Source organism: Dreissena polymorpha, chromosome 6 (assembly GCF_020536995.1).
Source record: "Dreissena polymorpha isolate Duluth1 chromosome 6, UMN_Dpol_1.0, whole genome shotgun sequence".
Classification (NCBI taxonomy): Eukaryota; Metazoa; Mollusca; class Bivalvia; order Myida; family Dreissenidae; genus Dreissena; species Dreissena polymorpha.
This window is the reverse complement of record NC_068360.1, coordinates 78,451,548-78,595,726: the sequence shown is the minus strand read 5'-3', so window position 1 is coordinate 78,595,726 and position 144,179 is coordinate 78,451,548. Positions and strand designations below refer to the sequence as shown.

The 144,179-nt window shown below is 35.7% G+C and overlaps 5 protein-coding genes across 7 annotated transcripts; 3 read left to right on the top strand and 2 right to left on the bottom strand.

The window, feature by feature from the left end:
- Positions 1 to 16,390: 16,390 nt before the first annotated feature.
- On the bottom strand, positions 16,391 to 22,071 carry LOC127835263 (cAMP-regulated D2 protein-like). The gene is made up of 5 exons (XM_052361600.1): positions 21,817 to 22,071; positions 20,625 to 20,748; positions 19,496 to 19,685; positions 18,829 to 18,959; positions 16,391 to 17,842 (listed from the first exon to the last, which is right to left on the bottom strand). Exons 1-5 carry the CDS (start codon positions 21,999 to 22,001, stop codon positions 16,856 to 16,858), a joined length of 1,617 nt encoding a protein of 538 aa, XP_052217560.1. The 5' UTR covers positions 22,002 to 22,071; the 3' UTR covers positions 16,391 to 16,855.
- A 22,209-nt stretch (positions 22,072 to 44,280) lies between these two features.
- LOC127833928 (heat shock factor-binding protein 1-like) lies at positions 44,281 to 54,387 on the top strand. Its single transcript, XM_052359444.1, has 3 exons — positions 44,281 to 44,448; positions 51,319 to 51,385; positions 52,630 to 54,387. Exons 1-3 carry the CDS (start codon positions 44,377 to 44,379, stop codon positions 52,713 to 52,715), a joined length of 225 nt encoding a protein of 74 aa, XP_052215404.1. The 5' UTR covers positions 44,281 to 44,376; the 3' UTR covers positions 52,716 to 54,387.
- Positions 54,388 to 55,248: 861 nt separating this feature from the next.
- LOC127833927 (G patch domain-containing protein 1-like) lies at positions 55,249 to 92,659 on the bottom strand. 3 transcript variants are annotated; one of them, XM_052359441.1, is made up of 21 exons: positions 92,546 to 92,659; positions 88,739 to 88,870; positions 86,492 to 86,583; positions 85,017 to 85,186; positions 82,521 to 82,615; positions 81,810 to 81,926; positions 81,029 to 81,165; positions 78,606 to 78,735; positions 76,522 to 76,642; positions 72,981 to 73,237; positions 69,497 to 69,711; positions 67,934 to 68,102; positions 66,764 to 66,945; positions 61,108 to 61,235; positions 60,226 to 60,706; positions 59,470 to 59,641; positions 57,930 to 58,070; positions 57,258 to 57,374; positions 56,585 to 56,718; positions 55,808 to 55,950; positions 55,249 to 55,349 (listed from the first exon to the last, which is right to left on the bottom strand). In XM_052359441.1, exons 1-21 carry the CDS (start codon positions 92,622 to 92,624, stop codon positions 55,298 to 55,300), a joined length of 3,264 nt encoding a protein of 1,087 aa, XP_052215401.1. In that variant the 5' UTR covers positions 92,625 to 92,659; the 3' UTR covers positions 55,249 to 55,297. The 3 variants fall into 3 exon arrangements, with proteins under 3 accessions (XP_052215401.1, XP_052215402.1, XP_052215403.1); XM_052359442.1 differs by having other exon boundaries at positions 85,026 to 85,186; XM_052359443.1 differs by lacking the exons at positions 86,492 to 86,583; positions 88,739 to 88,870; positions 92,546 to 92,659 and having other exon boundaries at positions 85,063 to 85,157.
- Positions 92,660 to 94,901: 2,242 nt separating this feature from the next.
- On the top strand, positions 94,902 to 97,873 carry LOC127835840 (uncharacterized). The gene is made up of 3 exons (XM_052362268.1): positions 94,902 to 95,176; positions 95,772 to 97,003; positions 97,341 to 97,873. Exons 1-3 carry the CDS (start codon positions 94,902 to 94,904, stop codon positions 97,565 to 97,567), a joined length of 1,734 nt encoding a protein of 577 aa, XP_052218228.1. The 3' UTR covers positions 97,568 to 97,873.
- Positions 97,874 to 109,416: 11,543 nt separating this feature from the next.
- LOC127835839 (acetylcholine receptor subunit beta-type unc-29-like) lies at positions 109,417 to 124,084 on the top strand. The gene is made up of 3 exons (XM_052362267.1): positions 109,417 to 110,164; positions 120,332 to 120,450; positions 123,162 to 124,084. The coding sequence occupies exons 1-3, from the start codon at positions 109,454 to 109,456 to the stop codon at positions 123,961 to 123,963; spliced, it is 1,632 nt and encodes a 543-aa protein (XP_052218227.1). The 5' UTR covers positions 109,417 to 109,453; the 3' UTR covers positions 123,964 to 124,084.
- The last annotated feature ends 20,095 nt before the right edge of the window (positions 124,085 to 144,179 follow it).

Here is a 144,179-nt window from a genome sequence, read left to right as displayed (position 1 = left end):
ACGCCCAATGATTATTTTTGCCATTTTCACTTTTACCTCGAAACATATTTCCTCTTTCATATTATGTTCGTCCACGTATTATCAGTACTTAATCTCCACAAGTTCGCGATTCCGTTAATTTTATACCACTGCTCGTAATTTAGAGTAATATAATAACTTTATTAACGTTTTCTTGACTCATGCGCCCTCATATCACCTTTGAATCCTCACGCCGTCACGTGACTTTTACATGATAATTGTGGACTGCTTTTAACCGAACTAAAACACATCGACAATCGAATCATCAAATCGATACAAAACCTATCATCTTACGGTCGACAATTATATTTTATGATTTTCCCCTGTTATCTGTCACTTTCATCTATTTTTCTTAATTTACAAAGTCAATACGTGTCATAATTATACAAACGGCACCGGAAACGGGCATGTCATTTTAGAGTAGCGGCAACAATTTCGTAGTCACTGCCACTTGATATGTGTTCATGACGGCTAGAAGTTAGAGGAAAATCTCGTTTTCACAAATCACAATCAATGTATAGATATAATTATAAGGTAATATAATGTCTGATAGAATTGAGGATCTAATTTTTATGATAGAGCGATCAAAGAAGGGCGTCAGAAATGATCGAACATTGCAAGGACTAATATCTGTTCAGCACGAACACTTCTTACGTCGCGGACTAATCTATGTTTGCCATATTCCTTTATAGTCAGTACTCCAATGTTATTCATAAATTGAGCGCCATTAAACTATGTCCTGGATTGATAGATACGGTATGTTTTTTTAGTCTATTTCATTTACCAATTTATGCATAGTGGACTCTCCCATCCTTCTAAATTGGATCAATGTATTTTCAAAATTAGGGATGTCTAGTATATTTATTTCTACATTTAGAATATTTTTACAGAAATTTCTTTAAGTAAACAGCGCAGGTCTTTTTCTTGACGCTAGGCATACATGGGTTAATATCCATGAACCAGTCTCTAGGTTGCTCACACTATATCAATCCACGTGATTATATTACACAGTCTTGAAATTCTATGAATTAGAGATATATTTCTGGTACATACGTTACAATGAATGCTATGATTTGATTGATGAAGTTTTTTCTAAAAATGTTTACTATGCCGCACAAGACAATATGAAGGTCCATGTAAACAAACATTTACTATTATTTATGACTAAACGTAAAAAAGTGAAATTATAAAAAATAAAGTAATGTAATGTACCAGTCGTGATATATCAATATATATATATATATATATATATATATATATATATATATATATATATATATATATATATATAAACTAATAATTGTAACGGTATTTTAGAACTTTTTTTATGTCAATCGCGGTTGACGGTCCCTTTAATGACTAACTTCAATACATGCCAAATCTTTTAAAAGGTCCTTTAAAACGGGGATGGTCCTGAACACGGTTAACAACATATGTAAGTCTTCGTTTACCTTTTCGATAAATTAGTTCATTTGTAACTAAAATGATAAATTGACATACGAACAACAGACACTGTTCATTATGGCTGTTTTAAATGTGCTCACATTTTTCCTTATTCCCTTTGGTGCATTGATCTCGTGGCCTACACGAAAGCCCCCTTTTTATTGGGCATGTTTATTCGCCATAATGACGTGATAAGTGATCATATCATCTGCTAATAAGGACGCAGTCCGCTAGATGAAAGTTGAATCCAATAATTTAGTATATGAGAATTATCATTTTACGATGAACCCCAAGATCATATCTGCAGACAATACCTTGAATTATTTATTTTAGTTCTAGATCGGCGATATTTTATTATTAGTTCTTCTGACGATCATGCAATCGTGTGGACGTGTTTCGCTATCGCCGTCCATCTGACAGAGTATAATTCTTTTTGATGCATAGCAGAGTATATAACGACGATACATTCCATTTGATATCTGAAATTAAGGCTTAATTAAATTTACTTTTTTCATCTATTCATGTCATTAGATCCAAGCTCATCGAGAGGAATAATGAAAAACTCTTAATGAAATTATTGCAAAAATGGTTCAAACGGCCAGAAGTAGTGCTAAGTAAACATGGCTTCTCTTTATTTTAATTGTGATCGCCAGATACGAGTTAATTGCTACAATTCTGAAGATTATCTTTTTGCTGAAATGAAAGCACCATCTTTTTATCGTACTGACATTGGGTCCTTTTTCTTGAAAATTAGTATGCTTTGTCTGACTCGGAATAATATGATTGAAGCCCACGTATGTTTTGATGTTTACTGTTTCAATGTATAAACATGCATGAATAATGACATTATATTTCTGAGACGCCCTTCTCTAGGTTCATGGTATTATAAAGTTTGTGTGTGAATAGTTGAAATAATGAGTCGCGTTCTGAGAAAACTGGGCATAATGCATGTGCGTAAAGTGTCGTCCCATATTAGCCTGTGCAGTCCGCACATGCTAATCTGGGACGACACTTTCCGCTTTAATGGTATTTTTCGTTTAAAGGAAGTCTCTTCTACACAAAAATCCAGTTAAGGCGGAAAGTGTCGTCCCTTATTAGCCTGTGCGGATTGCACAGGCTAATCTGGGACGACACTTTACGCACATGCATTATGCCCAGTTTTCTCAGAACGCGACTCTAATAATGATTGATTATGGGGATATGTAAGCTTATATGACACCCACCTAGGAACTGTTGCAATGGTTTTGCCACAATTAGATTCTGTAATATATCATATATCGCCATCGGAAAACATACGTGCCACATGCGACTGGTTTGAACACATGGAATATCACAATTGCCATAAATCATTCCACATGGAAAATGTACGCTAATGTAATAACGATTCACAATCAATTTTCCATCCAGCGCCTTTACAACATCGATGGCTAATTTCATTTTGATTATATGCTATTTATGGCTTTTTCAGGAATTATGACTCCGTCTTATATTCAACAGGCAGTCTAGCGGACAATATTCCTCCGCGATTCCGCCGTATTATTACTTGTTTATTGCAATAAAACGTCCATGAAATATCTGGCAGTCACTCTGTAACATCTATATGCCGCTCTGGAAACGAAGGGGGCAATATGGATATCACTAACGCTGATTAATAACTCTATCCCATGATTTAATCCTTTCTCTGATTCATCTCAAAATCACGTTTTATGGCGACGGGGAAAGGAATAAAAGTACTCCGCGCGCCCAATAATATGCGATTTATGGATGTGATTTTCTTAGCGTATATTATTCAAAGCTATAGGAATCAATGTGGCACGTTTACTTTCAGTGAGAATAAAATATTGAAACGCCATCTTAACCCACTTATGCCTAGTAGACTCTCCAATCCTTTTAAATTGGATCAATTTATTTCCAAAATTAGGGATGCCTAGTATATGTATTTCTATATTAAGAATATTTTTTTACAGAAATTCCTTTAAGCAAACAGCGCAGACCCAGATGAGACGCCACAGCATGCGGCGTCTCATCTGGGTCTGCGCTGTTTGCAAAGGAATTGTTTCAGACGCTAGGCATAAATGGGCTTAAATGAACCATGCACTTACACGTATATTTTACCCCTGTATATACGCACATGTAATGTAAATAACATATGAGCCGTACTCTGTGAAAAGGGGGTTTAATGCATGTGCTTAAAGTGTAGTCCCAGGTTAGACTGTGCAGTCCGCACAAGCTAATCTGGGTCGACACTTTACGCTTGTATGGTACTTTTCGTTGACAGAAAGTCTCTTCTAAGCAAAAATCCAAAAGCTTAAACTGGATTTTTGCTAAGAAGAGACTTTCTGTAAACGAAAAATACCATAAAAGCGGAAAGTGTCGTCCCTGATTAACCTGTGCGGACTGCACAGGCTAATCAGGGACGACACTGTTCGCACATGCATTAAACCGCTTTTTCACCGAGCAGGGCTCATATGATTTCAGAAGAAGGATAATCCTATTGAAAATTATTTCAGATGCAAAATTAAAAACGGAGTTTTAAGACATGAAATAATATAATTAAATACAGAATTGTGCCTTAAGTAGGCAAAATAATCACTTAAACGCCATCTTCATTTTCAGAATATTTTCGTATTCGACTATTGCCTACACAAACTATAGACTAAAATTCCTACAAAAAATAAGTTGGTATCAAAACAAATTCATTTACAATTATTCTAGGAATACAAAAAGGCTTACACAAATTCGATGCACGAAGTAAATGCGTTATGGGCATGATATGATGCCATACATAGGTGTAATAAAGGAGTTTATACATACACAAGAGGGCCATGCTCACCATAAGCGCCCACCTGAGTGTTAGGTACCCCAGTTGGCAAAGACTTGGCATGGTGAACAAGTGTTTGACTCAATTTACCGCAAATTCCGATATAGACTTGATAATGTATATTTAAACTTCAGTCCGTGATCTAGACCGAGTCATACATGTGGACTCTGAAGTGGTGAAATGAATTTTCTAAGATTTGACCCTGATACGTAGTGATTGACTCCAGAAGACGTAGATTCAAATTGGCTTCGATTTTGTCAGAATAAACATTTTGAAAAACGTTACATAAAGTGTGAGACATACATGTCGGTTGAGGGTGGTTACCAAGTATTTGTAAGTTAAACCGGGTGACCCGAATTCAATTTGGCCTAGATGCTGTCGAGATTAACATTTTGAGTTTATTCAATATTGTGTCGCTTTCAAGATGTTGTTTTCCTAGTTTTTCTTATATATACCTCGTTACCTCGTTTTAAGCCCTGCTGGATCCGACTTTGAATGTGGACTAGATATTGTGATGGTTAACAGCCTGACCAGGTTTTATCAATATTGAGGTACATCGAGGTACAGTTTTTATCGACCTTGAGTGTTAAGCAATCAGAAGACGGCTTACATCTGTTGCTTTGATCCGCATGTTAAACATTCACTGCGTGTGATTGCCTTTTTTTCAAAAATATTTATAAAAACTTAAAATGTATACGTTTCTCTATTGACTGGTAGCATTTTTTAAAGTAAATTTGACGAAAGAAATAATTATGTTTTAAATTTACATTTTGCCGATCGAAAAATTCAGACGCGGCGACGAGTACACATATTGTTGAATCCGTATTTTTGTTTCTATTAGGAACGGTATTTACGCCTCTTCATTCGCAAAAACTATCTAGAATATTTATATATTCGTAAGGTAAGATTTCCAGCTTTCAAATGATACTAGATTGGTAGAAATCGGTCGAAAAATAAAAATACAGCAATGCACAACAAACCAGGTAGCAAAAGAACCGGCGAATAAATCTAAAGGTAAAGCGGCTCAAGAGACGAGTGTTTTGATTGGATGTTCAGAAAATGTGTACGTCGAAGTACAAACATGTACGTCGAAGTACAAATTGCACTTCGGGGTACAAATATATACTTCGAAGTGTACTTCATATTTGTACTTCGAAGTACAATGCTTGTACTTCGAGGTACTTCGAAGTACAAATTTATGTTTACCTAGAAGGCTACATAGACTTTCGACCAAATTGGTACGCCATAGGACGCCGCACACCGCAAGACACACGAGGACAGACGCCGAACGAAGACTGATCATAATACATCACCTTGAGCCCATAGTGGTATACTTCATCCATATTAAACACCAACCGAATCGGGAACCAACTTTCGCATGGCTACATACACAGTTGCGCAAAACGCATAATTATAAACACGCGTACACAACGCGCATAATTATAATTATACGTCACTGTTTAGAACCTTGCAGAAGTTCACTTATTTTTTCTCGGCTTAAACAGTTTCATGGCTGTCAGAGTTTCGAATACAATGAAAAACATGGTTGATATCTATTGATATTGTGCCAATAATGTTTTAGATGATTATTTTTGTCTTTGTGAGTATTCATCATTTCTTACTACTTCCATTTCCACCACTACCACTTCTTCGACCATTGCAATTTTCTGTTTCTGATCTCATCTCATGTCTAAAATGACCAATTCTTTGAATGATATATATACGATTTAAGCGAATATTAGAACTAAATAACTTTACACCACACATCTCTGGAAGATATAGGGGCGAGAATATAGACGTAGGCTCGTATCGTTTATTCCATTTGACACTGTGCTCTCATAATTTGCCTCACTAATGGGGGACCAAGCTAGCTTTAGCCCCTGAATATTCCTTCCTTGTCACGTCTTGCGAAGAAGTCATTATTTTGCGAGTCAATATCTCGGAAAATTCGCATATGGAAATGTCAAATATTGTCTGAAATAATGACAAATGGAGGATAGACGAACAATTCGCTGTCTAAATCTCGCTCCTGACGTTTTCCGGATGAAACTAAACAGTTACATGTATGTGTGTTTTAGAAAAGTATCCGATTGTATGCGCATAGTTTTTAGTCATTAACTTGTCAACATTCAATAACTGATTTCTTATTAATCATATAGGCTTGATTGCATCAGAGAGTTTCCTGTATACAAATTGGTTTGTTAAACTACAATTTCACCATTACCCAACGATGTCATGTCATAGAAAAACGTGTCACTTTATTGCAATAATTGTATATTGTCTTTGCATGGGTAAACATTGATGGCATTTTTAAACAAATCATGTAACGTTATTTTCAAATAATTGCCAAACGCCATGTTGCTGAGTTATAAAATTTGATATTATTTCCATCTATCAATTTTTATCCAAATATCTTTGATTATTTTACCATTAAATTGCATCAACATGTCGTTTTCCTCTCGGGTAAATTGAAGTCACCATTAGTTGACATGAAAACCATCTTGTACACGTGGCGTTATTATTCTTATCTCGATATCTGAAACCGTAAACTGTTTATGTTCTTTGTCTGTCATTTCACAAAACAATCTGAAAACAAGTGTTCTAAATCTGATCCAGGTTCGATTATAATTAGTATACAAGTTGGTTGCACAAGAAAATATTATTCTTATTCATATTTTCTTAATAGCTGTAGCAGGATGATGAGCATGTTACCTTTGCCATTTTAATCCCTTATTGGTGTCTTTATATGTCGGTATATTCAGTTATACATAAAATATATTTCATAAATCCAAAATAGATTCTTGTATATACCATCACAAAGCAATGTGCTACAAATGTACCTTAAATTTAAACTTAGGAAAATGAATTTCACATCGCTTGCTTTTTCTGAAAGTTTAGCGATGCCAATATAAAAATTACGCATTCCCATCAGATTTAGTTGCAGAAGCACACCTCGTCACATTTCGTAATTTTAAATATAAACAATTGCAACTGAGACTATGTGTTAAATTGTTTGCAATTTCTTATGTTAATTAATTGTATTTTAATTTTTTTAATGGGCCGTGCTCTGTGAATAGGGGGGTTTAATGTATGTGCGTAAAGAGTCGTCCCAGATGAGCATGTGCTAAGAAGAGACTGTCTATTAACCGAAACATATCATAAAAGCGGAAATTGTCGTCCCTGATTGGCCTCTGCGGACTGCACAAGCTACTCTGGGACGACACTTTACGCACATGTATTAAACTATTAACAGAGCATTACTCAAATGGATTATTCGTATTATTTGGAACAACATGGCAGCCCATGACCGTACATGGAAGGCGTGTTTTAAAAACAGAATGTTGAAACTTCTTGTAGAATCTACTTACTTTTTTCCTCAGTCAAGATGTATAATAAACAAACGCTGTATCATTTGAGTAGTTGCAAATTGAATGATGAATATACATAATGATTGTACTTTGTTAAATATTCGCAAAACAAATAAAATAAACCGACACACACGTGTTTGATAATCATTTAATCGGCTGGCATGATGAGACAAATTATTTAACAACATGACAATGCTTTTCAATAAATTGCTACCAGGACTGCATTCAAAGAATCGGAGGAACATTAAATTCCTTAGATCGATAGAAATCGCATGTAAAATTCAAATATAGCAATGTCCACAGTCATAAATAATAAATATGAAATTGGGTACACTCACATTAAACTGTTTGATAATCGGTAGAAGAAACAAATACACGATTGCAATAAAAGCACCTCCAATAACTCTAAAAGGATCTGAAACAATTTTATATTTTCAGCATATGTTTGATGTCGAAAATACAAATTTACTTTGAACTTCTTTTCACAACAACTACGGGGGCAAATCGTGTATTGCATTTGAAAAACAGGTTAGTTAACAACAATTGTTTGTTATAATACAACTGACGTCCGTCGACCCATTAAGGATATAACAGTGTACGTTGATGGCCCTTGATCTATTGTTCTTTTACAGGCATTTATAAATACAACATACATACTTTTTATAACATGATCAAAGCATTAACATTCTTTATAAATATGTATAAACGCAAATAAGAACGCAAAATAATCAACAATTTGGAAGCTGTACACAACACATTTGCCAACATTATTTCCCCAAAACATATTTTCATGGAATATTCTCTCCTCTTCCATTGGTTTGCTGGAAATATTAGCCTATGAATTATTATAAGAACCATGGCTGTCCAATTATGACTGGTTCCAATAATTCCATATTTCCATATTTTGTCTAAGGACAAGACATATTATCTCAGAGAAGCGTGTTTTGCTCATTGGTCTTATTTCCTATTGGACGAGAATGTGCGTGATAATATGAGCCTTGTTCTGAGAAAATTGGGCTTACTGCATGTGCGTAAAGTGTCGTCCCAGATTAGCCTGTGCAGTCCGCACAGGCTAATCAGGGACGACACTTTCCGCCTAGACTTGATTTTCGGTAAGAATGGACTTCCTTGAAACTAAAAAAAAACATAAACGCGGAATGTGTCGTTCTTGATTAGCCTGTGCGGACTGCATTGGCTAATCTGGAACGACACTTTACTCACATGCATTACGCCCAGTTTTCTCAGAATGCGGCTCATATAATGACAGATGAACCATGTTTACATGCGCGGATATTTAAACTGTTACTGTTTTGGTTTCATGTATGTGACGTGTATTATACTTAAGAATAAACAGCTAAGTACTCGGACTTTTTTTTAAATATAATATACCAATTAATCGATACGCTACTTTGCTTGTATTTATTTCACTAAGCACTAATTTGTTTTTTTTCAGGGTTGGCTTGTTCGTTCTGGATTGCTAAATACGGCCAAAAAACTTGCTTGTTTCTACTATTCCAGACGACCCTGTATTTTGGTGCCGATCCTTAACTTCATTTTGGATATCCAGGTTGACTTTTCTTCTAATTCTCACATATAATCATATTCGCAAATTAAGAATATTAAGGAAGATATATGAGTCGCGTTCTGAGAAAACTGGGCATAATGCATGTGCACATGCTAATCTGGGACGACACTTTTCGCACATGCATTATGCCCAGTTTTCTCATAACACGACTCATATTGAAACGAGTTTTGAAAAATTCTATCATTGAAAACTCGTTCTAAAATGTGAAATACCTGTTGTATAATCGAAAAGTTTAACGAAAAATGTGAGGACGACCTAACCTCCCTATTTTTGAGATTTTGTGGAAACAACCTTATTGCATAGTACAAAAAGACGAAGCAATTTGAGTTTGTATACATGAATGCATATTATGAACTACATTTTAAGTTTCAGTTATCTACTATGTTCTTGATATGTTTGAAAAAAAGTGTTTACATTCGTACACGTACATTGTATACACTGAACAATATATTTATAAGCATACGCTACAAAAAAGTGTGTTAATTATTTGCTCATATGTTGTAGCTGTTTGTTCAATCCGAAAATTGACAAAACCAAATGATGAAATCAAAGCGCTGTAGTCACTGAAGGCCTGGAGCTAGATTTAGTGTGACGTAAAATACATTTAGGATGTATTGTCCGAATTTCTCCCTTTGTCCGAATTTACACGGATTTACCCTAGCGGTTGAGTGCAGAAGCTCACAGACTGTAAGAAAAGACAATATTTGTGTATATACTACCGTGTACATAGACGGTGGAGGACTACACGATACTGGTGGTGGGAACGATAACCTTTTGTGCAACTCTACATATCTGGTATAGGTTCGTCTACATGGGCGGTGAAGCTATACAACAACAACAACAACAACATGGCCGCACAAAAACCTGTAATTGTTGGCGTCAAATAAATCACTTCCAATAGCCTAAAATCACTTTCTTTACATCATTACCAGATCAGAATAACACTCATACTTCTTTTGTAATGGGTTCGTCTACATAGACGGTGAAGATATACAACAACAACAACAACATGGCCGCCAAAAACTGTTATTGTTGGCGTCAAATAAATCACTTTCAATAGTCTAAAATAGCCTTCTATTACATAATTAACAGATCAGGAAAACACGCATACTTCCTTTATAATGTGTATACAAAAGAAAATCCATTTACCCTGATAAAGAACGGTGTACAGATTGTGTACTTTGTCTCACGTAGAACTTTTCGCGCTCGATTTGTGCTCTCGATCTGCGCAGTGAAATACCATATCCGGTTGCTTTGTTTATTTCCGAGAATGATCTTGAATATTTGTTGTTATTTTTCTGGAATGTCTTGTTAACGTAAAAATAAAATAACAATATTTAAAAATATGTTTATAAATACCAAATATAATGTCTTCAAAAATTACTCAGAATTTTTTTTATTATACTGTCTCCGTAAACACTCGTATCTTTTCGGCCTAGACCGTCAAGTAAGGAGCTCATTCTCGCATGAATATGTAAACATTAAAAAAACTCGTAGCCAATACTTAGCAATTTTGCTTCAATAATATATTTTTTACACTTTTTATGACACTGTCGTGTTATATAGTGGTGTTCTGTATTTTACAAAGCGTGTTATTGAGATCTGCGTAGAACTTCTTGTATTGCGCATGAATTAAGTGGTAAATAGGAATTTTGGGAATTAGGTTTTTGGAATGCCAGCCAATCGGATAGGCTCAGATATTGGTATCATTACTATGGCCTTGGGGCTACGCCCAAGCCCAAAAATACAACACAATAAACGGAAGCAATATTAGTGTCGATAGGAAACCTACACATATCGATGATGATTAATTTCAAATGGAAACGAGCCGTACTCTGTGAAAAAGGGGTTTAATGCACATGCGTAAATTGTCGTCACAGATTAGCCTGCGCAGTCCGCACATGCTAATCAGGGACGACACTTTCCGCATAAACTGCATTTTTGCTAAGAATAGACTTTCTTTAAACGAAAAGAAACATAAAAGTGGAAAGTGTCGTCCTTGATTAGCCTGTGCGAACTGCACAGGCTAATCTGGGAAGAAACTTTACGAACGTGCATTAAAATCCCTTTTCACAGAGCACGGCCCAAATATATGTGCATGCATGAAACGGCGTTGGCGTTTTGGAAAAGTTTATTTACCACGACAAACGTTGGTATTAACGAGTACATATTCATGCGAACTTCCGGGTGAATTTGAAATTGTATTTACATCTAAACAAAATGATCAAAGAAGTCGGCGGAAGAACTTTCACACCTTCAATATTTAGAGAGCGACTACTCACGAATGGTTCTTAAAATTGTTATTAGACCAAATACAAACAGTTCTTTATCATTCATTAGCAGATCACAAATTAAATACTTTTCTTCCTTAAAACATTATTGACAGATATAAAACATGTAATACATTAAATGTATCACTGTTCATTTCCGCTTTTAATTGCCTCGGTGTTGTCGTTATAGCATCTTATAATGAAATGAGCTTTTAAATGAATATACTTAACAATATCCAACAATATCGATTGAATATCAAATGCGCGAATAGTTTCGTTCGTTCTTCATAATGCATTTTTTTTCCTGCAAATGTTTTGTCTTAAGAATTACTGCATACAAACAAGGTCATATTATTAACTATTATTTAACCCCGACCGCATCAAAGTGGTAAGAGGGTTATAGGAATGCCCTTTGGCTGTCCGTGAGTCCGTACGTCCGTGAGTCCGTTGTTCCGTCACACAGTCAGTCACTATGTCATTAACGATTTCGTCACTGTCACTGCTCCATATTTCCTACTCCCTTTAACGAATTTTCATGAAACATTTCAAGATCGTAGGTTAGAGACTTCATTTACGCGGCCGCTCCACAACTCCTATACGCCCTAAAGGATGTTTACGAACTGTGGCTTAAATGTTAAGAACACTATAACACTATGCAATAGGCATGACTAGGTCAAGTAGTCTAAAGGTCAAGATCATTTTAAGGACAAATGTTTGAGCTTTCGTGTCCGCTCTCCAATACCTTTCGAAAGATTTTCATGAAACAGGCGTCAACTGTTTAACCCTTTACCACTTAAATACGTATTTTTACGCATTTGAAGTCCCTCAGAAAATTAAATTTAATTAAAAACATTTTCTACTATATTAAAGTTTTAAAGGCTTCATTTCCAGCCCTTAGATACTGATGAGCAGCAGACAGCATACAACCTGTTCTGGTTTTGTGCTGTTTGCACATAGCCATTTTTTCTTTGCTTCTGAGTGGGAAATGGTTAACCCATTTATGCCTAGCGTATAGAAAAAAATGCATTGGCAAACAACGTAGACCCAAATGAGACGCCGAATGATGCGGCGTCTCATCAGGGTCTACGCTGTTTGCTTAAAGAGATTTCTGTAAGAAATAGTATAAATTTAGAAATAAATATACTAGGCATCCCTCATTTTGGAAATAAATTGATCCAATTTAGAAGGATTGGAGAGTCCACTAGGCATAAATGGGTTAAGACATTAAGTCAATGCGCAGGCGGCATGAGTCAGTAGTGCCCGGCTCAACGTCAAGTCGGTAATGCAGGATCAAATGTGTCGATTTTCGTGACGAATCCATATCTAGTATTACATTTGTATGATTTCCATCAAAGTATGCTTTTATGTTTAGGTCATTCAAATGATGCGCAGGAGGCCACGCTGATTGAAGGTGAAGGTTATACTTTGACATTAAAAACGTGTAGCCTCTAGTTTTGTTTCCGGTCAAAATTTCATTTAAGCACTGACTTATTTGTATTTAACGTTGCTATAATATTTAAATTTCATTGTTACAATAGGCAGCAATTTTCCGTCAGTCATGCCGGGTCAAGGTTAAAGTTCTATTTCAAGTTAAAACGTCTGCCCCATATCTCATCCATTGAAGGATTTTCAATAAATTTGGCTTCAATTTTAAGTTGATTGAGACAGTTCAGAAGGAATGAGTCAGTCACGCCTGCTCAAAATCAATATCACCAAAACAACGTCAACACACATCTCGGCGGGACATACAAAATTTCTAAGACTTTCTTGTTATATTTAATTGCATTTGAATATGTTTTATAACATCCTGTAAATATTAGCGATTACTGTTACTTTTCCGCGTATGCATTCTTCAGGAAAAACAAGTCAATATCTGCACATACTAAATTGGCTGAAAAAGAATTGTAATTCTGTTTTATGTACTAGACATTGTCGCTGAAATAGTATTTAATATTCCCGATGTATATTCTATGCTAACATGGTTATTAGTCTCTTGCATTTTACAGAAATTATATACTTTAGGTGCTACCGTTTTTAGCACTTAATTTATGTTGTTTGTTATTCATTTATCCGTACCAAACGTATATTTCAGTCGAAATATTTATATTATGCAAATTGCATTAATATTGCTGGACAAACCACATATTTGTCTATAAGTGTCTCAGAGAGTCGTGTATTTAAATAAAAAACAAATATGCAGGACCCGAATTTTGGATACCCATCTGTATTTTATTCGAGGAAGTCTAATTGCATATTATTATATTATGAATTGACTTGCAAAATGTAATTTAGAGCACTGCTATCAAAGCGTTTAAAGTGGCCTTTTCACGTTTTGGTAAATTGACAAAATAAAAAAAAAACGTTTCAGATTCGCAAATTTTCGTTGTAGTTATGATATTTGTGAGGAAACAGTAATACTGGACATTAACCATGCTCTAAAATAACCATAATATGCATATTTTGACGATTTAAAAACCTGAGAATTATAAAGCGTTTCAATGCGAAACGATTGAATAATTTGGAGAATTCTGCTGTTGTCGTTATATTTTGTGATACTACGAGGATTGCTTATAAAGTATAAAATTCATCACTAATTGAATGAGCACAGATGGCTGGGTGGTCTAAGCGATAGACTTTTACCCCATGGGTCAGTGGTTCGAGCCCAGTTAAGGGTTACTTTTTTCTTCCTTTAATTTTATTCTTGTTTTTTTTTTACTGGAGCTTTATAGATTTAATGTTAACTTTTTTCAATATAATTCATTTAATGACAGACTTCAATACATGCCAAAATCTGTGAAGAAATGGTTGAAATAAGGCTAATAAGGTATTGGTAAATCATGAAAATGTTGATGCACGATATTCCAGTCCCTACAAAATTACTTATTATGTGTTCATATAGACTGTTTACAGATGTATGTATATTTGAGTTCTACATTTTGTGATAAAATTAACCGCTCGTGTGTACCCACGCATTGTTTCGCAAATGTTATGAAACCCAGATATTGTTATTTGCGCGCGCATGCGTCGTGCTCTCATCTTATGTTCCTGTCTTAGTGTTCATCTTTACACGAACTTGCGTGAAATGTTCACTTAAAACAACAGCAGATTTATTGCTTTTTGAGGCATATGATATCTGTTTTTATTTGATGTGTATAATATAGAAGGGCGATCAAAGTGACTAATAAAGAATTAAAGCTTTCTGAAAGATTAACATATGATTGGCACGAAGTGATCTTAAGAGTTGATGACAGATCACATGTGGCGTTAATTAACGGTCCAACCAACGTTTTTATGGCTATTGTTTGTTTTCTTTATATTCAAACTACGTATGATAAATTACGTGACAGTTAAATACAGTTTTAACAACGTAATTTAATATGCAATTTTCCTTTAAATGAACAAGTATGTACCCTTTAATCTCTCTATAAAAATAATGGTGTTATTGATTTTTTTCAATGTGATTATTATATAAATGTGCGAAATACATACATTTATATAAGCATACACTAGAAACATCATAAACTGATTTTTACAATCAAATGTATACAACAAAATGTAACAAAAGCATTTGTCTATATATTTTAACAGAGTAGTAATGTTATACATATAATGTTACCGGTATGTCATGAACACAACACGTAGATTGTTTCATACGACATGACTCAATATCAATAAATTTACAACTTAAGTATTACTTTAAAGAGAAAAAAAGTAATTTATTTTGGATATATATATATATATATATATATATATATATATATATATATATATATATATATATATATATATATTATATATATATATATTGGCTATTGTTGACATCAAACTTTGAATAAAAACAAAATTATTCGTGACCAAAAGTGCTTGATTACAATTTCAAATAATGAAATATACAGATAATAAAATAATTAATCTCATTAAAATAACGAAATATTTTAAAACGTCTTCCGATAACAAGACGATTAATTTAAAAGTATAAATTTCTACTGTAATTCTTTTCCAATAAAAATAAATAGTTCTTAATGTTACTTACATATTATGAAATGACTGTTATAGAAACGGATGATAGTCAAATAGCTTTATCAGAGACGTGCTCATCAGTTTAACCCGATTAAATGCTTAATATTTTATATATTTTAAAGAATCGATTAATGTAACCGTTGACTGACTGATTTCGTCGTTCCACGTAAATTAATGATTATCATCAGATTTAAGGAAATAATGTGATAACGTCATTTCGAAAAGTGACAAAAATCACGGTCCGTTGTTAGGGACATAATAACGTCTTTTCTAAAAAGTAGTTTAGAATGATACTTTTTTACCACCCCCTACACTTTATACTATACAAATCTATGATTGCAATTTAAAAATATATATTTATATACTTATTTCATCATCACTCAAATATTTCATATAGTGGATGAAAACATAATTTATTGTACGCCTCCACTGATTTTTCAGGCAAGGTATTGATATCCCAATAACGTAAAAAAGCGGAAGGCAAGACGGGCCTTCCTTTCTTGGAGATGTTGTCATTTGAGATATTAATAGAAGATATTATGTCCAAGAAAGCACTGTTGTTGTATGCGCATTATTCATTACGTCTGGGCTCGCTAAGGGAACGTATATCGTGTTCTGGATAATAGAATTTAGTCATCACTCATCCGTCCGGCTATCAGAATGGTATAAAAAGGCGTATATCAATAATCTGATATTTTATTATGGTTTTGACATTTCCTTAATATTTAGTATTATTTATAAAAAAGTAAGAAATACTTCATAATGATTGCTTACTAAGTATTCCGTTGCTAAATATGCTGTTATTAGTAAACAGATCATGTTGATGTTTACCATTTTGATCTAGCTGATAATTTAATAACATAAGTCGAATACTATTCTTTTTAATAAGAATGAAAATGCGTTACAAAAATATTAACTTAAAATGAATTAAAATCGATCTTTTCTTATAAAACTAAATAATTTCCCTGGCACCATGGGCACTTCAATCAACGAAAACATAGAAATACTTTTTAGTTCAAAGGACACAACTCTTCAAGAATTTGTTTAAAAAAACTGCCTAAGTTGCGCCCCTTGATGTCTCGTTGATTTACATCTCGAATAACGTGAAGTTCAAATCCGGGTTGATATTTGTTATTAAAACAACACTGTTACAAACACAGAAAGATATGCAAAATACATAAGACGAATTCTTTTTTTTTTTGGACAAATATGTTTGTTACACGTACCTAATTCTAAATATGAAACTTGGATTATTGTTATAATTAAGCATGAACTAATTTCAAATTACCGATATTTTAAATGTAAGTCTGATAAAAAAAATACACACAATTCACTCGTCATACTGAATTTCGTCCCAGAATTTACACACATCGCTTTTATAATTTCTCAGCAGCTTATTTTCTGGCGTCTTAAAATACAGTAAAGTGTCAACTTTGGTGTCATAGGAGGGCCAACTAAGATTACTTGTTCTAGGTCCAACATTCGGATTCATAGTATAGGCAAAATTGCTCCAGTATGTAACCATCGAACCCGAAAGATTCAGTTCATCTTCTGTAAAATTTCCTGAAGAAAGTTTATTGCCAAAAATGTATTCGATTTCCTCCGCATGGCAAACATGTCCCTCGCAGAATGTATCTATTCCCCATACGTCACGCGCACTCGTTGCATGATCAAACACATACAAAAACACATTTGTGTTGCCCTTGTTCAAAATATTACGCGTAACATTTCTGGTTGCGCACGCGAAAAGGTAGTCCGTGACAACCAGACTGAGCTCATCCCGAAGATCTGGCTTATCATCCGCAGGATATTCTTTCTCGACCTCCTCAAAATGAGTAGGATGTAAAAGCGCCAATACGGCCTCGTATTCAGCTTTGGTCAGGTTATGTCTCCAGGCCCCATATACAAAGAGGCGACCTTCCTCCGTCGTGGTACCTACCATTATTGGAATGTTTCTTATTATCCCCATCCTTGCAGCATCCATGGGCTGTGCATGAAGCTCGTTGCCATTAAGAACCGGACCGACGGGTTCGAAATATTCATCTAGCTTTCTTCCAGTGATCTTAAACGTCACGGCCTGTAAGGCATCGTTTATTTCGTCTGAGGTCTTACTTCTAAGGCATGTCAAGTCATCTTCCCTGCAGTTAAGATATTCGCATACCTTCTTGGACAGCAAAAGGGCTTCGCCTTTGGTCCTGTATGGAACTGCGAACGGCGAACTTTCTATAATGGCCGCTCGGAAAAGTCCAGTTGTTTCTGATGTCATAAGATGTATATACACAGACTGAGCACCGGCGCTTTGACCAAACAATGTGACCTGGAATGAAAAACACCCATGCAAGCTGTTTAAAAACGTATCGATATGAGCTGTGCTCTGTGAAAAGGGGTTTAATGCATGTGCGTAAAGTGTCGTCCCAGATAACACTTTCTTGAAACGAAACATATTATAAAAGTATAGACTTTCTTGAAACGAAACATTTTAAAGCGGAAAGTGTCGTCCCTGATTAGCATGTGCGGACTGCACAGGCTAATCTGGGAGGACACATTATGCAAATGCATTAAACCCCCTTTTTACATAGCACAGTCCATATGTATCAACCCATTTATGCCTAGCGTCAAGAAAAAAGGTCTTGGCAAACAGCGTAGACCCAGATGAGACGCCGCATTATGCGGCGTCTCATCAGGGTCTGCGCTGTTTGCTTAAAGGAACTTCCGTTAGAAATATTTTAAAGATAGAAATAAATATACTAGACATCCCTAATTTGGAAATAAATTGATCCAATTTAGAAGAATGGGAGAGTCCACTAGGCATAAATGGGTTAATTTATTCATTCTGTTTAATATTCCTTGGTTGTCAGCAGGAAATAATTGGCGTGCTACAGACAACATCTACTGGTGACCATGACAACAACATCTATTGGTGACCATGACAACAACATCTACTGGTGACCAGTACAAAACACTATTAATTATATAAAGTAACAAAACAGTCCATTGATTATGTGAAGATAATGTTAATATCGCAGGAACCTCAAAATGGTTAAACACAAACGCAATTTTAGCTATTTTTATTTATAGACCTATAAATCTATCCACACTATATTGTTTCGTTGTCTGTTTAAGTTATGCATATTCGGTTACAGGTATATATATATTCTAGTTCCCCACAAAGACAAATTATATTGATCCTCATGTTCATATTTTAGAAATCAAATATTATTTAAATAAGTTTTTTTTTAAGTCTGAGTCTATGAATATCCGTTTGTCAAATCGCGTTACATTGGTCCACGAAATATTTGCTACCTTGTGTATATCACCTCCAAAGTTGGCGATGTTTTGCTGTATCCACTGCATTGCCAGTCTCTGATCATTTATTCCGAAGTTACCATTGGCATCGTCCTTTCCATCACCGGTGTATAGGAAACCCAACAAACCTGGTTCGCAAAGGAGATATGTGTCGTGTACTGAGAAAACTGGGCTCAATGCATGTGCGTAAAGTGTCATCCCAGATTAGCCTGTGCAGTCCGCTCAGGCTAATCAGGGACGACACTTTCCGCTTAAACTAGATTTTTTAACGAAAAATACCAGTAAAGCGGAAAGTTTCGTTCCTGATTAGCCTGTGCGGACTGCACAGGCTAATCTGGGACGAAACTTTACGCACATGCATTTTGCCCAATTTTCACAGAACAAGACACATATATACGTTGTCAAAACATTATATGGTCATCATCTGAATAAAAAATGACTAATAGTTTACTTCGAATAACGTAAATTGTTTTCCAGTAATACATTTCATTTTGGTATTGAGATTGTACACGACTTGAAACTAATTAATTATTTAAATGTGTGGATTAAATATTTGATAATGACTGCATACAGAATAGAAAATAACTGAATTTGAACTTTTAAGTGATAATACTTTTTGTTCGTCGCAACAATGATTCACAGCTAAATAAAACGCTGTTCATACCTATGCGGTATGCAATAGTGACCACTACAACCCGACCGTCCCTGGCCAGATAACTTCCGTCATAGACAACGTTGGACGCAGAGCCCCACTTAAAGGCACCACCGTGGATAAAGACCATCACGGGGTAACCGGAAGTAGCGTTGGCGTCTAGCGGCGTCCATATATTGAGGAAGAGACAATCTTCCGATGTCTGCAAGACGCGATTATGCACATTTCATTCTTAGAGTTCAGTGTCCATTTACTTATTGCACTTTGTTCATGATGTTTCCGCGTTTTACTTGAGTGTAAAATTGTTTGTATATGGGCCGTGCTCTGTGAAAAGGGTGTTTAAAGCATGTGCGTAAAGTGCCGTCCCAGATTAGCCTGTGAAGTCCGCAAAGGCTAATCAGGGACGACACTTTCCGCCTTAACTTGATTTTTGCTTAGAAGAGACTTTCTTTAAACGAATATATCATAAAAGCGGAAAGTGTTGTCACTGGTTGGCATATGCGGACTACACAGGCTAATCTGGGACGACACTTTACGCACATGCATTAAACCGCTGTTTCACAGAGCGCCCATATATGCAGGAATTTAATGTCTTATGCGTGATATGACAAGCCTGTCGTAGGACGTGTGTTGCAGATTTATATAGGTAAAGTACAGAAATCCCTTTTGCGAAAAAAAGATAAACATTTGTAGAGAAAAATAAGGATCTGGTCTTAAACATGAAGTACATGCTCACGTCATAAATACTGTTATTATCATTGCATATAAAACATCAGTGATGGTTGTGTTTGATAACATGGAAAATATCATGGCCACGATGATTTTGATGTTTGAAATATGAGTTAAACCTCAAAATGGTTACCATGAATACACAAACTTGCCAACGCGTTCAATATCTGTACATGGTTTATTTCGCTAAATATAAGTTCATTTTCATATTCGCCAAGTACATATTGTGTTTTTAAGATTGTTATATGAATATTACAAATAGTTATTCTGGCCTAAAACCTTTGACCAGATGCCAACTTCGAGGAACTATTACGTTTGAGTGTATTTTTTAATTGTCATTAAATTTTATAAAGCATTGAATCGACAGATCGTTGCGTCATAGATTAACCATACTGTTATTATCAAGACTTACAACTGTAGGACAACTTGTATTAGGTAGGAACGAGGTGCAGAATTTCTGCGGACAGCCAGGGCGTTTCTCCGTGGCGTTCAGGATATTCGGCTCCCAAGAAAGGGCTGGGGTGGGGTCCGCCCATCTGCAACATCCGGTGCTTCATTATCTGCACCATTGAACAATTTGGACAGACATAATTGAGCCTCGGTCTGGGAAAGCTGGGTTTAATGCATGTGCGTAAAGTGTCGTCCCAGATTAGCCTGTGCAGTCCGCACAGGCTTATCAGAGACGACACTTTCCGCCTAAATAATAAATTTTTGCTAAGAAGAGACTTTCTCTAAACGAAAAATATCATAAAAACGGAAAGTGTCGTCCCTGATTAGCCTGTGCGGACTGCACATGTTAATCTGGGACGACACTTTACGCACATGCATTAAACCCCCTTCTCACAGAGCCTCGGTCAGGGAAAGCTGGGTGTCATGCATATGAGAAAAGTGCCATCCAAGATTCGTTGTGCATTCCGCACATGCTAATTAGGGACGGTACTACCAGCTTAAATTGATTTTTCATTTATATAAACCCAAATCCATCTTGGGTGGACAGTGTCGCTCGATTTATCATTGTCGGCTCGGTTACTGCTTAAATGTACCCTAGGTACTCAAAAGTATACCTTAATGTACATCGGGTACGGAAAAAATACTAAAACGTTACCGAGAATTCTCACGCTGAATCGGTCATTGTTTGATTACCAAAAAATATCAATTACATTATGTTCATATGTATGTCAATATTTTGCAAAATGGCATCTCTATTATCGAAACTCATACTAAAAAAGAATGGTGAGGTAGGTTTTGTTAAAAAAATACTTTGTTTTGTATTCCTTAGCGCGTTTTACGACATCGGATTATGGGCGGGAATAAAACTTGGCTACAGTATAAATTTGCCGGGTACGTTTTAGTATATTTTCCGTACCCGGGGTACATTTAAGTATACTTAAGAGTACCAGGGGTACATGTAAGAAGTAACAGAGCCGGCATTGACCAATCGAGCGACAGTGTCGTTCGTGCTAAGCCTGTGTGGACTGCAGAGGCTTATCTGGGACGGCATTTTACACATATTGATTAAGCCCAGTTTTCTCAGAAAAAGGCTGCATCATTGTCTTACAATTGGGACAAATATAATAATAGCCACAACTCATACAAATAATTACCTTCTTTCGCCGATGGGCGGCTGAGCAAAGGGTATTCCCAGGAACTCTTGCGCGCTTTCCGATGTCGCACCTTGCACCAAACCTGTGGTTGTCTTCACGATAGGGGATGCAATTGTCCAGCTTTCTCCATAATTTGCAATTAGTGTGACAGAAATAACAAACACAACTTTATGCAAAGTAGTCATTATTTTAATTAATCTTAATAAAAGTAAACACGAGTGATAAACACGACTTTAAATGACTGTGAGCTACATGTATTTGTTATCAAACAAGTGTTGGAGTATCTTTAGTCTGATAACAATCGCAGGGTGTAGGATAAAATGACTCTGTGGCGTTCACATTTGAATGTTAATGGATGTAAATACACCAGTAGGTGGTGCTTTTCTTCAAAAAACTTTTTTGATCGTTTTGCGTTAGAATTTCAACTAGTGCATCAAGACAGTTTTTTATGCTGCTTATGGCAATGTGAAATACATCAGCATTTCTTTCTTAAATAAGCCTGTGTTATTGGCCGACAATTCGATGTGTAACACATTCATGTACACGTTTATGCTGCACGCAACTCAAAATTTTGGCACCGAATTCAAACGTATTCAATGAGTTATTCTTTAATCTTCAGATATTGACACAAACTTCAAGAACAACTGTCTTTAATGCAATTCAGATTTTTAGTAAAGTATTTCAATAGCTTGAGATATTTACAAAAATAAAGTTCTTTACGGTGTGTTCACATTCTGTCCAGCCCGTGTGTAAACCCCTGTGACCCCGTTGATCTTGCACCCTGATCAAGTAAGGTTATCGTACAATTGTGTAAGCATTTATATAATCAAATACCTTGCGTAATGTCAATATTGATTTAACGCTTGCTTGGTTGTCTACTCTAGTTAATAATAAATTAGGTGAACATTATCTTCTTGGAGAAATATGAAATGAAACATACATTAAATGCGATTTTAATGATCAGCAATACAGTATTTCATACTATTGTACACTTTTGCTATGGCTTTTGTGTTCTGGTAAACTTAGAAATCAAGACCAATTCATTAGATGCTTTTTTTAAACAACATTTTAAACGACATTTACCAACTATTTCCTGTTTGACGTCTTAAACCGGTATATTATATTACATGTACATTATGCTTCATTGTGAATTGCATCCCAGAAATGGCAAGTAGCGTTTTCAGGGTGCAGGATCACGTGACTTTCTGGGGTTCACATTTAAACGTTACGGATGTAAACCAATGTCCGCCTTGGAGTTATATATAGACCAAGGTAGATATATCGTCCAAGGTCAAATATTCGGATTCATAGAGAAGGCAAAATAGAGTCCATATTTTTTTTAACAGTTTTTTTACGAATTTATACATAACTATTGTTTTCTTTTAAAACAATATTGATTTGCTTTACGATTCTATATAGGAACGAAGTGTTTATTTGAAACGACAACAAATTGTCGAACCCCACTATGTATACCATCCTTATCATAAAAGTAATAAAAAATAATAATACCGGTATCATTGATAAAACGAATAATAAGAAGAAGAAGAAGAAAAAGAAGAAGAATTATTTTATCGATCATGAAGCATAGCGTATTTAAGTGAACGTGGTTCCGACTATGGAGATAACAAAGGTATTTAAAGTAAGATAAACGATATGTTTATAATATAAGTATAACATTCGTCGCAATTTACACAAATCCTATAATCTGGCGGTTTCGAAGCATAACATAAGGACTCCTTTTGAAATTTATTCCAGTCCTGATTATATCTGTCCACTCTATAGAAATAAAATTATAATGACATGCTTCACAAATTGTTTGGCTATTTTGGAAATTGTTTTAGCGAAATCTATGTGTAGCTCGTACTGATGAGTTAGAGTCTCTGATAACTAGACAAGTTATAAAGCACTTCGAGTGTCCATCTCATGTAAAGCAAACGAGAACAAGTAGAGACATTTCAAAAATGACTACAAGCACAAATTATAGCTTATGTATAAAATTATTCCAACTTTTTGTATTGACAAGAACAAACATTTTAGATTGATATAAGTCATTAACGAATTCATAGTTTCATCGAATTTTGTATAACGAAAAAGTTAATATATTTATCACTTATGACATACTATATGGAAAGAAACCTAGAAATAATCCAAATGAGTCGTTCGTATAGAAGCATTTGGTCCATAACACACTGTTATCAAGTAAGTATTTATTGAGTCTATCAACATAAGAATTGCCAATTATAAGGTATTGGTGTATAAATAATTTACATGCATCACATAGTAATATGAAAGCATTTCATTACAGAATTATGCATGCTTAGTTTCTCGCCTTTTGACACTGTATGAGCGTAATGTACAATTGTAAATTATAATTTCGACTTGGAAAAATCGGGCTTTAAGAATGTGCGTTAAGTATCGTCCCAGATTAAAATGATCAGTCCGCCTGGTCTAATCAGGGATGATTTTCGTTTAAAGGAGACCTTATCTAAATGAAAATCAATTCTAGGCGGAAAGTGTCGTTTTTTTTGCAGACTGTACATGCATATCTGGGACGGTACTCTACACGATAGCATTCAGTCTAGTCTTCCCAAAGCGAGGTTCATATCAGTTGGAACTTAAAGAGGCACAATGAAATATATTGAGCAGCATGCACACTAATGAGCGGAACTTTTAATTGGCAGCAACACCACTGTGAATGATTCAGAGGTACATAACAAATATAAGTCCTTGTGCTGGAGGTAGCAAATGCACGATGGGCCGCCTTCAAGTTCCATCTCGTTCAACGACACCACGTACTCAAGGCTACATGCCTTGGACACGACGTGTATGTTGTTGCTCTCATTTCCAAGGATGATGATGTTCCCGTTAATGTCCTCTGACAGTTCAACTGGGCAGAGCATGTCTCTAGACTGATAATGAAACGTGATGATCTTCTGGACCATGTTGATACCGAATACACCATTGTCCGGATCGTTGATATAGAGAAGTTTATGATTCTTAGAATAGAACATAAAATTTGGTCGACTGAACTTTCCTTCTATTTCTGAACCGAAGGTTTCACATGCATTATCACCTTTAAGATCGGTTGTCACAAAGTGTACGTTTACGGTATCCACAAATATAATGGTTTCGTCGACTATTGCACATGCAGGGCTAGGAATGCCAAGGTTTACTCGTCTTCCGAAGTTCATGGTGGTCCCAATAATGTGAACTTCACGATACGCCATCTCTTGCGGCAGAGAAATTATGTACACATAATCCCGTAGTTTGGTAATGCCCCATGGCTGCGTCTCGAATGTTAAAAGACCAACCAATATAAATTCTTTACCATAAAATGCAAATCGTTTGAGCTTCTTATTGACAATGTCACTTAGAAGCACAGTTTCGTCTTCAACGACTTTCATACTACCAATGTCTGTTTTGTCTTTGTCACCCATGATTTGCGTAGAGAATTGTGTTGGTGTCAATACTTCATCCTCGTCTCGATCATCGGTGGAACCATGTTCTACCTCCCTTCTTGACGATGATAACACAAATCTGTTCTTTTTATTTACTCTGGTGTGTCTTTCGTCGTCTGTATCATTTAACGGGTTTAAACGTGTCAAAGTATCTTTTACTTTACATGCATCACTTTTACCTAAGTTTGCAATGTTTCGCTCACTCGGGAGCGTTGACCGGCCTATCACGTGTTTATGCTTCTTGTCTGCGATGTGAGATCTCTTGCACTGTTCACAGTAGTAACGTTCACACTCCACACAGAAATACGTGGAGATGGATCCCCGACACGCTCCACACCTCAGATCCATCAACTTTGTCAACCCAGGACAAGGTCCGAAGTCTATCCCTTCATTGGCTTCCATACGTTTGATTTTCATTTTTACGAAAGATCAAATCCATCAGCATGTGTGTGATTTAATTCCTTTAAAGTATGTTTTATAAAAAAGAAAAATCCCCTTTGTTGTTAAAGTTCCCGCGTTCAGTAATGCGATAACACTTTTACAACAAAAATTATTGGTTGAGTCATAAATCTATTGTTCTCATAACAAACCAGTCTGTGTTCGTTCAGCAAGCCGATACGAATTCGTGTACAGATATTCGAAATATTTATGCGTCCTAATTTAAACTTCATGTTCGGTTGTAAACTTACCTTTTAAATCGATACAGCGACGTTATTTTAGGGAACATTATACATACACCATTTTACTGAAGAGTTAAAGAATGTTTGATGATATTTATATTGGCATTCGTTCACCATGTTTGCAAACAAAGATAACGTTAGTATTGAAGGTTAACCACGTTAGTCTATAGCACAGAATATAAATATCGTACGGTACTACCGGGTATATAATATTAAGTAAAACAAAGAGATCTTGTTATAAGGTGTCGCAACTCTGGTAATATTAAGTAAAACAAAGAGATCTTGTTAAAATATGGAATGAGTGATGTATTGGACGTCATCATTGATGACGTTCATTCGAACGAATGATAAAGGGGGCTAAGTTTCGTTAAGTTGGTGCATATAGCCGCGATTTGAGTTTCTTGTAAACTGGCCCAGCACGTTTGCTGAAATTTGACATGTATATGGACAAGAATGCGATCTACCTGTTGACGTAGGCGTTATACCTGGCAAAAATCAAGTTTTCGAGTATTTTGTGTATAAATACTTTTATGGGAAAGGGCACGCGCACAGATAAACATTGTGACGTCACTTCACAAACAGCGTTAGACATCCGCCATCTTGTAACGCGACAAAGAAACTCAGTGTTATTAATTCAATAAACACAGAAAATATGATTGTGTTTAATTATCATTAATACAAATGTCTATATTTTGTGCAGCGGATGTTTATTCAGACGGATACGACAGAATTATGTAAGTATCATTGTTTACTTTACAGTAGATTTTACTACGCAAGAAATTTATTATATCTCACTGACAAAATGAGCTTGACACATAAACAAAGATATATTAATAGATCTTTGACATAAACAACAACCGGATCGGATTTACATCCACATAATATTGTGCGAATCGTGCGAATCCGATGCAATTCAAATTACTAATGTTTGATAACGTTTGATGAATTCGTAATATCAATATGCATTAACTTTCAAGGGGAATAATTATAATTGAAATGTGCGATTCAATGAAAGTGTTATATTGGGATAATTAGTCGTTTAGCCGTAACAGATAAGTATTTAGTTTGTTGTGTTTCATTTTCAACATAATTTTACCGCTTTTTCCTTAAAGTAAAACAGTTCAGTCGTCATTATATCTTGAATTTTAAATATTGAAATACATGTCGGATATTTCATATTTTCGGACGTTGCTGCGTAAGCTAGTTGTCAACATAATTATTAAGATACATATTTACCTTTTACCATACAATTGTGCAGCTGTTGTCTACTTAATGACGCGCTGTTTAATGTCTATAATGTTTTTCTGCCCGTGATGATAAGTCTTTAAATCAACAAACCTCAGCAATGTCAATGGTCTGTCAACATTAGAAAATTATTAGCTAAAGAAACTTCAGCGTACAATTTATAAGGTATTGACATACCTGTACTCTGAAGCCAACTCTGTATCGAAAGTCAACCAGAGTCGTAACATATTTTTGTCACGCAATAAATCAAAGAATACTCATTTTCTTGGATACATTACTACATATATTGGTGAATGAATATAAATTACTGCATCGAGGAATATTTTAAGGTTTAACTGTTTCAAATGCATCTAACAATAGATGAAAATAACTCTCATCAGTCTGAAATTCACAATTTTGAAGCCATTGTCGCTTTGTCCAAGACTAGTTTTCATTTGGATACTGTCGGATCATCCTTGACATCTTTTGCTGATATTGTAAACATTACCTTTGTTTTCTGAAATCTATTATTTGTGATTAACAACATACGTCTGGTGGATTATAAAACTGATTTCAGTGTGAATCGGGTAGTTTTAAATATTTACTTTGAGTTTGTATTTACACTACAATTTGTTAACAAAACAAGCCAGAATATTCTAAAATACCGGGAAATGTCATTCTGAATTTGAAAACACTTGAGCACATGGTATACAAATATACAAATACAAATTTTATTTTAAGTCAGTTTGTACATAACAAGTATAACATTAGCGATATATCGCTATTGACCGACATATGGTATGTTACTAAAAGTAGAAATACCGTGAAATCTCGGGAGATTCGCATTTCAAGAAAGTCTGACACATCGCTGTTTTTCTCGATATGAAAGAGCAGAATAGATAAATTTTAAATGTTTAAGATAGTATTTTGTGAAAGAATGTATCGGTTAAATGTGAAAAATGTCAATCTTTCCAATCAAGACGTGATTGATTTGGGCCAATAACTGCATTTAAAACCTGTTTTGGACCGGTCTTTGTTAACTGTCAACTTTTCGGGATTTTCTGGTTGACTTTCCTAATGGGGTTGGTCCATAACTATTAAGTCGCGCCAGTCAAAAATCATAAAAAGCGACATTTAAAGTTATGGTAGCCAGAATTAGAAAAATATGTATAACTGATCAATATCAATCATGACAGACTGATGTCTCAGGTTAGTGCAGTGATTTTTCCACCAGATTCTCACAAAGGTGATCCTGGTTGATTTCTCCACAATTGAATATATGTCAGTACACAAATAAATTATACAGCAGGTAATGACAATCGATAAATGTCTAAGTTTTAATTTAATTGTTTGCACAAATTTGGACACTCTTTGTGTCTGGGATCTGTTGGGTTAAATGACCTTTACAACAAAACATACATCTCTGAATCTGCGATACATTACAGTTAAAGTTTAAGACATGTAAAATACCAGTATTCAGATCTGAAAATATCCCAAAAAACTCGTATGGTATGAAATACATATATCTTGTGACGTATTTTCATTTAAAATCTTGAATTTAATGACGACCTGAATGTAATGACGACAAGTCGGACATGCAGTTGTTAAATATTTTAATACGTATATCGTGTGACATAATTTCATTTAAACTCTAGATTTTAATGACATTAGTCTGACGCGTTATTTTATTTAGCAGTAAAAAAAAAATTAAGTAGACTATCAAAAGAATACAAAAAGTGTACTTGTAAATAAAAACTCCTTCATTCTGTATAAAGATTGTACGTTACAGCAGAGCTCCAGATAACTTTTCTGAGTAATTGGGTTAATACCCACTTCTTTTGAGTTCAATTGGGTATTTTCATATTCAATTGGGTACAAAAAAGTCGGTACCCACTACTTAAATTGACAATTGGGTACTTTTGTTTTAAAATTGGGTATGTTCATTGTCTAACTGTCTTAAATTCTCACCTGCTTACCTGAATAAGCTGGTTGAAGTTCCACTCTTAATTGATTAGTTTCAGAGATTTTGTGTAATGATGTAGATGTATCCATATTATACAGTCTTGATTTAAAAGAAAAGTTCAATGATTTTTTCCACCAGTTTTCTTACAATGTAAGCACTGACAGCGGATTGCCTCCGACACAATATCGTCAAGAATTAGTTTCACTATATTTTCCGCTTCTGATTTTGTGTTGCCTGCGGTTGAATATCTTAAAATTGAGTTTGTTAGTGCTTGGGATACGATGTTTCCATTTTTTAGGCCTCACGGTTTCGACATTTTCACAACAATAACACGTATACTGAAAGCGCTTGGACAAAGCGGAAAGAATCCGGGTATTTCGGACCAGGGTATTTCCGGGACAGATTTACTCATTATGCAAAGGAAAAATATGATATGCGTAATCGACAATTTCAATTGGGTTTCGGAACGCATGGTTTTATTTTTCTATGCGTAATCGGCAATTTTACATTGGGTATTTACACAAATGCGCACCTTATCTGTAGCCCTGTTACAGTAATCTGTGAAACAACGTCATTAATAAAACAAAAAAATATGTTTGACCACAACGGTGGCTAATAATGTTTAGGAAAAATACAAACAATATAGATTTATCTATAACATAACATGTTAGAATTTTATCATGCATTTATAATCACTCATAAAGAGATTTCAATAAACAGTTACATGCAAAGACAGTTTTTTTAAGCCAGTGCCTTTTGAATTCAGAAAATAAGCAAGATAAACCATAAAATTGGGAAAAATAGATAGTAATCCATAAAATGGAAAAAAATGAGGCATTATTAATATGATTATAAATAACAGAATCACAATAATATTGTTTTTAAGTGCATGATTTAGTGCATTTTTAAATTTATATTATAAAATGCTGCTTGAATTTCTTTTTACCTTTCATATGTAAAAAAAGAAATATCATCTGCTAGTGCAAAATATGACTGGTCATTTCGTAGCAAAAGAGAAGAAAATAAGTGCATTACATAAATGAATTAATATTTTTGTATCTGGAATAGTTGTATTTTAAATCGATCCTCCACCCTATTATGGCCGAATAAGGGCTAAATTGCTTTCCAACTTGAAATGAAAAGGCATATTGGTTGATCGTGTAGCGTTTATGTGCAAAATTTGAGGGCCAATTGATAAAGCTTGTTGATGCCAAAACAGGTAATAATAATAATTTATTATCAGGTACATGTACACAAGCAAATAAGTATATTTAACCCTTTCAGTGCAGGAACCGAATTTTAAAGGCCTTTGAAAACAGTTTGGATCCAGATGAGACGCCACAGAACGTGGTGTCTCATCAGGATCCAAACTGTTTGCTATTCTGATAGTATTCTTTGAAAAAAAATCGAAGAAAATGCTTATTTTAGAAATTCAGCAGACGACATTTTAGCAGACGACAAATTTCCCAGCATGCAAAGGGTTAAGATGCTTAAGGTGTGGAAGACTCATAATCAGGTTTGGTGTCCCTCAAACCCTAAGCGTCTTGTTATTCCTTATGCAGTTTGTATAGATAGTGCCACATCCTGACACGTAAAGCTTGTGCTTTGTTGGCAGCGTTAGTTGGCTGTTAACAGGTTCATTGTGGTTATCTCCACCATCAGTCTGTCCGTCTGTCCTAGCCAATATCTCTTACACCATAAGCACTAGAACCTTGAAACTTAAACACATGGTAGCTGTGAGCATTATGTGCGACCCTGCACTATTTGGAATTTTGATCTGACCCCTGGGTCAAAAGTTATAGGGGTTGGGGTGGGGACGGGTCAGAGATTTTCACTCATTTTTAGCTCGACTATTATATATGAAATATATATAATGGAGCTATCCTGATCACGTCGGCGTTACCGTTAGCGTGCACATGTTAAAGTTTGTGTACTACCCCAAATATTTTCTTTTTACTTTAACAAATTATTTTTATATTTTTATGCCCCCCCTTCGAAGAAGAGGGGGTATATTGCTTTGCACATGTCGGTCGGTCGGTCGGTCCGTCCACCAGGTGGTTTCCGGATGATAACTCAAGAACGCTTAGGCCTAGGATCATGAAACTTCATAGGTACATTGATCATGACTCGCAGATGACCCCTATTGATTTATAGGTCACTAGGTCGAAGGTCAAGGTCACTGTGACCCGAAATAGTAAAATGGTTTCCGGATGATAATTCAAGAACGCTTATGCCTAGGATCATGAAACTTGAAAGGTAGATTGATCATGACTCGCAGATGACCCCTATAGATTTTCAGGTCACTAGGTCAAAGATTAAGGTCACGGTAACCCGAAATAGTAAAATGGTTTCCGGATGATAATGCAATAACGCTTATGCCTAGGATCATGAAACTTGATAGGTACATTGATCATGACTCGCAGATGACCCCTATTGATTTTGAGGTCACTAGTTCATACATGTACTTCTTTACCAACATGACCCTAATCTATAAACAAGAGCAGACAACTGTATCAAGCATTTTGACGGAATTATTGCCCCTTTTATACTTAGAATATGCATATTATTGATAAATCTATGTTAAAGATTGCATACCACCTCAAATATTTTCTTTGTCCTTTGACATATTGCTTTCATATTTTGCATACTTCATAACCAACATGATCCCAATCTATAAACAAGAGCAGACAACTTTATCAAGCATTTTGACAGAATTATTGCCCTTTTATACATGTACTTAGAGTATGCATATATAATTGATAAATCTATGTTTAAATTTGCATACCACCTCAAATATTTTCTATGTCCTTTGACATATTGCTTTCATATTTTGCATACTTCTTTACCAACATGATCCCAATCTATAAACAAGAACAGACAAGCATTTGACAGAATAATTGCCCCTTTTATACTTAGATAATTGAACATTTTGCTTAAATTGCCATAACTTCTTTATTTATGATCACATTTGATTCATACTTTGACAAAACAACACTTACCTGACATACCACAATGCACTGCACCCAAACTATCCCCCATGCCCCACCCCAGAATCCCCCCCCCCAATTTTTTTTTATAATTATTTTTGAAAGTTCATCTTTTAAATTACCACCAACCCACATAAACCCCCCCTCTCCATAATGGCTTACATTAACCTGTCAAGCACTCAAAATCTCTTATGACAATACGGTCAATCTCAACCATGCATGGCCGCATTACAAACCCTGGGGCGCCTCCTGGGTCAAACATGCGGCGTGGGAATACGCGTCGGCCTCTGCCGAACCATTTTTCACCAACTTCAAATTAATACTTAAGATTTCTTATGACAACACAGTCTATCTCAACCGTCCATGTTCACATTACCCACACCAGGGCCCCGCCCACTTTGGTGGTAAAGATTCCAAGCTATTTCAGCATAATTAAAATCCAAGCCATTTTTGTGGTCAAGACCCGAGCTTTCTCACCATAATTAAAATCCAAGCCAGTTTGTTGGCAGAGACCCCGAGCTTTTTCAGCATAATTAAAATCCAAGTCAGTTTAGTGGTCAAGATCCTGGACTATTTCGGTATAATTAAAATCCAAGCCAGTTTGGTGGTCAAGACCCCGAGCTTTTTTAGCATAATTAAAATTCAAGCCATTTTTGTGATAAAGACCCCGAGCTTTCTAACCATAATTAAAATCCAAGCCAGTTTGGTGGCGGAGACCCCGAGCTATTTCAGCATAATAAAAATCCAAGTCAGTTTAGTGTTCAAGATCCTGAACTATTTCGGTATAATTAAAATCCAGGCCAGTTTGGTGGTCAAGACCCCAAGCTTTTTCAGCATAATTAAAATCCTAGCCAGTTTCGTGGGGGAGACCATGAGCTATTTCAGCATATTTAAAATCAAAGTCAGGTATAATTCGGTATAATTAAAATCAAGGCCAGTTTGGTGGTCAAGAACCCGAGCTTTTTCAGCATAATTAAAACCCTAGCCAGTTTCATCGCCGAGACCTCGAGCTATTTCCGCATATTTAAAATCCAAGCCAGTTTGGTGGTAAAGATCCTGAACTATTTTGGCATAATTAAAATCCAAGCAAGTTTGGTGGTCAAGATCCTGAGCTATTTCAGCATAATTAAAATGCAAGCCAGTGTGGTGGTCAAGAACCCGAACTATGAGCATAATTCAAATCCAAGCAAGTTTGGTGGTAAAGATCCCGAGCTATTTCAGCATTATTAAAATCCAAGCCAGTTTGGTGGTCAAGACCCCTAGCTTTTTCAGCATAATACAAATCCAAGCCAGGTTGGTGGTCAAGATCCTGAGCTATTTCAGCATAATTTAATTCTAAGCCAGTTTGGTGGTCATGACCCCGAGTTATTTCAGCATAATTAAAATCCAAGCCGTTTTGGTGGTCAAGACCCCAAGCTATTGTAGCATATATTGTTTTCGGCATAATTTTTTCTTACCCAATTGTTTTCGTATACACATTTTTTTCGTACCCATTTTTTTCTGTTTTTTTGACAGAATAATGCCCCTTTTATAGTTAGAAAATTGAAAATTTGGGTAAATTTTGTGTTCAGGTCTACTCTTATCCTATTTGTGTTAAGGTCTACTCTTATCCTAAAGTATCAAAGCTATATCGTCTACTTAATGTTATAAGTCATGTAAATGACATTTTTATACATTTTATTTCTTTCCCATTTTTGTGTTTTTATTAAGGTGACATACATCAACTGTTTAATAATATTAAGTCTACCTTTTTGGTAATAATAATGTTTTTACCAAATTTTCAAAATTGACATTACGGACACATGTCATTTGCTGAATGTAAAAAGTAGCATAACTGACATTTAGTTAAATTTTCAGGAGAAGGAAAAAACCTGCTTTATTGAAATAAAATAGGGATACTTACAGAGTAAAACAAACACATGGGATATTTTCAGATTTGAATACTGGTATTTTACGCATCTTTAGGCAGTTCTGTGTACCAAGGATAAATACAATACTTTAACATTCATGTACAATGCACAATACTAAAAACCTGAATTGTAACTGTAATGTATTTCAGATTCAGAGATGTCTGTTTTGTTTCTAAGGTCATGTGAAAAATTAAGTTTATATGTTTATAGGTTTAAAATTGCAAATTGTCCTCTTACTTGCCCTTGTATTTCAAGATAGAATACTTTCCTTCCCAGAGGAAAGAGATCTGGGTTTGAATCCCAGTGGGGGCTTCAGAGGATGATTCATTTTAAGAAAAATGAATATATTTGCTTTACTTTGTCTCTAACTTAACCAATTAACTCTGACAATGCCTTTAAAAGTATGCAGTTTTTGATAATTCAATAATGCAAAAAAACATGTATAATTTTAGGGTAGACTAAGACAGCAAACTAAGAATGGGCATCCATTTTAGTTTTTTAAGTCAATACAACAATAAATGCATATAGGTACACATATTTAAATTAAAAATGCAACAATCAGAGGACATAGTCAATTAAATAGTAAATGACTACTTAAACTATTTTTTAGCACTGTTTGTTTTCCAGAGATTTGTGAATATGTCGTTTTATGTTCTTCTCCTTGAACTAATGCAATATGTGCTTTGGAACTGGAATCATATAGTGTTGGAAAGCTGGTGTTTCACGTCCAGAGGGTCCTTGCGTCCGGAAGCTGAAAATTGTATATGATCTCACCACTCATTCCATCCCGCGAAACCCTTAAGGTGTCGCAAGTCTAGTAATATGTAAGCTTGACAATAATTCATTTGTATAATATATCCCTAGAAAATTGTGTACAGCAGTGAAGGTATGTATGACAAACATAGTTCTTTATTGTTCTGGATTAATGGCATATATAGTTTTTTTTAAGTATGGAATGAGTGATGTATTGGACGTCATCATTGATGACGTTCATTCGAACGAATGATAAAGGGGGCTAAGTTTCGTTAAGTTGGTGCAAATCACTGCGATTTGAGCGCCTTGAAAACTGGTCAGTTACTTTTGCTGAAATTTTGCATGTATATGGAGAAGAATGCGATCTACCTGTTGGCGTAGGCGTTATACCTGGGAAAAATCTAGTTTTTTGATTAAATCACGAAAAAGTTTCGCAAGTTTGACAAAACCGGATTTACAAAAAGCGGTATGTGGATATACCGAAGTCCTACCGAAATCCCCGAAATCAAACTTTGATAAAACAATGTTTCATTAGTGATTTCAGTGTATTTCGCAACGATCTATATTAGAATACGCAGTTTTTCAATACACAATCAATATTAATGGGGATTTCGTCGGATCTCGTGGTTTTCTGCGGATTTTGGTAATTACGGGAAATTCGGTATTTCTTCACACCCGTCAAAATGGTCGACTTCGTCAGAATGAACGCTTAGAAAGTATTTACAAAAAAAATCATCTCAAACGATGTAAAGTGAACGCTACTTATCTGTTTTGTAGATAAGTATACGATCCATTGGAAAACACTAACATTTGACATAAAAAACCGCCAGTGGATATGGAAATCTTCAGCGGTCGAAATAGCAGACGGCGTCGACCGATTGCTGCCAATACAGGTTCGAAAAAAACGCGAGAAAGTATTAACAAAATAACATAATTAAAAATGATGTAAAGTGAACGCTAATTCGCTGTTTTGTAGATAAGTATACGATCTATTGAAAAACCGTAACATTTGACATAAAAACACCCGTGGATATGGAAATAGCAGACATCACACGGCGTCTCATCTGATTTTACGCTGTTTGCCAAGGCCGATAATATAATGAATGGAAATGCACAAACTCAGTAACTGGCAAGATTATATGCATTAGTAGGTTGTTTCGTGATTATTAAGAAACAACTGCATAATTCTTTTGGTTCAGCCAGTGCAACTTAACAGAAATAAGTATAATAGTTTCTACACCTGACAACAATGTGCCAACTTATACAAGGTAAGTTGTTTACATTATTTATATTGCAAGCTTACAGTATACAACAATAAACAGCTGGTACAATGTAATGTCATCGTTTTAATTTTAATAAGCCCGTGGTTAATTACCCTTTTTTATCTTATGGATCAATGCATCTCTAACACCTTCAATTGACTTGTTCATGAAAAATATACACCCTCAGTGCATGTTATCCCATACACCATCACTCACTTACTAAGGCTCGATTGGTCATTCTTGGCTCGGGTACTACTTACAAGTACATGTACCCCGGGTACTCTTAACTTTACTTACATGTACCCCTGGTACGGTAAATAAACTTAAACATACCCGCAAATATTAGATTGTATCCGAGTTGTATATCCGCCCAAAACCCGATATCGTTAAACATGCTACCAATTAACGTAAAACAATATTGTTTACCTTAAACAAACTTCTCTTTTAAAAAATCTGCATCAACATGCTTTTTAGTATGAGTGTTGAGAGGACGCCGTAGGAATAATCAAGTAATCAAGAATACGTCTCTGTTTCTGCTTTTATTTCCTTCATGTATAATGACGATAAGGATTGACGACTAACATTGACAACAATGATAACAAGCATTGAAAACTAACACTCACGACAAGCATTGGCGACTAGATGTAACATTGACGATTCTCTACAATAAATGAAATTAACAATAAAGAATGAATAATAAGATTATAGTACAACAGATCTGCTATTCGAAGTATAATATGATAGCATACACTCATAAGAATAAAAGGTTTCATAAATAACAATTTGAAACATTTTCAATAAATATCGAAATATCTTATACAATATTTATTACACAGCATGAATTAATTGTTAAAACATAATATAAATACCAAATATGGTGTTCCCCATTTAACGGACCTCGCAAACCAAAAAATGTTTCTTTAAAAAAATCTATGACGGTAAAAAGTGAACGTGCGACGTCGCGGAAAATATACTTGACAACGTCATACAATGACAAGACTTTAAACAATTTAAGATTTTAAATTGAATCACATTGATGATTTTAAAAATGAGTTTTGAAAATACATTGTTTAAATGCCATTTAACAGAAAATTGACATAAATGTAAACATAATTAATTTTTACAAAATAGCCGACAACAACCGATTTAGTGTTTAAATTCCCGGGTACGTTTTAGTATATTTACCGTACCCAGGGTACGAGCCTTACTAACTGTATTATTATTATATCTCACCGACTACCTTTACCTTGTTGTGTTTCAACCTGAAATTTATGTAAAATCCGGCTTTCTTTACTTTTATTTTTCATTCATTTGATTACGCAATAGTTGACGTATCTCGTGGAAAAATATTTGAATCTTTGAATTTTAGTGACGACAAGCTGGAAGTGTGAATTTATTTTAAAAATGAATCTTAGATGTATTTAATTTTTGTGTGTTTGTCATGCATAGTTCAGTGTTTTCCAGAAAAATTTGAGTAGCCAGTTATATGGCCGGCAACTATGCAGTAAAACCAAAGCATTTATGACATTAACTTGATATATTTGGGAAAAGTAGCCGGCATCAAGAGTTAATGTAACCGGCAAAATCGCTAGCTGCCGGTATTTAAAGAGAACACTGATAATAGTAAACTAAATCTCTACGACGGGATTACAGCTTTGTAAAATTGTTTTTTGGGTGATAATGGTTAGTAATTCATACTAATGTTATTAAAAAATATTGTGCTTTAAATTTAATTTTGAGAATGGGATGGAAGAACAGAAAATGAAGAGCATACAGGAATGGAAATAAGTGATTTACTGTGAGCCCGGGGCAAGTATATTTTGGCCTGGGCAACTCAATTTCAAAAGTTGGTAAACTTCTTTTTTTTAAAGCTTAAAACAATTCACTGCAATAAAAATTGAAAAACAATTGATCACCATGGATCAATACTAGTTAAATAACATTCATTATTTAGGAATAGGACATGATTCAATTCAGGCTCATAATAAAACATCATGCATTGAACATGTGTTGTCAGCAAATGTATTTAATTATCTATTATTTTATTAAAAGAATGTATAATATTCACACGTTCATATTTCTGGGCTCGTTATTCTTTATCTGGGCAACCAAAATACTAAAGATGGTTGCCCACAATAGTAAACAGTTAGTTTCAATCCCTGGCATATCATTGTATCTCTATTGTTATAAGCATTGCATTAAAGTTGTGATTGAGGTTAGCTTGTTGTTTATAGTATATTTACATTTTAGCTTGACTGTTATATATGAAATATATATAGTCGAGCTATCCTACTCAACCCGGCGTCGGCGTGCGCGTTGGAATGTTTGCGTACCACCTCATTGCCTCAAATATATTTCCTATGTCCATTGACATATTGCTTTTATATTTTGCATACTTCATAACCGACATAACCCCAATCTATAAACAAGAGCAGACAACTCATTAACTGTATCAAGCATTTTAACAGAATTAGGCCCTTTTTCACTTAGAATATGCATATTATTGATAAATCTATGTTAAAGTTTGCATATGACCTCAAATATTTTTTATGTCCCTTGACATATTGCGTTCATACACCATGTATTTTGCTTATTAACCAACATGACCCCAATGTATAAACAAGAGCAGATAACTGTATCAAGCATTTTGTAACAATTATGGCCTTTTTTTCACTTAGAATAAGCATATAATTGATAAATCTATTTTAAAGTTTGCGTACCACCTTTAAATTGCCATAACTTGTTTATGATGCTTCCCCCCACCAAATTTTTTAGGGGGAGCATATAGTCGCCGCTTCGTCTGTCCTTCCGTGCACAATTTTTGTCCGGGCTGTTTCTCAGCAACTAATGACTGGAATTCAATTAAACTTAATGGGAAGCTTCACTACCAAGAGGAGACATGCATGTTATCAGCCGGTTCTGGTCGGATGATTTTTCACAGAGTTACAATGTATGGCCCTTTGAAATTTTCCATTAACTGTACATAAAGTGCAATTCTTGTCCGGGCTATTTCTCAGCAACCAATGACCGGCATTCAATGAAATTTATGGGAAACTTCACTACCAAGAGGACATGTGCATATTATCAGCCGGTTCTCGTCGGATGATTTTTCATAGGGTTATGGCCCTTTGAAATTTTCCATTGAACATATAGTGCAATTCTTGTCCGAGCTATTTCTCAGCAACTTATTATGGGAATTCACTGAAACTTCATGGGAAGCTTCACTACCAACAGGAGATGTGCATATTATCAGCTGGTAATGGTCGGTTGATTTTTCACAGAGTAATGGCCCTTTAAAATTTTCTATAAACTGTACATATTTATGTAGTGCAATTCTTGTTCGGGCTATTTCTCCCCAACTACTGACTGGAATACAATGAAGCTTTATGGGAAGCTTAACTACCTCTAGGAGATGCGCATGTTATAAGTGGGTTCGGGTTAGATGATTTATTTAGAGAGTTATGGCCCTTTGAAATTTTTAAGTTACTTAACCATCCATTGTATTATTTTGTCCAAAGTTATGCCCCTCAAGAAGTTTCCTTTTATTTGAATATATAGTGCAATATTGTAACCAAAAAACCTTTGGGGAGCATCACCCGTCACCGATTGTTTCTTGTTTATCATCAAATTTGATTCATGCTTTGACAAAACAACACTAACCTGACATACCACAATGGACACCACCCAAACATGAAATAAAATCTTATTAGTTTGTTTTATGTCTTTACAAATGTTAAATGTTTTCGTACCAAAATAGTTTTCGTACCTTCATTTTTTTTGTTCCCTATATTTTTTCGTACTCTAATTTGTTTTTGTAACCAAATTTTTTTTTCGTACCCAAATTTTTTTCGTAACCAATTTTTTTCGTACCCAAATTTTTTTCGTACCCATTTTTTTCGTACCGAAATGTTTTTCGTACCCAAATTTGTTCGTACCCAATTTTTTTTTCGAACCCATTTTGTTCGTACCAAAATGTTTTTCGTACCCAAATTTGTTCGTACCCAAAAAATTTTTTGTACCTAAATTGTTTCGTACCCAAATTTTTGTCGAAATAATCGGCTTTCAATTTGATTTGATCTCCCCACTCATTCCATCCCGCGAAACCCTTAAGGTGTCGCAACTCTAGTATAACGATCTTTTAAAGGCATTTCATTATGTTTTCCATGGGAAGTTGTCTACCAAAGTCGCGAAAATGGTTTTCTCTGTTAGACAATATTGCCGGCAGTTCGCATGGTGATATTCTTCGAAATGAATACATTGAAATCTTAAAATCTTCTAGTGTGAAACTTGTGTTGGTGATTTCAAAATAAATTTATAAAATATTTTTCATCGTAATGGCTTGCAATAATGTTAAAATGCTTCAGCTCTGCAAAACACACATCACTGCTACTTCACAAGTATCGTCATTCCTTACTATGGTGAAATACTTTGAACTAGTGTTCAGATTTGGAAGTTATTCCAATACAACAACACATCACTGCTACTTCACAAGTATCGTCATTCCTTACTATGGTGAAATACTTTGAACTAGTGTTCGGATTTCGAAGTAATTCCAATACTTTCAAAGTACCTTTCATGATTTTCGATCACCAAAAATACGGTTAAAATTTTATTTTTCAAACATATCGTGGTCGCCTAGAATGGTAAGTTTTTTTAAACACGCTGCATATCCACGTATGTTCGCTTCTTCCTGTCATAACTAAATAATGTATCTTAACTTTATTGAAAGCATTGGAGGCATTGCAGTTGTTCGCTCTTTGAATATTACAGTCGCAGTACGTGAGGTTCGACTATTTAACTAAGGACAATCGAACGGCCACGAAAAAATGCAAACAACAATCTAAATTACTTTATATTGTCTACAGTTGTGTGATTTTGCAAAAACATCAAGGGGGAACATGGCATTGATTTACAAACTCAACTTATGATTACAAAGATAAAGCTAAGTTTAAACAAGAAATGTATTTAAAAAAAATAAATATTCGACGTATGTTGCCGATAAGGAAAAAAAGAAGTAGCCAAGTTTCAGCGTTTCGATGACGACCCACATTATAAGCTATTTTGCTCTATACATGAGTGTTCCTGTTGCTTTGTGTGAATCTAACCAAAATGAACCACGACATAATTATAATAATCAATGTATTGCTATAAACGAGCATTGTATTAATTTCTCAAGTAAACCTCATTAACGTTACAAAATTATTTAATATTTCCGCCTGAAATTAAATTCTTCATTTAATTTATTTTCATTACATTTGTATTCATGTTCATGTATTGACGATCATGTGTAACTCCTCTACTCCCCCCCCCCTTCGCCACGTTACCATTTTTTACGAACGTTTTATCTACTAAAATGTATTAGTCGTAAATTGACGTATTTTTCTATAGTTTCAATGGCTCAATACTTTGTCATCGTATGTATTAATTCCGATTTATGGCGATTACGCGTACAAGTAGTTACCGAGTGCTCATTTAAAGCACGGAGCGTATATTGACATCTAGAGTCCGTGGTTATTATGTGCAAACCACACGTATATGTAGGTAAATAAAAATTATACTACGAGAGATCAAATGCGTGATGTGTTATCACATGGCTTATTGTGAGTTTATTTGTTCACCGTCGAAATATATTGTATTTAAATATTTGATTAATACGCATTTTTCATTCATCACACATGTAAATCACACTTTCAGAGCCGCGTAGTGAGAAAATGGGTGTTATGGTGCTTCGGCTGGCGTAGCTCAATCCCAGCATGCGAAATAACGCAGTCTGGTCAGGAGCTGTGCTGTCCGCTATAAATCACGCAAGCTTTTGAAGTCTCATTAGGTATCTCCTCATCAAACTGAGAGATGCACAGGCTGGGATATAGCTACGCTGGCCGCATATGGCTTAAGGTCCATTTTCGCATGACGCGAGTCTTTAAAAAAAATATTTGCTTTAATAAATGGAACATCTAAGCACATTACTTTCCGATAAAAAAATTGAAGTCAAACTGTGTAATTTATAGCAAACTGGCAAATTTCGGTAGCCTATTCAGTCTTTCAAAAACGATTTCCATACCGACTGACCGAGTACGGCAAACATGTGTGGCTAGATAATGAAACGATATCCGTCTCATCATGACACTATACTATTTCGGTAGTTTTTGTTTCATCATCTTGAAAGCAAGACTGTGTTATCAACGTTTATCGCGAGCCAATATGTCTTACCCGGACGAATTAGTGACATAGTCAAAATTCCATCGATGCGATAAGCTGGTTTTAATAGTATTATAAGTATTATTTAAACATATATCAAACAAAATAATATCGAAAATGATCGAAACGAACCTTTTTGTTGTTTTCTGTTGAGTTTAAGCGAATATGGATAAATTATACAGCGTATTACTTATAATACTCAGAGTTCATTGTCAGGTACCGCTGCGTCTTCGCGAGTGCATCACTTGGCTGACCTGTCCCTGTGACCTTTAAGGAGAGCTGTGTTACTCGATTTTAAAGTAACACGCAGTGGACTGTTTTCATAATGAAACAAAAAAGTGTTCTATACCGCGCCGCGAACTCTTTCTCTGTGCGGATGCGGATTAAGTTTGATTTGGTGAAGCGTAGTACCCGACATACCGATTTTAAGAACATACAAGCAAAACAAAATGACATCCAGGGCGGGCAAATTTTAAGAACACCACTATTAACATTCCTTTGTTGTTCTCTCGAAAAACTAAAAACACGTGTGCCACTTTTATATATTAAAACAAATTCGTTGCGTCAAATTCGGCGTTGCAGTCATGCCAAGGGAAATGAAGCCACAAATTTTGTTGCTATGTACATTTTTAACAATTAAGTAAGGCAACAGTAACAGTTTTTGTTTAAAAAAATACCGGTAAGTCTTGTTTTAAAGGTTTTATGTTATAGCTAATGCGTTTGCTAGTAAATATTTTCAAAATTATGTTATTATGTAAAAAATGTACTAGACGAACAGAAATAAATACTTAAAATATGTATAGATGCAGATACCAAAATAAAACCTGATTAAATAATACACTAATAACTGTTTTAATATTTTGCATATCGTTTAATATTACAATTCTATTACTGCGAAGTTCAATTTGCGTATTTTAGTGCAAAACTTAATATAAACTTAGCGATAAATTGTAAAAAGGATCTGATTGTTGATAACATTTGACAATAAAATACTCCCCGGCGTCATATTTGAAACAGGTTAAGCATTTTTTAGAATAGGTGCAACGCACCTTTGCTTAAGGTATAAGCTACATTTCGAAAACCCACATCGATCGGTTGACCATTATGAAGCCTAACCTGATCAAAAATCAGACGAAATATCTATTTAATTTAGTATATGGTAATTCTTACATTTTTTTTTGAAACGTTTTTCTAACGTTTTCTTCCAAGAATATTGCTGACTTCGTTTTTAGTGATTTTTTCTAAGACCGTTTTACGTGAAAAAACCTTCTAAGAAACTAAAACAAATTTCGTTCGTAAAACAATTCTGTTCTTGTTGATAGTGACCTCACACCTAATTTCTATTTCCTTTGTTTACTGTTCTGTGAGAGGTCAAATGTCTACATAACTGACTTCATAAGGCCCTGGTTTAACATTTCATCGGTTAATTATTAATAGAAATTAAAATATATTCTCAGCAGGAAGTGGGGCATAAAGCACTTTTATTCTTTGAAATGTGTAAAAAAAATGGTGTAATCTCTAAACAAATCATCATATTTTCCTCGAAGGCATGTTATACACTTTAGACTGTTGTTCTGGTTTTATCGTTTGGAAATATTGATAGGGTAAGCATAGGTGTTCACTACTAAATCCCTGAAATAGAATAAAGTTGGAGATTAAAGTAAAAAATTGCACTGCAAAAGGTTACAATCCATTAGAAAACGGCCGAAAAAAAAAAGCGCAAAAACAATCGATTTTGATTTGAGTCGATTTCTTTTTTGGTTTGAACATGACATATCTTTTTTATTGCTTAAATCGATCAGCTAAGAATGCCCGTCAAGAAAAGGTATGGTTATTGGGGTCTCTATGTGCAAAAGGTTGTATTTATTTTCGCTCAAAGTTGTCGCTTTTACACCGAAACATATAAGGAAACTATTTAGTATATTTTGACCTCAACATTTACTTCAGCAGCAACTTCCCTGTATCTTGCAACTATGCTTTAAGCGCCATCGGCGCTCTCGTTCGATTTATGCACAATGTTAACTCTGACCTATACTTCGCTTCATTTATTTTCCTACGGGCAGAATCGGATATCCTCGGTGCGTTGGCAGTTGTCATTGCAAAGCGAAACCAGAAAGAAGCAAGAATGGCAGATACTGGAAAAGACTACATTAGTAACAGTGCTGATCCTAAAAATATTCAGGATCTTACATCGTTTGTGAGTATTTTAAGATATGCATTATATTACTGCTAATCTTTGTTTCAAGATAAATTTTAATAAAATGTATTTCAGACCTGCCCAGACTTGTAAAATGCTTGAATAGCTGATACAAGAGTTTAATTGTTATCCTCTTTAGGCTCTTGTGCATACTTGTGTTGGCCTTTATAACACAGATTGAACCGTTCAGTAATTGAATAAAAAACATGGGGACAATTTATGATGATTCTCAACAATTAAAGCTATTGAAGTTTCATTTGTGGGAAAAGCGTTTTGTTATGGGGAATTGTAATATCAATTGCAAATTGTATTATAATGGCAAATTGTCTTAAAATTTATTCGTTCTTACTCTAAAATGATAAACAAACATTGTGTGTGTTTTTGATTTTGATATACTGTTAGTTACGCAGCATTCAGTATAGTTTCAGGTTGTTTATTATCCCATAAAAGTTAGAAGTACTTACTTTAATTGCTTTAATTTTGGAAGTCCAGGTCATAGAATCTGGCTGTAATACTCTTGTATTTCAGGAGTTTACCCTGGACCTATAGGTTGTGTGCTGTTTAATGTGTTTTTATAGAAAGTAAATGTGAGCGAGTCATTTAAAGTAATTAATTGTCAGTTAACATTTTCTTCAATTATTGTAATCTGCTAGTACCGTAATTACTCTCAGCTTTCCGACACTCTAAATTTTCAGACCCCCCTGGCCCCTTTTTCAGCCGATAAAAATTAATTTCCCTTTTTTTAGTAAATGTTTGGGACTCAAACTAATTCACAAAGCATGATGTACTTAAACAGCTGGTATTTAATAATTTATGACCAAATCAGTCTTGGCCAAACATGGCCGGACTGACTGACATGTCCTGTAAAATTGTGTAAGGTCCAGCCTGTCTGTCAAATTTACAGGACCGATTGTCCGGTAAAAAAACAACAAATTCATAGGTTTGTATAGGTCTGTTTATGGCTCTGAAAGTTTTCTGAGGTGCAAAAATAGCAATAGCATCTTTATACACATGCTTTTCCGTACCAACGCTTTTTCTGCTGACGGAATTTTCCGAGGGCACCTGATTGGTGCATTTATGTGCATCTTACGAATGCGGGTCAGGACGGTCCAAATCCATGACGGCCTAGTCGCTTCACAAGATAATCATAAATCTGATTATTACAATTTAAATGATGCAGATATCAATTTGTGTGGTTTTAATAGCAATAGTAACTAATGTATAATAATGATCATTGTCATTCAAACTGTTATTATCTTGGCTATCAATGACCATGCGTGAAACAGGCTGGTTGTCATTTATCGAGGCCGTTGTCGGTTTAGGCTGTATTGACCAGACTCATACCTTACATGCGCGCTAAGCGTAGCTTAGTTAAACAAGTATCAGCTACTTTTGTTTTGGAAATTGTTCTTAAGATATTACAAAGAAGCGATTCCTGTTTATATTTACTGTTAACATGCGTTCAGCATTTAAAAAAAAATCATTTTAACTAAACAAGACTAGTACCATGTATGGCGTGTATTATTATTTAACATCAGATACAAATGTGTGACCTTGAAATTAATAGCTATTCAATAATTTTATCATTTTATATCATAAACACCTAGATCCCAGCAATGAAACAAAGTTATTTTACTATTATATTCTGTAGCCAGTACTGAGTAGGTCCTATAAAAAAAGAGGAGTTCCTGTATTTTTTCACATTTTACAGGACCTACTGTCCAGTAAATATTTGCCTAGTTTGGATTTGACTGCCAAATGTCAATTACTGAAGCTGTTGAGTGAAAACTTGAACTGCTTTTAGTTTTGATGAATGTACAACTTTAGCTGTAATTTTGAACTCAAACTTTTCTGCTCATTTACATAAGGTGCAAATAAAAATTACATTAACCCATGTTTGTTTTGTAATAGCAATTAAATTTATGTTAAAGTGACCTCAAATCTGCTGTTTACAGGCAAATATTGATGTAACACAAGTGCATGATATAAATGTAATAGTAAAACGTTGTTTGTACTTGGGGATAAGTCGAGTTCCAAATGAGGTCTATCATTAAATATTTTACCCACTTTCTCAATGACAGGGTCTAGTCTATATTAAGTTAAATTTGTAGCCTGTTTGCACAAAAAGAGCTGAAAAGCAAAATAAGATTGTTAAGTTATGCTAAGCTTGCTAAAATAAATTGTAAACACTTTACTGACTATCCAGGGGTGTGGTTGTGAACATGTTTACTGATGATCATAGGTGTCATTGTGAACACGTTTACTGCTGATCATGGGTATCATTGTGAACATGTTTACATATGATCCAGGGTTGTCAGTATAAAGACATTGACTGATGATCAAGGGGTGTCATTGTGAACACGTTTACTGATGATCCAGGGGTGTTATTGTGAACACGTTTACTGTTGATCCAGGGGTGTAATTATAAACACATTTACTGATGATCCAGGGGTGTCATTGTGAACATGTTTACTGATAATCCAGGTGTTTCATTGTGAACACATTTACTGATGACCAGGTGTGTCCAGGGTCCATGGGGCAGGCAAATCTTACTGTTATTTAACCAAAATGGTTCATATCAGGAAACTTTTTGAAGTTTTAGTAAATTTTCCATCGTAATTTCGGAAATCATCATTTCAATGTTAGAAGTAATTAAATGTCTGCTGATCGCCATAACTTGACAAATACTATTTTAATTTATTAAAGCCAAAGGGGCCTGTTAACAGTTTGATAAATTGATACAATTGAAAAAAATTGTTTCAGAGTTGCACATTTTCACTGTAGTTATGTTTTTTGCAAGAAAACAATTATACCGAACATTTAACATGCTCTAAAATATCCATCATATGTACATTGTATCTTTTGACAATTTAAAAATCTGAAAATTACAAAGCGATAAATAATTATACTAACACAAAACAATTAAGTAAGTCAGAGAGTTCTGTTGTTATCATTATATTTTGTGACATGTGGATTGCTAACCGGTATATAAAGGATAAAATGCATCAAGTAACATTGCAGCACTGATGGCCGACTGGTTTATGCCATAAGACTTTTACTCCAAGGTTCAGTGGTTCGAGCCCAGGTGATAATTACTTTTTTTCTTTTTTTAATTGTATTCTTATTTTATACTGGAGCTCTTTAGTTCCGATGTTTACATTTATAAATTAAAAGCATTTAAAGACAAAGTTCAAACAATGCAAAATTCTGTGTACAAGTCCCTTTAACAAGGGTGGAAAATGTCCAACAAAATTTAACATACAAATAAAAATCAAACAAACGATTAAATTACCATGCTATTCTGGCTTCATACATATGTTTTTTTTTTGCAAATAAATGCAGATGCCCCACTTACCCACATATTCATTACTTTAATATATATATACATCAGTCAACTGATCACTGTTTTTAAACCTTTATTACTTATTTATTAATGTATATTGGTATTCAGGGCATAAACTGTCAAATTCAGAATGGAATATTACATCAAGTACAAATGCCTCTGTATTTTATCTCAATACAACATGTTATACAGTCATGCATTTTTTTATTGTTACTTCTAAAATCATAGCAATACAGTATTCATTGTTGATCGATAATGCCAGTTTAAATGTTACACATATTTGAATATTTGATACAAAATTAATTAACTTAATACCAAAATCATTTTACACCGTATTGTTAACTGTCTGGTGTATTGTTTAAAAACCTTCGTAAAACTACTATGAAAGGCATACGCTGAATAAACAATTTCACGGTATGTAACACGGAATTTACAACTAATGAAAATGGATCTCTTAAACTCTTTATGGCTTGCTATAATACAATGGCTGTAGTGAAATCAATAAAATCAATATAGAACAATATCAACTGAGCCATTAAGTTAGCTACCCATACTAGGCAGAAGTTTACCTTTATCTTTCTGAGTTTGAGTCAACATAATCAAATAGAAGGAACAAGATTTCAGTGCTTAAAGGGATCTTTTCACGCTTTGGTAAATTGACAAAATTGAAAAAAGTTGTTTCAGATTTGCAAATTTTCGTTTTAGTTATGATATTTGTGAGGAAACAGTAATACTGAACATTTACCATGGTCTAATAAAGCCATTATATGCATCTTTTGACGATTTTAAAACCTAAAAATTATAAAGCGTTGCAACGCGAAACGATTGAATAATTTGGAGAGTTCTGTTTTTGTCGTTAAATTTTGTGAAACTACGAAGATTGCTTATATAAGGTATAAAATACGTACAGCATGTGTACACGGCGGAATAGCTCAGTAGGATAAAGCGTTTTTACTTCAGGACTCTGGCAGGACTCCAGGGGTCACTGGTTCGAAACCTGGTCCGGATAATGTTCTTTTCCTTTTTTTAATTTTATTCTTGATTTTTTACTGGAGCTTTTACGATCCAATGTTTACATTTATCGATATAAAGCATTTAATGAATAAGTTAAAAAATGTCAAAATCTGTGAAAAGGCCCCTTTAAGAGAGTACAGACCTGAAAGATATTTGGGACTTGAAGCCGATAAAGCCAGAAATGCATTTATAAATACTTCACATCTCCTCACTTAGGATCATATTAAGTTCCAATTTAGAGAGCTACTGCACATTAAATAAGTAATGTGTTCTATCTATAAAAGCATGAACACATCTAAAACGATTAAACCTTAGTATATTATAATGTGCCATTATGTATTTAATAATAAATTGTTTTGTTTCTTAATATCTGTTAGATATAACTGTTTTATGACTTAACCCTTTCTCTCTCAGAAGCAAAGTGAAAATGGCTATGTGCAAACAGCATAAAATCGGGTTTTATGCTGTTTGCTGCTCAACCCTCACTACCAAGGGTTGGAAATGAAGCCTTTAAAACTTGAATCTAGTAAGAAAGGTCTTTTATCAAATTTAACTTTCTGAGGGACTTAAATGTGTAAAAAACGTATCCTAGTGGTAAAGGGATAGAGATTACAGTAATTATACTGTAGCTGTCAATGCTCAGGAATGGGTCAGAGTGAGACTGTAAGAATATAAACTTTACTTTTCGTGCAGTAATTATGCCATGAAATTAAAGGCTTTTAGAAAAGCATCACATTTAACAGAACAAAAAGTTTAAATTAGAAAAAGTAAATTTGCAATAGATTTAGAGCTATATCTTAATCAATGTTTGCTGAAAGCAGTAAATGGACAAAGTAACAAATATGAAACACTTTTAAGTCCCCTACCGGTTTCACCGGAGGGGACTTATGGTTTTGTATCTGTCAGTCCGTCACACTTTTCTGGATCCTCCGATAACTCTAAAAGTTCTTAATATTTTTTCATGAAACTTGGAATATGGATAGATGGCAATATGGACATTATGCACGTCATTTCATTTTGTTCCTACGTCAAAAATTGTTGTTGCTATGGCAACAAATAGACTAGAAATACTGCTGAAAATGGTGTTTTTTTCTGGATCCTGCGATAACTCTAAAAGTTTTAAATATTTTTTCATGAAACTTGGAATATGGATAGATGGCAATATGGACATTATGCACGTCATTTTATTTTGTTCCTACGTCAAAAATTGTGGTTGCTTTGGCAACAAATAGACTAGAAATACTGCTTAAAATGGTGTTTTTTTCTGGATCCGGCGATAACTCTTAAAGTTCTTAATATTTTTTCATGAAACTTGGAATATGGATAGATGGCAATATGGACATTATGCACGTCATTTCATTTTGTTCCTACGTCAAAAATTGTGATTGCTATGGCAACAAATAGACTAGAAATACTGCTGAAAATGGTGTTTTTTTTCTGGATCCTGCGATAACTTTAAAAGTTCTGAATATTTTTTTTTCATGAAACTTGAAACATGGATAGATGGCAATATGGACATTATGCATGTCATTTCATTTTGTTCTTACGTCTAAAATTATGGTTGCTATGGCAACAAATAGACAAGAAATACTGCTGAAAATGGTGTTTTTCTGGATCCTGCGATAACTTTAAAAGTTCTTAATATTTTTTCATGAAACTTGGAACATGGATAGATGGCAATTTGGACATTATGCACGTCATTTCATTTTGTTCCTACGTCAAAAATTCTGGTTGCTATGGCAACAAATAACAAATATTCTGACAATGGTGGAATTTCTGACAATGGTGGAGCTGCTAGGGGACTTTTATTGCTTGGCAAGTCTTATTATATATGTTTTTGTCTAGACCACTCTTGCAGTACAAAACATCTCATAATATTTTGAGTAGTTACAGGAATGTGTCTTTTTTCTGCAATATAATCAAATGAAAACATGCCAAAACGGTTCACAATTGATCCACAAATGGCCTTAATGTTCAGGAATTGACATGCACATTCATTTACCTGAAAACTTATCAAAAGTGTGAAAAATGCTCAGTTATAAATAAGAGCTTGATTTGAAGCTCAAAAGTGTTACTATCAATCTGATAGTGTTTGCCTTGTCAGGCCTGTTTTACATGCTGCATGCTACAGGGGATAGTATATGGGCCCCACTCTGTGAAATGGGGGTTTAATGCATGTGCGTAAAGTGTCATCCCAGATTAGCCTGTGAAGTACGCAACGGCTAATCTGTGACGACACTTTCCGCTTTTTTTATATTTTTTATTTCAAGAATGTCTTTTCTTAGCAAAAATCCAGTTTAGCCAGAAAGTGTCGTCCCTGATTAGTTTGTGCAGACTGCACAGGCTAATCTGTGACGACACTTTACACACATGCATTAAACCCCCTTTTCAGAGCACGGCTCATATCCTTTCATTATTTTTTTTTTTTAATGATTCTTGTACTTCACTGTTGAAAAAACCCAACAATTAATGAATTTTCAGGCATGTAATGTTTGGTTTATTTGTACTTTCAGGTGCAGAACTTATTACAGCAAATGCAGGACAAATTCCAGAACATGTCTGACCAGATCATCACAAGAAATATCCTTTCATGTATTTGTGACTTAACATATTTACATTTAGGACCATTAATTGAAGACCAAAATATTTAGGACCATTAATTGAAGACCAGGATTTTGGTTGAACAAGTCTTAAGAAACCGTAATAAAGTTCTAACTAAAATAAAAGTTCTTTGTCACAGTTAAATTATTGAAATATTCAATCTTCAAGTAATGAAGTAATGTTTCTGTCATTCAACATAGTATGTTTATGTATAAGTGTTAAACTTCATAATAGATAGGCTTTGTTAGTTATTTAAGTAGTGTTGACAGAGACTGTTATAATTGCGAAAAACCAGTCCCAGTGTATGGAGCTGTATTGCACAATGTTGATTACATGTCATTAAACTCTACAGTGTTGCCGTTAAAACTTGCAGGACTAGCTCATGACTCGATATTGAAGATCAACAGATTAGAAGTATTGATTTATTAAGTTTCCTTTTGTACATGCAGTTGTGCTGAATTGAATATATGAAAGGAAAGCAATGTTTTTGAGATGAAAATGTTCCATGAAGCAAATTTAAATAATGTTAAAGTGAATTTTAGTTTGAACATATTGAACTGCATTGCAGCGGATTTGTTAATTAATTCTGGAGACAATTTCAATATAAACCTTCATCTTTTGATTTTTATCTAAGTATGGTGTTGCTGTTTTATTGGCAAATCAGCCAAGTTTAATAATAGACCTTTCTTACTAGAATAAAGTTTTAAAGGCTTCATTTCCAACCCTAAGATACAGCAGCAAACAACACAAAACATGAACAGACTGCGCCTTACTCGCAGGCTGTTCTGGTTTTATGCTGTTTGCACATAGCCATTTCCAGTTTGCTTCTGAGTGGGAAAGGGTTAATATAATTTTCACAAAATTGATAAAACATTTACTACAAACTTTGGTAGTAAAGATTGTCACATTGTTTGTAAATGTGAATTGTTTATTATGTGCTAGGTATTGAGAGCAAATAACTCCTTCGGTTGTATAATATGTATCTACCCTTTCAGAAATCATTTCAAATGCAAATTTTACATATCAAACTGCAAGAAATAAACAACAGTTACAATAAGATTTTGTTATTTAACCATAGAATGTCTGTAAATGGAAAGTTATTGATGCATTTGGACTTTTAGTTTGTTTTCTGTTGAGACAAAGTTTCTAGTGTACTCACAGGTTTTTACATTTCTTTAAGATTAGAAGTAATATTTTTTGTATTGACCCTTAACCAGTCTTACTTGATGAAATGGGGAACCGCATAGATGACCTTGAAAAGAACATTGCTGATCTGATGACCCAGGCTGGAGTCGACGATAGGGCATAGAGGTCGTTGCTGTGGAAATACACATCAGGAAATTGTCATGGCAACCAATCTTCATTCTTTAAGTGTCCATCATTGTTTTAGAAACAGAATAGATCTAGATAGACAAATTGATTACATTTTCTTAATATTTTTTTATATTAAAACTTTGTTTCAACATGCTTTGTGACATCATGTTTTGTATAAAAAAACATGAATTGAATGTCTGAAATAAAATTGTGGTGGTTATACTTTGATATGTATATCAACCTGTATATGAAGATGGGTTTTGTTATGTTTATCATCAAAATTGACCAAACATCAACCAGTATTCTCACAGTTAGCTGCTGATATTTATTATTCACGTTTAATAATTCTGAAGTAGGTCTCAGTTGATATGTTCCATGCGTATGCTCATTAAATATACATCAGGTCATAATTGAAAACCTATACTTGCTGACCTTCATAACCAGATGTTAATTAATGTTTTCATAAGTGGCCAAAAACAACATGTGACATTTGATGTTTTTTTGCTCTTACTCAGAAACTACAAGTTAATTTCTCAGTAGGTAAACAAATACAGCACAATTTTCTTATGTTCATTACTGGGAAATGTTGCATCTTGTGCACATGAGTAAAGCCTTTCACCAACAAATATCCGATTGATATTTTTGCTGCTTCATAAAGGATACTATCTATCTATACTGTCTTACTCCCCTTACGGGTATTATTGACAGGTAAACATTAAAGCATAATATACACATTAAAGTATAATTTCCTAGCATTAAGCACACATCTGATTATGAAAGCCACAGTATATAAGATCTTGTTAACACGTGTGCCTTTGTCAGAGTTTATTATATTAACCATTCAAGTATTATGATGTTGTAAATGTTTAGCAATCCTTTCATACACAATGTTTAAATTGCAGTTCTATTTAATAAAAATTTGTTCTTCGGTTCCATTTATTACAAATGGCACAGTGCATGTTTAATATCTTGCTGGAATACATAACATCTGTATTGTTCTATTTATCAGCTATGCAATTTCAAGTACAGTATATTCTTGTACATTATATTTGTTGTCAAACACTCACCTGGACCCATATAAACCAATCAATTAATTAATAAATTCTTCAGAATAAAGAGAAGACTTTTAACCTGAAAGCATACATAGGAGTTTAATGATATACAATTATACAGGTTACCAAGGATGCTTCTGTCATTAACATTTAAAACGAATAATATCATTATAGGTGTTGAATGTCATGTTAGACTGAAAATATACATTTTTAGAAAGCAAATATTATTAGAATATTTTGTATTCTTTCATTTAAGTGTTATTGGTTGATATAGGTCCAGTGTGAATTTACTTTTAAAATCAGGAAAAATAATTAATCGTTTTAACTGCATTAATTCTTTGATCTTGCCAACTAACATAATAATAGTAATAATCAAACTGCACTTAAACTTGTTTTAGAATATTTTTTCTTTGGTAGGTAATTTTTAAGACCTTTGTTTTCTTGGTGGCCCTGATGTTATGGTGTTTGTTTTTGGCAATTTAACAAAACTTTCTGCAATATTCTTTGTATTGTTATAGGTAGTTATACAAAATTCAGTAACAAGCGTGATAACTGTTAAAACTAGTGATATACTATTATATACCATTTGTTGTGAATAAAAGTGTGTGCGTAAAATTTGTGTTGATTTAATGTTGTTAATTTGAAAGGAAGACATGTAGAAACAAGCTTGATCATTCAATAGTATGATTGTTTACATTAAGTAGTCTTTAACCATGAAAGCAGTTAAAATATGAATAAACAAATACATGAAAATTAGCCTTTCATTTACATGTTCAAATATACCAAACAATTTATTACAAATAATGCATTAATAGTACTTATTCAATTATTGTTATAGTCAATAACTTGAAAGGTGTTCAAACAAAACTCACACAAGATTTATTTTTGGAATATGACTAACTTAACTGGCCCCAGATCAGTTTAAACCTATTTACTTAAGCCCTATTGCATTGAAAGCCTAAGGCTTATTGAACACTCAAGTAAGTTTCCTGTGTAGAACCAGTACTTGGTGTCTTAAAGGGAAACCAGAAGAACACTCATACCTTGGTGATTTAACCTTTGACCTCCCCGTTGCTAGGAGTGCACCATATCCACTACCCTACTGCGATCTTGTATGACGGCAGATTGAGTCTTGGAATATTACAACTTATGCTAATAACAGTCTTGGACAGATCTAGCCTAGAAGTATTTTAAACATTTGCCCAGGCCAGATTTAGCTTAAGAATATAACAAACTGAGCTCATACCAGATTAAGTCCCCTGAAGATTTAGTCTAGAAGTATTAAAACATTTGCTCACGCCGGATTTAGCCTAAGAATATTACAAACTGAGCTAAAACCAGATTAAGTCCCCTATATGTTTAGTCAAGAAGAATTGAAACATTTGCTAATGCCAGATTTAGTTTGGAATATTAAAGCTAGAAACCATTTTCGCTAGTCCCATTAATACAACATGTTATAAAGAAAACAAGATGAAAAACTTGATCAGTTTTATTTGTGACACCACCATACAATGTGGCCAAGATGTCACAACCAGCTAGCTCCACTTATCTTCTGTGCTGACTGCAAGGACTTTAATCTGAAAAGGAGAACACACAGATACACAAGAACGCTGAACTGTTCAATAGTCACATATAAAGACTTATACTGAATACATTATTTGATCTGACACATTAACCTGACACTTATAATACTTGTGAGCCACGCTCTGTGAAAAGGGGGCTTAATGAATGTGCATAAAGCCCGCACCGGCTAATCAGAGACGACACTTTCCGCCTAACTTGATTTTTGCTAAGAAGAGAATTTCTGTACACGAGGAATATCATACAAGCGGAAAGTGTCGTCCGCCGACATTATCCGCCTAAACTGGATTTTTGCTAAGAAGAAACTCTTTTTAAACGAAAAATATAAAAGCGGAAAGTGTCGATCCTGATTAGCCTGTGCGAACTGCACAGGCTAATCTGGGACGACACTTAACGCACATGCATTAAACCCCCTTTTCACAGAGCATGGCCCATTAATAAATACCCAGCATACCTCTGCAGTATCTGTCTGTCAGTGTCTACATCTTCATTTCCGCTGCTGTCAGAAGTATCACTGCTGCTAGGATCACGCCTCGAACGCTTCTTTTTGTCTTTCTTCTTGCCTTTTTTCTTGTGCTTGCTTTTCGCGTGTTTGTCCTTGAATAATGTAGAATAAAAATTAATCACACCATACTCTAATGCAGGAATATATTAATTTTTAATCTAGAAAGAAAGGTCTTTAATTAAATTTAACTTTCTTAGGGACTACAAATGCGTAAAAATACGTATTTAAGAGGGAAAGCGTTAATTGCTGAAGGGACTTACACTTTTTGACACAAATAATGAAGCAATTGGTAGGTTACTGCGGTGTACAAATTTTGTTGCAAATTACTGAATATTTGTCAGAGGAGATGGGAAAAAAAACGTGATGTGTTTCGAAACTAATGAATTTAAATATTTTATGGTGTTAAAAATATTACCATTCTACAATCTGGACACAATAAAAAAAAGTTGTTAGTAAGCCATGACATGGCCATATAAATATAAGAAAAGAAAATCGGAAAATAAGTTAATTCTGTAAATCTGGTGACTTTCAAATAATTGAGTAATTAAACTGTATTTTTTTTTTCTTAGTTATTTTGAATTTACTCAAAACAATGTTAAGGACATAAAATATAATAAGAGTAATTAATTGTAAATATTTTTTTGTGTTTTTAATCAGGTATCCACACTATTTAAACAAAAAATGGTCACAAAAAAAGACGTGAAGCCATCACAAAAATATTGCTACCTTCTTGTTTTTCTTGTGTTTATGTCTGTCCTTGTGTTTGTGTTTCCGAGAGGTGTCTCTGGTGAGGTCCACATACATGTCAGGCATCGGTGTGGTGAGATCCACAATGTCTAATGGACCCGACCCATTGGCATCTGAAACAACACACCAACCAACTTCATATAGGCTATGTTCTGGGAAAACTGGGCTTAATGCATGCACATAAAGTTGCATGCACATAAAGTGTAATCCAAGATTTGCCTGTGCAGTATGCACAGGCTAATCAGGGACCAAACTTTCTGCCTTAACTGGATTTTTGGTAAGAAGCGACTTCGTTTGAACAAAAAATACCACAAAACCAGAAAGTGTTGTCCTTGATTAGCAGGTACGGACTGCTAATCTGAGGTGCTTTTAACCCTCATTTCACAGAGCAAGTTTCATATTATCTGTCACCCAAGTTTTACCTAAGCACTGCATGGCATATCATTTATTTTCCCCTCTATCTCTAAAATGAACAGAAAATCAGGGCCCATATCCACCACAACATCCTACTGGACTGTAACCGTTAATGGCTTCCAGCTACTGTTACCCCAAATAGCACCCAGCAATTGTAACTCATCAACATATTTCAGTGATACTATTAAGAACCTGGGAGCTTTACGTTGACTCAAACACTAAGGTGTAGTCTACCTACCTGAAGGTCCGGCTGGTGGGAGTGCAGGTCCATACTCATCTGACCCCTCGTCAGAGCTGCAGGGGGAGCGGGGTGTGTACCCAGGCAGGGATTGAACAGAGGTACCGGAAACTGGGTCTGCATACATGAAGAGTCTTGGATTAACATTTCATATTAATCGGGAGATTAAAATTCATAACATGGAATATAAACTTAAAATTTTACAACATTCTCATTATTAAATATTGAAAGTTAAGGCATGAGGCTTAGTAAATTTGCTATACAAGGGTCAAATGTCCTAAGCTTCTCACCTGAGAACCTTAGTAACTCAACAGTTAGTGATGAATTTAGAAAAAAATGTTGTGCGTTCTAAACGTGCTTTTTATTTAGAACCATTTTTGAACAAATCTGTGATATAATTAGAACAAATGTTTTGATAAAAGTTTCATTCTGATTTGAGAAAAATATTTGAGTTCTTGATCTTGGCCAAAATATTATAACAATTGACTTTGTTTTGAGTATATTTCATTAAGATCGTTGAAGGTGACACTTCTTAAAAAATACCATGAATATATTCTTTCTTCATAAAATGTTTAAAAACAATCGTTTCTTCATAAAATGTTTAAAAACAATCGCCATTTTTACAAAATGTTTCCATCAATAAAAACAGCACAACCTCAGCAAGTCCCATACCATTGGCTGCTGCAAGGGGCAGTGAAGGGCCATATGGGTCTGACTCCTCCACCATGCTGTTTGGTGGGCAGAGCCTGCTGGTGGATCCGAGGCACCCCACAGGAGTACTGTGGCCTGTCTCCATGGCAACCATATGTGATGCTGCACGAGACAATAAACATTTGAGCCTTGTTCTGGGAAAATTTGGCTTTATTAATGTGCACAAAGTGTCATCTCAGATTAGCCTGTGCAATCTGCACTTTCCGACTGTTTTTTTATTCAGAAGAAACTTACTTAAAAAAAATCCATAAAAGCTGAAAGTGTAGTCCCAGATTAGCCTGTGTGGACTGCACAGGCTAATCTGTATGACACTTTATGCACTTGCATTAAGCCCAGTTTTCCCAAAAAGCCGCTCATTTTTCCAAGAGGGCCTACCTGTCACAAAATATGCTTGTTTAAAGGTCTGGGTTACATTGATCTGTGAAGGATGTATTAATTTGTGGTACAAAATGTTGGCACAGAAAATAATTTAAGGGCCTTTAGTCATTAGGGCTTCAGGCAACCTGTTGCCAAAAACATGAGAATCATGTATGATGATGAGAATTTTGCAAACTTGCGATGACTCAAGGGTCATAATTTGGAAATGCTTCAGGAGATCTGGCAGGTTACAGAACTTGTCCAAGACAGTATTCCAACAAATTGTGTCATCAAGTTTCCTCAATCTGGACTGCCGCAGTTGTTCCCTTTATTTTTTGTGTGTAAGGTTGTCTCCATGAAAACAACACCTGTAACCTTGTTTTTCCATTTAATTAACTGTGCAATCACCAGTAAGGTCTTCATGCAAGCTATGTACACTCACAAATTCAGAACTATACTCCATCCTAACTGGAGTTATGTCTATACTCCATCGTAACTGAAGTTATGGGGAGGAAACCTTTTTTCTACTTTAAGTAACAAGGACATTAACCCTTAAACACTCAGAAACACACTTTGACGAATTTGCAGTCTTTAGAAAATCAAATTCAATTTAAGTCCTTTTTAATAGATTCAAGTTTTAAAGGCTTCATTTCCAACCCTTAAATACTGATGAGTAGTAAACAGCATAAGACCTGAACAGACTGCGAGTTACTCACCCGCTGTTCTGGTTTTATGGTGTTTGCAAAAGCCGTTTTGATTTTACTTTAAGTTACAAGGACCTTGAGCCAGATGCCGTCCCATGCTAGCGTTCCTTGTAAGCCACATGATACACACAATTTCAGATTATACCTTCACCCAAATTTAAAATTATTGAGCAGAAACCATTTTTATTTTTTAGTAACAGTGACCTTCACTCAACTGGCCCCTAAATGCAATCCTTAGTCAGGTCTCCATGCAAGTTTTCTACATCAAAAGTTTGTCCATGCAAACTGTAAACTGTTGACTCTAAAATAATCACCAAATTTGAAGGTCATACCCAAATAATATCCAGGAATTTCAATTTTGTTGAACACCTCTCAAACAATGCTGCACATATTATAACAATAGTACTAAAAAAGGTAATAAACATTGCATCCCCCCTCACCATCATCCTTCACTCCCACAGTCTGTTGGGGGTTATTCCCTAATGCCTGCTGACCCCAAGCTGAACCTTGACCCTCTTGACCTTCAACCTCATCCTCCGAACTTGAACTTGCCTCTGAATCAGTGTTCCTAAAAATAGCTCTGAATAAGTCCATGCCAGGGCTGTCTTCTTCCTGAAATCACAATTAATGTGCTTGCTCTGGAAAAACAGGGTTTATTGATTGTGGAAAGTGTTGTTCCAGATTAGCCTGTGCAGTCTGCACAGGCTAATCTGGGAAACAAACAGAAAGTATCCATTCATGTTTTTTTTTATTATCAAAACTGATTGTTACAAACCAGCTTTTATTTTAAAATAAATTGAATTGATTAATTAATCTTTAATCTACAAGAAATCTTGCATTTTTACACTTCTCTGAAGATTTTCCTTCAACCCTTTACTACTTAGATATGTATTTTGACGCATTTGTAGTCACATAGAAAGTTAAATTTAATTAAAGACATTTTATATAATATTACTAAATTTAAGTTTTAAAGGCTTCATTTCCAACCCTTAGATGCTGATTGCAGCAAACAGCATACAACCTAAACAGACTGCCAGTTACTCGCAGGCTGTTCTGGTTTTATGCTCATTTTCACTTTGCTTATATGTGGGAAAGGGTAAAAAATTGCGTCAAGGTACCAGCATTCTGATGATAATAAACCAACAACAGCAGCCCTAATATTTGTAATAATTGTCTACACATGAATAAATATGTACCGATGATTTCTCTTTTATCTGTGAAATTGTCTGACTTTCTACCACATCCACATTCACAGATGTAGTTTCCATCTTTGATTCTTCCCCAGGTTTTGTTTCTGACGTAACTGTCTTTGATATCACAGATTGCGCTTCATTTTCCAAGTGGCTAAATATGGACTTGAATTCTTTGGGTTTATTGGATGGCTTTGACTTCATACTAAATGAGATTGGTTTTGTTTTTCTTTGAGTTTCACTTTCAGTTTCCATTAAATGGCTAAAAATAGACTTCATGGCTTTGCCTTTGTTTAATTCTTTATCCACTTTTTGAGCAACATCTTCAGATTTTTCATCAGCTTTTTCACAGTCCCTTTCAGTATTTAATTTCGAATTATCAGTTTTCTTTGCGTCATAGGCCATTTCATTTGGGTTAGCAAAGTTCAGGAAATTAAACACTGAATATTTATCACGCTTCACTGTTGTCAATCCCACAATAGTTGAACTAGAAAAAGAAAACATACAAATACGTGTTAAATAAAATTTCAAATATTATTAAACAAAAGAATGCACATTCATCATGTCTAATTCTTTAAGATTTGGACAGAACAAAATACCTGCGAATTTATCCTGTATATTGAATGTGCAAAATGCCTTTGTTGCACCCACTGATTTTATTAATTATTCAACGCATCATGCTTTAAATGATTAATAAAAAAGTTGAAGCATCAAAATGATTATTGTACATGAAAGAGTAAAAGCAATTTATATTGGATATGGATTGGGCACAATACATGTGACTTTATCTTGGAAATGGATTGGACACACTCTTTGTTGCCTTATATTGGCTATGGATTGGGCATAATGGATGTGACTTTATCTTGGGCACAATTCCATTGTTTTTACCCTGGATATGGATTTGGCACATTGAATCTCTTGCAGACCAGGTTGTCTGGATGCCACTCGTGCACCTCTCTTGTCAGTTTCCCAAACATTTTCATCTTGGCAGCCTTTGCAGCGTCACTGGTTTCCGCCTAAATGTTGAAGTGGAAGAAAACTGTGACTTTAAATCATGACCTTCTCAAGTTTCATCAGGGCTACTTTCTCTTTGTTTGATTGTTTGATAATAAATGATATACAATTTGTATGGTTGTAAGACAGAGAATATAGAGTTACTGACCACAGGTATAACAGGACTGATAATCAATGACTTAATGCATAACAAATCTAAACATGCCTTCAAGACTTAGTTTTGTAATGCACTGACCAATCAAACTGTTGCTAGGCTACTACCAAGTATGATAACAGTGGCTACATAAAAGCTTACGTCTTTGCAATGACTTGTTTATGTTTAATAAGAATATCCTTTTTACAAACAAAACTTATATTATGAGAGGCACTATAAATTCTAGATACTTTTCTTCGCTCACAAGAAACAATTTTAGAGTTTGACAAGTTGACTGGTTGAAGGATTATTTGTGTCTTGTTCTGAGAAAACTGGGCATAATGCATGTGCGTTAACCCTTTCAGTGCTGGAACCGAATTGTGAAGGCCTTTGCAAACAATTTGGATCCAGATGAGACGCCACAGAACGTGGCGTCTCATCGAGATCCAAACTGTTTGTTATTCTGATATTATTCTTTGAAAAAAATCAAAGAAAATGCTAATTTTAGAAATTCAGCAGACAACATTTTTGCAGACGACAAAATTCCCAGCATGCAAAGTGTTGTCCCAGATTAGCCTAATCAGGGACAACACTTTCCGCTTAAACTAGATTTTTGGTAAAAAGGGACTTCCTTTAAACGAAAAATACCATTAAAGCAGAAAGTGTTGTTCCTGATTAGCCTGTGCGGACTGCAGAGGCTAATCTGGGACGACACTTTAAGCACATGTATTATGCCCAGTTTTCTCAGAACAAGACACATTTTATTGTCAATTATGCTTGTCAGAGACTTGATTAGACTTGATATTCCTGATTGTGCAGTTTTTATGAATTATTTATTTAGTAGTATCACGAAGTATTGGTGTCACATCTTTGTTCTGTGTGATATATAAGGAAATGGATAAGACAGACAGCCTTATTTGTAATATCACTTCTGCTGTATTGCCATTCTCAGTATTGCTTTTTCCACTGTAGTTTATATAGTAATTTTTTTACATTAACCACTTTTCTTAATCAGAAATCTTATTCAGTGGGTTTCATACATCAAAACATTATCTGACATTTCAACCAAAGTCAATATTTCTCCATGTATATTTGTATTCACCAGCAAAGACCTAAAAAAATACAAGAGCACCGCCTTGCTGGTGCAGACCACTCATCTATTTTTCTTTTTAAAGGTGTAGGGACCTATCTCAATTTCAATCACAAAGGAGGGAGGGGTGGAGTGGAGAGGGATGTATAGTGTGGGGGTGTGGTCATTTATTACATTATCTTCCAAAAATGCCAAAAAAAATAATATATATATATTATTTTTTGGGGGGGCTGGGGGGATTCTTGGGTGGGATGGTTGGACGGTATTTCAAAAATAAAATAATAAAAATAAATATTTGTGTTTTTTAACCATGTTTGAAAAAAACAAGAGATGTGTTTGTCAGAAACACAATGCCCCCTATTGCGCCGCTTTGAAAAATTTTATTGTTTTTTTTTTATACCTTTGACCTTGAAGGATGACCTTGACCTTGAACTTCCACCACTCAAAATGTGCAGCTTCATGAGAACACCGCTTTGAATTTTTATTAAAAAAAATACCTTTGACCTTGAAGGATGACCTTGACCTTGAAGGAAGACCTTGACCTTGAACCTACACCACTCAAAATGTGCAGCTTCATGATAAAGCCGCTTTGAATTATTATTTTTTGACCTTTGACCTTGAAGGATGACCTTGACCTTGAAGAATAACCTTGACCTTAAACTTCCACCACTCAAAATGTGCAGCTTCATGATAATGCCGCTTTGAAATTTTTTGTTTGTTTCTGACCTTTGACCTTGAAGGATGACCTTGACCTATTACCTTGAACATCCACCACTCAAATGTGCAGCTTCATGAGAACGCCGCTTTGAATTTTATTTTTTATTTTTTGACCTTGAAGGATGACCTTGAAGGATGACCTTGAAGGATGACCTTGACCTTGAACTTCCACCACTCAAAATTTGCAGCTTCATGAGATACACATGCATGCCAAATATCAAGTTGCTATCTTCAATATTAAAAAAGTTATGGCCAATGTTAAAGTTTTCGGACGGACAGACGCCATATATTTGACATTTGACCTTGAAGGATGACCTTCACCTTCACCTTTCACCACTCAAAATGTTCAGCTCCATAAGATACACATGCATGCCAAATATCAAGTTGCTATCTTCAATATTGAAAAAGTTATGGCCAATGTTAAAGACGGACAGACACCATAAATTTGACATTTGACCTTGAAGGATGACCTTGACCTTTCACCACTCAAAATGTGCAGCTCCATGAGATACACATGCATGCCAAATATCAAGTTGCTATCTTAAAAAGTGAAAAAGTTATGGACAATGTTAAAGTTTTATTCGGACGGACAGACAGACTGACTGACATTGACGGACAGTTCAACTGCTATATGCCACCCTACTGGGGGGCATAAAAATTATTTTTTTGGGGTGGGGGTGGGGGGTATAGTGTGAGGGTGTGGTGGTCATTTATTAGATGATCTTTAATTAAACAAGGGCTGTTTGTAAAACATGCATGCCCCCTATATGGGCTGTCAGTTGTAGTGGCAGCCATTGTGTGAATACGTTTTTTGTCACTGTGACCTTGACCCTTGACCTAATGTAAGATATCATCCGGAAACCATTGTACTCTTTCGAGTCACTGTGACCTGGACCTTTGAACTAGTGAGCTGAAAATCAATAGGGGTCATCTGCCAGTCATGATCAATGTACCTATGAAGTTTCATGATCCTAGGCGTAAGCATTCTTGAGGTATCATCCGGAAACCATTTTACTATTTCGAGTCACTGTGACCTTGACCTTGTGACCTAACAAGAGCTGTCAGGGGACAGCGCGCTCGACTATTCAAGTGCTTGAGGATGTTTGAAAAAAAAAAAAAAAATTTTGGGGGGGGGGGGGGAGGGGGGGGGGGTTAGGTGGGGTGGGGGTGAGAGGGGGGTATAATGTGGGGTGTGGTAATTTATTAGATGTTTAAAAAAAAAAAAATTTTTTTTGGGGGGGGGGGGTGGGGGGGAGGGGTAGGGGGGCGTGAGGGGGGTACAATGTGGGGTGTGGTAATTTATTAGATGTTTATTTTATTTTTTATTTTTTTCGGAGGGGGGGGATTGGGGGGGGGGTAGGGGGGGTGGGGGTGAGAGGGGGGTATAATGGGGGGGGGGTAATTTATTAGATGTTTAAAAAAAAAAAATTTTTTTTTTTGGGGGGGGGGGGGGGGGGGGGTAGGTAGGGGGGGGGGGGGTTGGAGAGGGGGTATAATGTAGGGTGTGGTAATTTATTTGATGTTTTAAAAAAAATAATATTTTTTTTTGGGGGGGGGGGTGGGGGGTAGGGGGGGAGTGCGAGGGGGTATAATGTCGGGTGTGGTGATTTATTAATGTTTACACAAAAAAAAAATTGGGGGGGGGGGGTGGGGGGGGGGGGAGTGAGAGGGGGTATAATGTGTGGTGTGGTAATTTATAAGATGTTTAAAAAAAAAAAATTTGGGGGGGGGGTGGGGGGGGGTTGGGGGGTGAGAGGGGGTATAATGTGGGGTATGGTATTTATTAGATGATGTTTAAAAAACAAAACTTTGGGGGGGGGAGGTTGGGGGGGGAATATAGGTTGGGGTGATGTTGGTAAACAAGTATGCAAAATATAAAAGCAATATGTCAAGGGACAACTTATTGCATTTGTTTCCCCTGTATATAAGAAAGATATAATAGTGTATTGCCTCCCCTGTCCTGCTTATATTTATATAAATCAACAAAATTAAACATTAACACAATATTTAATATACAAATTATACAAAAAAATCTCATATTCTGATAATATTATTACTGATCCACTTTATTTTACTCAAATGATGATGTTTCAATGGACTGATAATTTTAGATGTAGGATTACAGACCAGTTGCTTAGTTATATTGTTCAGAGTTCGCCCTGTTGGCCACGTATGCATTCTTAAGTTATCATCCAAAAACCATTTTACTATTTCGGGTCACCATGACCTTGACCTTTGACCTAGTGACCTCAAAATCAATAGGGGTCATCTGCAAGTCATGATCAATGTACCTTTGAAGTTTCATGATCCTAGGCCCAAGCGTTCTTGAGTTATCATCCGGAAACCACCTGGTGGACGGACCGACCGACCGACATGTGCAAAGCAATATACCCCCTCTTCTTCGAAGTGGGGCATAAAAAAATAAAATGGGGGGATTCGAGGAGGGGGGGGGGGTGACAGGTGGGGGATGGTTTTGACGGAGTCCATTGTGGCATGTCAGTTAAGAGTTGTTTTGTCAAAGTATCAATCGAATCTAATCATAAATAAAGAAGTTATGGCAACTTTGGCAAAATGTAATAATTTGACCTTGAGAGGCAAGGTCATTCAAAGGTCAAGGTAAAAATCAACTTGCCAGGTACAGTACCCTCATGATAGCATGAAAGTATTTAAAGTTTAAAAGCAATAGCCTTGATACTTTAGAAGTTAAGTGGATCTAAACACAAAATGTAACCATATATTCAAAGTTACTAAGTCAAAAAAGGGCCATAATTCCGTAAAATGACAACCAGGGTTATGCAACTTGTCCTTTACTGTCCCCTTATGATAGTTTGCGAGTGTTCCAAGAATGAAAGAATTATCTATGATACTTTAGGGGTAAAGTGGACCAAAACACAAAACTTTACTAAATTTTCAAGTATAAAGGGCCCATAATTCCATCAAAATGCCAGTCAGAGTTACATAACTTTGCCTGCACAGTCCCCTTATGACAGTAAGTAAGTGTTGCAAGTATGAAAGCAATGGCTTTGATACTTTAGGAAAAAAGTGGACCTAAACACAAAACTTAACCAAATTTTCAATTTTCTAAGTATAAAAAGGGCACATAATTCTGTCAAAATGCCAGTCATAGTTACATAACTTTGCCTGCTCAGTCCCCTTATGATAGTTAGTAAGTGTTGCAAGTGTGAAAGCAATAGCTTTGATACTTAAGGAATAAAATGGACCTAAACACAAAACTTAACCAAAATTTTCAATTTTCTAAGTATAAAAAGGGCACATAATTCTGTCAAAATGCAAGCCAGAATTATCTAACTTTGCCTGCCCAGTCCCCTCATGACAGTAAGTAAGTGTACCAAGTTTGAATGCAATAGCATTAATACTTTATGAGAAAAGTGGACCTAAACGCAAAACTTAACCAGACGCCGACGCCGACGCAAAGATGATGACAATAGCTCATAATTTTTTTTCAAAAAACAGATGAGCTAATAAGACACAAAATAATACTCAGAAAAATGTTAAAGGTTAAAAGGTGTTTTCTGTTGTTGTTTAATTATCACAAATTGTAAATGCAATGAAACTATAATGCCACTCACGTTTTCTTCAACCTTCACTTCTATCTGCTCTCCCTGCTCGTATGTCCCACCACTTGTGAACCTGGCAGCCATCATGGTTGCTAAGGGGCGGTACAGCTTGGCAGCCTTACTAAACTCCTCCCTCTCCCTCTCCACCTCCCACTCTGTGTGACCACGCCCACCACCCACAGCTGAGTAGGGGTCTGTGAAACAGGCACAGTATAGTACCCGTTTTACCTAGCTTGTTTGAATTTTTATCTTTGCTTTGTTTTAGGTTTGTTTATAGTCACAATTATAGTACCAGTTTTACGAAGCTTGTTTAAATGAGCTTTGTTTTGGGAAAACTGGTCTTAACTGTGCAGACTGCACAGGCTAATCTGGGACAACACTTCTCGCACATGAATTATGGCCAGTCTTCCCAGAATGATGCCCTAACATCAATTATTAGTTTTTTACAGTTCCCCTTTTTCAACATGTCTGCAGTCATAACATGGCAATCAGTAATCACACTAACCCCATTGCTGGGTAAAATGGTGCACCAATACTACTGCTAAGTGCCCAGACTTTTACTCTCAATTTATAACTTAACTTCTTGAATCAGAGGTAAAAGAAAAATTTATGTAGAAAATGTTGCCAAACAAAATACTGCACAAGTTATAAGGGTTGGCTTGGATTCTAACCCACTATCCTCGGTTCTACAGTCCAGCAGTCTACCAACTTGGGTTGTAAGACTTGTTAATTTTACATGGGTCTAACTAAAGAAGTAGAAATAATAATTTTGGCTCTGCATATCTACATTAAGTGATGGAATTTGTAATAATTATGACTTGAAAAAGCTGCATGACTACTTATGTCAAAACAGAAACAGTGCTTCTTTCCATGGTCGAGGAATACATAGGTAGGAAGTGAATGACGTAACCCAGAATGGATATACTTTACAACAGAACTGAGTTAAGTTTAAATTTTCCCTGCCAAGCGGAATAAAATAAAAATATAGAGTTTGGTTACAAATACCATCATTTCAGAAAAAAACACTAATGTTTTGTTTTTGTACAACATTTAGTACGATATCCTGGTAAATGGAAGCATTTTTCTAGGAATAAATTAATTTCCTTGCAGGAAAGTAAGCCATTTAAAATGTTGCTCTGTGCACACATGATCTGTTGTATGCCAGCTGTATACTGTGCCAACCTTTATGTCCCTGCCTGATCAGCTCCAGGTAGCGCTCATATCTCCCCTGCTTGGCCGGGTCCCTACTAAAGGGCTGGAACCCAACCGCACCTTGAAACAAAGGGGCAGCACTCTGTCGGCCATCTTCAATACTCAAAGGGCTTGTGATGGTCTTTTGTGTGTCTGTTTCCTGGACCAAAAAATGTTATAAAAAAATGAATATTAAAAATTGAAGATATTAACTAAGCTAAGCTTTGTATGCACATTCAGAAAGGACAACAATCTTGTATGACGGGTGAACTTTGCTTATGCCTTCTAATACTATGTTTCATTCCATATTAATTTTTAAGTCATTGTTTTTAATAATGATTAGTAAGTTATTGTATGCACAAACTTAAAAAGGGGGCAGCATTGCTATCAATATACTAGAATGTGTATTTAAACGTAGTCAATTTTGGAAAATAACCAGTCAACAAATTGTGATGACTGGCCTGAACAATTATTTTGTAAAACTATACCTGTCATAAATGCGCTGTAAGGGAAGATAATGTTGCACAGACAAGTTCTTATTTGGCATATTACAGTGATTGAATTTAGCATTAGCCAGTTAGCCCAGCCATGGTCAAGATCAGCAGATACCCCACAAGTTTCAGTTTAGTTCTATATTCTGTTTTATTTATTTTAATTTATTTCTTACCAAGTTCTTTCAAACTTATGCTATAACGTGATATGCATGTATGTAACTTGTTATACTTTAGCCTTCTCCTTCTCCAGAGGATGATAAAATACTATGTGTCCAAATGCTTTATATTCATGTTATAGAATACACACTGAAATTTGTTATTTAAACCTTATTGTACTAAACCTATGTAAATATTCATGATTAATGATTCTAGTCAGATTATTTTATTATATTTTAATGCTATAAAATAACCATGCTGTTTCAAAATCTGTATCTACAGACATCTATGCTTGAGTAGGTTCAATTTTTAGCAGTTTGCTCGGTTGATTGTTTTGTTTGTCTAATTATCTAAATAATTAATTGACTGACTGGTTTGATAAATAATCAATTTCGTTATCCAATGTTGTGCTGCCATGTATTGCTCATTTTGTCATGTCAAACAGTTTTAACTTTTTTTAATAATATGTCTTACGTTAGGTAGTTGTATACTTTATGTGCTATTGTGTTATCATGTAAATGTTGAGTTTATAAGTCGGTTTTAAAAGCACTTCCGAGCTTGTGTTTATATGTTTATATACCCGACTTTATGAATAAATATTACTTGACTTGACTTGATGGTAAGTTTTGACCTTAGCTTGCGAATATTGTCAGTTTCATACAGAAACAAATTATATAAGAATTATTCAATCCTCTTTTAATACTGATTATATTTTGTGCATGCTTAACACAAACTGTATTTGCAAAAAGAAATAAATATATTTTAAGTTAGTTCCATAAAGACATGCTTGCATCATTTTCTTAAATAATAATATCACAATTCAGGCTTGGTTTGTGTAAATGTCAAAGACCGGCCTAAGCAACAACAACAACAACTATTATCAATCAACAACAAAAGTCCCTACCTCAACAGCTGGCCCAAGCGTCTCACTCCCTGCACTCACAAACGACTTCTTTGGCAAAAGTGCAGACACAGGCATTGGTGGTGGAGCTGGCACCTTAAACATGGCATCTCCACTGGGTAAAGTGTTGAGATCTGCACCTACGCCAGGGCTAAGACCCTGTTTTGCCTGAGTCATTCTTGCCCTGTCAGCCTTAGGGATCAAATCAAACACCGACCCTGGTAACAAAGGACATTGAATTGAAGAACTGATTGCAACTGGTAAAACTTAAACATTTAACAAAACTTAAGGCTTGACTTCCCAATTTCGAAAAGTACCGGTATTATGTCAATTGGGAAAAATAAACGCAAGAAACCATTAAATTGGGAAAATTTGTTTTATGAAATCTTCAGATTGGATATTATAACAAGACTATTGTCAAGCAATATGGTCCCCTACCGGCTCCACCATTGTCAGAAATTCCACCATTTTCAGATTTATTTTTTTTGGTTGCCATAGCAACCACAATTTTTGACGTAGGAACACAATGAAATGACGTGCATAATGTCCATATTGCCATCTATCCATGTTGCAATTTTCATGAAAAAATATTAAGATCTTTAAAAGTTATCGCAGGATCCAGAAAACCACCATTTTCAGCAGTATTTCTAGTCTATTTGTTGCCATAGCAACAAGAATTTTTGACGTAGGAACAAAATGAAATGCCGTGCATAATGTCCATATTGCCATCTATTAATATTTCAAGTTTCATAAAAAAATATTAAGAACTTTTAAAGTTATTGCAGGATCTACAAAAGTGTGACAGACAGACTCACAGACAGACAGACACACAGAGCGCAAACCATAAGTCCCCTCCGGTGAAACCGGTAGGGGACAAAACAAGAGCACTGCATAACGGGTGCCACACTCGGCTACGGGTGCAGTTTTGAATAAATGAAAGCTTGTCAGATTTTTTATATTTTTTATTTATTTTAGAGGTCACAGTGACCTTGACCTTTGACCTAGCGACCCCAAAATGGGTGTGGCGTGTAGAACTCATCATGGTGCATCTAAATTAATGTTAAGGTTTCAGCAAGACGCGGACGGCAGACGACACGACGAGCTGGCTATGACAATACCTCGAGTTTTCTCCGAAAACGCCAAGCTAAAAAATTAATTGCTTGGTTGTGAATTGGACGAATCCAACTAACTATTTTTTACAAGCCTTGTTGCTGAAATGTTCAGTGTCAGTGCTTATTTTATATGTTCACTTGCTTTCCTTCCTTATAGGATTTTTCCATTGGCAATAGGGAGTTTTGTAATATTGCCTCCATTTGGACAGTGACTTTTACAGGTACTTTATAAAGAAGGAAATCAATTGTTGAATTATAAACATGATATTTTTAGTTTGCCCGTATTGGCTATTCAAGGTTTAATTCCAAAACAACATAAAGACTGTGCAATAATCAATAAAGAAACATGCCTAAACTCTTAGCAGCAATACATTTTATTGAACCAAATTTATTTTAAACAAGGGCTGTTTGTAAAACATGCATGCCCCCCATATCGGCTGTCAGTTGTAGTGGCAGCCATTGTGTGACTACATTTTTTGTCTCTGTGATATTGACCTTTGACCTAGTGACCTGAAAATCAATAGGGGTCATCTGCGAGTCATGATCAATGTACCTATGAAGTTTCATGATCCTAGGAGTAAGCTTTCTCGAGTTATCATCCTCAAACCATTTTACTGTGTCAAGTCACCACGACCTTGACCTTTGACCTAGTGACCTAAGACCTAAAAATCAATAGGGGTCATCTGCGAGTCATGATCAATGAACCTATGAAGTTTCATGATCCTAGGCGTAAGCTGTCTTGAGTTATAATCCGGAAACCCTTTTACTGGTTCGAGTCACTGTGGCCTTGACCTTTGACCTAGTGACCTGAAAATCAATAGGGGGTCATCTGCGAGTCATGATCAATGTACCCATGAAGTTTCATGATCCTAGGCGTAAGCCTTTTTGAGTTATCATCCGGAAACCATTTCACTGGTTTCGAGTCACTGTGACCTTTGACCTAGTGACCTGAAATCAATAGGGGTCATCTGCGAGTCCTGATCAATGTACATATGAAGTTTCATGATCCTAGGCGTAAGCCTTTTTGAGTTATCATCCGGAAACCATTTTACTGGTTAGTCACCGTGACCTTGACCTTTGACCTAGTTACCTGAAAATCAATAGGGGTCATCTGCGAGTCATGATCAATGTTCCTATTAAGTTTCATGATCCTAGGTGTAAGCATTGTTAAGTTATCATCTGGATACCATTTTACTGACCGTGACCTTGACCTTTGACCTAGTGACCTGAAACTCTATAGGGGTCATCTGTGAGTCATGATCAATGTACCTATGAAGTTTCATGATACTAGGCGTAAGCGTTCATGAGTTATCATCCGAAAACCATTTTTCTGGTTCTAGTCACCGTGACCTTGACCTTTGACCTAGTGACCTGAAAATCAATAGGGGTCATCTACGAGTCATGATCAATGTACCTATGAAGTTTAATGATCCTAGGGGTAAGCGTTCTTGACTTATCATCCAGAAACCATTCGGTGGACGGACCAACGGACGACCGACATGTGCAAAACAATATACCCCCTCTTCTTCGAAGGGGGGCATAAATATGCTGGAAACAAATATTCAGATTGGAAAAAAATCTTAATTGTCCACAAGGTAAAAATATATCCAAGTAATCCCCCCCCCCCCTTTACATGGCAGCCATGGACCACAACCGTTTTGCATACTTTGTTTAAAAAACATATTCATATGAACAGTTGGGGCATGCTGTGCTCATGTGAGCTAAAAATGAAAGAATGTCACTTAACCAAGAGGTAGAGCATCTATTCTCCAGGGGACGTTAAAGAAATATCAATATTTTAAAGTGAAGATCTCAGTGCGGCATTTAAACATATACGCAGGAAATAACATTTAAGCCCAACTTAGGGAAAATGGGTCTCGATCCATATGTGTAGGTGTTGTCTAAGATAAGCATGTGCAGTCCAGAAAGGCTAATCAGGGACAACACATTCCGCTTATTAGTACTTTTCTTTCAAACGAAGTCTGGTCTAAGCGAAAAATCAAGTTTTGGATGAAAGTGCTGTCCCTGATTAGCCTGTGCGGACTGCACAGTCTCATCTTGGACAACAGTTTATGCAAAATGCATAAAGCTACATTTTCCAAGATCACAACTCATATTAGAAAACTGGGCATAATGCATGTGCAGTCCGCACAGGCTAATCAGAGACGACACTTTCCGCCTAAACTTGATTATCGGTAAGGAGGGACTTCCTTGAAACTAAAAATACCATAAAAGCCGACAGTGTCGTCAATGATAAGCCTGTGCAGACTGCACAGGCTAATATGGGAGGACACTTTAGGCACATGCATTATGCCCAGATTTCTCAGAACGCGGCTAATATCATTTTCTTCTATCACTCAGAAGCTGAATCATACCTACAAAAGGCTGCTCCTCCAATGCCACACTCCTACTGAGGGCATCATGCCTCTCCTTCCTGTCCCCAGCCCTGGGCCCTGAGCTCCCTGTGTGCTGCCCAGATACAGGATCCAGGGTCATGCATGTAGACGTTGGTCCCAATAAAGGGGTCTCATCAATATCAGGTCTAAGGAACTTCCTGTAGTCTACCCCTCCAGTTGGCTGACCCACACTGCTGGGGATTGCAGAGACTGGCTTGGGGAAAGTGTGGACAGGTCTGAAGAAAATCAGACTGGTTTATACAAGAGTACTTTGCCTTTAAATGTGTGTTTGCTGTGGAGTTGAATACACTTTGAAACACTGAAATATCAAGTTTTTTAACTTTGTCATGCTTGTACCATCTGATTTAAAAACTATGCATAAACCTTGAAATTTCTCATTTACAACAGGTGCACATGTTTAGTATAAGTAAAATCAATCTCAAAATGGTGTTGTTTGCTACAGTAAAATCAACCTCAAAATGGTGTTGTTTGCTACAGTAAAATCAATCTCAAAATGGTGTTGTTTGCTACATCACATTAAATGAATTGCTGAACTGTAAGAGCACCTCACGTTTCGTCCTGAAAAAGAGGAAATTGTTCAAGACACAAAGAACTATGTACAAGAATGCCAAGTATCCACAATTGCTTGTTCCAGGACACATAACTTAGCAAAGAATATGGTGAAATGCATCAATAAATGTCTTTCACTTCTACATCATATCCTCAACTTATTTATAAAATGTCAGGTTGATAAGAAGAAAACTAAGGGACTTGTTCACAACACAAAGTACCCATGTAGGTATCAAAAATGTGAAGAAGTTCAAGGCTACATCACTCTGCAGAGAATAGTACAACATGAAAGAAATAAAATATGTATTGCACTTCAACATAGTAGAAACAACATATCTGTAAAATTTCTTGTTGAAAGGCAGAAAACTTAGAGATGAACTACAAATGTACAGATCAACCAACCTACTAATCCATAAACCAACTGACTGACAGGGTAATGCCCCCTATCCCCGAACTATATCTAAAATTTGTCACAATAGAAGAAAAGAATATTCCTCATACTGCATGTTATATGTTATGTACAAAAACAAGAGTTCCGCGGTCGAAGATGACCGCATTGAAGCCGGATTTTTGATTTAAATGACAGGAAAGTACCTTTCGTGTTTTTGTCAATGCAATACTTAAATTACTGAAATATTGTTCAAAGGTCAAAATGAAATGTAAGTACTTTTCAAGGCAACTTTTAATTTTTAACATTCAAGGTCACAGTGACCTTGACCTTCAATGACCTTAAAATGACCAATTGTCATCTACTAGTGCTGGCCAACCTTCATGTCCAGTTTGAAGACTGTAAGTCCAAGCATAAGAAAGTTATACCATGAAATAAGAATTTTAACATTTTTACATTCAAGGTCACGGTGACCTTGACCTTAAAATGACCAGTGGTCATCTACTAGTTCTGGCCAACCTTCATATCAAGTTTGAAGACTCTAGGTCTAAGCATACCAAAGTATTAACAACTTTAACATATTTACATCCAAGGTCACAGTGACCTCGACCTTCAAATGAATGACCTTGAAATGACCAGTGGTCATCTAAGTGTGCTTGCAAACCTTTACGTCAAGTTTGAGATTCTAGGTCAAAGCATACCAAAGTTACAACAATTTTAACATTTTAACATTTAAGTTCACAGTGACCTTGACCTTCAAATGAATGACATTGAAATGACCAGTGGTCATCTAAGTGTGCTTGCAAACCTTTACGTCAAGTTTGAGATTCTAGGTCCAAGCATACCAAAGTTATAACAATTTTAACATTTTAACATTGAAGGTCACAGTGACCTTGACCTTCAAATGAATGACATTGAAATGAGCAGTGGTGATCTTCTAGTACTGGCCAACCTTTATGTCAAGTTTGAAGACTCTAGGTACAAGCATACCAAAGTTATAACATGGAATAAGAACTTTAACATTTTTACCTACCAAAGTTATAAGAACTTTAACATTTTTACATTCAAGGTCACAGTGACCTTGACCTTAGAATGAATGACCTTGAAATGACCAGTGGTCATCTAAGTGTGCTTGCAAACCTTCATGTCAAGTTTGAAGACTCTATGTCCAAGCATACCAAAGTTATAACAATTTTAACATTTTAACATTTAAGGTCACAGTGACCTTGACCTTCAAATGAATGACATTGAAATGACCAGTGGTCATCTTCTAGTACTGGCCAATCTTTATTTCAAGTTTGAAGACTCTAGGTACAAGCATACCAAAGTTATAACATGAAATAAGAACTTTAACATTTTTACATTCAAGGTCACAGTGACCTTGACCTTCAAATGAATGACCTTGAAATGTCCAGTGGTTACTTACTAGTTCTGGCCAACCTTCATGTCAAGTTTCAAGACTCTAGGTCCAAGCATACCAAAGTTATAACAACTTTAACATTTTTACATTCAAGGTCACAGTGACCTTGACCTTCAAATGAATGACCTTGAAATGTCCAGTGGTTACTTACTAGTTCTGGCCAACCTTCATGTCAAGTTTCAAGACTCTAGGTCCAAGCATACCAAAGTTATAACAACTTTAACATTTTTATATTGAAGGTCACAGTGACCTTCACCTTCAAATGAATGACCTTGAAATGACCAGTGGTCATCTGTTAATCCTGGCCAACCTTCATGTCAAGTTTGAAGACTCTAGGTCCAAGCATACCAAAGTTATACCATGAAATAAGAACTTTAACATTTTTACATTCAAGGTCACAGTGACCTTGACCTTCAAATGAATGACCTTGAAATGACCAGTGGTTACTAACTAGTTATGGCCAACCTTCATGTCAAGTTTCAAGACTCTAGGTCCAAGCATACCAAAGTTATAAGAACTTTAACATTTTTTATATTGAAGGTCACAGTGACCTTGACCTTCAAATGAATGACCTTGAAATGACCAGTGGTCATCTGTTAATCCTGGCCAACCTTCATGTCAAGTTTGAAGACTCTAGGTCCAAGCATACCAAAGTTATACCATGAAATAAGAACTTTAACATTTTAGAGCACGCCGCCACCCCGCCCGCCCGCCCGCCCCCCCGCCCGCCCGACAACATCAATCTATAAGCCGAGATTTTTTCGAAAAAAATCCGGCTAAAAATCATCAATTTTAACCAAGGTTTTAAACAACTTTGCAGAGATAGCCACTTTACAATGTTATAAACTGCTATTTCAGTGAAAGAAAATTATTTTGATTTGACCCCAGGGGAATGATTGAAACCAATTTTGTTGATGACCACAATATGATGGTACACACAAAGAATTAAACCTCTGGGCGTGGTGTTTTCAGAGAAAAGATTTTCGATTATTGTGTCCTACCAGTAGGAAAGTGACCACAACAAGATTCAATCACAGTAAGCTTACCATGCTGAGCAGTGAAAGCTTTACAAAACCACTAAATCAGGCAATAACCAATCAGCAAACAACACTTTTCTATTTTCCAAACTCTGCCCCACTGACCTGTAATCCCGAGGCAGACTGGGTGGTGGAAACTCCTTTGACTGCACGAGTTTCTTGGAGGAAAGTGAAAACCCTTCAAGCATCTTGCCAACATAACCAACGGGAGTCTGCTGTTCCTTGCCTACACATATCAAAAGCTTTAAAAACAATTCATTTTTTTTATCAAATACAAAATATCTCATTCATTTCAATACATCAGTGTTCTTAAATCACAAATGCTCTTTCAGCTATGTACAGTATGAAAACTATATGATAAATCCTTCAAAGGACCTAAACCCCAGATTAAAAAGTAATCATGTTCCCAGGTATGTAATATTCTGGAATGTTTGTGCCCTGCGCTATATTATTTCAATTTTTCTTTGACGGCCACTAATCTGTAAATAGGTTCCTGTGGCACACTTCCACAGAACCAACCAATTATTATCACTAATTTTAATAAATTCCAATATAATATCTGCAAAATTGCCATTGTAACCAGGTTATTTATAGGGATGGGAACGAATACTGAAAATGATATTCGTTTGTCATTATTAGAATATATTCGAATATTTGATTTTTAAGCCTTATATTAAAATGTCTAAACTTATGACCATCCAGAGCAGTGTTCTATTTCATGTTGCCACAAATCAATATAAATCATATCATATGTGCAGCTTTAAAAAACTTTTTAAAGATCAATGATTTTTTTTCCTCTTTTTAAATACATACTGTTTATTTTCATAAGATATAAGATATTTCCAGACACCAGATTACCATAATTCTAATTTATTTCAATACATCTAATTGATTCAGAATACTTCCCATTGATAATTTTTATGCTTTTGCTTTTGCTATTTCTTCTGTAATTAAGAACCACAACAATTCAATTGGTTAATATTTGAGTAACTATATTCGGATTAGATAATAATTAATTATTATATGGATAAAGCATTCAAAACAAACATGGCATACGTCCCAATCTGGGTGGGACAGTTTTGCTTTTGGGGTATTTTGCCCGGCGTCCTGATATGAGACTATTAGTCCTGACATTTGCAAAACACTACGTACATTCTATAAATTCACAATAAATTTCGCTATTCAAGATCTGTCTTGCTAAAACTTACTATCACTTATCCCTTTATTGCTCCCTAAAAACATCTACTTCTACTACTCGAGAGGAAAACAGTGTTATTTTTGACACCTTATCAGCGCTTAATCAGCAAATTATTGATTTTATCAGGCATTCACATCACGGTGTTTTTTTATGATACGGGTTGCTAATTGCTATTGATGGATGTGTCCCACTGATATAAAAGCCAACTGCGGCCCAATCAAGTCCAAAGATACTGTGGATTATACCTCCTGAGGTTAAAAGACCTGTGAAAACACAGATTTTATATATCAAACAACTTCAATGTTTATCGATACACATTAATGTTTCACATATATTCTCATTTTTGACTTAATATTATCAGAAAATAGTTTGTAAATATTGCTTCAATATAAATTTAAAGTAAAATGGCAATTGGTTCCTCTCCTTGTTTGCCAATTATCATCTCGTTCATTGATGACAGCTGTTATCCAAACAATGACTTATACAGGAAAGTTGTCTGCACTAAACTCAAACTGCGACTTTGTCAATGTACTTATAACTTTTTTAAAAGTATCTTTGCATAAAAATAGAATATTTGAATATGAATGTTTGATTCGAATATTCGGCGGATATTTGAATATTCAGATATTCGGTCCAATGCCAACTTATTTACCAATTAAAAACTCACATAGATGCCTGTTGGAAACATTTTAACCCTATTGTCAACTATTTAACATGGAGCACAATGCCCATGCTTGACCAATGACCTCAAAGTGTGATTTTGACCTTTACACAGGTGGAACACTGGACATGCGCACAACATGTCTTCTCCACATGGCAAACATTTGTGTTAGATCATTTTAAAATAGCATAATGAATGATAAAGTTTCAGTTGGGAAATGCTTTATAATGCCCAAAATAGGACATCTGAGTTTTAGAAACAGGGATTATAGGGAACAAACCATATCCAAAAGGCAAATATTATATTGTTAAAAAACATGTTCTTATGCACCTCTATGTTTAGGAGCAGTCCATCCAAAGTTGTTGTCCCCCTCGTCCCCGATGGCCAGGTCGTAGTTAGACATGTCATCCCGCGTGTAGATGTCCTCGTCTTCATCCTCCAGTGCACCCACGCCGAATGCCTTACCCAAAATATGGATGATATAAGCCTCATTCTGCCAAAACTAGGCTTCATGCATTCAGCTCCATTTTCCCAGATCACAGCTCAAATTATTATTATTATATAGTCGGGTTATGAGAAAACTGGGCTTAATGCATGTGCCTAGTGTCATGCCAGATTAGCCAGTGCAGGTTGACACTATCCGCTTTTATGACATTTTTCGTTATAATGAAGTCCCTTCTTAGCACAACTCCAATTTAGACAAGAAGTGTCGTCCCTGATTAGCCTGTGCAGTCCGCACAGGCTAATCTGGGACGACACTTTATGCACATGCATTATGCCCAGTTTTCTTAGAATGCGACTCATATGAGCCTCTTTCTGGCAAAAATGGGCTTCATACATTAAGCTCAATTTTCCCAGATCACAGCTCAAATTATTACATGAAAGAATCATGAAACCACTGAATCATGAAACCACTGAATCTTTCTTGTATTCATGAAACCACAGAATCTTTCATGTATTCATGAAACCACAGAATCTTTCATGTTTTCATGTAACCACAGAATCTTTTATATATTCATGAAACCACTGAATCTTTCATGTATTCATGAAATCACAGAATCTTTCATGTATTCATTAAACCACAGAATCTTTCATGTATTCATGAAACCACAGAATCTTTCATGTATTCATGAAACCACAGAATCTTTCATGTATTCATGAAACCACATAATCTTTCATGTACTCATGAAACCACAGAATCTTTCATGTATTCATGAAACCACAGAATCTTTCATGTATTCATGAAACCACAGAATCTTTCATGTATTCATGAAACCACAGAATCTTTCATGTATTCATGAAACCACAGAATCTTTCATGTATTCATGAAACCACAGAATCTTTCATGTATTCATGAAACCTCAGAATCTTTCATGTATTCATGAAACCACAGAATCTTTCATGTATTCATGAAACCACAGAATCTTTCATGTATTCATGAAACCACAGAATCTTTCATGTATTCATGAAACCACAGAATCTTTCATGTATTCATGAAACCACAGAATCTTTCATGTATTCATGAAACCACAGAATCTTTCATGTATTCATGAAACCACAGAATCTTTCATGTATTCATGAAACCACAGAATCTTTCATGTATTCATGAAACCACAGAATCTTTCATGTATTCATGAAACCACAGAATCTTTCATGTATTCATGAAACCACAGAATCTTTCATGTATTCATGAAACCACAGAATCTTTCGTGTATTCATGAAACCACAAAATCTTTCGTGTATTCATGAAACCACAGAACCTTTCATGTATTCATGGAACCACAGAATTGTTTATGTATTCATGAAACCACAGAATCTTTCATGTATTCATGGAACCACAGAATTGTTTATGTATTCATGAAACCACTGAATCTTTCATGTATTCATGAAACCACAGAATCTTTCATGTATTCATGAAACCACAGAATCTTTTATGTAATAATTTAAGCCTCGCTCTGGGAAAACGGAGCTAAATGCATTTGCGTAATGTGTCATCATAAGCCTTTGCAATCTTCACATGCTCCGCCAAAATTGGATTTTCCTTAGAAGAGACCTCCTTTTAATAACAAGAAACCGTTGGAGACGGGTGATGCTCCCGAAAGGTTTTTTTTTGGTCACAATATTGCACTATATATTCAGATAAAAGGAAACGTCTTGAGGGCACAGTAGTTGGGGGGACAATAATTTTTATATAGAAAATTTCAAAGGGACATAACTCTGTGAAAAATCATCCGACCAGAACCCGCTGATAATATGCAAATCTCCTCTTGGTAGTGAAACTTCCCATAAAGTTTCATTGAATTCCGGTCATTAGTTGCTGAGAAATAGCCCGGACAAAAATTGTGCACAGACCGACAGACAGACACACACACGCACGGACAGACGAAGCGGCGACTATATGCCCCCCCCAAAAAAATAAATTTTGGGGGAGCATTAAAAATTGTAGAAAAGCGGAGAGTGTCGCCCCTGATGAGCCTGTGCAAACTGCACAGGCTCATCTGGGACGACAATTTTCCCAATGCATTAAGCCTAGCTTTCCCAGAATGAGGTTCATAGCGCAGTCACTACCAGGTTAAATAGGCCTCACAAAAGTGCTTTCAAGAAAAGCTTAGTATACACTTAAATTAAACAACATAATGTAAGTATATAAAGTTATTGATAGATGTTCACATGATCCTTTTATTTTCAGATTTTTCTTGTAACAAAGAATAAAACTTGTTTTCAACTCCCCAGTTAATAACACAATTCCCTACCTGGCCCCTTATTCCTTTTCTGCTAGTGGCCCCTTTGCGGACAGGTGGCAGCTCAAACAGGTTTACATGGGTGGAGGGCAGGGCCTTACGTGGGTCCAGACCACTGTATCCTAGACCGTGCGTGTTCTCTTTCACTCCTAAATTGATAATGTTACATAATTTTGTTGAAAATAACAGATAAAGTTTCATCTACTTAACACAAATAAATGCGAAAGAGTACATGTTAAAAAAGAATCCACAGTAAATAATTTTGTAACAAATTAAGTAATCTGCTGCAATTTCTACATTGAAATATTAAACATGGGACTATGACAAAAGCTTCCTTGAAGAAGGGCTTGTGCTGCCATTGCCAAATTAGCCAACGGCTACAAATAATAACATTTGGCTCAAGAAATTTCCATTTGGCTACAAGGTTTTCTTCATAATTACCATTCAAATATTCAAAATAATAATAATTAAGACGTAAGACGGTAAATTTGGCTACATAATTTTTTTATCCAGCGGGAGCACTGCTTGAAGGGCATGCATACAGTTCAAATGTTTCAGCATTAAATAAATAATTTTTTTTATCTAAAACATTGCTTCACAAATGAAATAGTTTCATATATAAAATTTTGACAATGCAGTTGTTTTGTTAACTCCCAATTTAAATTAAGCCACAAACTAAAATAATGAACAAAGAATTCTGGTTACACATGAGCCTTGATTTCTATTGGTTGAAAATATTTTTAAAAAGACCAAGATTGAGACTATTAATGATCAAAGTCTTGGAATGTGTTACCTAGAAGAACATGTGCTGAGTCCAGAGGGGCAAATGTGACATCACTAAGGACTGACTTGTCATCCAAATCTTCATCATCACTGTCTGAAGGCCCGGCACAACCGTACAGCTTCTTGCCTGAAACCAGTGTACCAGTATATGGGTTTAGATATATAAGTCTTCTTGCCTGAAACCTTTGTTTTCTGCAGTCTGCACAGGCTAATAAGGGATGACACTTTCTGCTTTTATGATATTTTCTGTTCAAAGAAATTCCCTTCTTGGCAAAAATCCACTTAAGGCAGAAAGTGTCATCCCTGATATAAACGTGCTGACTGCACAGGCTAATCTGGGACGACACGTTCCATATATATAAATTATCAAGAAAACATTATAAACATGTAATTTTGTGTTTTCTAAATATTGCAAACCTCTGAGTAAGTGCCGTTATTAAGTAGTGATAAGATGATTACATGCATGTATAAGTTTATGCTTTCAGTTCATGGGTGATTAATTTTAAGCTATATATATACAAAGGAGCGTTTTCCTTTTTAATCATTTAAAACTTACAGAAAAATGACTGGTAGTTGCTTTTTCAGGATTTTTTTTATTAAAATCATAAAGTTACCTTACAAACCCATTGTCAAAGTATAAGATTTTTAACAAAAAATCTAATCATCAAGATGATGTGAAGCCTGTAAAGGGCTCTTAAAGAAAACCAAAAGTAAAAGGCACCCTGTAGTCTTTTCTGCTTTCTAGAGATCCTTGGTCCGATTCCCTGGCCTTCCTTCCATCCCATCTTTCGGAGAAGTTTCACTCCTATTGTTACCCTGGAAACATGATTTCTGATCTTCTCTATAATTGAGTCTAGATAGAATATTCTTAAATAAGTTCATTTCAGACTTACACATTACAAAACCCAAATATATTCATTTACTAGACAACATCCTTTGCAATTGTAATTTGTGTTAACAGTTTATGACATAAAGTGTAAGAAGGCAGTCCAAATGACAGCCATAGCCCCCCACCAAAATGTTTTTTGACTTTTAAATGGTGACTTTGATTTTGAATCTAGTAGAGAGAAACATGCCTTCTGAAGATTGTCCTAATGATCTAAATGTTGTCACCAAGTGTTATGACAATACCTCCACGGGTAAAAGAAAACATGGAACGGAAATAAAAAAACTCAATATTTTGCATTTATGTATGAATTTAACTTTCAGCCAGTGTGACTCACTCATGGCTTCTTCAAATAATTTCAATAACCTAAACATTGCAACCAGATCTCATTTAAAATCCTTTAATTGGTATAGGAGACATGAACAGGACACAAAAGTAGAGACTCAAGCTTTTATCCTAACAAGAGGGCCATGATGGCCCTGAATCGCTCACCTGACTAACCAAATACAATCCCAACACAGATTTCATCAAGATAAACATTCTGACCAAATTTCATAAAGATTGGATGAAAACTGTGACCTCTATTGTCTACACAAGGTTTTTCTATTATTTGACCTAGTGACCTAGTTTTTTACCCCAGGTGACCCAAATACTATCCCAACCCAAATTTCATCAAGATAAACATTCTGATCAAATTTTATAAAGATTGGATGAAAACTGTGACCTCTATTGTCTATACAAGGTTTTTTCTATTATTTGACCTAGTGACCTAGTTTTTGACCTAGTGACCTAGTTTTTGATCACCAATGACCCAAATACAATCCCAACCCAGATTTCATCAAGATAAACATTCTGACCAAATTTCATAAAGATTGCATGAAAACTGTGACCTCTACTGTCTACACAAGGTTTTTCTATTATTTGACCTAGTTTTTGACCTAGTGACCTAGTTTTTGACCCCAGATGAAATACAATCCCCACCCATATTTCATCAAAATAAACATTCTGACCAAATTTCATAAAGATTGGATGAAAACTGCGACCTCTATTGTCTACACAAGGTTTTTCTATTATTTGACCTAGTTTTCAACCTTGTGACCTAGTTTTTGACCCCAGATGACCCAAATACAATCCCAACCCAGATTTCTATAAGATAAACTTTCTGACCAAATTTCATAAAGATTGGATGAAAACTGTGACCTCTACTGTCTACACAAACAAATTGTTGACGGACAGACGCACGCACGCACATACGGACGCCGGACATCACACGGTCACATAAGCTCACCATGTCACTTCTTGACAGGTGAGCTAAAAATAAGGGTTTGATCTTAAGCAGGCTAACTGACTCATGCCTTCTGAATATAGTCTCCATGGCCTAAACATGTAAGCCAAGTTTATGAAAAGCCTTCAACCCTTTCTCACATAGATATGTTTTTTGAGGCATTTGTAAACCCTTAGAAAGTTAAATTTAATTAAATACCTCCCTTACTAAATTCAGGTTTTAAAGGCTTCAATTCCGACCCTTAGTTACTGATGAGCAGCAAACAGCATAAAACCTGAACAGACTGCGAGTTACTCGCAGGCTGTTCTGGTTTTACGCTGTTTGCATATAGCCATTTTCAGTTTGACTCTGAGTGGGAAAGGGTTAACATTTAAAACTGGTTTCATGAAAAGCCTTTAAATGCTATAAGAGATATGGAGTGGCACAAAAATGAAAGCTCAAACCTTTGACTTTGAGGTATAAAATTGAGCTTGAGCTGGCTCGACTGACTGACTTATGCTGTATGCACATTGTCTAAATGCCATTTGAGGCAAGTTTCATGAAAATCTTTCAAAAGTTATAGAAGATATGTAGCAGAGAGCAAATGGAAGCTCAAATGTTTGACCTTGAAGTTGAAGTATGACCTTGACCATGAGCCTGCGTGCCCTCTACATATTATCCCTTTACCACTTAGAAGCAAAGTTAAAATGGCCATGTGCAAACAGCATACAACCAGAAAAGCCTGCCAGTAACTTGCAGTCTGTTCAGGTTTTATGCTGTTTGCTGCGCATTAGTATTTAAGGTTTGGAAATGAAGCCTTAACAACTTGAATCTAATAAGAAAGGTCTTAAAATTAAATACAACTTTCTTACAGCCTACAAATGTGTGAAAATACGTAGTTAAGTGGTAAAGGGTTATCTCAATGCACTCATTCATGCTTCATGCAAATCTGTACATAAGTATAGAAGACATGGAAAGGACACAAAAGTGTTATGGACACATTGATGGATGGACAAAATGCATTCCTATAATACCCTAAACTGCTTTCCAGTTGAGGATTATCACACCTGTCATACCTTTCAGGAACTATCACACTTAGTAAGCTGTTATCACCTCCAAGTATGCTATCAGATGTTGCTAACTTGGCTTCGTCCATTCGCCTTTTGCGCCTCTCTTCGGAAGAAAACATTCCTCCAGTGACAAACTTCCTGGGGGCAATACCGTGTTCTCCAACATCCTGATAAAAATATTTAACACTTAACCCTTTGCATGCTGGGAAATTTGTTGTCTGCTAAAATGTCGTCTTCTGAATTTCTATAATTAGCATTTTCTTCGCTTTTTTTCAAAGAATACTATCAGAATAGCAAACAGTTTGGATCCTGATGAGACGCCACGTTTCGTGGCGTCTCATCTGGATCCAAACTGTTTGCAAAGGCCTTCAAAATTCAGTTCCAGCACTGAAAGAGTTAAATAAATTGCAACGAGACATTTGTCACAAGGGATGATGACTTAAACCCCTAAATTGCTTTTTCAAGGGAGCAGGAAGAGTGTCTTGCACAGTTTAGTGTTTTTTTTCATTCAAAATCGGGTCCCGTAATCAACCCCATTCCCAAATGGGAGCTCAAAATTCCCAATTGGTGGTTTGAAAAATAAATAAAATAATATTTGTGTATTTATATCTCAATATTTTGTTCATTTCCCAACCATATAAGTTCAACCTCAATAAATAAAATACTGAACACACTTGATTCTCAATTGTGAAGTATTATTTAGCAAAACAACACTAATTTCCCAATTTTAGTCAAAACACCGCGAATTTTCCCATTCCAAAGGGACCTGGCCCATTCCCAAAATGGTGAAAAAACACTGGTTTATTGTGATAACATTTTATTTTTCAATTTATCCGCTTGAAAAATTTGGAAGAAGTGGGCAATTATATAACACTGCATGCTGCCTGGCACCAACCCTCTGAATAATTCATAAATACCCTTTAACTGTAAGGCCATAAAGATGTAATGTCATATGCTTAAACAAGGTACATGTTGCTTTTGGTTTGAAACCATGCATACAAATCAGAATTTCTAAATGTGTTTTTTTCTTAAAGGGAAATAATCACAGATTGGAGAAAGACAATGTTCATGAACAATGTCATAAATGCTAAAATGAAAGAATGGATTATTTTCAAACAAGGGAAATAACATTAGTCAGTAAGAAAATATTGTAATTACTGAAGCTAATATCTTAGATAATCATACATGCATCAGAATGTTTAAAATTATACAGCATGTGTAAAGCTTTGGATACAAAAAAGCTTAAAGTACATGTTTTACAAATGTCTAAAAGGCATTGAATTAACATGCTGGAATTTGCTCCCAAAGGACCCAGGTTTGAATCCAGACAAAGGAAAATATTTTTCTTGATATTATAATTGTTAAAGAATCTTCAAACCAATGTCTTTTTTCACGGAAATTATTTAACTGTTTTTGGCCAAAATTATACAAATCTGTGAACAAGTCTCTTTAACATCAGCTCATGTTGTGACCTCCTCATCCATGTAGTCCTCTGGTCGCTGCCCACCCTCAGAACCCTCCGCACGTTTTGCTCTCGATGACACAAATGTCTTTGGAACAAACCCTACAAATTCATAATATCATTTAAATGGCATGCATTTATAAACTGGTACACTATGGCTGTATTTATACATGAACACATGACATGTATGACATGTTAACTCTTTCAGTGCTGGAACCGAATTTTGAAGGCCCTTGCAAACAGTTCTGATCCAGATGAGACGCCACAGAACGTGGCGTTTCATCAGGATCCAAACTGTTTGCTATTCTAATAGTATTCTTTGAAAAAAAATCTAAGAAAATGCTAATTTTAGAAATTCAGCAGACAACAAATTTCCCAGCATGAAAAGGGTTAATTGTTAAACAGTAAAAAGTAAGCATATAGGCCTTACTAAACAGTTCAAACAGTCATCCTGCCATCGAGAACCAATACCAATGTCTTTTTCCATTGCATCTATATTATAATTTTTCATCACACAATACAGGAGGGATTTAGCAGGCTGTGGATATTTCTGGCCGCTTATGAAATAACTGTCCTCCTTCCCATTTTTTACGAATTTACGCGAATCTCAGAAATGACCCCAAATCCGCAGAGAAAAATCACACACCCGAGATTAATGATATGGTATTTTCAGAGAATCAACCTGGTGACCTAATTTTGGAATCACATGTTCCATATCTAAATTCAGCTTAGACATGGCTGCAATAAAAACTAGAAATGGCGCGGCAACGACCGACCCGTATCCCCACGCACATGTTTGACCCAGGGGCGCCCCAGGGTTGGTAATGGGGCCATGCAAAGTTGAGATTGATCGTATTGTCATAAGAGAAGTTCAGTGTCAATTAGAAGTGAATCGGTGTAGAAATGAAGAAATTATAGTAAAAGACAATTTTGGGTGGGCGTGGCCTATGTGGGCGGGGCGCCCCAGGGTTGATAATGGAGCCATACATACTTGAGCTTGACCGCATTGTCATAAGAGAGGTTCAGCATCAATTTAAAGTAAATCAGTGTAGAAATGAAGAAATTATACAGGGCCCTCAATCTTTCAAATCTGCCGCCGAATTTCGGCGGCAGTCCCCCACCTGAAAAGTATACTTTTTTCCCCTTTTGGGGGGAAAAATTCCCCCTAAAAAAAAAAAAAAAAAAAATTTTTTTTTTTTTTTAAATAGAAAGATGTGTCTCATGATTATTATCTCTTTTCAAACATACTAAATTATGAACAATGCAATGAATATATTGCAAACATGTACAAATGAAATAATGAGAGAGTAAGTAAAAAAATCCCCCAAAAAGGGAAACGCCGCGAAAATTCCCCCTCCTAAGGGCTGCGGACCCCTTCCCCCAAAGTAGTGTGAGGGCCCTGTTATAGTATAAGGCAATTTTGGGTGGGGGTGGCTTATGTGGGCGGGGCGCCTCAGGGTTGGTTATGGGGCCATGCATAGTTGAGATTGACTGTATTGTCATAAAAGTGGTTCAGTATCAATTTGAAGTGAATCAATGTAGAAATGAAGAAATTATAGTAAAAGGCAATTTTGGGTGGGCGTGGCCTATGTGGGCGGGGCACCCCAGGGTTGGTAATGGGGCCATGCATAGCTGAGATTGACCGTATTGTCATAAGAGAGGTTCAGTATCAATTTGAAGTGAATGGGTGTAGAAATGAAGAAATTATAGGAAAAGGCAATTTTGGGTGGGCGTGGCCTATGTGAGCGGGGTGCCCCAGGGTTGGTAATGGGCCATGCATAGTTGAGATTGACTGTATTGTCATAAGAGAGGTTCAGTATCAATTTGAAGTGAATCGGTGTAGAAATGAAGAAATTATAGTAAAATAACCTACAAAAATTAGTAAAAATCTCTGACCCGGCCCCACCCCAACCCCCATAACTTTTGACCCAGGGGTCAGATAAAAATTTCAAATAGGTCACCGTCTCATGTATGCTTATAGCTACTATGCGTGTAAGTTTCAAGGTTCTAGTGCTAATAGTGTAGGAGGAGCAGGTGGCCAGGACGGACGGACGGACATAACCACAATATCCCCACTTTTTCTCCGAAAAGCGTGGGGATAATTATAATACAGTTTAAACACAATTGAGTCATAAATGTGGCCTCTAGAGGGGCAACAATGTTTTGTTCAAATTTGACCTTGTGACATAGTTTTTGGGGGCACATAACACAGTACATTTAACATCTTCATCTTCATACTGGCAAAACAAAAACGAACCTTCCTTTGAGCCAACTGTGTTGAAGTATCCCGCTGAAAAACCACCAGTAAATGCTCCATGAAACCTGGGTCTGCCCTGACTGTCAGTTGCCTGCATGTCATCCAACTGCACTGGCTTCTTAACTGGTTCATCTTTTGAACAAAAAACATAATTTTTGGCTTGAACAAAATGTTCTGTCCAACTAAAATACACATATTGTTGGGTAGAACACTATAATCAAAAGAAATAATTTTTGAAAGTATTTATTTTATGACCATGTAGTAAGGCTTGTAAAGCTTAAGATTATTACATTAAAAATAGTTTTATAACACACTGTGCACTTGTTATATTTTGTTGTTATTTTGGGTGTTAAGATAAGGGTGGTAAGATGGCTGAGGGCAAGGCTAGTGTTACAATGGAGCTAAGCCAGGTTTTTTTTTCCTTCTTTGGGACCCGCCGAAAATCGGCCCTTTCCCCTCGGATTTTTTTCCCCTCAGCTGGTAAATTTTCCCCTAGATTTCATTTTCCCCTCAAAAAAAAAAAAAAAAAAAATTTTTTTTTTTTTTTACCTTTTTATATATAACTTAACCTGATCCACTGTAGAAACTAGAAAAATATTGCATTATTAAATTATCTGTTGCCTTGAATTTGTTTTAAAAACAGTAAAATATGTTAAATTGATTATTTTAGACTTTCCTTATTTTCCCCAAAATCCGGCTTTTCGCAGATTTTTCCCCTCAAAATTCAACGTTTCGCGCGATTTTTTTCCCCTCAAAAAAGGCCAGGCCCTTTCCCCAAAATCAGATAAAAACCCCTGTAAGCTAAAACTCTTTTCCTCTGACGTCCCTTCTGCCCAGATTTCCAGTTTCATATTACCCAAATATGAGTACAAACTACAACTTGGCAGAGGAAAATGTCATGGCACCGAAGCGGGATTAGTAATAAGCTGTGACCTCACTGACACTATGTAGAGCACTAGCTTCCAGATTGAATGTCGCAAATCACTTTTACCATGTGACGACATTTAAAATATCAATATAATAGTGTCACAACCTTAATTGCCTGGAGAAAGTGTAGGAGTAAAGGGTGGACTACCTTATGCCGTGCGTGCAAAACAAGCTGTCTCATCAGGGATGTCATAGAATACTAATTTTCTATTTTTTATATGCTGTTCAAACTTTGTAAACTTTTACTATAATTTAATGAATTTTGAGAACAAATGTTATCAAAATGTATCTTTATTGTTTCTTGTAACCCAGCTATAACAAGATGTGTTTGTGAAACACTATGTCCCCGTATATGACGTTTGACCTTGAAGGATGACCTTGACCCTTCACCACTCAAAATGTGCAGCTATATAAGATACACATGCATGTCAAATATAAAATTGCTAGCTTCAATATTGCAGAAGTGACATTACATGAGCAATTTTGACCAATATATTTGACCTTGAAGGATGACCTTGACCTTGACCTTTCACCACTCAAAATGTGCAGCACCATGAGATACACATGCATGCCAAATATCAAGTTGCTATCTTCAATATTGCAAAAGTACTCATCAAATGAGCGATTTTGGCCACATATATTTGACCTCTGATCTTGAAGGATGACCTTGACCTTTCATCACTCAAAATGTGCAGCTCCATGAGATACACATGCATGCCAAATATCAAGTTGCTATCTTGAATATTGAAATATTGCAAAAGTGTACATTAAATGAGCGATTTTGACCCATATATTTGACCTTTGACCTTGAAGGATGACCTTGACCTTTCACCACTCAAAATGTGCAGCTCCATGAGATACATATGCATGCCAAATATCAAGTTGCTATCTTCAATATTGCAAAAGTTATTGCAAATGTTAAAGTTGGCACAAACCAACAGTCCAACCTACTAACAGACCAACAGACAGGGCAAAAACAATATGTCCCCCACTACTATAGTGGGGGACATAAAAATCCTCAACACAACGGGAATTAAACCCGGGTCCTCAAAGTTCCAAGGAAGACACAGTTACACTCTGCTGCGTCGACATTAAAGTTAGCTCATATATCAACAGTCTTCGAAATTAGCTTTGAAAAGTTACATGCCAGTCGGCCAGTTACTTAAGAATTTTTACATGCCCAACATATTTTTTACATGCCCAAACTTTTTTAACCAAAATTATAACAAATCACAACATTTTAACACTTACATGCTACACATAGTAAAGCAGAACATTTGTTTCAATAGTAGTGAATACAATTACAGCTAATCAATCACTAGAATTAAGACGGTCGATCAATACACCAGTGCTCTTGAAAAGAGCATTCTCTGGTGTCATCGTACCATTTCTTGGCTTCCTTTTTCTCATAATCAATGTCAATTTTCTATTTTGGAAGTGCTTTATCGGGCTTAGCCCCATCAACATACCTAAGATACTGCCTCTATGTCGACAATGACATTTGTTTACATTGACAAAAACAGAAGCGTATTACTTGATTGAAATGATCGATTCAAAAAGCATCTTCTCGATTAATGTCTAGAGAAACCGTCGATAAGAACCGAATGTGACGAACTGCATCGGTCAAAAACAATAACGATGACGTGTGCAAGCAGGTGCATGTTGTTAAACCAATCGAATTTCATTGTTTTACAACTTACGGCAAGGTGTTTGTTCGCAAAATTGAAAAATAGATCTGCAAATATCAAGAACCGCTTACGATTTTCTTTTATAAACTGTCGATTGGCTTCAAAAATTTACATGCCCAGCGGGCCACAAACGTGAATTTTTGTATGTGCCCGGCAGTAATTTTACTCGCCACGGGCGATCGGGCGTGTGCTTATTTCGAAGACTGTATCAAGGCAATACAAGTTTTCCTTATACAACACTCTTCTTCATTAATCCCTCCTTTTTTTCTTCTTCAATTAATTTCCTTCTGCCAAGATGGCGGTGTGACGCTATCACCACAATAGATTAAATTCATGTATACAGCATTAAAACACTTTGAAAAAGCAACAAATGTACAGACCAAAGGTTAAAAATGATGTTTAGAATGATTCTTGGTCATATATTTAAAAAAAATTGTGAGGCAACATCTTTATGAAAATTATCCATGACTCAAGAATATATAGCATCAGGGTCCTCGTTTGGCCGTTTTTGGGGTCAAAATTCAGTCCCATTCCCCCCTTAAAATAGTATACTTTTTTCCCATATTTCAGCTAAAAATTACCCCATCAAACAAATTTTTATATTTAAATTTTTTTTTTTATACCTATGTTGCCCGAGCTGGTATAGTGCTAGTATTGTGTACGAGTATATGCCAGATCGTGTCCGTACAATAAGGAAGAAGATTAAACTTTGATTAAATGTATATTTATGTAAATTACCTTTAAATATAGCAATTATAAGTGTTGAATGGTTGGTGAAAAGATCTTCTCAAATTCCCTTCTTTCCCAAAAACTACGCAAAATTCCACCCTGTAAGGTCCCTGGCTCCAATCCCCCAAAGTGTTACAAGGGCCCTCAGCATAAATGTCTTTAAACGGACTGAGCCCTGACCACACTTTTCGTACCAATCCTAGGTTTATTTCAACAATGTGTGCATGGTCGTATTCATTTCAACACTTGGGTTATCAAATAAGCGGACAATGAATGCCAAAATCCTTCACTTTTCCATTTTGCTTTGTCTTTAAGGACCCTATTTTTATTTGAAAATAATCTTAAACATTTATTAATATTAGTGTTTGTTGCCGACGCGAATTTATGTGACATTCTAATTTTATCTTGTTATTTGTTGATGTCAGTTGTAGATAACATCATGAATCAAAACAAGTTTATCTGCCTTCATCTGGAACTTCAAGTGGAGTTCCGAGCGTAACAAACGTTTCTTCCTCGTCCGAATCATCGTCGAAAGAAGCCATTTCGTTCGTCGTTTTATTTTGTGAAACTTGTAAAAGGCTACAAACAACTATTATACGCTATTATGCAGTAGGGACACAACGCATGGCCGTACGCATGTTTTTTTTTACTGGAGGTGGGGCAACCGCGAGGGTACGGGTCCCTTATTATATTTGTTATTTATTCACTTTTCAAGGTGAATTGTAATGCCTGAAAAACTAATTTTGTGATATTAATTTATGGAATATAACACATAAATTAGCACCTTTTTGAAGTCTAAAGTTTTAAACATTGGCATGAAATTCACTCCAATTTTTGAAGCTTTAGATTTCTAAAATGTATAAAGTTTAATCAAGAAGGAAAGAAAACTTAAAAAATAAAAAAAAATGTATGAAGAAATGTATCATAAAGTATGACTGCCATATTAACCATAATAGTATTTTCTCTTTGAATTCAAACCTCATCTCAAGTTTCAAAGTAAATTCCTAATAAAATGTTTATCATTTACTACACCTTTGTAATTTCATCATCATCGACACACAGATAAACCATCAAACTCGTCTGCAACTCCGGTAGTAGATTGGCCGTAGAACTTCATTCTATAATAACCTTTTCCGAAGGTTTTTTACGCAACGTTTCCAGATACATGTATATTGAGATGATTTTTGGTATGTGAGTCTACCTACATGACCCACAGATGAAGTGTACCATGCGTTCCGGTCCATTATTTTTTTGCGAATTATGGGCCTTGGATCGTAAAATTTTCTCTATAATAAACGTTCCTGTCAGTTTTTTACGCAACTCTTTTCAGATATTGAGCTGATTTTTATGCTCCCGGTAGGGTGGCATACAGCAGTCTGTCCGTTCGTCCGTCTATCCGTCCGGCATTTCATTTTCCTGACTTTTTAAAAAACACTTTAAGGTGTTAACCTTCTATTTGATGAGCGAGTCTACTTACACGAATAACTGATGAAGTATGCGTTTTGTTCCTGTCCATTGAATGTTGGCGAAGTAATGGGCCTTTGACTTAGACAAAGAAACTGACCGGCTAAAATTAATGAATATTTTAAGATATTTGCCTCTATTTCATTATATGTTATCACTGTTGTGCTTCTAAGGCGTTCGAATATATCAGAGGCATATACATGTACATTTGTGTGTAAAGCTTCTTTAAAAGATTAAACCCTTAGCTATTTTTTAAAAGGTTGTTTTTATTCGACAGTCCCCTCCATATGCAAACTAAGCTTTATGCGAATATGGGTTTGTTCGTGTGTTTCTTTTTTCGCAGAAAGTCACACTTGTCCGTTCCATACTTTAAAACATCTTTTGCATTAAAAGTGCCTATTTGAGTAAATTGTCTGAGTGACTGAACAGTGTTTACATGATAGTGCTCAATTTTAAACAGTACATCGGTATTTCGACAAAATATGTCGATACTATAATATGCTTTCGAAGTTCGTTAGTGGATAAATGTGTACACCAAGCTGTATTCACAGCCGGGCTGTGCCGATCTTACATCGAGCTTAAATTGTCCGTTCATAATTTACGAGTTTTAATCAAACGAATGCCTTTGCAACTGGCTCATAAACATGTTTGCCAAGGCTTACAGTTGACACTATGTGCCGTATACAGCAAATGGCATCGTTTGAATTATCCTCAAATCGTCATTCTTTGTCTGTCTGTAATTTTGATGCATGATTAATAAAGTCCACATGCTAACGTCATCGGGGTTAATACGTATTCATTCCAAATCGTTGTTTATTGGTTGGTAAACAACGATGCTCGAAAAATATGCATTTTTACTTCTCACATGCAGGCTATTCACTTATATATAACGTGGATCGTCTGATACTTAAATATTCGTATTTATATTAAGGATTCTTTAAAATGTTCATCTAAGATAATTCATGTAAACATGTATTTAGTAAATACCAGCGAACACGAGTTAGATAAACAACCCACGCAATCAACAATTACTTTTCAAACATTTTTAAAGACGTTTAATGTCTTTTATAATACGCATATTGATTACTCACTTTTGTGATTGTTCTGAACTATGCAATGCTCCAGTTACTTTCTTACAAAAAGTGGCGTAGGCTTTAAACGCTTTCATTTAAAATCTGATAACAACCTTTTTTTTAAATATAAATGTGAACGTGTACGATTCGATACCGGTATTTTTATTCAGAAAATATGATATTACTTTGTAATAAATAAACTTGATGACGACTATGTAGTGAAAAGTACGGATTAAATGTGCTAATTTCAAGTCAACGCTGCTTATTACGATATAGACAAAAATGACTTCGATTTTAAACAAGTCCATCGAGATTTTAACTGCGCGCACCAGCAACGCAAGCAATCGAAAAAAGGAGCGCGATAAAAAGGTACAAGACGTAACCCCGCCTGAGCACGTCGTCGGACGGGAATCAGCCGTAACCACCACCGTCGACGAAATACAGGCGTACACGCCATACAACAAGTGCGAGGAGCATGACGGCGAACCGGAAGAGCTTTACTGCGTCCAACACAGCAGCATGGTCTGTGTCGTCTGCCGGCGCCTGTACCATCCTAAGTTAGTAGTTATAGGGATTGTTGTTCTTGTTGTGCTGGTCGTAATGGTTTTGGTAGATGACATTCATTACTGGTTGGGGTGCGGGTGTGGTTGTCGTCGTCGTAAAATAGAAGTACCAACTGGCAGCAATCGCACGAAGTAGTAGTCGGTATTAGAGGTAGAATCTTGTAGAGAACTTAAGTATAATTGTTGTTATATTGCTTTTGATTAAGTTTCTTGTGTTTTAGAAATTTGCGTTGTTTTTTGTTTTGCATCTGTAGTTGAAGTGCTGTTTCGTCTCTTGTAATTGGTGTTGATAGTGTTGGTAGTGTTTTTAGTTGTGCTTATTAAAGCTGTGGTATTACTAGTATTTGAAAGTGAGTATGGCAACAGAAGCCAGACGTGTGTCAAATGCAGAGTTTTCTATCTCATAATCCTACTGTAAATGTGACTATCTAATACTAATACTGATTCTTTTTTATGTTCGACATATTTAAACTAAACAGAAAACAGGTAATTTTTGGTCGTCAGGTTAAATAGCCATCTATTTTACAGAGATATTTCGCCGAATCTATATAAATACAACTTCGGTTTCATGCCAGTATGCGTGTTCCAGGTGTAAGGAAATCCTTCGAGTAGACGAAGCGTGTGCAAACTTTTGCAAAGGCGAGGCGCCAGACAAATGCAGGGAGCATGTCCGGGAGTTACTGAGGAAATGCCACGCTGTTGCCAGAGAACGCGAGTGGGATTTGACCGACCTTGACCGCAAAAAAGCCGACATAATAAACAGTCTCCTCCACGAGAAACAAACCATCGTCGCTAAGGTGGAGAAACTTTATGAGAACGCTAAAGCCGACTTGGAACGTCTGTATACAGTGGAACGGACAGAAATGAAGAATCACTTGCTGTCGTTAAAACAGATGTCCGCTTCGCTTGACGAGAGGCTTAAAGCTGTGGAATCGAAAAAAGCGTCTGATTCGGATCTGGAAACGTTCGTAGCGGTGCAAAACGCAAGGGACAAACATAAGAAGATGACGTCAGCTCTGGTGCATATTCACGATGAAGCGCATAAAGTCTTTCTTAAATTTCATGTTAGTGAAATGGTGGAAACCGCAATGAAATGCTTGCACAGTTTGGGTGAGTTGTCTCTTAACACGATGGAGTACGCAGTCATACCAAAACTTAATCAGGCGGATGAACCTGGGCTAGAGTTGTCCACCCTCAACCGGAAGCCACCAGAAGAGCACACAATAAGAAAACACGTGATGGATAGAACTGTAACTCCCGCGGGGGAAATATTTGTAAGGGACCGTGAGGACGCGGAAACTTGTTGGATAACAGGTATGTGTATTCTCAAAGACAGTACACTGATTGTCGTAGACAATAACAACAATCGAGTCAAGGTGATAGATCCTCGTGGAAATATCGTGAACTCGTTCCGTTTGGCGAGTCCTCCATTTGACATTGCTTTAATCAACCAGGCCGAGGCGGCGTTCACATTACCGGATAAGAAACAAGTCCAGGTCATCCGCATTGTCGGTCGCTCTGACATAAAGTATGGCGAAAACATCCAGTTTGACTTCGACTGCAATGGGATTGGTGTGTTGGGAGACAACATCGTTCTAACGAGCATCTCCGAAAAGTGTGTACGGATGGTAAACCAAAAGGGCGAGGTCCTGTGGACGGCCGTAACAGACGACCTGGGAGAGCGGATATTTGAGTGGCCCTGGTACGTGGCGACTAGCAGTAGCTTCGAGAAGGTCTACGTATCCGACAGGCGCAAGAACACGGTGACCACGCTTGACCAGAACGGGACGTTGCTTAACGTGCGTGACATCCGAGGAAAAGGTTGGTTGCCATTGGTAACTGTTTAACAAGATGTGTAGCTGTCTTGGAATTGCTAGTAGACTTTAAGCTCGGATTTATGATGCTTCAAATATATAATTAACTTTCAAAGAACGAATCTCAAATCATCATCATCATCATCATCATCATCATCATCATCATCATCATCATCATCATCATCATCAACATCATCAACATCATCAACATCATCAACATCATCATCATCATCATCATCATCACCATCACCATCACCACCACCATAATCACCATCATCATCTTAATTTATGTCACCTTTATCATAATGACTACTTATAACATTGTAGTATTATTATCAATCAAGGTCCGCGCGGCCTGGCGGTTGACGACGTAGGTAACATGTTCATGTGTCACTACATGACGGACGAGCTGGAGATTATCTCGCTTGATTATCCCAGGGACCGGAAGGTGTTACTCACAAAGGTGGACGGAATCAAGCATCCTCAGAGCTTGGCCTACGACGAAGAAAAGGGACAAATCTTGCTTTCCGCGAACAATTCTGACTACGTTAATGTGTTTCAAATGAAGTGATTGCTTGTTCACGGTTATTACGTTTATATGAGGACTTCCTTGAAACTAAAAATACCATGAATGCGGAAAGTGTCGTCCCTGATTAGCCTGTGCGGACTGCACAGGCTAATCTGGGACGACACTTTTCGCACTTGCATTAAGCCCAGTTTTCTCAGAACGCGGCTCATATAAATCTGGGATCGCATTCACCACACAATTCTTTGACCTAAGTCTTGATGTATTTTGAGTTATATGTACGATTGGATACATAAGACTGTTTGTTGATCGTCAATTACATATGTATCTTTGTAAAGAATATACAATTCATTTGTATGAAATTGACACTTGCTAGAAACGTACAGTTGTAAATAAACGAAAGGATATTAATCTGTCGATGTATTTACCCATTAAACTGAAAATGTCGAACCGAAACGTCGCATGCTCTTATCGAAAAAACAGACTAAGTACTCATTTGATAACGTTCGTCGTTTAAGATGTCGTAATTTACTCGTGGTCAATGCTTTTGTAACAAGGGCTGTTTGTAAAACATGCATGCCCCCCATATGGGCTCTCCGTTGTAGTGACAGCCACTGTGTGAGTATGTTTTTGTCACTGTGACCTTGACCTTTGACCTAGTGACCTGAAAATCAATAGGGGTCATCTGCCAGTCATGATCAATGTACATATGAAGTTTCATGATCCTAGTCATAAGCATTCTTGAGTTATCATCCGGAAACCCTTTTACTATTTCGGGTCACCGTGACCTTGGCCTTTGACCTAGTGACCTGAAAATCAATAGGGGTCATCTGCGAGTCATGATCAATCTACCTATCATGTTTCATAATCTTAGGAATAAGCGTTCTTTAGTTATCATCCGGAAACCATTTTACTATTACGGGTCACCGTAAACTTGACCTTCGACCTAGTGACCTCAAAATCGATAGGGGTCATCTGCGAGTCATGATCAATGTACCTATGAAGTTTCATGATCCTAGGCATAAGCGTTCTTGAGTTATCATCCGGAAACCATTTTACTATTTCAGGTCGCCGTGACCTTGACCTTTGACCTAGTGACATCAAAATCGGTAGGGGTCATCTGCCAGCTATGATCAATGTACCTATGAAGTTTCATGATCCTAGGCATAAGCGTTCTTGAGTTATCTGGAAACCATTTTACTATTTCGGGTCACTGTGACCTTGACCTTTGACCTAGTGACCTGAAAATCAATAGGGGTCATCTGCGAGTCATGATCAATCTACCTATCAAGTTTCATGATCCTAGGCCTAAGCGTTCTTGAGTTATCATCCGGAAACCATTTTACTATTTCGGATCACCGTGACCTTGACCTTTGACCTAGTGACCTCAAAATCAATAGGGGTCATCTGCGAGTCATGATCAATGTACCTTTGCAGTCTGCACAGGCTAATCAGGGACGACACCTTACGCTTAAACTACCGGTAGATTTTCAGACAAAAAGGGACTTCCTTTAACCGAAAAATACCATTAAAGCGGAAAGTGTTGGACTGCACAGGCTAATCTGGGACGACACTTTACGCACATGCATTTTATCCACTTTTCACAGAACAAGACACATTTTAATAGCGTGTAGAGCTGATCATGCGTCGAGTCCTCACACACCATGGAGTCCACTTGACATGAAGCTGTACACAGCTATTCTGGCCCTTTGAATGTTGTTATTGACATTATTTTCAGCTGTTCGTTTCAATGTAGTTGCTCGCAAAAGTCCCAGATGATGGCTACAGAAAACTTTTATTGTCATAAATTAGAATTTTGCAATCTTCATGTTTTGTTGATCCAGATGGACCTTTACACAACTAATTGCCTAAGTAAAATGACTTAGGGCAGTAATGTCAAAAGTAGTGTTTGAAACAAACATAGCAAGTTATGATTATATACGCGAATTTACGCATTTTTAATTTTTGTGTAAGGAATTTTGGTCAGTATCGGAACTCAGCATGTATACATCGGATCAAAGGTAATAGTGATATGGTCCACGACCTCATTAACAGCGTTATCGCAGCGATCCAACAAACACAAATCTTAATTAATTAATCATATACATGAATGTATATTTTAACTTTATAAAATATTCGAACTTGACCTAAACAGTTAAAAGCAGTCTAATCCTTAATTTCATGAATTTCTATTTTTTTTAATTTTAATTTCATTTAAGCAATTTCAAAGCTTTCTTGTAACGAAATCTCCTTTTAAAACATATCGATCCGCCATGTGTATTCAAAATAAAATGAACAGAACAGAATAAATATAAGTTGAGTAACCAGTCATATCTAATTCCTCTATTTACCAAGTCTCTAAATAAAAGTGTAAATAAATAATGGTATGCAAATAACGAACAATGCGTGATATTTAAAATCAACAAGAATAAAGGCAACTGTCTTTCCTATTGAACGTTATTCAGCCTAAATAATTAGGGCTGAGAATTTGAACTGTAGTACGGAAGCAAATTGATACCGTTTTGAGTACGAAGTTAGAACAATCACAACTTTTATGTTATATGTCAGATCCATTGAAGACCGTTTTGCGTTTAACGTTAGATTTACAACTGAGCTGTTAGATCTTAAATCTACAAACTAAGATGTTCTGTAAAGAGAGAAAACGCCTCACTAATATCTAGCTACCTGAGAGGACGGATGTGGGATACACTTCTAGTATATTGCTTTAATGTTGTACATAGAGAATACTAGGTTAGCGTTGAATACAGAGAAGTTTATGTTGCGAGGCTTAGAACGCCGGAAGCGCGAGCCTTGGCGAGCGCTTTCGGTGTTCGAGCCGAGCAACATAAACTTCTCTGTATTCAACGCTAATCCTAGTATTCTATTTATCCCATTTGATTTTTTCAACGTGACATTTAACATAAATAGATCTAATAACCTTAACAATAATTTTAATTCAGTCATAAAAGCGCTTAAAATCTAACAAATTTAACCATGCGTAGTGATATACATGTATTTGTTCTGGTACGCAAAATAGTCTTTAAAAAATTCACACATAAACTGTAAAACAAGTAAAAATATCACCATATGCCTACATTCAATTTTACGCAGTATGCGAATTTTAACACATAACGACCGCGAAAAGATGATTATACTTTACTATAATTCATTTTATTTTCGAAAGAAAATGATCAAAATCCAATATGGCGGCGATTGCTACTGACAAAATGCTGTCGATGTCAACATACATGTACACCATCGACGACCTAGTTCTGGCTACCATAACTTTAAATGTCGCTTTTTATGATTTTTGACTGGGTCGACTTTGTACAGGTCTGTCAATACTAAATAAACTGTACGCTGAAGTTTCTTTAGCTATCGACGACCTTGACAATTTTGACGAGTAAACAGACAACAGCGACTGACACTTCATTTGACAAAATATACAGGGCAATACGTTTTCCGACTTCGGACGACGAATTTAAGGACGCGCAGAACGTGTTTTTATATAATGTTAAGGGTATGCCGTGTGGGATCCGATGCATCAATGGCGCTCATGTTAAAATCATTTCCCCGAGAACAGGGAACGACAAAAGTACAAACAGAAATCAAAACACGTAAGAACTAGTATCTTACCTTTAATTATCCTTTAAAATCCATCTAATAATCCATTTAACTCAAAAATTGACGATTTTGCATCTAGGGTCTTTAATAATTATTTTAGCATAGTTAAATAAAGACCCTTATGCCATTCTATCACTTTATTCAAATGAGTTTATGAACGCGATAAACTTTCTTCTTCGTCACACGCTACGTCATTTACTGTACATTAGAGTCGATGCGGCTAATTCCGTACGGGCGTCTAATTTCGTACACTATAAATTTATTGTTTATATCTTCTATGTTTGGTTACACAACACTGAATTACGCTATATCGCTTATAGTACTTTTTTCGCTTGTTTAAATGTGCGCTTTGTGAAATCGATTGCCGATGACGTTACTGTCTACATCCGATTGGCTGCATACGTATTTGGCGCGAAATTTTAAATTTCCCGCTTTCTCCCGCATCATCAGCAAGCGCTCAGAAACGACAACTCCAACGTTAATAAGATTATCTTAGTTGTTATGAAATGTGTGCGAGGTTGTGTGTTAAAAATAATTTATGAAATATTTTTTCTTTCTTTTTAAGCTCAACATATATGTTAAAATCGTATTATTGTTTTAGTAATATGTAAAATAAAAGTGTACGAGATTACCCGCATTAATTTTTACCAGTAAAAGTTATGTGCGGGTAATTTCGTACGCATTTATACGAAAACAATATTGATAATAAGGTCGATATATCTATTAAAATTTTTGGAATGAAAAAAAGTGTTTTAAATGTTTATACAGAAAAGAAATGTTCTATGTAGTTGTTGTTTATTTGTTTACAGACATGAGTTTCCAATTTAGAACAACCCCACATGCGTTGATGTTGAGATCAATTGGATTTGGGGCGACCGGCCTGAAAATACACGTTCTTTTGTGCCAGTTGTTTTTGCGTGAAACGCAATATGAACATCATCTTATTTTTGACGTTTTCACCAGACTGTCAACGCTATTGACAGAAAATGTGTATAATCAGCAGGTGATATGGAATGCATATTGCAGTCTTGATAGGGACGAACTTAGCATAGTGCATCTCGCATGGAACGTTGTATGAGTTTTGCAGGACTGTGACTTGCTTGACCACGTGGACGAGATTAGAGCCAACACTCTTTAATAGAGCTTCCGTATTTTCTGTAAAATGATCAATAAATTTCCAATTATGAGTTGTGTTTGTTTTTTGTCATTTACAGTCCACAATGCCCAAAATGTATTCTCAAAAGGATATCCTCGATGCTGTGGGTGCGGTAAGACATGGGATGTCGTACCGGAAAGCTTCTAGCAAATTCGGTGTCCCAGTCATGACCATCCAAAACCGGATCAGCGGCAAAGTCGACGAATTGGCACAAGCTGGGCGACCCACAGTCATACCAACCGAAGTTGAGGTGGAGCTAGTTGAAAAAATTAAACGGGCAGCGAACATGGTGTGTAGCTGTTTCTATGTACACTAGCCTGTTGAAACTGTTTTTGTGATTCATGCGTCATGTTCAATACACATTATGTTTTTAAAATGTTGGTAAGTTTAAATAATAATCAATGAAGATTTTTAAAATTAACATTTCAAACGTCCTGTTGCGCTTATTGGCCGTTGTTAAAACCAAACATACGCAACGCAAAATGTGGTCTCGATTCCAAGAAGCGGACATTAAAGCACTGTGCCTAATACAGTAGCAAATTGTTTCCAACGATAAAGCGGATTTAATTTATAAACCATTTGCATTTATTAATTGTTCTTTACTCCGTTACTTATATCATAAAAACTCCGTATTAATTATTGGTCGACAATGCGAATCTTATTTTGTTTCACAGCACCCACATGTATTAACAAATTAAACGATCAATTTATTGATATAATGCGGTGATATTCATCATATACATCATATATTATTATTGTTGTAGGGATTTGGAATAACCAGACGAATGTTGCAGGTGAAGATTGGCAGAATCGTCCGTAAGCTCAAAATTAAGTCCCCATTTAGAAATGGCGTTCCTGGCAAGGATTGGATTGCTGGATTTTTGAAGATGCACCCAGACGTAAGCCATAGGACACCACAGGCCTTATCGACATGCAGAGCAAGGATGTTAAATGCAACTGTGACCAATAATTATTTTAACAATCTTACTAGGCTGCTTGAGTCTCTCTCTTTACAGGACAAGCCTGTTCGCATCTGGAACATTGATGAAACCAGCGTTCCACTTCTGCACAAGCCTGCTAGGGTGCTTGGGCCGTCCGGTGCGAAAAATATTCCCGGAAGGGTTGGGAATAAGCGGGAAAATGTCTCTGTCCTGGCCTGTGTTAACGCTGCTGGAGGCGAGATCCCCCCTCTGGTTATTGTAAAGGGAAAAACGTACAAAAGTTTGTTATCTTACAATACTGAGGACGGAGTTCCCGGCAGCGTTTACACATTCCAGGAACGAGCTTGGATGGAGGATACATTCGGTGAGATCTGGTTTCGGGGCCATTTTCTTAAACACTGTGGTCCAGCGAGGCCCCAGCTTATAATTGTGGACTCTCACTCTTCCCACGAGACACTTGGTCTCATAGACGCTGCTATAGCTAAATCATCTCTAAGTCCATCTCTTAGCGTTTCCACCCCACACAACCCAGTGGTTGTGTCCTTAGGACAAGTCCATATTCGGTCCACTTTCTTTGATTAACATTGCGGTTATTAACAGATACTGAGTCTTCACTGTCACTCTCTAGCACAACAAACAATTAAACTTACTAAAACAGCAACACAAATCAAATAAAACAACAATTACAAATATAAATATGAATTCGTTAAAAACTTTTAGTGTTGCTTACACGTACATTATGAATAAGATGTAAATTACAGAATCAAATTTCTAATATGCACATACAAAAAATACGAATTCAACATGATTTAACATGAAAATATTTTATTTTAAAACAAATTTAATTTCATATTTAAGTTTTTAAAAAATAAAGTAGTAATTATATCCAATATAGGTATCGATATTTCTATCACAAACCCGTCGAGATTGACATTGGTATACTTTCTTTTGCGTGTACGGAATTACCCACACACTGTACGAAATTAGACTCGTGTAGGTTAATGTACATGACAACAATTTCTGAAGTATCCAATCAAAACTCGCGATATAAAAAGCAAGTTAAATATAGCCCAATGGTCCCGGCGTCCACTGCAGTTTTCATTTCTCGGTAGAAAACAGCCGATAACCGTCCATATTGATTCTTGTCCGAATGCGTACGGAATTAGCCGCATCGACTCATCTACTGCTGTTCAAATGAACCGGAGCAGTTTATCTAATAATAGCCGTTGGTAAACTCGGTTGCATTTGCAGATTTCTGCATACAAACATAATTATGTTTAAACTTGCACAATGTTTTATTTATCTATGGTAAATGCCCTTATTGTACGAGAAAATAATTTAATATATAAATACACAAAGAATGGAAAACATTCCAGTACACAACAGATAAATGAGCAGAAAATACCCGTGTACAAAATGGGACGTTCCCAATTCCAGTGTGGTGCTATTTTTACCATCTTATACTTTACACAGCTCTATGCCTAACGTGAATTAAATAGGAAAGCAAACATAGCAGATTATTCATGAACTGTGCGATATGTGTATGGCTTGTTGTACATTCTTAATATTTAAGTTAAATGTCAAAAGTAGATCTGTATGCTTTGGTTATAAACAATGCACATTACACGAAATAAGGAAAATGTGATCAATTGACAATTCAGATATGTCGACATAGATCTACAGTACATGTAGAAAACATGTGAAATAAGTCGCGTTTATAATAAATCATCAAAAAAATGGGGAAAATGACGCAATAAGTATGTCATTTTATGACGCCATCAATCAGCTGATTCATTATACGGATGGCGAAAAATTATGTCATATGAACTAGATTTAAAGGTTGAAGGTCGTATAATTTTGAAGCTTAAGTTTTGTCGACTTTGTTTCTTATAAAAAATCATTCAGTGGTAAGGTAAATATAAATAAAAATATAACAAAACAAAAATCGTGTAATTTTATATTTTATTTCAACATTTCTTTTGGTGAATATGTCATATATATATTTTTCTGCAAACTATGCACATTTTTTTCTAATGGATGACCTTAAAATTCGATCAATGAACCAATCGACCTAATTTTAGCGCATATCGCATGACGTCATTTAAAAAGTAGTCCGTGCACGCGACAGGTATATTCCACAGTGTTGAATACAAGCAAGTATATACCACAACGTGTTATACCGTCAATGTCGCTGTGAAAATGGGATAAAACTAAATCCCTAAAATACATACCATACTCATATGCATATGGTGGCGAAATTATCTATAAACAAGAAATATCTTTTAAAAAAAGATATACGGCGTTGATTGTGGTTGGAGTTTATGGAAGGTAAAGATTTAAATGAATGAGATCAAGGATAGCTAATATCTTTTTCTGTGCAGTTTTTAGCTGCATCAAACGCAGTACGGGATGTTACGCGGAGTTTTCGCGGCTTATTTTACATTATAACATATTGCTGGTCATAAACATATAGATACAAAACAGATCAAAGCGCTGAAGGCACTGAAGATGTTCGCTATTGCATAATTCAACACGCAATTCATTTTTGAAAATCAATCGCAAGTTTGAAATGAACACACACCATTCAACTTTATAAAGTGTGTGCCATAGCGCACGGGTCGAGTTTTGTGTGCACTTTTTATCATCCTTATTATTTCATAGAAATAACTAAGACAAAATAAAAACAACATGCTTTTTGGAAGTTCTGAAAGCATAGAAAGTATGATGAAAATGGTAATGATAACTTAATATAAAGAAAATTTGCAGTCACCATATTAAAGGAATATTTTTTTCTTATATCAAATGACTATCTCACCAAGAATATAAATTCATAATGAAAGTTCCGTGTACAAAACTTTTGATTTTTGACACCATATACAAATTCAAAATATACAACAATCTTCGTATCTTGTATATGGAGGAATAAAAGTATATAAACATTGCTGTTTATGCTTTACTTATTACCCGAGCAGTTCACACGGTGTCAACAACGCTAACATAAACATAGGTATAGAGCACTCATGCGCTTTTAGGCGTAGCTGTTTCAGTTTTTATCTTAGTGACTTTTACATTACGCCAACAGACACGCATGAATATTTTCGAATATTTAATAAGCTGATTCGAGATACAACCTCTGAATTTTTGCTATATCACTGCGTATGTGCTCAATTCAAAGGATGTAGCACTGTTCAGTGTAAGGAATTCCGGACTACTCTCTGTATGCTCAAACGACACAAAGTGTGGCCCTGTTACAATTACGCGTTACAATCCATCTCGCAGAATTTCACTTTCGCCTCCAAGATGAGAAAACAATCATTAGCGAAATAGTATAGTGTCACGATAAGAGAAAATCGTTTAATTATCATACCACAATGTTTGCCGTACTTGGTCAGCACGCCTGGAAATCATTCCTTAATGTGTGGATAGGCTGCCATTATTAACAAGTTTGCTATTTTCAATTCAATTTTGTATCAAAAAGCATTGTTCTTAAATGTGGCATTTTCAATTCGCAATGAGATTTGTAATGACCCTCGTCATGTGAAAATGGGTCTTATTCCATATGCGCCCATCATATAAATAGCCCATCCAGTTCACCTAGTTCACGCTATAGCGTCTTTATTATGTAACGATTATTTTGCTGGCCGCGAACTCCGATCAGCACATAGGGTAGAGACGCAGCGATGACCTGTATGTAAACTCTGACATTCACACACAGTGGCCGCAAATTGACCCGATATACCTCGCGAGTTGAAATGCAATGCATTAAAGTGAGTCTTCGCTTCCACTGCTCTCTATACTTTAACATGTTAACATGTTGACAGGAATATGGAAGTTAGTACTAAATATGAGAAAATAGCCTTTAAGTGCAAACGTTCTTGCGCTGAAAATCTTCTGAAAATAAAAGGTGGACGCACAAACTGTATTGATGTCGAGATTGAGTGTAAAACTGTTCTATCTATTAAGCCTTTTTATTAGATATAAAATTGTTTCATGCTGAACACGCAGTAAAACAGTGTTACAAAGACGCGGACATGTTTCCAATGTTCTGGTCGTATTCTCAAATCAGCCAATGCAGTCAATGAAGTGTATTCATCTGTACTTGGCCGCGGGAAGTTTTATTTGAATTCTATTGGACGCTAACAAAGGTCAGGCTAAGGTGAAAAGCTGGCTTAATACAGCACGCCGAAAAAATAGATTGGCATTGGTGTCTGCATGCTGTGTTTCTGTGGCAAATTTACATCAAGGGAGAGTAACTCAACAAATTTATATCACCACAATCAGGTAATTTTTATTTACAATTAAAGTTGGCATAGCTTTCAGACAGTTTAAAATATGCTCAGTGGATAAACAGTTTAATGTTTTCTCATTGAATGAAAAAAAAATTGAAAAAGGGTACATTTTTTCATTCAACTAGAAAACACTATACAGTACTGAATACGGGTTTGTGTGCACGTGTGCGTGCGTAGTGAGTGCAAGCTTGTCCGGTCTGTAACTTTTCAGGCATCGTGAAATTAAAAACAAATCTGATCATTTGTCATTAATTAACGGCGTTGGCATATGTTGACAAATTACAGTTGGGCAAATTACAGTGTGTGGGGATGGTAAGTTCATCACAAATAATGGAATGCTAAAATCAAATACTTTACTGAAAATGGACACCCATTTGGCAACTGTCAAGGTCACACTGTAGGCCTAAGGGCAAGTATCTCATGATTCAGCTTACATTATACATAGCATTATAATTATTGGCAATGACTTCGACATGTTGCCGATAGGCATTAAGCTAGTGTTTAGTTTTTAAAGGGGCCTTTTCACAGATTTTGGCATTTTTTTTAACTTATTCATTAAATGCTTTAAATTGATAAATGTAAACATTGGATCGTAAAAGCTCCAGTAAAAAATCAAGAAAAAAAAATAAAAATGGAAAAGAACATTGCCCGGAGCAGGTTTCGAACCAGTGACCCCTGGAGTCCTGCCAGAGTCCTGAAGTAAAAACGCTTTAGCCTACTGAGCTATTCCGCCGAGTACAAATTCTTGATGTATTTTATACCTTATATAAGCAATCTTCGTAGTTTCACAAAATTTAACGACAAAAACAGAACTCTCCAAATTATTCAATCGTTTCGCGTTGCAACGCTTTATAATTTTTAGGTTTTAAAATCGTCAAAAGATGCATATAATGGCTATATTAGAGCATGGTTAATGTTCAGTATTACTGTTTCCTCACAAATATCATAACTGAAACGAAAACTTACGAATCTGAAACATTTTTTTTCAATTTTGTCAATTTACCAAAGCGTGAAAAGATCCCTTTAACAAACGGAAATTTAACTTCTTAATTTCTTATATCGTATTTCAAGCCAGTAAGTTCTAGGTTATTAGAACCAAGTTCTTATTTCAACTATTTAATATCTAAGGTCGAAGCGATAAGAATAAGTTCTAATGGCTAAGTAATGAGAACTGAGTTGTAATGTCTGATAAAAGATCTAAGTTTTAACTTCAACATGCTATTTGCCGACGGGCCACTTTCGGCTATACAAAAACTTTAGCCGAGACACTCGATAGAGTATTCTGGACAGTGGTGGCTTCTCCCCACCCCGCCATCTCTTGTCAGAATGGTATTCGTTCAAAGGGGCTTATAAACAGATTTTTTGCTTTTTATGAAGTTCTTCGTTAATTGATTTAAACTGATAATGTGAACATAGATACTTAGAGCTCAAATATAATACTATAATAGAATTAACGATAGAAAAAGATAAGAAATTATACAATCCCCACTGACCTTTTGACTAACAGATGCTTTAAAAAGTATTCAATCGTTTTGCGCGTGTATACACAATGTACTTTTAAACATTTCTAAATATGATTCGTCATGAACGAAAATGTATTTTCAGTATATGTTTGCATCATTAATGTCAATCTGCGAAAATATGTGGGAAAATTGTCATTCTTACATTCGGTGGAATATGGTCTGAGATCTTCATTCTGATTGTTGTCTCCTAACTTCTAACTCAATGCGGCCTAAAAAAAAACCAGATTACTTCTAGGTGCGAACTACTCAAACTTCTAACCAAAATGGCATGCATGGGCTTCCGTAATATAACCTTGACTAACAGTTCAACCTATACAGAAAATTAATATGGCAAGAACCTTGGCATTAACAACGGTGACATTGAAGCAATAAAGCGTTCGTGTGTATGAAATAGAAATATGACTCACAAAATATGCATACATTTGGTTTTGTTGTGTGCAATGGTATTCATACATGTTGTGAGCGGTAGAAACACAATGCTGAAAGATGCTTTAGACTACGAATATGAATCTCGTGACGCTGAGGACGATCATACGAGAGTAGAAAAATCCATCCCTGTTGATTATTACTATAATGGTGGATACACAAGTGATATACCGAACATTGGATCAACCACACCGAGCGACTCCTATACCACCGATGGACAAAGTACCGAACAATCTGTCACCAATAATCCTACCATTCAGAACGGGTCACCAACAACGAGTAGCTCTATTGTTCTGGACGGACAGACAACGATTGCAAACACTGAGGCTTCGATTTCCTTAAAGACGCTACACGTGTCCGAGCCAGAAACCGTTTCAAGTAATCCGGGTATGTATTCAGAGCGTGACGTTGCTAAAGCCCTCTACAGCAACCTTCTTAAAGACTACGACGTGAGAGCGCGGCCCATTCAGAACCAGTCCAAACCGATTTACGTGAACACGAAATTCGTACCGATCAGCATCATTGAGTTTGACATGTCCGAGCAAACGTTCGCCGTCCTTGGGTACTTCCGGGTGCGCTGGATTGACGAGACGATGGTCTGGAAGCCAAAGTACTGGAACTACATCAACACGGTGAAAGTTTCCACACATGCCCTATGGAAACCGAACATACTCCTACATAAGGTGGGTATTGTCCAGCTCTGTATGTAGAATTACAAAAGACTGACCATCGGGACTTACCTTTGCAGAGGTTAAGTTGACGGTTGATCTAAATGTTGTTGGTATCCGGCCTCCGTACAAACAGAGACACTTAGCTTATCATCCATATCTACTGCCCATACTTTAGAGGGCCATTGAAACTAATAGATATATTGAAAGATGAGCCTTGTTCTGGGAATACTGGGCCTAACGCATGTGCGTAAAGTGTCATCCCAGATTGGCCTGTGCAGTCCGCATAGGCTAATCAGGGACAACACTTTCCGCCTAAACTGGAAATTTGCTAAGAAGATACTTTCTTGAAACAGAAAAAATCATAAAAGCGGAACGAGTTGTCCCTGATTAGCCTGTGCGGACTGCACAGGCTAATCTGGTACGACACTTTACGCGCATGCATTAAACCCAGTTTTCTCAGAAAAAGGCTCATATGGAAGTATCTCCGGGTAGGAAAATAAACAAATCAATGTAAATATTTATATGATGAGACGCATGGCTTTGTGACACCTACTGAAGCTGCAAAGTCGATAAAATCTAGATCAACCTTCAACTTACCCTTCACAGAGGTAAGTCTCGGTAAATCATTATTTTTGCCCTCTATGGAGCGACACAGACATTCTACTTTCCTATTTAATGATGCGCTTACTATATTGAATTGAAAGATACATAGTTTTAAATCTCAGCTAAACTTTTAAGTACATACAAGTTACAATACTATTTTACATGTTTTCATTCCTTTATTACAGAAATGTGAAACTGTGAAAGTTCTCTTGGGTAACATTTACAGGTTTCACATACAAAATTTGGAAAATATAAATTATGCTTTTTTCTGTTTTACTGTGGTCAGCGGTATACTAGTACCATTAACATATTCCGCTGAAGTAGAAGCTGCCCTGGTGCTATCAGCGTCTTATGCGTTTCCAATTCCAGCTTTTCAGAATAAACTCTTCATTTGCTACTGTGTCTTTTATTACTGCTTTCAATGGTTTTTTTTTGTATTCCAATTTCTTCTTAACAATTTGTCCTCGCCATCCCGCAATGGTTTTGCCATTTTTAATATTCTGATCGATAACTAAGAAAGCTTGACAGTTTTTTCATCCGGATCAATATATTTTTAATGTTGTCCCTGTTTTGATTGTTTAAGGAAATTACTTGTTTTAAAATAACCTTGTCAGGAACAAAATATATATTGCTTACTCGAATAAAATGAAGTGTTTGACACCTGTGTGCAGTGGGTGGCAATACAAAAGGCATTAATTAAAAGCTAACATGAACACTGCATGAGTTTAAAATTATTTAATTGGTCACTGTAGCTTATGCAAATATAGATAGCAGGAACAATGGAATATCTTGGTATGCTAGGTATCTTTAAATATACACACTGCACAAACTTTGTCACAAGAAAATTGTTACTAAAATCTACGTGAATGTATAACTGTACATGTATTACTCACAGCAGATCGTGATGGTTGTGCAAGAAAATCGAGAACAATAATCCCAGGTAGCTGACAGGTATCTCTTTATATCGCACAACAATCAGCAATCGTTAATTTTAAATGTCATATTCTCCATAAGTTGACCCCAGGTACGAATTGAGGTTGATTGCTTTTGCCTGTTGAGGTATTTCTCTGCATTCCATGGCTTTCGTAATATACGAACATTTGACAATGGTATTGCCTTTAGTTTCAAATGATTTATTTGAGATCGATTGCACCAAAAGCCAAAGGTTTTTTGAAACGCTTGCGATTCCGTTTCCTGTCTTAAATCTGTACTTGTGTACCATTAAAGATATTAATCCATTTATTGACTGCATTGTATCGCCAATGGCAAATGTGTTGTGATGTTTTTCTCCTTTCAAATTTTTTAAAAGTATTTTTCAGTTTATAAACCTGTGTACTTAAATCTAATTTCTAATTATTAGCTTCTTTCCCCTGTTAATCGGGTTGTTATTTTCGCTTTGTAATATTTGCCCCTTGCACTTCTGAAACTATTTTTGTAGGATGGCCTATATTGGGCCGCACACTGATTTTTCTTGTGGTGTTTGAGACCCCGACGTTGGTATAAAGCAATTATTGTTGTACGATGTGCTTGAAGTGAATTGTTTTTTTTTAATGTGTGTTTTGATTTCTAATTTGAATTTGTCACCAAATATTTGTGTTACTGAGAAGTATGTGTCACAAATGTGTTTGTATTTGTTTTTGCGCTTTCTTCTTTATTATTTCTTTTCCCTGATCGAAGTTTTGACTAATAAATTATACATGGTCCCTGTCCCTTGGTCACTTGATAGGATTTCCCCGATGGAGCCTCTTGAATATTTGCTTTCAGTCGTTTCCGACATTGTTTCTTAAATACGCGGGGCAATACATCACAGTCGTTCTGGAAATAACTAACTACAGTGTATCTAATTAGGTGAAGCATTTTGACACCCAACTGGTGATAATAGTGCATAACAGATGTAAATTTCCCATCATGTATATTGTTTATGTAGTCTTAGCGCATTGACGAGGACATTTTATTCTCTATTTTTCTAAGGTTTCTTTGATGATATCGTTAATGTGAATCGCATCATCTTTGGTGAGCACCTTGGAGAGGTTGCTTTTTGACCGAGCTGATTCTCAATGACTTTGTAAGCAAAGCTGTCAATGTCGCGGGGTAACTTGTAACAAATGTTGTTTAACCCATCTATGCCTATATATAGTGGATTCTCCCATCCTTCTAAATTGGATCAATTTATTTCCAAAATTAGGGATGTCTACTATATTTATTTCTATATTTAGAATATTTCTTACAGAAATTCCTTTAAGCAAACAGCGCAGACCCAGATGAGACGCAGCATCATGCCAAGGCCTTTTTTCTAGACGCTAGGCATAAATGGGTTATTCGATTGAAGCGTTTTCTTTTTTTTCCTTGGCGTAAGTCACGTTATTCACGAAACTTTCTAGTAGGATTATGTCCGCGTTCTGAGCCTTGCTGACCGTGACGAATGCATCCGCTTATAAATTTCCGCTACAACAGCGGTATCCGGTTGAAATTCATCAACCGGTTATGTAATTAATATTATAGGCACGATATTACTACATAAGGGGTATTCATGCGTGACGATTGGTGACGGATTTGCTCAATCACTAGTATATTTGTGCATACAAGACAGTTTTTTATGCGGCTTATGGAAATGTGAAAAACATCCGAATTACTTTATTTAATAAGCCTGTGTTCTTCGCTAAAAATTCGATTTGTACAGCCATTAATATACACGGTTATACTGCACGAAATGTTAAATAATAGCAACGATTTCAGACGTATTCAATAATAAATTCTTCAATCATAGGATATCGGCCCAAACTGCAAGAAAAACATTTGTATGCACTAAAGGTTTTTGCAAACAAATTTCAAGAACTTGAGATATTTGCAAAAATAAAGATCTGAAGGGTGTGTTTTCCGTCCAGCCCGTGTGTAAACCCCGTTGATCCTGCACCCTGTTTACGGTTCAGCAAGATGGTCTTTGCGCAATCATACAGTTATAGAACATTTTGTTCATGCATATATTTGATGCAGCTTATCACTATATATTTATTCACAACATCTTTAATTCACACAAACTGGACGTGTATGCTGTTTTATAAAGAAGTGTCTTCGTGATATATTGTGTGACAGTGATGTTAACCGGAACCAGATCTCTTCCCCATCACCATTCTTTTTGTTGCTTCATTACATCATGTTCACTAATAAACCAATACGTTTGCGAAAAGGGAATCATTTATAAATTTTTTAATTAACACCCAAAATATTTAGAAAAAAAGTATTGTTAAATATATATGGGTAAGATTTCTTTGCATTGGGTCACGTTCTTTATAAATATCAAATCTTAAACAAATATATCGATGAACAGTGTTGGTTTTTATTAATAACGCCAAAATATTTTCTAATGTTACAGGGCCAGTATAAATATAACATCGTTATCACACGGGCAACAACAAATATCCTCAATTTAACAAGTAAAATCAATACACATTTCAATTTATCAAATATCAATTATTAATTTTAAAAGCCAAAAGGAGTCAAACAAACATTAGTCGGTAAGAAAATATAACCTTAACTTTGCTGATTGAATGTCCACATAGTTTCATTTATATCAACCAGTCAAGTTAATTCAAACTAATATGCTAATTAGGAGCAAAGCTAATACAATAATTGTATGTAAACTATAATGTTAATTTCCACTATTTACCCGCTGCAAATGGGAATATATAAGGACGGGCAAAGCTTTTTACTACTTGAAATCTTTTTCCCTATTGAAGGAACTGCTTTGTTAAATTTCATTGTCTGTTTCGCGAAGTAATTTCTGTTATAAAATAATTGCATAAAGATATGCTGGTGGATTTTAAAGCGCAACGTTAAAGCTGATTTTTAATGCAGATGTAGTGCATACGATTTTCTATTAATTATATTGTTGATTATTCAGAAACCAATAGAATACATGTATTTTATAGGTCTTTGATTTATTGACTCTTAGATAAAATCAAATAATACATTTGTGTCATAAAAGTATCTTCACTCTGTCATATCTGTAGAATAAAAATCGTAAATAATCATTATTATTTATAATTAGACAAACTTAAGAGATATTGCTACGTATGGTTAATATTATTACCGGTATGTTAAAAGTTCGCTGGTCATTTTGTTCCCATGTTTGCTTTAATGGTATTTGCATGAATCGTGCCTTGATATGTAGTTCCTATGATGTTTCAAAACTTATTTGTAAAATTTTAATTTGTTGTGCTTATGTGCGTGTTTTTTTGTATTATAATTAATTACTAGGTCACACTTAATTTTGAAAAACAATTAAATGCACGTGTATCTAATAACCAAATGTCGGATATCCAATCCAAATTAAAAAATATATGGACTGCATTTGCAGGGCTCGCATTGAGTATATGGACTGCTCATACGGTACCCACATAGGTCCCACATTGAATTCATCTAGTGCAGCCCAGATGGACCCATGTGGAACACGGTTTCACTTTTGATATTTGTCCAATCTAAGCAGCGCAGGTAGGGCATTACTTGATGTGTTCGCAAAGGCGTTGAGCAAAGGTGTTAAGAGTCTGTCCGGTTAGCGCAGAAGTTGGTACACGCGCTTCTCAGCTAGGCATTATCCCCGTTCGCGGTAGCATGTAAGTTTGGTTGGTGGTCACCATACCGGACAGGTGGAGTTTCCCCCAGTTACTCCCCGCCCCCCCCCCCAACATATTACCACACCAAAATCTAACATCTTTTTAGTAAGAACGAAGCAGCTGACAATTGCAGCTATAACTCAAAGTTCGTACCCACTTTCGAGAGTCTGGTAAGTAAGATAGGTGTATGTGATGGGACACACGACGGGTCCGCGCATTATGCAGCCTCAGGAGTGTAAGGACCTCAGAAATTTCGAAATACATACCCGCAAAGGTGTTCAGAAATTCAGTTTCTTCCGAAAACAATATTCTTTTCTTTAAGAATATGTTTGTATAATGTTTCAATTGATTTTGATGAATTTCTTTCCTCCTCGAAGTGAGCGCTTAAATTATTATGATAAGTAATCCAACCCACTGAAGGCATACAATATTTTGCTCCTTGATTCAGTACTTTCCACAAGCCATATAACGGGGCGCTTGAAATTCGAAATCAGTGTGCGCGGGGACTCTTTATTGCTGTTTATTTCTTGAAGAGTCATAACGCACCAAAATAACGTCATTTCAATCTACAAATGTAAAAAAATAATAACGTATGGATGGTGCAGCCCCTCCATACACCCCCCCACTAACGGCCCGGGGCGTCTGAAAAAATCCTGTGGAAAACACTGTTTGAATGTATTTAATATTAAAGTCACAGGGCTGAAGTTCGACTTTTAAACATAAGCAAATCGAACGGCCACGAAAAATGCAGACAGCAATATAATTCACTCTTAATGTTTACAGTGGTGAGATTTTGCAAAATAATCCAGGAGTAAAATGATTTACAATCTCTCAAAATTGTATACAGGATTCACACACACTGCACTTATGCTTACAAAGATGAAGCTTACATAAAAATACATAAATGAAAAAAATATATTCGACGGATAATATAAGTTGGCGAAAAGGAAGAAGAGGACGACCCATATCGTAAGTTCATTTTGCTCTATAAATGACGCTTTGAGAGAATCTTACAAAGAATGCCGCACAAGATAATTATAATATTACATGTGTTGGTATCAATAAGCATTTTATTAAAATCTCATTCAAACCACGTTAAAAGAATATTTAAGATTTTTCGTCTGAAATTAAATTAATTTCTATTTAATGTTTATTCAATGTCATGTATTGACAGTAACGTGTAACACATTTACTCTCTCCCCACCCCCCACCCCCGTTTTTAGGAACATACCATCTACTGCAGTCAGGGCAACAGAAAATATTTCATGTCAATTAATTTTCACTACAAGTTTATTGTAACAATTACTTGGTTCCCTTAAAACTATTTGTTAATTGTTTTTTTAACAACTTGATATTTACGTACCTATTTTCTCATCTGCATCATTGTGTCCGTTTTATTGTGCTTTACTATTTTGTCCTTTTGAATATTGCATGATCCAGCCCTAGCATATACTTTTTATACATTACCTACAAATGTTGCACTTAAAGTGGGTATGCACGATTTTGTCAAATATTTATGAATTTATATAAAATGTTTTAAAAAAAACTATTATACATATATTTCAATATAAATTAACATAAAAGTTAAGAAGAACATGTGTCGGAAAATGCGACATAAGCCAGATATTTAATTCTGAAATCGAAAATATCTGTACAGTCAAATTCGCCAGCATGTATATCATGCATGTACAAGATAAGTATTGATGCAAAGCATTAAAGGGCGTCGGGAATTTCAGTGTAAAAGGCACTCAATGAAGTTACATGGAACGATTTTTTTACTGTGAATATTAATATATTGGCCGAATATTTTAAACAAAATAGAAAAAGATACTGGTATAACCGTTATCTATAATTTTGTGTTATAACCCCCAAATAACCATTATTTATGATGTTGTGTTATAACCCCCAAATAACCATGATCTATGATTTTGTAGTGTAACCCCCAAATAGATCATAGTTCATTTTATTAACATCGGTTTCCTTTTTACTGGCATCCGTGTGCAGTTTTCATTAATGGAACAGAACTGTTTAGTTTATAAAAAATCTGCTTCATCTTGTAAGCGTAATTTCATATTTTTCTCAACTTCAAGAGGAGATGATTCTGAACTTATGTTGCGTTGCTCATTTACGATAGGGGTTGAGTACTCATTGATATAAAAACACTGTAAAAGTTTGAAAATTTTTTTTTGAATGAAAACTGTTATTGCATAAAGAAGCTGCATTTCACAATACTTTGAAATGCAGTAAAAGATCATTATAGATTTATTACTTTGATATTCATCATTTTCAATAGGGTTCGAGTAATACTGATATAAAAACACTTAACAAGTTTGGAAAGATTCAGACAAAAGTTGTGAAATCTTTAACATGTGGAAATTGTTTATTTTGTCAAATTTAATAGACAAAATTCTGGACTTATTGTCCCGATGTTTCTCATTTTAAATGAGGTAAAATGCTCATTGATATGAAGACACTGTAAGTTTGGAAAGAATCTGATGAAAAATGTTGACATAATCACCTAACCAAGCAGTTTTTCACTTTTATTTTTAAATTACAAGAGATATAATTCTGGACTTATGGTCCGATATTGCTCATATAGAGTTTGGGTTGGGTCCTCATTGATATAAAAACCTGTGCAAGTTTGGGAACAATCGGATGAAAATTTTGGACTTCGAACAACGATTTCAAAATTTCGCAAATTCTAAGGAAGATAACTATGGACGTAATGGTCGGATAATGCTAAAGGGCCCATACCACCTGGATAGTAATACGTGTCGCGCTTCGAGCTCTATATGTGGTTCTTAAAAAAAAACTCCGAGGAGTGCTTGACTCTAGGGAAAAGGGTTGCTGGGACACAACTCTTCTTTGATAAGCGGCTGCTTCCTTTATCGCAACTCACTGTTACAATCAATAATACGTGTCGCGCTTCGCGCTCTATATGTGGTAGGGATAGTACTTAGGGCCTATGATACACAACCATAAAAATACATGGATAACATGGATAATAGATGTGTTGTTTGCATTTATTTGTTAATATAAAAAGACGTGTATTTTTTTTATAAGTGATGTAATAATTTTAATTAACGTTGTCACCACGAGGCATCCATTAATTTTATAAAAAATGTCCAATTGTAGTAAAATGGATTTTAAAAAGCTTTATTATATTTATTAACCTGACTTAAAAAAAATGTCAGCCGCTGAACTGTTCCATTCGTGCCTGAACACGGGATTGAACCTGCGGCCTTTAGATGATTGTTGCGTAAACAAGTTCAGTCTAACGCTCTCCCAACTGAGCTATTCCGGCTGACATCATTTATGTACTGCTAGTAGTACTCTATTTGGTGAAGTTGTGTATAGCGATCTTTATTATATGTCTATTAATAAACAAATACATTGTACGTTTTCGTACTACTACGCCTTCCAATAAACTTGTTTGCGTGATAGGTCGTCAAATATCGTTTTACATTGATTCTCCACTAAATAAGCAAATTAGAAAAACCACAAAATAAATATATTTTGATTATGTTTTGTTTTTATACAAAACCAGAAAGTTTCGCGTATTTGCCCAGCCCCTGTGACCTTTCCCCTATGATCAGTTGTGGATCAGTTATTAAGTAAAACAATTAGCTTTGCATTGTTGGCAATACATGTTGTAGTAAATGTAATAGGCACAAATGCAGTACTTATTTACACTAATTTACACAAAATTACCACCACTATGCAAGATATTCTTAAAACAAAAATATATACATTGATCCGTAAAATAACTTCTCCCATTAGCGAAACAAAATGCATTACATACTAGTCGCCGCTCTCCAGAGCGACGCCAACGATATGAATCTAAATTTAGTTTTACGGATCATTTTAATTTCCTGAAACGATATATATTCATACGACACACGAACACAAACTCCGATTCTAATAAAAAGACGAATGCTTCGGTTATTGTGGGAAAATATGTACGAAATATCTTCGTCACAATCAGCTCGGGGCGCTTATTTGTCTTGGCTGCATTTTATGAAATTCGTCTTCAATGTATAATTTTTCTTGCCTATTTTGTGTTATCGTTACATATTTTTTATCAATATATCGTTATGAACTGTGTTTTAAGTACCAACGTTATTTACCTTTCACAGACTTGTGTGTACAGTGACATTTGTTTGGTCTGGTAATCTTATAATCAGAATATGCATATAAATCTGACAACACACAGACGGTGACAGACCCATTAACATATAAATCAAACCATGACTTTTATTTACCATTGTTGACCAAGAATCCTGTCACTGTTCTTTCGTGTTAAGTTTACTTGAAAACGGTCAGCTCGGAAACACACTTTCACTTAAATTATCTATGTTGAACACTGAATGTTTATGACTTAAAGGGGCCTTTTCACGTTTTGGTAACGTGACAAAATTTTAAAAAAGTTGGTTTAGATTCGCAAATTTTCCAGCATGTGTGTATTTCAGAGTTCATCTATTGGCTGACCTGACCCTGTGACCTTTAGGGAGAGCTGTGTCACGCGATCTTAACGTAACACGCAGTGAAATTTGTTGATGGTTCAAACATTTTATGTTAAGAATACTCTTACGCGCCGCGAACTCTTTCTCAGCGCGGATGCGGCTGTTATCAGGTTTTTAGAAGCTAAGATCCCTGGCTTACAAAAGATAGTATTAACCTTAGTTGTTCGCAAGCGAACAACTTAATATGCCGTTAAAACATCAGTTACATAACGCATTTTTAATAGTCATACCATTGAATGAATTTAAATAAGTAAAAAGAAAACAAAAAAGCATTACAATAGTAACGTTTACAATATGTATATTCTTCTTAACGTAAAGTAACGAATATGGTTAAAAAAACACACACTATAGTTCAGGCCGACTAGGCATATTAAAGGGTCGTGTGGTTTATTGTCTCTTTTATTGTACATCAAACTCAGAAATGTGTTTATATGTTATAGTATTTGATGACACGATTTCAAGCCACTGACGGTCAAGGAGAAATAGGAGCCAGCGAGACGGATATATTGGTCGTTAACTGGAACGGCAACGTACAATGGGTACCGGAAGGCATATACACGTAAGTAAATTACATTTGGTACATACGGAATATACGCACTCATAATAATAATAATAATAATAATAATAATAATACTAATATTATTATTATTGCTGTTACTATTATTATTATTATTATTATTATTATTATTATTATTATTATTATTATTATTATTATTATTATTATTATTATGACTAGAGTTGCGACACCTAAATGGTTTCGCGGAATGGAATGAGTGGGGTGATCATATCAAATTTAAAATCGATTATTTCGATACAATTTTGGGTACGAAATAATTTTGGTACGAAAAAAAATTGTGTACGAAAAAAAAATCGAGTGTGATAAAAAAAATTGGTACGAAAAAGAAAATTGGGTACGAAAAAAAATGATACGAAAAAAATGGGAACGAAAAAAGATTGGGTTTGAAAAAAATGTTTAAAAAATGTGGGTGCAAAAAAATTATGCCAAAAAATATGTGGGAACAAAAACAAATTTGGGTACGAAAAAAAATTTAAGTACGAAAAAAAATAGTGTACGAAAAAAATTAGGGTACGAAAAACTATTTGGGTACGAAAAAAATGCGTACGAATAAAAATTTGGGTACGACAAAATTTGGGTATGAAAAAATCTGGGTATGAAAAAAATGGGTACGAACAAATTTGGGTTGAAAAATAAATTGGTACGAAAAAAAATTAGGTAGGAAAAAATGGGTACGAAATAAAATGGGTACGAAAATAAATGGGTACGACAAATTTTGTGTACGAAAAAAAAGGTTGGTACGAAACAAAATTGGGTACGAAAAAAATATAGGTACGAAATATTTTGGGTACGAAACAAATTATTTAAAATCAAATTTGTATTGTCTAGCGCGTGAATTGTCTCCTTGGGTGAATTGTCTTGGGGTTAATATTAACGCTTCCGGCCAAGCCGCATTTTAATAGCGATTGCGCAATAAAAAACACCACTTTTTCGTGATTTAATCAAAAACTTTGTTTTTTCCCCAGATATGACGAATACGCTATCGTGTAGATCGCGTTCTGGTCCATAAACATGTCAAAGTTCAGCAAAAGTTATCGGCCAGTTTTCAAAACACTCAAATCGCGGCTATACACTGGAGCTTAACGAAACTTTGCCCCCATTATCATTCGTTCAATTGAACGTCATCAATAGATGACGTAAAATATATCACTCATTCCATATTATTATTATTATTATAATATAGAGTTACATGTATGGAACCCAAGACAAACTCATAACGGCCCGAATTGGCACGTGGGTAATGCGGTCTTTTAGCCCGGGTAAAGCCCAGTTCAAGCCTAAATGGGATAGCTTGCTGGAATCTTCACAAGCATATTGTCGGAAACCCATGTGGGGTTACTGGGTTATTTTGATGTAGGCCAAATAAGTATCAACCATTGATATGTTTGCTGAATTATGTAACCTATATCCGGCCAAAATGGGATCGTTTGTTGGCGCTACACATTAGCAATTCCATATTGAAAACAATCATAAACAAATAGTTTGCTTTGTAGAATTTTTAATGAAGTCAACGGACTTATATCAATATAACGATTCCTAGAGATCGAATCACATGACCTACGGTTTACTTTTGGAGTACTTTTAAGGTGTTTGGAAATATTTAAAACTTCATCTTGTGACTACGGAATACCGTTGGTTACACATTAAAATCCAGAGGGCGAGAATGCGAGAACGCGATAGTACGATGGCGACAATACGATGACGACAGTGCGACAATATGATGGCGACAATGCGATAGTACGATGGCGAGAATGCGAGAACGCGATAGTGCGATGACGACAATGCGACAGTGCGACAATACGATGGCGACAGTGCGATAGTACGATGGCGACAATGCGATAGTCAAATCGTACTGCCGCCATCGTATCATCGAATTGTCGCCATCGCACTATCGCATTGTTGCCATCGTATTGTCGCACTGTCGTCATCGTATTGTCGCATTGTCGCCATCATACTATCGCGTTCTCGCATTCTCACATTGTCGCCATCGTACTATCGCACTGTCGCCATCGTATTGTCGCACTGTCGTCATCGTATTATTGCGATCTCACATTGTCGCATTTTCGTCATCGTACTATGGCGTTCTTGCCATCGTACTATCGTATTGGCGCCATCTTATTGTCGCACTGTCGCCATCGTATTGTCGCCATCGTGCCATTGCGTTCTCGCATTCTCGATCTCTGGGTTTTAATGTGTCACCACAATAGCCCTAACGGTAATCCATATGTGACACATCTACGCGTTCTAGAATCAAGTACTCCGTTTTGTACCAACAGTGGAAAATTTAATCTAATTTTACTGACACAATTAAAAAATGTCACTAAAACATAAAATATAGATCTAATAGCTTAGTATTTGTTAGGTGAATAATTGAAATGAAGCAAACAATCGATAAATTCTTTTACAAGTCGCCGAATTGGAAACCTTTATATAATGCTTACATACTCATAAATATGAAGTGAACTTAAAATAAAAAAAACACGATTATATCAGTCTAATATTGTCCGTTTCTGGATGGAGATCACAATTTGCATTTCTTCGCTTGTTTATATAAAAACAATTATCGATCTCCTTTAACTTTGATAATATTATACAATCATTAAGTATACCAAATTGGCAATGAGAACAATTTATTTATATGTCGTATAGAAAAACGCATTATAGCAACGATAAAATCCGTTCAATACTTTCAGAGTCGTCTGCAACGTGGACATCCGTAACTTTCCGTTCGACAAGCAGACTTGCGTATTTACTTACTACGTAGCGGATGAGAGCACGTCCACTGTGGCGTTAGATCACTACCTTACCGTAGACATGAGCGAATACACCGAGAACGCAGCCTGGATCTTAACCAGCGTTTCTAGGAAACGGGTGGTGCGGAACAGCAACTACTACGTGGACATAGAATTCCGATTGCAGCGCCGCGCAAACTTTGCACTGTTCACGCTGATCGCTCCACTTATGGCGCTAGCCTTTCTGAACATTTCGTTGTTTCTAGTTCCAGTGGAGTCTGGCGAGAAAGGGTCGTTTTTGATGACAATATTTCTTTCTTACGGCGTGTTCATTACGATTATCAGCGACACTCTGCCCAACAACTCCGCTCAGACGTCGGTGTTCGTCGTCCTCATTGAGACCCTCCTCTGCCTCAGCGTCCTTTCCGTAGTCTACACGGTTATCCAGGCACGGGTTGCGTCCTCTATCGGCCACAAGCGATGTCCTATCCAATGTCTGATAACGCTCAAGAATCGCAACCAGGTCGCGCCAATCGAAAATGGTGGAATGCCCCCTAAGGTCAGCCCTGTCTACACGTGGGGAATGTTTCTGAAGCAACTCGATAGTGTCTTGTTCTTCGTGTTTCTTGTCGCTGTCACGATGATCATAGGGATTTTCTTCGCGATTCTTCTTCGGCACGTCAACGTGGCAGATTACCATGATGATAGCGAACCACCGACAACGACACGCGTGTTTCCCATCCCGACAACGGCGAGTGGATAAGAACCATCACGAACCCATCATGCTTTTTCCCCTTATCCATAGACACCGTGAATCCACGATTCGCAAAAATGCAAAATACATACATGGATTCGTTGCTGAATCGTGACCAGACCGTGAGGTCCATTACTGAATCGTTTATCTCTCTATCTTAGAAAACGAATACATACTTGTTCCGTACGGATTTTGTTTGTTTCAAATATTGGCAAAGAACTCATGATAAAAAACGTATTGCAATAATCACAGACGTGTATACCTAAGCATCGCTACTTATTTGTATTAATATGATATTTTCTTATTTGAGGATTTGATAATCGGCCACGAATCGGTAACAAATATATCACGAATATCTCCTGAGGAGTTTGCATGTCAGACAGGCATTTGGCGTATACTGAACACAATGGTACACCTGATAAAATTTGAGGTATCGTGATAGAAATATTCAAAATTGCAAAAATTCTAAGGCATTCTTAAATTTAATAATTCGTGGCGATTAGTTGGATTCGCGGCACTTGAAGATTTATATAAAATCGCGTTAACTTTATGATGAGGCTGCATATGAGTAGCGTTCTGAGAAAACTGGGCATAGTGCATGTGCGTAAAGTGTCGTCCCAGATTAGCCTGTGCAGTCCGCACAGGCTAATCAGGGACGACACTTTCCGCTTTGAGGGTATTTTTAGTTTCAATGAAGACCCTCCTTACCGAAAATCAAGTTTAGGCGGAAAGTGTCGTCCTTATTTAGCCTGTACGGACTGCACAGTCTAATCTGGGATGACACTTTACGCACATGCAATAAGCCCAGTTTTCCCAAACCAAGGCTGCATATTTTAAAAACAAGTAAATGCTGTAAAATCATTACTACTCATGGAAAATAATTTTCGTTGATTTCGCGTTTTTACCGACCCATGAATTTTACGCAAACTTATCGGGAAAAAAAGACCGACGCAATTTTTTTTTCAATAATTAAATATACACGATTTTTCTTATCTACGCAAAGGTATTTTTTTAAAACGATATTTCATGACGATGAATCTGAATGAGCAGTGCTCTGTGGAAAACGGTTTTAAGGCATGTGCGTTAAGTGTCGTCCAAGATTAGCCTGTGCGGACGGCATTTTCTGTTTAAACAAGATATTTGCTAAGGAGAGACTTTCTCTAAACGTCCCTGATAAGCCTGTGCGGGTTGCACAGGCTAATCTGGAACGACATTTTATTTCAATGCATTAAACCCTCTATTCACAGTGCGCGGCTGAAATAATTTTACAGTACGTATTTTTTTATGAGGCTCTTATGAATGAATTTCGTCAATAGTGTGAACCCTAATGTCCCTGATTTTTTATCCCATCTTAATCACGCTTGATATTGTCCAGATTAGGTTCAACCTATTCATATTTAATTGTTTTCAAAACATTCTTGCCATATTTAGTTGGCAATCATCTCTTACTTAAATTTAGTCAATGTGCACCATCAAACATGCTTTCATCGACGAATAAATAACATGGAGATAAGTTATATAATTGCATAATGAGCTATCTTTCTGCGGGGTCATGTGCATAGTCCACCTGTTTACATCATACACAAAGATTATTTTTTGAACTCTCTTACTGTAAATGCATTAGACTTCAAACAAAACAAAAACACGTTTATTAATGTCAATACCTTTGTGATCATTATTTAGTTCAGCTTAAACGTAAAAAAAGCATTTAAATACTGAAACTTTTCCCGAAGGCTCGCCACATTAACAAGACACTCACGGTTATGCAAGAATATACGGCGGTTCGAATGTATGTTTATCCTGCATGCACGTAAATCAGTCAATTATCAGGTATCCACGTACGCGGCTTAAACCTTTTGAACATAATCAAGTACATACATCTTGAAATTAATATAGCGCAATCGTAATGAACTGCTTCCCGGAATATGTGAGACTGGTTGTATAAAATGGCTCAAAACCTTCTCTACATTAACATAAGTCGTGTTCTGAGAAAACTGGGCATACTGCATGTGCGTAAAGTGTCGTCCCAGATTAGCCTGTGCAATCTGCACAGGCTAATCAGGGACGACACTTTCTGCTTTAATGACATTTTTCAGTTAAGTGAAGTCTCTTCTTGGCAAAAACCCAAGTTAGGCGGAAAGTGTCGACCCTGATTAGCTTGTGCGGACGGCACAGGCTAATCTGGGACGACACTTTACGCACATGCATTATGTCCAGTTTCTCAGAACGCGACATAAATTATTAAGACTTAATATACGTATGTGTGCGTTGTGTGGAAACCAATGGGTTTGAGTTGGCGTTTGTTTGTTAGTTTTCAAAAAAACAAAGGGTCGCTCTTTCTGGTTACGATTTTACGAATTGTAAAACAAAACAGATTCCCTCAAAATATCTATGTTTTAGTCATTAACACTCTTGTTCCCAAGACTGCTTAGAAGTCATTCTGTATACAATTCATAATATTATGAGATATCGAAATCCATTTATTATACCCAGCTTTGTCTTTGATCTTTTTCTTCTCAAACATGTTTGCTCTAGTTATGAAACAAATGGCCGAGACGAGCATTTTGGTGGCTTTATGAAACCATTTAAATATTAACCGTGAGCGACTTAGCACATGATTGCCTGTGCAACTTGTTACTAGCTTATATAAAGCATCAATGACGTTATGACCAAGTCTAAACATAGATAAATTATTTGAAATATAACGTGTAGTTTATATGTTGAAGCCATTAAAGCCATTAAAGCCATTAAAGCCACTATATAATGATTTGCCAGAAACAGCAGCTCAACATCAAAAAACACTATGGAACCGGGTACTTAATCATGTTATGTTCATGTATATGCTATGTTTATAAATTCGTACTTTCGAATCATTGAATATGTTGCAGAAATGATTTATTTGTAGTTTTGATACAACCATAAAACATAATTGTATTATGAAAGTTTCTCGTGGCAAATGTATTAATGACTATGAATATGGGAAGTAATGCTCTTCCCACGATCACAAATGGCGCCAGGATGAAGATTCTGAAAGGAAGTATGTATGGCAAAACGTACAAATCAAAGGTGGGTTATATGCCGGAGGTATATAACGAGTCGTATTTTGGTTTTGGATTGCGAAAGTTTTATCATGATTAAAGGCTGATACAATGGCGTCCAATTTTGAATCGTCTTCGATAAGCATAGGGTCAAAATCTGTTTGTGACGTTTTGTTTGGTCATAATTGAACAAGTAAAGCAAAGTCAAACATTGCCCAATTTTATTGTAAAGATTGCCTCAAAAGTTTATGTTTCATCTGTATTAATTCGCATGAGCAGATATTTAAAACATACAGCGTGTTCGGAAGGGAGAAGATAAATAATTGGCCAATTACCTATGAAAGAATTGATGAATTTTAGAAATGTCGCGTTGACCTTGATTGCAAATTAAAGTTATTTTCAAGGAACCATAACTATTGTGTGATACTTGTGTCCGTACCAATCACAAGTAAGTACTAAGAAATACATTTAAAAAAGCAATAATTCTGTTGAGTTAAACTACTATTGATGATTATATTATATGATTAAACATAGCAAAAATACAAGGAAAAATAAAAACGTCACAAATAATTTAAACATGTTTATATTTTGTCATGAGCTATTTTATTTACGCAAATAATTTTTTATTATTATTTTAACTCAAAAGTCAAAATGTAAGGATGGATTTTATGTTTTGAGTTTCTACTTTTAACGTTAAACTCATGTTCTCTCAACAAGGAATGCAACAAGGTGGAATTAATAATTGACAATTTTTTTTTAAATCTAGAAGCACCGAAAATGTGAAAAAAGGCAAACCATGCAAAACTAACAAAATATCTCAGTCCACTCACACCAGACTAGAAAAAGAAATATAATTATTGAAAAAACATTTATAATGCCAAAGGAACAATTGGATACCATACGGAAAGCAATTAATTATATACTTGATATCATTCAAAGGAATGATATAAAGTCACTGGATAAACTGTTGTCAATCAAGAAATCTTTAATAAATATTTGCAAAAGGAACAGCTTAGACTTAATGAGTCGCGTTTTGAGAAAACTGGACATAATGCATGTGCGTAAAGTGTCGTCCCAGATTAGCCTGTGCAGTCCGAATAGGCTAATCAGGGACGACTCTTTCCACCTAAATTGGATTTTTGCTAAGAAGAGACTTCATTTAAACGAAAAATGTTATAAAGGCGGAAAGTGTCGTCCCTGATTAGCCTGTGCTGACTTCACATGCTAATCTGGGACGACTTTTTACGCACATGCATTATGCCCAGTTTTCTCAGAACACGACTCATATAAAAAGATGAAGTGTCTTAAAAATGAAATACCAGTCATATGCGATAAAAAAGGTATTATCATACAAGAGTTACAAAAAATGTGTTGAAGCGGTCAGAAGTCAGAGGCATGGCTAAAGAGCCTCGCCGATACCTCTTTTATATTCGTCCCAGATTCAGCCACATTTTGCAATACCTGGGAACAGCAATGGTTGCCCGCTTTGGTAACAGATACAGACGTTTGTGATGTAGCAATTATTTAAGAGGTTTATGTGTTCTATGTCACATCATTTGGAAATCTTGGTGACTCGTCCATTTTGGTCACCGACACGTGAATCTGCGATGTAGCCAACGTTCAGGAAAATGGTGTGCAGTATAGCGCATCATGTAAATATGTAAGAAATTATTTAACTTTGTCTAGCTTTTTATTAAAAAATAATCGAATGGTAGGAGTGTTCCTTTCAACATCGAACATGAAAATATTAAAGAAGGATACAAGGCCATGTTCTATATCAGGTATATGTCCCATAGCGACTGTAAAACCACTTATGGTTGACTGTTGGAACAGAAGAGGCAAGATACTTAATACGAACTTCAAAGTAGTTAAGACCCACTGAGACGTGCATTGTGTACTACGGTTCACGTGTAATCTGACGGATGCCTAGTGACTGTTTCTGTGTATATGACTTCAAAACATCAACTTTTAATTATCGTGTATTTTATTTTTGAAGGAACAGTGCTTTGTATGATTTAAATGTGTGATTTTCATTATAATTTTTAGATATACTAGCATTAAGGTTACATAAAAACCAAACTTAAAAAATGTATGGAATCTCGTTTCTGATTAGTTTAATTTTTTGCTTTTTAACATTTAAGTAGCAGACTTAGCAGAATATTTTCTATATTCAAAATGTATAAAATGTATATTCAACATGCTTTTCAAGGGCCTTTTGGGCGTTTTATGGGCGTTTGGGATCTCGGCGTATTAAAATTCGCATTATGAATGAACTTAATATTCGACATTACATAAAACTAATAACTAACAATGTACTTGATAAAATCCACACAAAAATAACTTTCAACATGTATTGAAAAAAAAATATCATCATTTTAAAATATTTTCATTGGTTGTTCCGACAAATATATATTTACTTATTATTTTCTTTCAAATAAGCCCATAATGATAGCAAAACAATTGAAACAAACATTTTGAATATTTTATTCATAAATTATGTAAAATAAAAGAATGTATGAAGTGGGTAAAACTTGGACATGATTTTGCTTTTTGTTTGAACATTGAATAGCTTTTGTGCATTTCATATGTGTATGTACTGCCAGGAACATTGCGCCTACTTTACATAAACGCCGAATGATATTAGATGTATTTTGAACACTCAAGAGGCCACAACTGATTTGAAGCTGCTGAGGTAGGAATGCTGAACCAGTTTTCTCTCAATTTTCTTCGAACGGCATTGTTAATTGTAAACATTCAGACCAAAGCATGACGTCAATTCTTTCTACTATTGTGCAGCGCGGAATACAATTCCAGCTGAAAGGTAAAAGTCGCACTAAACGACCAAGGTAAAAAAAGCATAAAATACAGAGCTTGTTTTTTTCAGACAAAAACTTCAAAAGTTTTCTGGTTTAAAATTATTTTATAAAAAATATTCACCTTTTGGTTATGACATGCTGCGTGCAAGACATGTGTCCATCGCTTTAACCCATTTATGCCTAGCGTCTAGAAAAAAGGCATTGGCAAACAGCGTAGACCCAGATGAGACGCCGCATGATGCGTCGTCTCATCAGGGTCGGCGCTGTTTGCGTAAATAAATTTCTGTAAGAAATATTCTAAATATAGAAAGAAATTTATACTAGACATCCCTAATTTTAGAAATAAATTGATCCAATTTGGACGGATGGGAGAGTCCACAAGCCATAAATGGGTTAAAAGGTTAACGCTCGAAGATGGACATTATACAATTTGCGCAGAATGAAGATGGGTTTCGTTTGCTGTCAAGAGAAAATATATACAGGTGATATTAAATAATGCAAAGCATATTTTATCTCATAAGTTCGACATATTTGTTTTCCTCATACTCATCCGATAACAGGTCAGCACGATAATTATGTACATGGTCATTACAAACATATAAATTGTTGTGCCTTTTGGGTCACCAGTTTTATGTTATCTTATGTAGAAAGATCTTGGGGCACTTCTAAATATGTTCCATACTTCGTTGGTGTCTTCTGCAACAAATAAAGATTAAACGCATTACCGAACTATCGCAAAGGGGGCATTTACTCAATTTTGAACCCGGTTATCATTGCTTTGTCTCGATGTGTCGAGAACTAAACAATTTACCTGATCAGCAACGTAATGCACGATATTTTACATTAACTTTATTCATATATATGTATATTTAATATATATATGCTATAAAATAGAATAAACTTTGTGAATAACTATGTTAATACAAATTAAAGGATAACACTATCAAATATTATCCATATTACTTTAGTTCCATCTGCGTAGAAAAATACGCTTTTTGCATTACGTTTCGTCAGTATAGTGTCTTATTTAAAATAAATATATTCACATGTTTTTTCACAAACATACATGTATAACTAGTTCCATAGACAAATAAACACTCAAACTGGTGAATATTAATATTCTGCTGCTGATAATTCTGATGGATATGCTTTTTAGTTTATGTTTGTCGTTTGAGGCGAAATTATAATATCAGGGGCGGATCCAGGTTTTCTGGTTAGGGGGGGGGGGGTATTGAAAGATTTGCTGGGTGTCCAAGCTCCACGATTTTAGTGATTTTGAAGTCTTTGGCAACCACTTCTCGAGCATGTCACGCCTTATATACTTTAATCAAAGTACCTACTTATAATGCCAAAAAAGTGCATAGTTGATAGTTTTGGGGGTCCCGGAAGCTCCACGATTTTAGTGATTTTAAAGGCTTCACGCCGGGTATGCGAATACTTCGTTGACGGATGGCACTTCACTAACAGAGAACAACAAACGCCACGCGCGAGAGGTAAGTTCCTCTGTTTTATTTAAAGTTATATCCTAAAGATTAGTTTTTAAGACAAGACACATGGTCGAGTTGATAAATGGTGTATCCTTTTGTATTGGGAATACACAATTTCACGGAAGAATGGTACAGTTTTGCCCAAAAAATAGAAAATTCGATCGGAAAACAGCATACACTGGATGAAAAGTAAACATTTTAACAAAATAAAACTACTTAGAATTATTGCAAGAAATTGTTTGCTATTCCAGCATGTAGAGTAATCACTGTGCTTCAAATACTGAAATTTTGATAGTATTCAATGAAATATACACAAAGATAGTGCATGTTGTGATAGGTGGCATACATAAAGTTGCAGGCACTTTGTTTACCGATAAAGGGCACTTCAGATTACCGAGACTTTCAACAAAGCGGGCACTCTAATAACTGAGTTTTATCTTCTACCTTAAATGCATTTATTTATATTATGGCTATTCATACGAAACATTTTGAAAATATATTTTTCAAAAATCACATTACTATTTATTTATACTATGTTTATTATAATTGCAATATTCAAATAAGATAATATTTATTATTAAATAAATGTGTACATAATGAACTTGTTTTTTATTGGTAACTTGAGATTCAGAGAAATGAAAATACAACGGATAATGAGGATCAACACAATCGTTTTTAATTTTACTTATAGCAGGGCTCTAGATAAAGGTAGTGAAGGGGTCTTTATGAGGCAAATACACATGTTCTTCATAAAATCCTATGTCGGTTGTGCTTATTTGAATCGCATCATCAAGACGATACTTATGCGTAGCAACAAAATTAAAAAGAGAATGGTAAAACTCCCTTAATTTTGAGCCCTGCTTATAGGGAGCACTTCCCTTTACGCAACGCTAACGTTTGCTCGAAGTGCGATTCACCCGACCCTTAATTACTGTATTGGTTGAGTTTAAAGAAACACGGGTAAAATTAAATCGTAAAAACAACTGATTCTGGAAAAAAGGAATGCGTACATAAAATGTTTAAATGTCATATTATGGAGTCAGTATCTAGTGTGGGGGACACACGAAGTTTAGGGAGCTATATAGGATAGAACTTGTATGTCTGTCGGTCTGTCGGTCGGTCGGTCCGTATTAAGTGTCCGCTCTCTCGGGTTTTCATCCGATCTTCACCAAACTTGGTCAGAAGTGGTATCTAGGTGATGTCTATGTCAAGTTTGAATATTGGTCATGACGGGTCAAAAACTAGGTCACGGGGTCACTTAGTGCGTTTTAAACATTCAGCATGGTGTCCGCTCTCTAATTCAAGTAGTGTTCATCCAATATTCGCCAAACTTGGTCAGAAGTTGTATTAAGATGATGTCTAGGCCAAGTTTGAACATGGGCCATGCCGGGCCAAAAACTAGGTCACGGGGTCACTTGGTGCGTTTTTTAACATTCAGCATGGTGTCCGCTCTCTAATTCAAGTAGTATTCATCAGATATTTACCAAACTTGGTCAGAAGTTGTATCTTGATGATGTATAGGCAAAGTTCAAACATGGGCCATGCGGGGTCAAAACTAAGTCACGGGTCACTTAGTGCGTTTTAAACATTGAGCATGGTGTCCGCTGTTTTTGTGTGAAGACAACACGTAAAATATTCTGTGTCAATGCGGCATGTGGGGGTATTCGTCACGTCTGTTGTTTCAACTGTATTCTTGTTTTGTCTTTTCACAGGATCTGAACCCATGGATAAGAAGACTCTTTCGAAGTATAGGTGCTTCTATTGTACATCACCTACATACAAAACAGATGAATATTCGGAAATTGTGGAGCATTGTGTAAAAGGCCACAAATGCCAGACTTTAAAATACAGAGAGCTTATTTTTCAAAGCGAAACTGGATTGCTTAAAAGTTCCAATAGAATTTCGGACCTGCATCGCTGCTGATATTAATCTCTGAGAGGCAGTTTAAGCAGAGTGATTATTCATGACATGCTATCTAATATATAAGTAAATAGCTTTAGTACCTTCATTTGGACATAAAGATAAATGCTTTAGATCAACCGTTTAGAACGTAATTTAAAATATATGGTCATATAGATTTTACTCATTAGACATATCCAATTTGTTTAACATTTATCTTTCACATTTATACCAAATCATAATCATATTTCAAAGGGATAAGAACATGCTTCGGTAATTCGTTTTTTATTTGCGTACTAAGTACATACATTTTTATTTATTGCCTGCTTACTTTAACAGTATTCCACAGCGAATTCTGCATTTTTGATTCACAAAAAACGAGTGTGTTATAACTGGAAAAAAGTGTCTAGATGTCGGGAAACGAAGTGCCATTGTTTTTTAGATGATCGGTAAACGAAGTGCAGATGAAAAATGTGCATGCGACTCTTAAAACATTTGAATTTTCTCAAATACATTAGTAAACTAAAATGTAACATGTTGTAACATTACTGGTCTTTTATTTCGAATAGTAAGCACGTTCTTGATTTATTTCCAAGTATGTTTATTTTGTTAAAATATGTACTGATCATTCAATTCATGCTGATTATCGATGGAATTTTATCGTTTTTTTTAAAAATAATTCACCGTTTTTCCGCGAATTTCTTTCTTCGCAATACGAAGTGCTATACCATTAATCACCCAAACAATGTTCTGTGTCTAAAAACCAAATAAACAGAACATAAATACAAAAAAACTGATGAACTCACCTCTCGCGCGTGGCTTTTGTTGTTCTTTGTAAGTGAAGTGCCATCCGTCAACGAAGTATTCGCATACCCGGCGTGAGATAGCTATATTACACACTTATCTGCGCAGGTTTAACCTGAATAAATCACGCTTAACGACATATCGTTTACCCTGCCTGTCATTAGACTGGTTCCTTTACAGAGCATTCCTCTAATCAAATCAATTTTAGCAGTTTATGAATAACTTCCAAATTAAATAATTACAATATAAGCTCAAATCAGACAGGCAAGAACATAGTTATTATTTTATTGCCCCATCATTTGTTAAAGGTCAAGGTAAAAAAAATAGATTCAGAAATGCCGCTAAAGCAAAAGTATTACCAGAACCACCGAGGAATCAAATAGATTATCCTAAGCATTACACTGTCACGCGCAGAACAATGACGCCATTTTTTACTTGAAAGACGTTATTTATTATTATAACATGACCTACGCTCCAAGAGTGAAATAATGTTATGCTCAATTTTGTTTATTACACGGGTGTTATTACACTAGTTATATAACTGTGAAATGACGTCATTTTTTGACGCATATAAACGGTGAAAAATGCATACAATAAAAAGATTTTTTTTGGATTCGGTGGAATATCGATTTTAATTCACTCGTGATCATAGAAATTTAAATATGTATTTTCACGAGTGGCGCAGCCACTCGTGAAAATATTATTTGATATGATCACTCGTGAATTCAAATTGATAAATAATGCATAGTTCAACTACTGTACAATTGTGCTTGTGTTTGTATAATGAAATTGTTGAATCAGCACAAAATGAGTGCATTGGGTATTTCGCTTTATTGATGTGGTTCAACTTTGTGAATAGGATGATACCTGAAACAAATAAGGAGGTCTATAAAATTTCATCTGCTCAGACAATTTTTTAAATTTAAATTGCGATTATCTTATTGCAACTTATTTTGTTTTTACACATTGAATGACGAAATGACTTTTTGTACAGTCTCGGTTGTTTTGATAAGGTGTTCTTTCATTGTCGATAACATTCGTCAAGACAGTTATCTATATTTTCAAGATTTTGTTTTCATTTAAAATGAAGTTATCATCCGGTCTTCATTCTATAGTGCGGGTATGTTATGTTCAAACGCTTCAGACGATTGGATATAAATTGTATTTGTTTAACCAATTTATGCCAAGCGGACTCTCCCATCCTTTTAAATTGGATCAATTTATTTCCAAAATAAGGGATGTCTAGACGCCAGACATAAATGGGTTAATACAAACTCAGTCATGTATTTGTGAAATGTAGTTCAATTAATGGATTTGGTACGATAGGAGGAAGGCATGGGCTTTTCCCGGTAATTCAAGGTTAAATTGTTTCGTCTTTTTTATATTGGTCTATAGCTCTTGTGCCATTTATAAGATGTTCATGAAATGTGTATCCAATGTTTATCACATTGAAGAAAAGTGAATTTGCACGAATCATCCTACCTTGAGCCCATGGTCACACTAAAATGTCGAACGGATCACGGCGGTGGATACTGCGGTTTTGTGGACTGCCTTGTTAAAACTAAGAATCGCTGTTATTGAGAATTCTCATATTCACACGTAATTGATGTTGAAATGTATAAAAATGATATTCATGAAAAATCATTATCTTTACAACATCATATTATTTTGCCTACTCGTGTATATAATAACAAGTGATTGATATAGTACCAATTTGTGTTTGCTCATTTAATTTATAGGAAAAGACCGGTAAGATGGCATCCGGTTTTGAATCTTTGTTACACAGAGGATCAGACGTAGAATACGAATTCTGTTGTGACACTTGCGAAGAAAAAGATGTTAACATGGAGGCTCAGTTCTATTGTGAGAAATGTTCAAAGTATTACTGTAACCCATGTGCGGGGTTGCATGATCAGCTGTATAGTAAACACGTACGTTGGGGGAGAAAGGACATGAAAAAGTGGCCTGTTGCAAAGACAGCAATAAATAAGCTAAAAGTTTGTCAAATACATAGTGGTGAGAAATTGAGAGTATTTTGTGAGAACCATAGCCAGATGTTGGGTACCGTCTGTCATATTTACAGTCACCAGTAAGTATTTAAATAAACAGCAACGCCAGTTGTAACGGTCATAAATGCACCGTGTTTAAACTATTCCATTCTTATATTCCGCTTCGTCAAAATAAAGCTTAAATGTCATAAACTGTTAAACGTTGCATGGATTGTATTTGTTAAAGTAAATCTAACAAATTCTTCGCGACAAAAGTGTGTTTAAATTTAAACAATTTAAACAAGAAGTGGCGCGGCAGTGGCCGACGCGCATCCCCACGCCGCATAGATGTTATATTAAAAGGCAATATTGGGTGGGTAAGGTTTATATTGGTGGGGCCCCGGGGTGGGTAATGGGGACATGGATGGTCGACGAGATAGACCGTGTTGTCATAAGAGATGTTCAGTATTAATTTGAAGTAAATTGGTGAATAAATGAAGAAGGTATGTTGAAACTAAATTTTGGGTACGAAAAAATTATGCCAAAAAAAATTTGGGTACGAAACAAAAATTTTGGTAAGAAAACACATTTGGGAACGAAACAAAATTGGGTACGAAACAAAATTTGGTTACGAAAAAAAAATGGAAACGAAAAAATGTGTGTACAAAAAATGGATGCGAAAAAAGGGGTACGGAAAAAATTGAGTACGAAAAAGTTTGGTACAAAAAAAAATTGGGTACGAAAAAAGTTCATCATGGCAATCTTGTTTTTTAAGCTTCTATATACATCTTTTTCAGGAAATGTCGGAATGTTGTTTTGAACGCTGACAAACTGAAAGCACTGTGCAAGAATGAAGACTTCCATCAAATGTCAAAACATTTGGCAAGATTGCAAAATGAGTTGAGTCAGAATAGAAAATAACAAGAAGAGACTTTACTCAACCTGCAGCAATCCTATAAGAAATCAGTGGATGAAATAAAACGTTTTCGAAAGGAAATCAATGCTCATTTGGATGAACTCGAGAATAAAACATTGACAGAAAAGAATACCTTGCTTACCACAATAAAGTCTTACATTCACACTAATATTGACAAGTGTAAAACGCTTAATGAACAGATGCAAGATCTGCAATCTGAGATCAAACAAACAGGAGTCAAAACTGAAGTCATGTCTTATTTACTTTACATAAAGTGCCTCGACCACCTTGCTACCACAGAGTCTTTTCTTCGGGATTCAAACTTTGGGAATGGAACAACACTAGACGTGGAGATGTATACTGCGATTGATCAAGCATTGTCCACATTTCCAGGTTTGGGAATGGTTCTTAAAGGTAATTGTATACCAAAGCACACAGTGGAAATCCAGGGTGATTCCTTTTCATGTTCACTATCAGGAATTTGCGAGACAGCTCATGGAGAACTCCTTGTTACAGATTTTAGCAACAAAAAAGTTACGTTGCTAAATAAAAGCTACAAAGTTGTGAACCACTATGGCTTACCCAATTATCCATGGTCAATGTGCAGCAGTAACTCAAATCAGGTGGCAATAACTGTAGGTGACTGCCTGTCCAGAAACATTGTCCTATTCATCCAAGCAAGAAATGGTCGCTTAATATTGGACAGGGCTGAGGAACTCCAACACAGACTTGTTGGTATTGCATGTACCGAAGGCAGTTTCTACATTACATCAGGCACAGAACTGTTTCGCTATAATGTGAACTTGCAAAACAAAACAAAGATTTATGAAGATTATTCAAATATTCATACAGGTGTACAATATTATTAAATTATTGTTTAAACTGTTATTTACATTTTTTTTCATGTGCATGGCAACAATCCATCAAGGCAAGCATGTTATTGTTAAACACTTTCGGTCAATAACCTTGCAAACTTGTTTAACTTGTTTATGCCTTCATTATTTTAGATAATGTGTTTTTCCAGTTTGACTCATAGAAAGATTGTTTTCAATTAAAGTAGACAGGATAATGATGACCGCGACTCACACGTGTGTGTGTAAGAATAATTCAAATGAAATCAAAGTACCAGTAAATATAGATTTGCAACTTCTCCGAGTAATTAGACAGACCTAAATAACATTACCCGTTTGTGAATATTGAAAGTTCGAATCAATATATGTAACAGCTAAAATACATATTTTCATTCTTATGCTTATTTAATACAGTTACAGCGTGTGCAGTCAGTTCAGATGAACGCAGGATATATGTAGCAAACAGTTCCAGTTATGAGTGACCCTGCACTGCAATGGGGTATAAACCTACCTTGTACGCCAGGCGTCATAGTAACAGACTCGGGCAAAGGACTGTTATGTGGAATCTATTCCAATTCTATCATCGAGGTAGACACAGATGGGATACAAAGACGCGCAGATTTCCTAAAAGGAAAATATGTCATCCGACCAACAAGTGTCTGCATTAGCAAAATGACAGGCCATGCTATTGTTGGAATGTATTATTGCTATGCCCGGATGTTTTAAAAAACAGATACTTGTGTCAGCATATTATCCAACGCCATTAATAAAAAAAGTTAATATTTTTCTCATTTACGCTACACCAGTTAGTTACGTACGATCCTCAATTGTATAGAGAAAATCTTCAAATAAACTTCCGTGTTTTGTGTAAACGATATCGCATTAAAATCAGTGGGATACCTGTGAGCAACGTGGTTGAACACTTAATATTTTTAAACCGTATCAAATATCGTGTTTTGCAACAGCGGATGTGGGTTAACAGATTAGCGAGGGTAGGAAACTATAATTTATTTTGTATGCATGTTGCAAACCCATCGCCATCTTGTGTTAATGTAAGCTTCTGCATTTTATTTCTTAAATATTTAGTTAGGAATGGTGTTTTCAACGTCACACCATGGTGTTATTCAAAGAAGTTGTATACTATTTGATATTGTTTTATTGCCAGTATACGTTCACTACTGTTTCTGATTTCAAACAAAGACTTGGTATATTTCTAGAAGTTGCCCACTATGGTTTATGTTTCAAATTTCACGTGTTTCTTTTTAAGAAGAAATACGCATCTTCGTAGATTCTGTTTCTTTGCTGTTGTTTTCTATCGGCGAAATATAGTATTTTGCAAATTCTTAACTCTATCGAAATTATAGCATTGAATTTTGCAGCTTCACGGCTGTTTTAAGTAAGGCACGTGTCGTAAACTGGCATAGATATATGCACCAAGTATTGCTGAACCCGTTTATGCCTAGCGTCTAGAAAAAAAGCCTTGGTCAACAGCGTAGACCAAGATGAGACGCGGCGTCTCATCAGGGTCTTCGTAGTTTGCTAAAAAGAATTTCTGTAAGAAATATTCTTGATATTGAAATAAATATACTAGACATCCCTAATTTTGAAATAAATTGATCCAATTTAGAAGGATGGGAGAGTCCACTCGGCTTAAATGGGATAACAACTGAAATCCGCTATGCTTTCTCGTGAATCGTATTTACAACTTATTGCCTTCATATGACTGAAACACCGTTAAACACGACAGAATACAGATAACCAATGAAAGAGCATTTTATAATTTATATGTATATCATTCCGTTCACTGTATGATTTGCATGCGATTTTATGTATGTTGGCTGGAGACTTAATTCGACAACAATATTTATAATGAAAGAACCAGCTGCTTTTTTATTTAAGACCCCTGTTCCACTTGTATGATAACGACGAATACTGCTGCATTTTTCAACCATGGAATTCTTGGCATGGCTTCCCTAGTAAGTATCTAGCTGACAGAAATTATAAAACGTATCCAGAAGGTGTATCAGGCGAAAAAAAAAGGTTCCAAATGATCAATGTCAAGGGCACAGCTGAAGGTTAACGGTCAAAATAAAATGGAATTGTTAATTTGATTTATTCATCATTAATTGTTTTCAAATAACTTCGTGATGCTATCTTCCTCGCGCAATGACCATGTCCAATGTCACAGCTCAAGGTTTAATTCAAAGTAAGTAAATAAAAGGTCTGACTTTGCATACGGGGAACTTTTGTTCATTATAAATTGATTTTAAAATATATTGGCAAACAATATATGCGCTATGAGAAGGCATACTCTGCACAACATTCACGCCACTGGACCAACAATGATCGAATACCGAATGACAGTGATAAATCTTGAAAATTTAATATGGAGCTAATTAAGTTTTTTCAAGCATGTGCAAGAACCGGGTCCTTATGTCCGAAATCAAATTAGTAAGGTCAAATTTTAAGAATTAAATTCTTACGAAAGTGCGTATTATGTTTCCAAGGCATTAATGAATTTATAAATAAACTTGACCAAAGCGATAAGCATATACTAAATGGTAATTATTATAAATGGTAATAATTATACTATGATTATTAATATTAATAAAAAAATAACATAATAATAATAATAATAATTAAATAAGTATGATGATGATGATAATGGTGATGGTGATGACTATGATTATTATTTTTATTTTATTTCTATCATAATTGAATAAATAAATCGAAAGATAAATATATAAATCAATATTGCATCGCATCACAACACATCATATCATTTTATATTATACACACATACATGTATATTGTTTGTACTATTTCCAGATCAATTGCAGCCTTACATTGGCCGTTCCTGTGGCGATTATCTTCTGCCTATTCTATGTCTGTCAGCGCATGGTGTGGCGGAGAGTGTTCATAGAGGCTCTGCCAAACGTAAGTCACCATCGCACCCGGGTAGGGATAACATTGACACTCTTTTTAAACCACACTATAAAAAAATAATACAATCACTATCTTTGATCGATATATGTCCCTGTGCAGTTGAAGTACACTCAAGATTGTGTATAATAGTTAATAAAGGATGGCACACCTTTGGTCCTAAACAGCGCTTCAGTATTGTTTGCCTTAAACGCGAAGTAATATGATTGCTAAGATGTAAGTTATCTTTTTTTCAGGATACGGCTCCTATTATCCAGCATGATAATCATGACGCGGAGGACATTTTGGGGATGACATGGGATCAACAAAAGGTGGAATGTCCGCCTCCAAGTAATGAACAGGCGTGCACAACAAATACGCTTGAATATCCGCCAGATCAGCAACGCGCTTAAGGATACCTGACAGGTAAACCAAACCCAACCGGATACCCATCCTCCGACTTCAAATAAAAACCTATTAGCGAATGAAAGCATGAGTACAACACAAGCAGGCATTAATTTTTACAAGCGTGACTGCATTGGAATGTGCGTTAACAATTGTAATACACTCATAAAAACATTACGTTAACAAAGTTATTTAAGCTACCAGGACTTACATGCATGTCCGTTTTAATATTTTCATTTTTTTGTATTGTGTTTCCGATTTATCATGTACCATTTATTTATTTTTTCATAAAGCAGACTATTGTCAAGATGCAGGGAAGTTTCTGCTGAAATAAATGATAAAGGAACAGTTGACTGGATGAAAATCTAAAAGGCCATCGAAAAGAAAAGTTTTTTTTATAAAGAAAAAGTACAAATAAATGAAACAAGAAGTGATGGCCTATTGCAAAACGTCCTTTTCCAAATGGAAAATCGGCAACGCGTATGCAGGAAGCTTGGTAATTTGGAAAAAAGTAAATGCCCGGATATACATTTGTTTCTGATTGGCTTGTCGTTTATTTGTGCTCTTGTTTTAATTTGGAGATAAAAAGTCCCATTCAGATCTGTCCGTTGTTTGTTTATTGAAAAAATGAAGTAAATATTTCTCATAACTATTAATGGCTTATGGAGATATTTGTATGAAGCGGTAAATAATGTAATTATTACATCATTATTATTTACGAGATTTAACGTCTGTTTCTTTCGGAAGCTAAGGTCAAATGTATATCTTTGTTTGTTTTTTGTTTTTTGTTGTTGTTTTTACTTTTCATTATACTATTACGATCGCTTCATTTTTATTAAAGCAGAAAAGACAATTCGTTGTTGTTTTTGATGTGTTCGTGTTGTTGCTGATATGTTTTAATGACCACGTTGTTTTGTCGCCTGCTACAAAGTACAAACTGCGACATATAAAGATCACTTTTCCATTGTTTGTCTGTTTGTCCCAACTTTTGTCATTTAGAATATGCCTGAAATAGACGTATATAAGATCAGGTATCAGGCATAAAAACGAACCAGAATGCGCCATTTGATGCTAAAATTTGAAAAAATCCCGGACCCCCACCAACAGGAGGGGGATATTTACCCTAACCCACCCCCTCGGCCGCCCCAATGTCAATTTGCTTCCGACGCCCCTGGTTACCTACGCAAAATAGTACATGCACGCTGTTTTTTGGAGCGAATGTTTCATTCTTATTTACATTATCAAAGAAGAAAGTCAAGTCTTTGTTTACATTTTCCAAAATAGTGTTGGTAAAAAGAAATAAAACACGAGAATGTTGAAAAGGCACTATTGATAATACATAAGTCATATAAAAGTACACATGTATGCATGTGTGCCCACATACACGTACTATATGCCTCTACAACGCAAAGAAATTGCAACACAATGGCTGGAAATTAGTTTGTTTGTCACCAAAAAGAATTAAAAAGTCACTGCTCACATAAGGTTTCTCCGCAAGAAATAGTTTTTTGGAGAAACCCTGCTGAGAGGATATGGCAGACATGTGTAAGTTTGTATAAATCAATTAATTATTGTAGTGGCTTACAAATGAAAGCAGTTTTTCTCCCCTAAATGCCTGAACATGGCCCTTTTTGCCCAATCTTCTACTTCAGGGAGCTAAAGTTCGCTCATTTTTAAGAAAAGTTGTCAGGATCTTTTCTAAACATGTAGGCCAATAACTTTGCTATCAATGTTAATACACAGTTGTTTCAAATTGGACTTTGCAAGTTTTATTTTTTCCAATTTACTTACCCTATGTTTGTTAATGCTAAAATAACGAACATTGCTCCAATGGTATGACACTGCTCACAAGGTATCGGGTTTCCTGTGGTGCAATTGTTCATCCTATGTACTTCAATATGCATTTATTTTGTATATATTCATGTTTTTGACACTTATTTTTCTACGAATGTACATGTTGACATACACTAACCACATGTAATGTTGACAATGTACAGAGTGTCTGTCTGTCTGTCTGTTTCCACCACCCTCGTTATCATTCCATCTTCGATAGAGTTTGTGATAAGTTTGGACCTGCGGAATACTGTGAACCTGTAGCTGGATATATGCTTCAACTCATGGACCACCTCTTTTTGTGCACAAATGTGTTTACGGGTTTAAATTTTAGATTTTCTTACCTGTTTTGTGAAATACGATCATCCATTTTTCATGTTTATGACAGAGAGGCAGCAAAGAATTAACAGAGAGGCAGCATTTTGACAGAAAGGCCACCGATATGCGTCTACACCGTGCAAAAAGACATTATTAAACGGGTGTAAAATCGTCACGTGATTGAAATCCAAGAGCCTTATATAATCCGACGATCAAAAAATAACGGTCGCTGAATAAAATGTTGATATCCTTGACTTATTACACCAAGTTAAGTTATTTGATATATAAAAAAATCTGAAAGATTTGTATAGGATTAATTTCGAGCATCTTAAGTTAAGAGTTCAAAACAAAGTACAATAGGGTTATGTAACGACAAGACATTTGGAAATAATAGTGTTGTTATAATAATAACTGTTCTCGACTTTAAAGCACCACGCCATTTAAAAAGGCCTCAATGATGTAACTTCTTTCAGAATGTGTTTTGAACAACAACAACAATAATGACACGGTAACAGAAATACATTAATAATAAATCGAATTGTTTTCAATATGGCCACACTAGATATATACTTAGGTATTACGCATAAGGGGTCTCCTGTCATATTAGATTAACTCAATCGCATCAAATCCTGAATTGGCTTAGTGATTGCACATCATAAACTATGACGTTTGATAAACGAGTGTAAAATGGTGACTTGACAGGACGCAATCCCTTTTTACCCGCTAACAAAAACTACACAATATAATATTTATCATATGGTCTCTTTACTAATATATTTTACGAATTCGATATCGGATGGCTATGGCTGCACTTAGTACGAAAAGGCGTTTGACACTTTTATCCATGAAGCAGTTTGATGTCACGTTACATTAGCAAACCATGGATACATGGTAACACCACATATTGTTTGACGCAATTTGATAGCTCAAGAAACTAGGAAAACTGC

Coding starts and splice junctions, on each gene's coding strand:
- LOC127835263 (XM_052361600.1), bottom strand. CDS start 22,001: ATGACTACTTTGCATAAAGTTGTGTTTGTTATTTCTGTCACACTAATT. Junction 19,686..20,624: donor ATACAAGTTGTCCTACAGTT/GTAAGTCTTGAT, acceptor CGCGTCTTGCAG/ACATCGGAAGATTGTCTCTT. Junction 18,960..19,495: donor CACTATTGCATACCGCATAG/GTATGAACAGCG, acceptor TTTGCGAACCAG/GTTTGTTGGGTTTCCTATAC.
- LOC127835840 (XM_052362268.1), top strand. CDS start 94,902: ATGACTTCGATTTTAAACAAGTCCATCGAGATTTTAACTGCGCGCACC. Junction 95,177..95,771: donor CGGCGCCTGTACCATCCTAA/GTTAGTAGTTAT, acceptor TGCGTGTTCCAG/GTGTAAGGAAATCCTTCGAG. Junction 97,004..97,340: donor GCGTGACATCCGAGGAAAAG/GTTGGTTGCCAT, acceptor TTATCAATCAAG/GTCCGCGCGGCCTGGCGGTT.
- LOC127833927 (XM_052359441.1), bottom strand. CDS start 92,624: ATGGCTTCTTTCGACGATGATTCGGACGAGGAAGAAACGTTTGTTACG. Junction 86,584..88,738: donor CACAGTTGGCTCAAAGGAAG/GTTCGTTTTTGT, acceptor ATGAATTTGTAG/GGTTTGTTCCAAAGACATTT. Junction 69,712..72,980: donor GGAGGAGCAGCCTTTTGTAG/GTATGATTCAGC, acceptor CTTTGTTACCAG/GGTCGGTGTTTGATTTGATC.
- LOC127833928 (XM_052359444.1), top strand. CDS start 44,377: ATGGCAGATACTGGAAAAGACTACATTAGTAACAGTGCTGATCCTAAA. Junction 44,449..51,318: donor TTCAGGATCTTACATCGTTT/GTGAGTATTTTA, acceptor TTGTACTTTCAG/GTGCAGAACTTATTACAGCA. Junction 51,386..52,629: donor TGACCAGATCATCACAAGAA/ATATCCTTTCAT, acceptor AACCAGTCTTAC/TTGATGAAATGGGGAACCGC.
- LOC127835839 (XM_052362267.1), top strand. CDS start 109,454: ATGACTCACAAAATATGCATACATTTGGTTTTGTTGTGTGCAATGGTA. Junction 110,165..120,331: donor CGAACATACTCCTACATAAG/GTGGGTATTGTC, acceptor TATATGTTATAG/TATTTGATGACACGATTTCA. Junction 120,451..123,161: donor GTACCGGAAGGCATATACAC/GTAAGTAAATTA, acceptor CAATACTTTCAG/AGTCGTCTGCAACGTGGACA.